The sequence below is a fragment of the Ursus americanus genome, chromosome 21 (assembly GCF_024610735.1).
Source record: "Ursus americanus isolate L20-20 chromosome 21, mUrsAme1.1.p, whole genome shotgun sequence".
In the NCBI taxonomy this organism is placed as follows: domain Eukaryota; kingdom Metazoa; phylum Chordata; class Mammalia; order Carnivora; family Ursidae; genus Ursus; species Ursus americanus.
In genome coordinates, this window is record NC_142147.1 from 28,423,849 (window position 1) to 28,541,868 (window position 118,020).

General features: G+C 45.9%; 2 protein-coding genes across 5 annotated transcripts; one reads left to right on the forward strand and one right to left on the reverse strand.

The window, feature by feature from the left end:
• The first annotated feature begins 7,543 nt into the window (after positions 1–7,543).
• Positions 7,544–103,852, forward strand: ZNRF1 (zinc and ring finger 1). Of its 4 annotated transcripts, none has more exons than XM_045795993.2 (5): positions 7,544–8,625; positions 87,354–87,449; positions 97,170–97,275; positions 98,876–98,967; positions 99,907–103,852. In XM_045795993.2, the coding sequence occupies exons 1-4, from the start codon at positions 8,202–8,204 to the stop codon at positions 98,931–98,933; spliced, it is 684 nt and encodes a 227-aa protein (XP_045651949.1). In that variant the 5' UTR covers positions 7,544–8,201; the 3' UTR covers positions 98,934–98,967; positions 99,907–103,852. The 4 variants fall into 4 exon arrangements, with proteins under 4 accessions (XP_045651949.1, XP_045651950.1, XP_045651951.1 ...); XM_045795994.2 differs by having other exon boundaries at positions 99,928–103,852; XM_045795995.2 differs by lacking the exon at positions 99,907–103,852 and adding an exon at positions 99,679–99,900.
• A 128-nt stretch (positions 103,853–103,980) lies between these two features.
• On the reverse strand, positions 103,981–108,535 carry LDHD (lactate dehydrogenase D). The gene is made up of 11 exons (XM_045795990.2): positions 108,404–108,535; positions 107,601–107,713; positions 107,230–107,371; positions 106,888–107,029; positions 106,592–106,751; positions 106,116–106,315; positions 105,893–106,021; positions 105,678–105,805; positions 105,010–105,100; positions 104,813–104,924; positions 103,981–104,739 (listed from the first exon to the last, which is right to left on the reverse strand). The coding sequence occupies exons 1-11, from the start codon at positions 108,476–108,478 to the stop codon at positions 104,574–104,576; spliced, it is 1,458 nt and encodes a 485-aa protein (XP_045651946.1). The 5' UTR covers positions 108,479–108,535; the 3' UTR covers positions 103,981–104,573.
• Positions 108,536–118,020: the final 9,485 nt, after the last annotated feature.

Here is a 118,020-nt window from a genome sequence, read left to right on the forward strand (position 1 = left end):
TGGGTAACTCGCCTAGAGCTCGCGAGTGCGGGTTTGGCGAGGGGAGGCGCATGTTGTATTCCCTGTCTCCTCGCCGGTGTACCCCGCAAGGCCCAGGCGGCCTACAAACCAAAGCCAAGCATTCGCGCAAACCAAAGGTTTACCCCATCCCTTGAGGCCTGCCCTAAAAGTATATATAAGTCTGAAGGCGCGATTTATTGTTTCATACCGCGCAGCAACGCCTACCAAACTGACCAGGGACCCCGTCTCCAAAGGCGAAACTTTCCCTGATTCTACTAAGGCCATTATTCGCCTTTTTCAGTTTCATTCTCTCACCAGTGCACAGTGGTTTTCCAGAGGCTCCGTGGTATAGCTTAACAAGCTGAACGTCAGAAGCAGATGTGAGAATCCAGCGTTTTTCTATTAAGCCAGACATTGAAGAGATTTGCCGCTCCTCCCACTAAAATTTTTTCATTTTAGGAAACATAGGTATTTTTTACTTACAAAATGTATTATTAATATTAATGTGCATTAATGTTTGAGTGAAATCATGAAAAAATATTTTTTTAAATTCTCCGTTTTAATTTCTAATAGTTATGGGGTACCTGGGTGGGTCAGTGGGTTAAGTGTGGGACTCTTGATCTCAGCTCAGGTCTTGATCTCAGGGTCCTGGGATAGAGCCTTGCATGGGGCTGCCTGCCCAGTGGGAAGCCTGCTTCTCTCTCTCCTGCTTCCCCTGCTTGTGCTCTCTCTCTGTCAAATAAATAAAATCTTTAAAAGATAATAAATTTTAAAAATTAAAATAAAAATAAGAATTCCTAATAGTTACTCTCAGTAGATACAGCTCACATAAAAGTTTGGTGGGGAGGGTCCTTAATAATATTTAAGAGTGTAAAGAGATCCTGAGATCAAGAAGTTTGGGAACCACTGTGCTAACATGGTGGTAAGTGGTGAGTTCTCTTCTTCTGTTCCACCCTTTCAAATCCTAGCTTACCCAGCTTAGCTTCAATTTCCTTATGAAAAGGAGAAATGACCTACTTCCTTAGTTTGGTTCTTGTGAGGAGTTAAGGACAAGGCCAGGAACGTAGTGAATATGAATACTCTTACTGTTAATATTATCACTACTTCTGTGTACAAGTCCTTGTGTGAGTAGAGATGAGAAGGACTACCTTCCCTCCTGGAGTCTTGCATATAATGGGGAAAGAAAGACATATCAACAAATTAGGGTGACCAACTTGCCCAGGAAACCCTTCCATCCAGACAAAGGTGGATAGTTGGTCACAGTACAATAAGTATACGTTTGGGACAATGAATTGGGTTTTATAAAACACTTGCAAGCAACGTGGCAGAAAAGGACAGCCTAAATAAGAAACCTGACATGGCATCCTGAGCAAGGTGACATTTAAGCTTTTCAGTATACTATTAGCATTTTCGTAGAATACACTATCAAAAAAAAGCATTTCAGCTTTGAAAGTGAACAAAGACCCTTAAGCGTGAAGAGGGGGGATGCGTTCCAAAGATAAAGCAATTCCCCAAAACACAGTCACAGAGCTGTGCTGCTTTCTTTTCCTTCGGAATATAGAATCACAATTTGTAATTCAGTATTTGTTTGTTTATTTGATGTTTTCAAGCTTCGGGAGGATAGGGACCAGATCTCCTTTGTTCAGCCTTGCATGGTGACTACACACCAAGGCACTCCATATTTGTCCAATTAATGAATGGGAAAAGCATATAAAGTCAGGTCCCCAGAGTACTGTCTAGGGCAAAAGGATGCCTTCTGCGAAACCAAAAGTAATTTCTAAAACCATTCAAGGTCTTCACTTGTAACTCTTTACAGCCACAAGGGGATACAGAACCACAACATGTTCTCCTCAAAACCCTTCACCTATTAGTTATTCTCACACACTGCAGCCCTTTAAAAACTCCTCCAGCCCTGGCCTTCACCCTCCTGTAGTGGCCTTTCTTCTTGCCTCCCAGTTTCCTCCCAGTTCTCTATCACAAAAGGCCAAAGCCTGCTCTGGAAAGAAGGGCCTCAGCTCACGGGGCCAGGAAGGGAAAAAACTGCAAGCCAGGTTCAAGGCCAGAGAGAAGGAAAGATAAAGAATACTTGCTATGCACGTTCAGACTGTCACATGGGAATAAATGAATCCATTCATCTAACATGCCATATTCTTATTTGTTTATTTGCCTACAGCCTTGGATGTAGTAGGTGCTCAATAAATATCTGCCAAGTGACTAGCAAATAATCAGGTATGGTTATCACGTAGGGTAAATGGCAGGATGTAGCAAGAAGTACAGCTAAAAAAGCTGGTAAGGGCTAGTGAGGAAGGCCCTTGCTTAGGCATTTGAGTTTTATTTTGGAGACAGAGATACAGGTATTTCAAAGCTCTCTGACTATATATAGCCTGGTAATCTGTTTCCCACCGGAACTGGTAGGATTGCCCTCGTCTGAGCATTTCTGCAACCTTCCCCCACTCCCACCTCTTTACTTCGTATTTGTCTACTTCTCAAAATCTGCTTGTCATGGTTCATAGGAACAGAAAGTACTTTGGGTTTCAAGTCCTTGGTGCTCTCTGTTCTCTCAATGTTTTCTCTCTTAGATATGAAAAGGGCCCTGGTAGAATTTTTGAGAGAGGGAGCATGAGCACCTTTCATACAGCCCCCTGGGGCCCTTCCTTTTCTATCTCCCACCCACACTGTCATCACAAAAGAGTGGGGACTCTGGAGCTAAATCTAGAGCTCTCTGGCTGCTTCTTGATTGCTGTGTGCCTCTGAGACCCACAGATGAATGTCCTGTCTCAATCAGAGACTGGGGACTGTTGGGGGTCCCTTGTCAAGTACACTTCAACTTGCTGACCAGGCCATAGGGCTCTGATCACCAAGCAAGCTCTTTTCAGAAGGTCACTTGCCAGCCACGCCACAGGAAGGCAGGGGACATGGTCAACCCAGAAATCCAGGGCTTTGGCTGGCTGTTATCAGCGGCTACCCTTGCAAGTTTAAACACAGATCCTTTATCTTTCTAGTCCTCCGCTTCCTCTTCTGCAGAATGTGGAGTTAGCCGACCCCTCAGTCTCTTTACATCTGGGAATCTTGGAATCCTGCCCTGAGCCCCACTAGTAATTTTCCTCTCCATCAATCAACAAATATTTGTGGACGTGCACGCATGCTCGTGCTCCTTGCTTTGTGCATTTGGTTGCCCATTGCCCTGGTTTCTCTAAGTTTTCTCTTTTCAAGCAAAATAATGCAAATGTAAAGAGCTCTGAGAAATCTGGGGGCAAGTTTCTTACTGAGAGATTCTTATCCACCCCCAGAGGCGGTGCTGGGGGCTCCCTCCAGAGCCATGGCTCTTGGAGACAGAGAGGAAGGAGGCCACAGGTTTCCCAAGGCTTCTTAGGAGCAGGCCCCAGCAAGCTGCTTGCCTCATTTTCCGAACCTTTCAGGAACTTCCCAGACTTACATTCTTCCAGAAATGTCTGAAACTGGGGCTTTGCAGCATTGTTATGCACTGGCATTTGCAGGCTTTGGCAACACCAATTTTATACAGCCGTTTCTCCTGTCAGTTCTGGAAGGGGGGTCAGTGGTTTATTAACCCTGTTTCACAGCTGAAGAACAGTCAGAAAGCAGCACACCCAGGGTCAACGAGAGCAGGAAGGTAATAAATTATAAAACAGAGTCCTAAGTCTAGCTAGGGCCCTTTCTGCATCTGATCGCCTTGCATTGAGAGGATCCAAAATGACTTGATACCTCTCCAGACCCATTAACTTTAACCCAAGAATCCACAGGAGAAAGTTGCTGCAAAGCCCATACTGGACTCTCAACGCAACAAATGACAAAATGAAATAATCGGAGGCTGCAGGTCTCCGTGGATGCCTGTTGCTAGGCCATGAGTCACTCTGCCTAAGATGTAAAGGGGAGAGGCAAGCTACTGAATGAAGAACTTTCCCTGCTCTGTATTTTAATATTGTAATTTCAAAGGAAATGTGTTCTTTAGTAAGTGCACAAGGAGATAACAAGGGCATTGCCTGAGAAAGGCTGCCAGTCAGAGTCCCACAGGGCACCTAAGCCTAGTGTCACCACGCTGCGGAGAGTACAGGCTTCAGCCACTGTTCAGGCTTTCAGCTGTTCCGTGGTGCCAGATGGGAGAGAGCCTGGCCTCTCATAGTCAGTAGACTGGATTATAAACCTTAAAGGCAAATTCTTAAGTTACAAAAAGAAATAGAGCTGTTAAGCAGACCTACTCTTTTTCACCCCATTGGTGAGTGTACAGAGTAAATGAACTTGTCATCCAGAGATTCCTTGATGAACACGTTCACTGGGAAGCTTAGGAGTCCGGCTCTGCCCCTACAAGCCGGGTGACTTTAACGCCCGTGTGTAGACTTTCTCTCTCTGTCTCCCTCAATTTAAATGACTCCAACACTAAGATACAAAAAAGTACATAATGAAACAAAATCTTTGCCATCCATCCTGTCACCCCACTGTTCAGTTTCCACTGCCCACCCCCCAGGGGGACGACATCATATTGTTTCATGTTTCTCTCCAGTATCTTTGTGAATCTAGAAGCTAAGAAGAATATAGATGTTTATTTGGGGAGGGGGCAAGTTTCTTAATTTTTCAAGTCTTGACATCTTCAGTGCTCATTAGTCATTGGCCATTCTTATTTGTACTGATAACAATGTTGATAAATCTTCCTAGAGTTCCATAACCCCTCAGGATATGGTTCATGCTCCCTACTGTGGCTCCTAGGACCCTCAGGTTTGCCCCTGAGGACCAGTTTCATCTTCGGTTCCCACATTTTCTCCTTTCAGCTCCACTGCAGCTTTCAGTTCCTTGAAGATGCCATGTTCTCTAGGCCTTCAAACATGCTAGGAACATGCTTTGAACATGCTTTGAACATGCTTGTCTTCCTGGAACGCAGTTCTCCCCCTGCGACCCTGTTCCCAGGCTCGTTAGCAGCTCATCTTTTAGGCCTTGGCTCAGACCCACTGTTACTGCCTGTCTCCTTCCATCAACACCAGGCACTTTCGCTTTCATGGCACTTCCTCATTCATATGGAGGGCTAATTACACGCCAGGCACTGTTCTAGGCCCATCTGTCACAGCGTATTGTCACTGCTTATTTCAGTACTTTGTATGGCAGTGCACTGTCATTCACATACTATTAAATTCACCCTTTTAAGTGTGTAATCCAGTTACAAGGTTGTGCAAACATCACCATTATTCTTTTTTTAAAAAAGATTTTGTTTGAGAGAGAGAGAGGGAGAGAGCATGAGCAGGGGGAGGGGCAAAGGGAGAGGGAGAAGCAGACTCCCCGCTGAGCAGGGAGCCCAACAATGCAGGGCACAATTCCAGGACCCCAGGACTATGACCCGAGCCGAAGGCAGACGCTCAACCAACTGAGGCACCCAGGCACCCCAAAATCACCATTATTTAACACAGAACCTTTTAATCACTCTAAAAGGAAACTAACCCATTAGCAGTCATTCTCCATTCTCACCTCCCCCTCGGCTCCGACAACCATTAACCTTTCTGTCTCGGTAGGTTTGCCTGTTCCGGAAATTTCTTGTAAGTGGAATTACACAATATGTGGTCTTTTGTGATTAGCTTCTTTTACTTCGTGTAATGTTTTCAAGGTTCATCCATGTTGTAACACGTATCAGCACTTTATTTCTTTTTGTGGCTGAATAATAGTCCACTGCGTAGGTACACCTCTTTTGCTTTATCCATTCATCAGGCGATACACCGTTGGGTTACTTCCACTTTTTAGCTATTTTGAATAAGGCCGCTACGAGCATTCACATACAAGTTTTTCTGTGCATAAATGTTTTCATTTCTTTTTGAAATAGACCTAGGAGCGGAATTGCTGGGTCATATGATAACAATTTGTTTAATCTTTCTGAGGAATCACCAGACTGTTTTCCAAAGCAGCTGTACCATTGTTCATTCCCACCAGCAAGGTATGAGGGTTCCAGTGTCTGCACATCTCACCAACACTTGTATTTGTCCCCTTTCATTATAGCCATCCTAGTGGGTATGGAGTGGTTCTTCGGAAGCTTTGTGAGAACCAGGACTCCATCTGTCTTGCTCACCACTGAATCCCAGAACCCAGTGCAGTGCCTGGCACTTACTAGACATTCCTATTTTGTTCTATGTGCTGAAGAAGTGTTGAATGGATAGGTAAATCAAAAGTTACTTAGATGGTTACAATAATCCTTCTTGATTGTGTGTTCGTCTCCCCAGTAGAGATCTGTCAAGGGATCTAGTATCTTTTTTCCTGCGCAGTACTGCACCATCGCCTTTCCGTTACCACACTCTTTCTTCAGGGAGAAAATTCGGTTAAACTTTCTTATTTTCCTTCAGACCACTCATTTGGGTCTTAGGTGTGCACACATTCCTTATTTAGGCACTTACAGATAATTTCTTGTGTTTTGGAACATTTTTTCCCCTGTGTAATTCTCAAGCAGAATTCTCTACTTCCTTCCGCAGGGCTTTCTGCTCACCCCTAAGCACTCCATGCTTGCAAATAAATAGCCTTCCTCCTGTTTCTTTCCAAGCTGCTCACACTGGGACAGTCAATACCTGTGACAGACCAGCTCTTCTTTGGGGGGGGGGGTTCTTTTAATATCTCTTTACACCCTGTTTTGGCTTCTTGATGTGGAAGTATCTGGGGACATTTAGAACAAGGAAGTCGGACCAGGGACTGAGTGATGCTCATAGCCAGCACCTAGCACTGGAAAAATAGTTGTTGAACGAATGGATGGATGGATGGATGGATGGATGGATGGATGGATGGATGGATGTAAATATGTGAGAGAGACATATTGTGAAATGCAGACTAGGCCGACAAATACTGAGTACCCACTGTGTCCCACTATGCATGTTGGAATAAAAGGTAAACAAAACCAGGGAGTCGCCTTGGACTAGGGAGTTTCTAAAATCACCAGTTCTGGTTGTGTCTAGATCTTGTCACTTTCTATCCTACACCTAATGATTATCAGAATCACATTTTAGCCAAGGAATGCACCCACTGCTTAAGCCCCAGATAGGAAGTTCCGATCTACTCTCAGCAAAATCCATAGTCAAAAGTGCGCCAGTGCTCTGTGTACCCCCAAACAGGTAAAAATCCCCCAAGTCCTAGGCTTCCTGATCTTAGGGGTTCCTGGTTGGGAAACCTCCGCATGAATGGACAGCACGTCCACCAGAGGGTGCTGTGGGGGCAAATTTGTGCCGGGAGGGAGGCTTGACCAGTGACCCTCAGAGCCAGGTAGGCGTCTCGAGCAATTTTCATTCTTCCTTGCATTTCCTTCCCGGCCCCTTGAACCGTCGCCGCCCCTCCTCCCATAGGTGGTTCCCCCTCAATAATTAGCCATTTTCGGGGCCTTTAAAGAGTGCTTGCTTTGAAAAGACGCCTGGCTTCTGTTTCTGACGCCCCGAGGCTCGGGCCACTCAGGTCACAGGCCGGTCGCGCTGGGTGGGTGGGTGGGTGGGGACCTCCCGGGCGTCAGCGGCCGGGCGCCGCAGGGGCCGCGAAGGGGTTAACCCGGCGGGGGGGAGGGGAGGGGGCGCGGGCCGCGCCTGCGCTCTGCCGCCCTCCATTGTCTCCACGGCGGCGAGGAGCGCCGGCGAGCGCAGCCCGGGACCGAGCGGGGCGGAGCGGCTGGCGGGGCCGGCGGCGGCCGGAGCGAGAGCGCGACGCGACGCGACCGCGGCTTCCCGAGCTCCGCCTGGCCGCCCAGCGCCGCAGCCCGCCCGAGGCCTGGAGGGGTCCGGGCCGGCGTCCATGTTCGCGGCGTCCTGAGGCGGGGGACGCGCCCGGTGTCCCCAGCCCTCCTCCGCCTCCTCCTGTCCGGCGGGCGGCCTCCTCCGGCGCCTCCCTGCGCCCGCCCGCCGCCTTCCTCCCTCCTTCCCTGCGGCTCCACCGGCTTTCGGGAGCCCGGGGGCGGCCTGTGGCGCGCCGAGCCCGCGCCGGACTGCGCCTCTTTGGACCTTGAGGGGAAACATGCGTTTGGCTTGGATCGTTTTAAATTCTTAGTTTGGGATCCCCGCCCGCCTGCCTCTTCCGCCCCGTGGGTTTTCTTTTCTTTTTTCTTTTTTTCCCCTTTTTTTCCTCCCGGTCTCCTTTTTGACTCCCTCCCCCTTTATGCTCGCCCAACCCTCCCCCCGCTGCTGAGAAGTGGGGGAGGGTCTCGGCCTCCAGGTTCCCGCCCCACCGGGGCCCGGGCGAGCATGGGGGGCAAGCAGAGCACGGCGGCCCGCTCCCGGGGCCCCTTTCCGGGGGTCTCCACCGATGACAGCGCCGTGCCCCCGCCGGGAGGGGCGCCCCACTTTGGGCACTACCGGGCGGGCGGCGGGGCCATGGGGCTGCGCAGCCGCTCGGTCAGCTCGGTGGCGGGCATGGGCATGGACCCCAGCACGGCAGGGGGGGTGCCCTTTGGCCTCTACACCCCCGCCTCCCGGGGGACCGGCGACTCGGAGAGGGCGCCCGGCGGCGGAGGGTCTGCGTCCGACTCCACCTATGCCCATGGCAATGGTTACCAGGAGACCGGCGGCGGTCACCATAGAGACGGGATGCTGTACCTGGGCTCCCGAGCCTCGCTGGCGGATGCTCTACCTCTGCACATCGCACCCAGGTGGTTCAGCTCGCACAGTGGTGAGTCCGCGAGCGGTGGAGGCCTCGGAGGGTGGAGTGCAAGGGAGGGCGCGCCGGGGCGCCCCAAACCTTCGCGCGCTTGCGAAGATTTGGATGTGGAGTGCGCGACCTGGATCTGTCTGCCGTCCCTTTGGTTCCTGGGGATGAATGGGCTATCTACCTTTTAGAAAAGAGGTTTCCTGCGAGGCTGCGGAGCCGGGCGTTTTAGGACTTCAGGCGTTGGTTCACTTGTGGATGAGCAGGGTGAAACCTGCCCATTGAAGTCCCGTTTATCGGCATCACCGTCCTCAGAGAGGAGGTCTTGTCTGGCTTATAGCAAGTCAGCCTCGATCGCTTCCTTTCTGTCACTGCAGCATTGTGCCTACCTCACCGTTAACAGAGAGAGAGGGATCCAGTTTGACCAAGCGGTGTCTCCCAAACAAAGAGTGTGAAAAGAAAGAAAATTGGGGGCAAGTGTTGTTTGGATTAGGGCTCTCACTCTTGCTGGGAGAAGGGGGTGCCCGGTTTTGCCACCCTGCTGGAGATCTGTTTGAATTGTTTAAAATGGAGCAGCCGGAAGGCTGCTGCCATAGACAGGTGTGGCCTGCCGAATGGAGGGCCTAACCAGGGAGCCTCCCTCTGAGGCTTTGCAGGACCAGGGCTCTAGTGGCGGGTGCTGCATGCAGTAGGCTTGGCTCGATGACTCTCACATCCCTCCATCTTTTTTCTTCCCCTCCATGCTAAGTGCTAGGTCTTCCTGGTAATCGGTATCTTTTTGTAATGGGGGGTGGGACTTTATTGTCCGGCCGTTGTTGGTACATGACAGGAAAAGAGGAGGATTCAAAAAATCTGGATAAATTCATTTTGTGAACTTCTGGTGACAGGCCAGCAAAAAGCTGGAGGAGGATTTCCCAGGCCCTGACTGGCAGGGCAGAAAAGGCACTGGCAGGAGCTTCCAGAGGAAAACAGGTCTGTCTGCTCAGCTAACCTGAGAAGCCAGGTTAGGCTTCTAGAAAATTGGTCAAAAGGGGTGTGGGGCCCCTATTTGCTAATTGTCAGGTCGGAGTGAAGAAGTTAACAGATTCAGATTTCTTTGGGAGAGTTAAGAAAATTTAGATATTGTGTAGAAAGAAGAAAGATTGCCGTACGGAGGGTGTATCTATTGGATCACTGTTCTAGCAATTGTGAAATAGGGTAGATTTAAAAAAAATTTTTTTTTTAACTTCTGAGAATAGTCTGGCTTTTGTTTCAATTCTGTAAACTTTAATTTGTGAAATAATTTTTGAGGGGAAACTAGTGACTAATTTAGGGTAACACTTGAAAGTGGCTTTTGAATTGCTAAAATGGTATTTTAATTCCTGAACAGACCTCTGGATATCATCGGAGCTTCCTTGATCTACATCAGTCTCTGCCCTGAATAAGATGAGAGGTGTGACTGCTCTGGGCACTTTTACACATTTGATCCGTTTTAGACCTCATGAATTAAAATTTTTTCTTGTAAAATTTGGTCCAGAAACGGTAGGCTGCATTTGTGAGATGACTGTGATTAACTTGTTGAAAGCACTGTCATTAGTATCTGATTTTAAACTGAAAAGCAGTATAAGTAGGTTCTCTAAAATCACAGAATTTTGTGTGTTGCAAAACACATGTAATCCTATGGATGCTTGTCTGGGGAAGGAGTTCCCGTTTTGCTAAAATTTCTTATCTGTCTCTTACTATAAACTTCTTTTTCCTTATTCCACCTGGTACCAGGTTCCGTGTTGGAGTTACGAGCTTACAGTTGGATTCCAAAATTTCAGACTCCTCAGTTGTGCAACCTGAGTTTAATTTTTTTCATCCAGCTGCAGTGAGGGTAGGAAGAGCCATCGAACCATGAGAATACAGGAAAAGCTGGGGCATAGTAATCCCTCTGGGATTAATATAAAAGTGTGTGAGGCTGCTCTTAATATTTTGGGTAATACAGTCTTTTCCCAATTTGTGTGTGTGTGTGTGTGTGTGTGTGTGTATATATATATATATACACATTTTTTTTTTAAGTAATCTTTATACTCAACGTGGGGCTTCCGCTTACGACCCCAAGATCAAGAGTCTCATGCTGTACTGACTGAGCCAGCCAGCCTCCCGGGTAATACATTCTTTATAGGATCATCCCGTCCTTTTGTAAGACTTTGAGCATACCTGCCTCTGCCCACTACATGCCTCCACAAAATTTCCAAATGCTGTTGGTGTAGGAGCAGAACACCACCCCAACTGACAACCACTGCTTTAGGGAGTCATCCTTTTATTCAAGTAAAGTAATTCGTTTTTCCTTTGCAGTTCATTTAAGATGAACCTTCATATTTCCACTCTCCTGCACTGGTGGTTCTGTCTCACTTTCCGGAACAGCCACAGGATCTTCCTTCCAGGACATCCCTTTCCTCTCTTGTTTATTGCTGTAAGAAGAGAAACTTGTTTCTATTTTGGAGGCTTTGAGTAAGGTCCAAGCAGTTTTTGCTCCTGTGTCATAAGAGTGAAGGATAAGGACTTTGGTGCACAATTGACTAGATGCCTAGAAGTTGATGTGATTGCTGTTGCTTCTGTTTTTAAGGTGCTTTTGGAACTCTTCATGGGCACCGAAGACAGTTGTCAGTGAAATAAGTGGGGGAGTTCAGTGTGCATGAAGCTTCCTCAGAGGGAGGGAGCTGATGTTGTGTCTGGAGGCAGAATCCTGGGGTCTCAGGCCCTCCTCAGAGTAGGTCTGACCTTGGGAAAGACATCACCTCTCTCGAGCCTCATCTTTGTTATTTTTAAAATAACTGTGGTAGTCTTGGCAGCCAGCCTGTGAAGGTTGTTCCCCAAATCCCGTGAGGATACATTAGCCATCACATTTGTCTTCTTGTGGTTCCCAAGCTTCCCCAGGTTGTGACCCTTGCACGCCCTGGTCCCTGTAACTGGAATGCTTTCCCTTCTGCTTTCCATCCTGTGTATGGATACCTCTTCCTGATCCCTCATGCCTCAAACTGAAATTTCTCCTTAGACACCACTCTTAAAATTTGCCTCCCTCCTGTTAATCTTTCCAACCACTCACCTATTACCTTAACAGCACTTCACACACTTTACAAGTATCTTATTTATCCATTTGCCTTTTCTATTTAGTTTGACTGAATTTTAAGCTCCGTGAAAGTAGGACTGTGCCTCTTGCTCACTCTTGTATCTCTTGCACCGTGTGTGCCTGGCACAAATATTTGCTGAGGGAATGAATCTGAGCGCCCCATGTCCGTCATCTCATTTAATCATCACTATAACTCTGTGTGGTAGATGGTGTCATCCCCATTTTACAGGTGAGGAAACGGAGATGTAAGGTGAGGAGCAGACACAAGGTCAGATAACGAAGAGGTGGCAGAGCTGGGATTGGAATGTAGGTCTGCCGGTGTCAGGACCTGGGCTCCTAACCATTACACTGCACTGCCTTCCATCCCGAAACACGAGGAAGCTGGCCAGTGTCCTGGAAATCGGATTGGCCGGCGAGGCAGAGGGCTAGACTCATCTACTGGTTGGGCTACCAGATGACTGCCTGACTTGTGATCTTGGGCACGTGAGTCATTTAGCCTCAGAGGCACTATTTTCTCACCTGTAAGGTGGAGATAATGCCTGTCCTGCTTACCTTTCAGAGTCATCTTGAGGGTCTCACGAGCTAGTGTTTACAAAAGCCAAATAACATACATAAGGAGAGGGGTGTTCCTGTAGGGACTTCTTCAGTTCTCTGCCTTTTTTGCTGTCTGCAGAATTTGCTAGGCAGGGAGATTGAGAACTGTGTGAACTGTTTCCCCAAAATGGAAGCTAGTGCTCTCCACTGAAACCTGACCTACATTGGCATGCCGTTGATAATAATGAATGCCACTGAGAAGAACTGCCTTATAGGATGAGAGTTAGTGTCCCTTCCTTTCCACATTAAAATTTTCTCTAAGGTGTTTAATCTCCAAATGGTCTTCTGGGTGGTGTTCTGGAGGTCTGGCCATTCTTTTGTAGTAGCTCTGTTTATCTCAGAACATGGATTTCTAGGGCGCTTGGGTGGCTCAGATGGTTAAGTGTCTGCCTTTGGCTCAGGACAGGATCCCAGAGTCCTGGGATCGAGCCCCACATCGGGCTCCTTGCTCAGCGGGGAGTCTGCTTCTCCCTCTCCCTCTGCCACTCCCCCCACTCATTCTCTCTCTCTCTCTGTGTCAAATAAATAAATAAAATCTTTAAAAAAAAAAAAAAGAACATGGATTTCTAGATGTGGGAGTGAAAACATGGAGCATTCACTATGTTGGAAGGAAAAGTTTGCCTGTTTTCTGGATCCTGCTATAAAACGTCTGGTCATGGAAGGTTTCTCTCCAGCTTCTTAGTCACAAGTATGTATACATGTGCATATTCAGAAAAATCTAAACTGTTCTTTGTTGTCACCACGTCATCAACTGGGGCTGATAGAAGGTAACTTTTGATAAGTCTTTGAACAAGCTAGCAGGATATCTCCTGGATTCTATTTGCTGCCATTCTGGGGTTCTCAAGTGATTTAATTGTCTCTCCTTAAATAATTAAACAGAGTTGCCAACTCCATTGGAGTGGATCAGAAAGCCTCTTTGTGCCTCACCATAGGTGTGCTGGAGGTAATGGTCCTTTAAACGGTTTCTGGGGAAGGAAAGGCATTCTTTGGTCTTCAGAGAGCATGGTGGGTCTCCTGCCCTGCAGAAGTTCTGTTGTTAATGAAAATTTTTCTGTAAAGCGGAGTTTATAGTTTTCTATTACCATGAGGGCTTATTTTCTACAAAATAAAAATTTTAAAAGTTCCCTTGAGAAGCCGGTAATTCCTTAAAGGTCACAGTTCACTCTTCCTTATTGGGGTTTGAAAGGTGTTGCAAGAAACAATGGTTTGGCTCTTAAAGTGTTTGTTTTATGGGATGTGTGCATTTTGCTATCAAATAAAGACACACCCCAAATATGTCATAAGGAATACTCTGAGCCAGGCCACGCTGCACCAAAGAAATGCAACTCTAGTTCCTTTTGAGAAAAGGGACGTGCTTTGTATTTTACAAATGTGATATTCAACACAAGCTTCTTGGGCACTAACATTTTTGTAAATCAATTATAAAACTAAACATCAATTTTGACAGTTTCAAATTGGAAAAAACTTAATAGAGAAGTGGTCGTAACATAAACAGACTAGTCTTGCTCCTGCTAACCCTTAAATAGGGGTGCTTCTAGTAACAGTGGGTCACTGAGGTTGTAGTACTAGAATCTTGAGGTTAGCTCAAAACGTAAATCCTAATCCCAGCCTTTCAGAATGCTGGATGAGTGTAAATTACCATGTGTTTCTTTTCTAAACTTTGTCATGGCCTAGTCTGTATCAGATCGTCCTTAGTGATTATTGTGGATACAGGCTTGAGTATGAGAAGGCACTTCTCATAGACCCAGCAGTTTTCACTTCTTTTTTTTTTTTTTTTTAAAGATTTTATTTATTTATTTGACAGAGATAGAGACAGCCAGCAAGAGAGGGAACACAAGCAGGGGGAGTTGGAGAGGAAGAAGCAGGCTCATAGCGGAGGAGCCTGATGTGGGGCTCGATCCCATAATGCCGGGATCACGCCCTGAGCCGAAGGCAGACGCTTAACCGCTGTGCCACCCAGGCGCCCCAGCAGTTTTCACTTCTGAATCGTATTTTCTCAATAAGGACAGAGGTTTATCCTTGAATGCAACACTTGGGTTCCTGGTTTCGATATTTGAGGGGTGAGTTGTGGGTATGAATGAATAACCTGAAAACGCAGCAACCCTCAAGTGTGAAGCAAATAAAGAGCCAAGTTTAATCTTAAAGCAGCAGCTAGGGGTAGCTTCTAGACTGATGAGACTGTTTACCCCGAAATCTCCCTGTAGCTATTAGAATCGAGAGTACAACCTTCCTCTGCTGGAAGTAAAGGGGAAGGGGGAATTCACTGGGTCCCTATAAACACCAAGTTAAAGGAGGCATGGTAAGAATTTATAGTGCACTCTTCAGATCTGTAACAAGGAGGAGGCAGAAACAAGTGCCCTCTTGATTTCTGTGAATGGGTCAAGGGGTTTTCAAACTTGACTGCCCCGTGTTCTCTGGGGGGCTTGTTAACAATGCAGATGACTAGACCTCACTCCCAGAATTCAGTAGAGCTAAGGAGACACCTGAGAATCTGAACTTGTAACAAATGATTCTGAAAATTCTCATTCCAAACAAAGAAAGAACTCTGAATGCTTTTTTGGTGCACTCATCAGCATTATTTTCAATATTACTAAATGAATCAAGTATCCCCTAAGCAGGATCCGTACAGATCTTCCTTTCAGCTGCTCTGGAGGGTGGATTCACCCAGCAAGAGCATTGCTGATGGTTTGATGTTTTTCTTTTACATGGAACTAAGCCTTTTTCTCCCAGAGATAGGCCTGAGCCCATCTGCCTTGGTCCTGAGAATTGAAGTTGCTCAGAACAGAAGGTAATTGTGGCAGTGTCCCCTTCCCTCCTGTGCTTGTCTTCCCCTGATTTTTCTTCTAAGGCACAGCTGCCTTTGGCTGCTTGTGCTACAGAAGGGCTTACTGAGCCAGATCCTCTTTTATGTATCCCCAGCCAGCAGCTAGACAAGATTGTTGCTTTAAATGGACAAAATACCTATTTTTCCTTTTTTCCTATAGACGCAAAAGTGTGAGACTTTTTGAGTGTGTGTATGGAGATTTGTTAAGACATTCATTTATTCAACTGGTATTCACTGAGTGCCTCCACTATACTAGGACCTGTGTTAGGTGCTGGGAATATATATTTATTATAAGGGTGATTAACATTACTTTGTTCTTTCTAAGAATCTTTGCTTCCTTACTCCTTAAGAGAGAGTCTGAATATTGCAGCTTATGGGAGATTTTTACCTTCTTCATCAGTTCTTCTGTTGAATAAATACATTCAAGGTTTTGTCCATGAGGCTGCTACCCGGATGGTATTTGCTCCCTACTCTTCACTGACACTCTCCGTTCTTTCCTAAACCCTGCTTCTGGGCTGGAGCAGGTGATCTTTTCTTTGTGGTTCCAGCCAAGTGCCTGCTAAGAGATTCCTCGTATATCCTAATACAAGTGGTCCTCTGTCTTCTCAATGAGAATATCAAAAGGAAAAACTGTTTTGCAAACTCTTTGTGTGTATCTTTGGCATCGGTATCTTTGTCATCCCTAGAGCTACTTTTCTTTCTGGTCATTGAACACTGTTTTCTAGAAGCATGATCTACCACTTTAGTCATCTTGTCTCTGTAAAATTCATCCCAAGCCACAAATACCCATAAGGAAATATGAGGAACAGTTTTTCCCCTTGGTCTTGTATGTCTCTGAGCTCTGCAAGGTTGACAGTGCTATTTTAAGTGATTTTTAAAGCCTTGTTTATGATAGCCAGCATTGGTGACTGAAATGTCCTCCTCACCTCTCCCAAATAATTATTAAATGTGTGTTATATTCAAGTATTTTTTTGCTGACAGAAAAGCGTTTAGAAGAATGCTCCATGCTCAGAGACTTGATGGGGGCTTGGCTATAAGATGATACCTTAATTTTTGGAGAAACCTCACCTTGTATTTGTGAACATGTAGTCATCTTGATCTTAGTGAATTAGGTTTGCATTGCTTGGCTCCAGCTTTTTCGTTGGTAGTACCCTTTAGCCCTCTAAAAAGTACAACTAAATAAGCCATGCTTCCCAAGGAGTTGTTCTGAAATTGGTCAGCTTTGCCATATAGTGTCTCTTAAGGTCAAAATTGATTTGTTAGCATGTGGGAGAAACTTAAATCTGCAGGCGCCCAGAGGATCTGGGACAGAGCGGGGAGAACCCAAGACCCTAGACCCCAACCATTTTGGTCACTTTGCCCATATTTCTCAACTCTTTGGAGATGTTTTCATTTGATTCCTCTCCAGTAACCCTTTTTTTCCTGCTAAGAGCGTGCATTTCCTTAGGGAGATCCATTAGAATTTTTTATCCTAATGCTTGCCTAAATACTCTGGGAATCCTACAAGGATTTGAGGGAGTTCTTGGGATTCCAGCCCAAACCACTGAAGTACTTGCCTACCATATATACAAATTAGCTTGCTGTGATATTGTTCGATTCTATTTAGATTATTTACACTTTTAATGCCCTGTAAAGTATAATGCTATCTAAGTCAGCTTTTCAGAGAAACTCTGTTATAACACCACTCACTACTGTGACGAGCATCACCAAATACCCCATGTACACCATATATTATTAGATTTCCTCTGTCCTGGTCAGATGTGGCTGAAATAGTCATACCATTGCAGCCAGTTGCCCTGGAGAACTATGGCAAGTCTAATACCTCTGATGAGGGCTGGCTTACACGCACTTGACGAGCCCAGTCTTGTTGGCTGTATTTAATTCATCTATTCCCTACCTCTTCCCTCAGCCCAGAGGCCAAGTGCGACATAAAAGGATAGAGAATCTAAGCATCTCCAGTATTTTGAGGTATAGGAATCGCCTATGAAGTGGCAGACCTTTGAGAAATAGTATTATGAGCTGTTCTGTGTTTGCTGTGGCTTTGGAAAACCTTTGGATTCTTCTACTGAAAATTTGTTTGAAAAAAAAAATCTTTTTAATGAAACAGTGAGTCACAAAGCAGCCACTCCTTCTCATAATAGCATTTCTCACCAGGGGAATTTTTGGTAGCTGTTGGGGGAGGGATTTGAGTAGGTTGTGGATGATAAATCCCTGGGTGGAACATGACCAGAGGCTGCCATATCAGAACTCTGGTGCTTTCCATGCTGACGGTGAGCCCTGAATTCAAAGTGCAGGACAGCAGAATAGAGTGGGGGAGGCCTGTGCTCAGTGAATTGCCACAGGAGCATGACCAATGAGATTGGGGTTGAACATTCAAACTCAGTTCATTAAAACACCGTTGTAGTGTAAAAGGATCATGAAACAGGCCTTGGGTCAGAGGGCCTGAGGCCTTCTACGGGAAGAACATCACATTTCTGGATTAAGGGATGGCTGTGGACCTAATGATGACAATGTAAGAGGAGTGTGCCTCCTTTTTCCATATTGTGAAATGGTGTCCTGGTGCTTGGCACTGACTGTGGGACTGCGTTATAAGGAGACAATTTATACAAGGTCATCTGTGCTCTGAAGATTTTAGGTCTTAATAAAGTCTTTACAATGACTCCTACAGTGAGCGTCTTACCCAGTCAGCCTCTATAGAATGGTGAGAAGGAAGAAGGAAATGCTAGGGTTGGTAAGAGTTGAGAACAAGCCAGGATTAGGATTATGCTATCAGCATCCAAAATGCTGTCCTCAACCTCTCTGCCCACCCAAACCTGAGTTTTAACTGTTCCCAACTTCAGTGACCTACAACTCTTCAGTTCTTATGTCTGAACCACTGTCTTATGTAAGCTACAGACAGAGGAAAAGTCTGAAAGGTTATTACAACCGTGTTAAGATTTGCTTTCCTTTGGAAAGTTGTAGCTGTCTCCATTCCGTGTTTTCCTGGCTTTGTACTTTTCTTCAAAGCCTCTTACCAGTTCCAAGGCCCCAGAGCTCAATAAAGGGGAACAGGAAGTCAGCATTTAATGCCTAAGAGCCAGCAATAACTCATAGAGAAAAGAGCACAAACAAGGGATTCAGAGGGGGATTTCTGGGCCTTAAAGCTCTCAGGCCTGTAGGATTATAGATCCATCCTTCAGGGATGACTTTGACCAGGTCTTCAAACAAGGTGAGAGCAAGAAGAACCTCTACTCAGAGAGGACTTTTTCTTGGGTTATATAGTGGAGGCTCAACATTTTTAATTGATGGCATAATTACAAAGTATCTTTTGCCTAAGGAGTTCAAGACACTGAAGGAAAAAGTGATGGTCACTTTTTTTTAATTAAGATTTTGGTTTTTTTTTTTAAGATGTTTTTATTTGTCAGAGAAAGAGAGCATAAGCAGGGGGAGTGGCAGGCAGAGGGAGATGCAGGCTCCCCGCTGAGCAAGGAGCTGGACTGTGCAGGACTTGATTCCAGCACCCTAGGATCCTGACCTGAGCCGAAGGCAGACGCTTAACCGACTGAGCCATCCAGACTTCCCATTTTATTAAGTTTTCAATTTTAACTCCAGTATAGTTAACATAGTGTTACATAATTTTCAGATGTACCCTATAGTGATTCAACAATTCTCTACATCACTCAGTGCTTATCACGATAAGTGTACTCTAAATTCCCAGCACCTATTTCCCCCATCCCTCCGCCACCTCCCCTCTGGCAACCGTCAGTTTGTTCTCTATAGTTAAGAGTCTGTTCCATGGTTTGTCTCTCCTTTTTTTTTTCTCCTTTGCTCATTTGTTTTGTTTCTTAAATTGCACATACGAATGGAATCATGTGGTATTTGTCTTTCTCTGACTTATTTTGCTTAGCATTATACTCTCTAGAGCCATCCGTGACATTGCAAATGGCAAGATTTCATTCTTTTGTATGTCTGAGTAATACTCCATTGTATGTACATACCACAGCTTCTTTATCCATTTATCTATTGGTGGAGACTTGGGCTGCTTCCATAGTTGGGCTATTGTAGATAATGCTGCAGTAAACACAGGGGTGCATGGATCCCTTTATGAATTAGCATTTTTGTACTTTTTAGGTAAATACCCTTAGTGCGATTACTAGGTTGTAGGGTAGTTCTATTTTTAACTTTTCTTTTTAAGTTTTGCTTATTTAAGTGATCTATACTCCGCAAGTGGGGCTCCAGCTCACAAACCTGAGAACCAAGTGTTGGCTGCTCTTCCAACTGAGCCAGCCTGGTGCCCTTCTGTGTGCCTGTCTTTATGCCAGTACCATACTGTTTTGATTACTACAGGTTTGTATCATAACTTGAAGTCTGGAATTGTGATGCCTCCAGTTTTTCCTTTATCAAGATTGCTTTGGCTATTTGGGGTCTTTTATGGTTCCATACAAATTTTAGACTTGTTTTGTACTAGCTCTGTGAAAAATGCTGTTGGTATTTTGATAGGCACTGCATTAAATGTGTAGATTGGTTTGAGTACTATAGACATTTTAACAACATTTGTTCTTCCAACCCATGAGCATGGAAGGTCTTTCCATTTCTTATTGCCGTCTTGAATTTCTTTCATCAGTGTTTTATAGTTTTCAGAGTACAGGTCTTTCACCTCTTTGCTTAAGTTTGTTTCTAGGTATTTTATTGTTTTGGGTGCAATTATAAATGGAATTGTTTTCTAATTTCACTTTCTGCTGCTTTATTATTAATGAATAAGAATGCAGCAGATTTCTTTACATTGATTTTTGTATCCTGTGACTTTACTAAATTCAGCTATCAGTTCTGGTAGTTTGTCAATGGAGTCTTTTGGGTTTTCTATATATAGTATCATGTCATCTGCAAATAGTTGAAGTTTTACTTCTTCCTTACCAATTTGAATGCCTTTTATTTCCTTTGATTGTCTAATTGCTGTGGCTAGGACTTCCAGTACCGTGTTGGATAAAAGTGCTGAGAGTGGACATCCTTGTCTTGTTCCTGACCTTAGGGGAAAAGCTCTCAGATTTTCCCCATTCAGTATGATGTTAACTGTGGGTTTTTTTATATATAAGGCCTTTATTATGTTGAGGTGTGTTCCCTCTAGACCTACTTTGTTGATGGTTTTTATTTCAAATGGGTGTTGTACTTTGTCAAATCCTTTTTCTGCAAGGCAATGATTACTTTTATGAAATAGCTGGAATTATTCCTGTACCCCTCTTTTCCTTGAGGGTCCTCAGGGTAAATGTGTCATAGGATCCAGGCTAGAGCCTGACCCTTCCTTCTCCTGTCCATTTACTTGTATTAGAGGAACTCTAACGTTTCAGTCCTGTGATGGCGAAATGAAAAAGTCACAGGAGTTTATACTATCTCAATTTTGGTTTCACTTGCACGTTTCAGGAGATCAGATACTGGTATGACTGAATAGAAGCTCTGGTCTCTTGGAATCTTTTCCAAAAAACTATTTTAGGCATTCAAAAGAGATAATGTATTTACCTACCAAACAGATTAATAAATAAACCATTACAGATGTAACTGCATAAAACCTACCCAGTTCCCATATTTTTTCTTCCCTCCCCAAAGGTAACCATTGCCTGACTCTCCTGTTCATCATCCTCTATATATTTATACTTTTATTGCACGTTTCTGTCTAAAACAATATTCATTTAAGTCACAATAAACTTCGTCATTATGACTCAATCCCATATATATTATATATATACAATATATATAATATATATATGTAATCTCAAAATGGATTTGAGATCCATAAATCCTTCGTACTACTTTTTGCTTGTATTGACACATTCATGTTCACTGTTGTACGACTGTACCACAAATATCACCATTTCTTGATCCATTCTCTTATACTGGCTATTAAAGTTATTTTCAGTTGCTTTGAGAATTTTTTCTATGTTTGTTTACATACTTGAGTGAGAGTTTTTTAGGGTACATCCTTAGTCGTGAAATAGCTGGGTCATAGATATATATATATATCTTCAACCTTTAATGAGATATTGCCCAGTGGTTCTCCAATATTCTTGTACCAATTTACATTCCCCAAATAGCATATTTTCACTTCCTCCATGCCCCTGCCAAAACTTGATATCATCATACTTTAACTTTTGGCAAGCTCTCGTGGGTATGAAATGGAATACCACTGTGATTTTGTTATTTATATATTTGATAATATGTGTTTACATATAATTAATATATTAATATCATATATTTAAACTAAATGTTTCTCTTCTATGAAACGCTTGTTCATGTCTTTTACCCATGTTTATGTTGGAGAGTTTATCCTTCTCTGACTGGTTTGTATGAATTTATATTTTTGTTCTGTTTCCAGACAATAATTATTTGTTGTCATATGTAATGCAGATGTATTTCTCCCAGTGTATGGCTTATCTCTTTATTCTTTTTGTGATTTGTTACAGTTAGCCTAATTGTGTAATTGAATATTCCAGTGTTTTTCCTTATACCATATGCATTTTGTGTCTTAAGAAAGATTTTCTTTCCCTGAGGTCATAAAGATATTATCTTAGATTTTCTTCTAAAAGTTTTTAACTTTTGCCTTTCATATTTACATCCTTAATCCCTGGATAATTAAATTTGAATGGGGTAGGATAAGAATATATTTTTTTTTCCCGTGTGAGTACTAGCTCTCCCAGCAGCAAGTGAAGAATGGTGAAGTCCTTTCCTACTGATTTGCAAAGCCACCTCTGTCATATATCAAGTTTCCTTCCAGGCCTGTATTTTTCCTGGGCTTTTTGTTCTGTTCCATTGGTCAATTTGTCTATCCCTGTGCTAACACTTTCTTAATTACTGTAGTTTTGTCTTGCTGTGTGGAAGGGCAAATCCTTTCATCTTGTTATTCTTTTTCAAAGCTGTGTTGTCTAAGTGAAGCTTTCTAGGGGACAAATAAGGGAATCAGGATAGAATAAACAAAATGAAGTACAAAGTACTAGGAACTGCTCTGTTTATAGCTGGTATTCTTAATGACAGGACATCTGGCAAACTGACCCTAATGGGCAGTTTTGAATTTTTTCCCTTACTATGTTGTACAAACAATAATGTTTCCCTATGTCTTTGTATTGCAAACAGCAGAATAAACAGTTCTTTCTGTATGTTACAGACAACAACAGTAAAAACAACAAAAACTGGTTAGCTATTTTTGGCACTTTCTGCTCCCAGAATCAGCTTTGTCAACTTCTTTGGGGGAAACACTGTTAGGATATTTATTGGAATTACATTGAGTTTATCAGTTGCCATCTTTATAAACTTGAGTCTACCTATGGACCCGATGGGAATGGGTTTACAGATATAATAGAAGTTTAAAGTATTTTTTAAAGCTTTGAAATAATTTCAGACTTACAGAAAAATTGCAAAATTTGCACAAATAAATATTGCATTTGCATCACCCAGAATCCTCAGATGTTACTAGGAACACATAAATAATTGAATGTCCATATAGTTCTTGACTCTGTAAAGTAGCTTAAGATGTTAATAAATGAAACTTACCGGGGCGCCTGGGTGGCTCAGTCTTTAAGCGTCTGCCTTCGGCTCAGGGCATGATCTTGGTGTTCTGGGATCGAGCCCCGCATCAGGCTCCTCTGCTGGGAGCCTGCTTCTTCCTCTCCCACTCCCCCTGCTTGTGTTCCCTCTCTAGCTGTCTGTCTGTCTCTGTCAAATAGATAAATAAAATCTTTAAAAAAATAAAAATAAAAAAATAAATGAAACTTATCAAGTCTGAGGAATCTACATTGACCTCCTGGGAATGGGAAAACCACGTGATCTTAAAAGTGACACAGTGTCTGAAGGGGTGGCTAGATCTAATGCTGAGATCTATTTTCTTCAGAGTTGTTCTGTATTCTTACCATGAACCTTTGCTCCCAAGGTTTGTGCTCTGATCCCATCTGTTGAAATAGGGGCTTGTTGCCCATGGTTCAGGTCGAGTCTGCCTCATAATGACATGAAACTATCTCCTGGAGGCTTGAGTCAAGTGAGCCAGAGGTGCCTTCATGAGAGGAGTGGGACACCCTTCTTGGGAGAGGCAGTGTAGGGTACTGGCTAGGGTTGCAGGCTTGGAGCCAGACTGCCTTAGATTTGAATCCCAGTGTAGCTGATTTTTAGTTTTGGAATCTTGGGCAAGTGATTTATCCTTGTACCATAATTTATTTAAATCTAAAGTGAGGCTAATAATAATTATATCTATCAGATGGGACTATTTAATGAATTAAACTAATTTATAGGCATAACCACACCATTCAAAACAGTGCCCGGCAGATAATAAGTGATGTGTAAATGTGACCTCATATTATTATGAAATGTTTTTAGATAAAGCTTTATAATTTTTTAAAAATCTTGAATCCCTTTTGTTGGATTTATCACTAGGTACCTTGTTTTTGGGTTATTACTGTAAATAGCTTTAAATTTTTTTAAATAATCATTTCAGATTTCTTGTATATTCAGCAAATTTGCTGAACTCTTAGAAAGAGAGAGAATGAGAATGAGTATAATAGTTATAATGGGAAACATCTACAAAGAAAATCCAAGAGAATCATCACATCTGCAAATAACGACTCTTTAGTTCCTTCTTTTCTAATCCTCTTCTGTGTCACTTCTCTTTCTTTTAAGATTGCGGGCTAGTTCCTCCAGTAAAAAGTTTGTTTGAATCGGTAATCATGGGCATCCTTGTTTTCCTCCTATTAAAGGGAGTGCTTCTTGCATTGGAACCATTGTCTGTTTTTGGTCAATTTCCTTTATTCCCTTCTATTCTTAATTTGTTAAGTATCACAAGTGGCAATTTTATCAGATTTTTCCCTTGCATTTATTCAGATGGTCTTTCTCCCTTTATTTGTTAATGATTACATTAATAGATTTTATAATGTTTAACTATGCTTATATTCTGGAAGTAAACCCTACTTGGTTGTGATACATGTATTTTTTATACATTGCTAGATTCAATATGTGAATATTCCACTTGGGATTTCCGCAAATATGTTATGAAATTTCACTCATAATTTTATTTTCTTCTCTTGCTATTATGGTTAATGTAGACTTTTTTTTTTTAAAGATTTTATTTATTTATTTGTCAGAGAAAGAGAAGGAGCGAGCACAAGCAGGGGAAGCAGCAGGCAGAGGGAGAAGCAAACTCCCTGCTGAGCAGGGAGCCTGATGCAGGACTCCCAGGACCCAGGGATTGCGATACTTAACCGACTGAGCCACCCAGGTGACCCAAAGGTTAATGTAGACTTTTAAAAGGAGTTTAGGAATATTTATATGTTCATTCTTTTCCAGAAGAATTTGTATAAAGACCTATTAGAGTTCTGACTGCAAACAGATGGCACACTCAGGTAATGGAATCAAATTTAATTGAAGAGACAGTTTACAAAGCCTACTTTTGGAAGACAGAAATTTAACTCAGATGAAGTATGATGATAACTGGGCAGGATTAAAGGCACTAAGAGTGGGTGGATGAAGCATCTGGAGATTGGCTGCAGCGGCAATCTGTTAGCACTCCTGGATCTGAAGTGTATGTGGACGGGAGTTGTTAACAAACCTGGTGAGAACTCTGGCCCTGGGAAAGATCTTGCATGTAAAATTCTCCTGTAAAACTGTGTGGGCCTAGCGCTTTTTTAAAAAAAATTTTTATCATGAGTAAGTTTTTATTTAATATGATTCAAGTTCTTCAATATTATTGGTATATTCAGGCTTTCTATTCTTGTGTTAGTTTTGATAAGGCATATATGTCCAGGGAATCTCTGTGTCTATCCCTGTATTATGTCCCCCTTTCCATTCCTTATTATTTGTATGTTTTCTCTTTATTCTTGATTAGTCTTACCAGGGCTCTGTTTTATTAATTTATTTTCAAAGGACCATCTTTTGATTTTATTGATTACCCTTTACCCCCCTCTTTTTTGTTGCTTTCTGCTCTTTTTTAAAAAAGATTTTATTAGAGAAAGAGAGAGAGAGCATATGCAAGCAGGGGGAGGGGCAGAGGGAGAAGGAGAGAGAATCTCAAGTAGACTTCCTACTGAGCGTGGAGCCTGATGCTGGATCGCATGACCCCGAGATCATGACCTGAGCCAAAATCAAGAGTCAGAGGCTTAACTGACTGAGCCACCGAGGTGCCCTTCTTTCTACTCTTAACTGTATTTTATCTTTCCTTCTACTTCCCTTGGGTTTACACTGTGTTTTTCTAACTGCTTGAGTTATCATCATACTTCATCTGAGTTAAATTTCTGTCTTCCAAAAGTAGGCTTTAAAATTTTTTTCAGTAAGTCTCCTAATGGTAAACTCTTTTTACTTGTCTAAAAGTGTTTTTATTTGTCATAACCATCGAATGATAATATGGCTTGATATAAAAATCCGGGTTGGCAGTTATTTTTTCTTAGCAATTGAGTGATATTATTTCTGTTTCATTATCTTCCAGCTTCTAATATTGTAATTGAGAAATCTGCTTCTCCACTCTTATCCGTTTTTTTTTCTCTTAGCTGCTTTTTTATCTTGTCTTTGTTCATAGTGTTCTGCAAATTTACTGTTCCGTTGGTTTATTTATCCTGCTTAATATTTGTCTTTGAATCTGAGATTTCGTGTCTTTCAAAGTACCTGAGAAATTTTCAGCCGTTTATCCCTTCAAATTTTGGTTTTCTTCTATTTTCTTACATCTTTCCTTTCGGAAATCCTAGATTTTATATATTGGACTTTCTTATTCTGTCCTTCATGTTTCTGAAACTGTTTCATATTTCCCACCTCTTTAGCTCTATATGCTGTACCCTGGGTAATTTCTTACCTACACCTGCCAGTACGTTCTTTCTTCACCTGCTTTTTAATCCATCCACTGCTTTTTATATTTCACTGAACTGCATTTTAAATTCCTTGGAATAAGTTGGTGGAGTATTTACGTATTGCCTTCAACTGCATAAAAACAAACAAAAAATGAATAAATCACTTTATTTCCATAGTTCTTGTTTTCCTCATTTGGAAAATAAATGGGGCTGGCTGGTTGCTTTTTGGTCTTGTCCTCAAAAATCCCGTGAAGCCATATCACTGGCTTTATACCCTTGAGCAAACAAGCACTAGGAGCAGGGAGGCAGGAAGCTGGAAGCCCATCTTCAGTTTGATTCCTACTCCGAAAAGAAAGCAGCTCCTGAGTCATATAGGGAAACCTTTTAGCACTGTACCTCTTTGGGGTGGAGGGGGCTGGCTCACAGCTGTGACAAGGATCCGTGTCTATGGCAGTAGGAAGCTTAACTCTTCCTCTGTACTCACGATAAACTTTTAGAGCTTTCCGTTTTCTCAGGGGGCTGAATTTATTCTCTTTCTTCTTCTAGACAGCACTATGCAGTACTGTAGCCACTAGCCACATGTGGCTATTTAAATTATAATTAATTAAAATTTAAAACTTAGTTTCTGACTCACACTAGCCACATTTCAAGTTCTCACTAGCCACAAATTGCTAGTGACTGCTATAATTGGACAGCACAGATATAGAACGTTTCCATCATTGCAGAAAGCTCTATTGGGCAGGACTCTTCTGAACTCTTCCACAGTATTCTTAACAGTAGATAGAGAACTGGTGAATATGAAATTTCAGAAAATGGGTCAGATGAACTTGCTGATACCCAGAATCTAGAAAGGCACTCTTTAGGGGCGCCTGGGTGGCACAGCGGTTAAGCGTCTGCCTTCGGCTCAGGGCGTGATCCCGGCATTATGGGATCGAGCCCCACATCAGGCTCCTCTTCTATGAGCCTGCTTCTTCCTCTCCCACTCCCCCTGCTTGTGTTCCCTCTCTCGCTGGCTGTCTCTATCTCTGTCAAATAAATAAATAAAATCTTTTTTAAAAAAAGGCACTCTTTAGAGTTACCACTATTCTGCACCATCTACATGTAGGAAGAATCCAGAGAGGGCATTACAGTCTAAGAATGATTTATGGGATGAAATGGTGTACTGAAGCCTGCTTGTCTTACCTGTAACCAGGGCCATGGGAAGAGGGGAAGCCATGTATGTAGAAAGGTGAATGAACCCCTGATGTTTAATCAACTTTGGAACCGGAGAAAAATTACTGCATGAGTATACCGATGTTACGTAATCGTGATTAAGCTGAGAATAGGGAAGATGGCCTTGTGAGGTAACTAGAGAAAACCAGCCCAAGTTCTTATTACTTGACTCAGGTTGGAAATTCCTTGTAATGAAGTCAGCTTTTTCCACCCCCTTAAACTGGCATCTCATTCTCCTTTGAGTTGCTATAGAACAGTTAAAGATTCTCAAGAAAAGAAAAGAGATACTTTCGTTCTCCCCCCAACCACATACACACAAACACCCACACTTTCTTCAAATATAGCCACGTTTCATAGTGACTGGACTCCAGATAGACCAAGAATAAGTGCAATGTAGGTCACACCAGCCCTGGCCCCAGCAGGTTATACTGTGAAGAGCCACTGACCCCAACTTTGTTCATCGCCCATGGCAGACGGTGCAAAAACTTAACTCGCTCTTTATTATGGAACTCTGTGTGGACTCAGAATCCTTCTCAACATAGTGCTCTAAGTTCCCAAACCATATTAACTAGTTGGAGTTGACAGGTGAGACTAAACCTGTTTACTGCTCTTTACTAGAGATTGAGGCTTGGAATTTGCTGTAGAGAAGAGACATTGTTCTTGTTGATTTCAGAGTATAGTACCAATTATAAGCCAAATGAAGTAGTTGGGCTGCCTTGCTGGCTCAGTCCATAGATTATGTGACTCTTGATCACAGGGTCATGAGTTCAAGCCCCATGTTGGGCCTAGAGCCTACTTAAAAAAAAAAAAAAAAAGTCTATCTTGAGTATTTATGGCCCAATGTAAGAATGGATACCAAAGTAAAAGTTGTTAGTGAAAATGGATGGTATTCATAGGGAATTCATAATGGAAAGGGGTTCAATACTTAATTCGTTCTGTGATTTTTGTAGGGTTGGCAAAAGTAAGTTGGAGTTGACTTTCTGGAAGAAACTGATCTGAAAGAAAAAGAAAAGTAAGATGACTGGGAGGGATTTAGGAGGAATTCACAGACAGCATTTGTAAAAGGAGAAGGAAGTTCTAAAAGAAAAAAAATGCCCTACAACAGGTAAAGGAGTAGGAATGGATAACTAATAGGTTATAGGCCTCTGCAGAAACACAAAAGGTTAGCAGACGTTTGTGATTTGGGGTTTTTTGTTTGTTTTTTAAGCAAATCTGGAAGCATGGATTCTTCCTGGGTGTTTCCCCCCCCATCACAAAAATAATCAGAATTGTCATTGTAAAGATTTAAAGCATTAATGTAGAAAGCAAACGTTTCACATGCTTCCTCCGGTGTGTATCACAGACTTTTGCTCTTGTGGATGAATGGCTATGTATAAGGAAGTGGAAACCGTGTTACCATTTCACAGCTTGTCTCTTCTGTTTAACGTCTTCTTCACTGTTCCACATCATCCCCTGTGCATGTGTGGATTTTCTTTTGTTTTTGTTTCTGTTGTAGTTTCCGGAAGCTTGTACAAGGAAGTGGAACCTATTCACAGCAAATCCCTCCCCTTGTCCCGTTGTCATTGTGCCCGTTTGGGTGAAGTCACGATGTAACAGGTCGTTGTCTGTGGAGTTTGCCTAGAAACGGCTTTTGTCCCTTTACTTCTTTGCTAGAGAGACCATATTTACTATTTGGTCAAAACTTCTCTGTAAGGTGTTAAAAGAATACCACAAGGAGAGATCACGAAGCCCCTCCTATAAATTTAGTTCTTTCTCCTAGAGCAAGTGAATTATAAACTAGAAAAAGCTCAGAGTGCGGCCCCCACGGCAGAGGGTGTTTGGTAAATAAATCACACCAGGCAGTAGGACTCGTAGCAGCCCTCGTTCTCCTCCAGTCTTCAATTCTGAAGCAATCTGACTATGTCTCACTTGTTCCAGAGTTCGCTGCTTCTTTCCATTTTTCTTTCTGATGAGATGATTGCTCCTGCCAGTAGCTAGACTTAGAGCCTGAGAAATTTGTCTCTTGATCTACAATCTCAGCTACTCTAAAAGAAAACACTGGGCGGGGAATGGGGGTGGAGACATTTCAAGCCAGGCCTGTACGAGGCAGCTCATCCTGGCTCTGCACTTAGCCGCTGCCTTTGCTTCCTTGTGGTGCTGCAAACAGAAACTGTCAAAACAGGCAGCGTGCTGGTGGGGTCTGCAGCCATTCCCTGGGACCTAGCAACTAGCCGGGATTGTATCCCACAGAGGAGTCTCCCGTGGGCTCCATTCCCACAGCCCCACGGTCTGAGTAGCCGTCAGGTGACAGTCAGGCAAGGATCTATTCCTCCCCCTTCCTCCAGTGACCCATGGAGTAAGAAATTACCCTTTCCCAAGGTGTTTTATTAAAGATGCTGCTATTCCACGTGACTGTCCAGTTGTGTGGGCAGGAAGTAAAGGTGCTGGCACAGAACCTGAAAACTGAGTTTAGGAGGAAGTAGAAGCCCTCAACAGCAAGGTTTGATGATTATAGGGGTCCTGTCCTATGAACAGACGGCCCTTTTGGATGGCACGTGTCATTTCTCCCATACCCCCAGAAAGTGGAGAAACAGGAGCAGAGTGGGAAAAGTACTTGGAGAAATTCTGGAATGATTTCTATCTCAGCAGCCTTAATATCTGAGTCTCTGAACTCTTCCCTGCAGAGACTTGCTTTTATAACAGTCTGTTTTTGTTGGTTATTGCATCTTTTAAAAATAAGAAACATGCACGATCTCAGCAAATAGGCTATTACCAATAGCAGACATTTATTTATCGCTTACAAAGTACCAGGCACAGTTGTAAGTGCTTCGCATATATTCTTTCAGTCCTTATCCTGTGAGTGGTTACTGTTATCCCAATTTTACAGATAACTGAGCCCCAGTGGTTAGGGAATTTGCCTGGTGTCACACAACTAGGAGTGATGTGGCTCTAATTATTAGAACCTCCTGTTGTTACTCAATGCCATCAATCTGGCCATCACAAATTAAATGGTGGGAGTCTCTTTCAGCCCTGGGTCCTTCCTACCACTTAGGAGCCTACAGCGTTCTTTGTAGTTTCCTAAAATGGTGGAGAAATAAAACACACTGCCTTACCCTGTCAACTGTAAGAGTTGCCACTCCATTAGTGTGCTTTTCTGCTCTTTATCATAACATCAACCCTCTCAACAGTCTGACTCCAGCAGGACCTGTAGTCCTCCTTTCTCCCTGTCCCTCATCCCCTCATGCTCTGACTTTCTTAAATAACTTGCATTCCAAGGTCAGTCATTGTCAACACTGCCTCATGTAACACACTGTCCATTCCCTTCCCCTCTTTTGCTTTGCCACACTTGCTTGGCTAAACCACAACTCTGGTTAAATCCAAGTCACTGCCTACTCTGTGGGTGTACTCCTGGGCTGGAGGAAACACCGAGCATGTTCTCTGACCTCACTCTTAATTCATGGTCACTCACCTCAAGCAGGCCTTTAATGCTGCCAGGGAATCCTGCTGTATTTCCGGAGTGCATCATTCTCCCACTGTCCTAGAGGACTAGTCTATACCTTCCCGTCTCTTCTCAAAACTCCTTTCTCAGCCTTTGCTGATGACCTTACTTCTTATTTCAAGGAAACGTGCTATTGATACTCACCACCACATCTGTCCACCTATTTGCATCTCTGCTGTTTTCCCCTTTCCTCTAACTGGTACGTCTGAGCTGTCCGTGCCCCTGGGAAGGGCCAGGGCGTCCACTTGTGCACTAGATTCCATTCCTACTTGCTGAGTCAGGAGCATAGCTCTAGCCTTCCTCCTCTCTCTCTCCTAAATGTTGCTTCTCTCGAGTGCATGTTCTATCAGCCCACAACTGCTCATGTTTCTTCCATCTTGAAAACAGTAACACATTCTCTTAGTGCTCTACTTGTCCAGATACTACCCCATGTCTCTACTTCCTTTTATAGCAAATTCCTTAAGAATTCTCTTCTCTTGATTTTCTGAGTTTTCTCCTTCCAGTCTCTTCGAACCCACTCCAATCAGGTATTTGCCCACACTACCAAAGCGACACTCCTCTTATCAAGGTCACTGAGGACCTTTGTGTTGCTAAATCCAGTAATTGCTTCTCACTTTTCAATTTGGGAAAGCCAGCTGCATTTGGTCTCCTTGAAACACTTTCTTCGCTTGCTTGCAGGATACCACCTTGCCCTAGTTTTCTTCCCACCTCTCACTGCTCTTATCTCCTTTGTGCTCATCCCTCTGCCTCTCATGTTGGAAGGCAATGGAGGCTTAGTCCTTGTCCTCCTTCTCATTCTTCTGTATATCGCAACCTTGGTGAAGTCGAGGCTCGTGGTTTTAAGTACCACGTGTAGGCCCATGTCTCCAAAATTTACTCTCCTGCTCAATGGCTCCCTTGGCCTTTTTTTACTTAACTGCTTATTGAGATATAATTCACATGCCATACAGTTCACCCATTTAAAATGTACAGTTCAGTGATTTGTTAGTGTATTAAGAGGATTGTGCAACCATCACCACAATCAATTTTAGAACATTTTCATTACCCCAAAAAGAAACCCTGTAACCATTATAATAACTCTTGTTTCCTTCAATCTACTCCAGCCCAGGCAACTGCTAATCTACTTTCTACCTATTTGTCTCTTCTAGACATTTCATGGAAGTGGAATCATACAAAATGTGCCTTTTTCCCTCTGATTTCTTTCCTTAGCGAATGTTTGCAGGGTTCCTCCATATTAAAGCATGTGTCAGTACTCCATTCCTTTTTATGGCTGAATAGTATTCCATTGTCCGGGTGTATCCCGTTTTGTCTATCTGGTCATCAGTTGACGGACATTTGGGTTGTTTCCACTTTTTGCCCATTAAGAACAACACTGCTGTGGACATTCATGTACAAATTTTTGTGTGAACATGTGTTTTCATTTCACCTGAACATATACCTGGAATTGCTGAGTCATATGGTAACTATGTTTGATATGTTTTAGAAACTCCAGGCTATTTTTCAAAGAAACTGCAGCATTTCACATTTCCACCCTCAGTGTATGAGGGTTTTGATTCCTCCACATCCTCACCAGTACTGGTTATTGTTTGTCTTTGGTAATAGCCATCCTAGTGGTTGTGAAGTGGTATCTCATTGTGGTTCTAATTTGCATCTCCCTAAGGATGTGGGTCATCTTTTCACGTGTTTGCCCTTCATAGATCTTCTTTGGAGAAATATCAGTTCAAGTCCTTTGCCAATGTTCTAATTGGATTGTATTTTTGTTGTTGACTCAGGTACATGATTTGTAACATTCTGTTGTCTTTTCATTTTTTTGATATTGCTTTGAGGCACGGAAGTTTTTAATTTTGATGAAGGCCGACTGATTTATTTTTTTCTTTCGTTACTTGTGCTGCTGGTGGCATATTTAAGAAATTTAAGAAATTATTGCCTAATTCAAGCTCACAAAGATTTACTGCTGTGTTTACTTATAAGAATTTTATAGTCTTAGCTGTTATGCTTAGGTGTTTGATCTGTTTTGCATTAATTCTAGTATTATAATGTGAGGTAAGTGTCCAGCTTTATTCATTTGCACGGGCACCATTTGGGCACCATTTATTGCAAACACTGTTATTTCTCAATTGAATGGTCTTGGCACCCTTATTGAAAATCAGTTGACCCATGGATATTTGGGGTTATTTCTGTACTGTATTCTGTTCCATTGGTCTGTATGTTTATCCTTATGCCAGTATTACTTCTGGATTATTGTAGCTTTGCAGTACATTTTAAAATCAGGAAATATGAGCCCTCCAACTTTGTTTTGGCTGTTTGATGTTGCTTGCAATTTCATTTGAATTTTAGGGTCATCTTACCCATTTTTGTGAAAAAGGCAGTTGGGATTGTGATAGGGATTGCACTCAATCTCTAGATCAATCAAATTGCCGTTACCAATATTAGGTCCTCCAGTGCACGAAGATGGGATGTCTTTCCATTCATTTAGATCTTCCTTTCTTTCAGCCATGTTTTGTAGTTTTCAATGTACAAGTCTTGCACTTCCTTTCAAAGTTTATTTCCCCCCTAGTTGTTCCAGCACCAAATGTTGAAAAGATTACCCTTTTCCTTACTGAATTACCATGGAACCTTTATAGAAACTCTATTGGCCATGTATATGGGGGTCTGCATCTGGACTTAATTCAGTTCTGCTCTATATGTCTGTCCTTATGCCAGTAGCACACTCGTGATTACTGTGGTATAAAAGTAAGTCTTAAAATCAAGTATTGTAAATCCTCTACCTTATTCTTTGTAATTGTTTAGGGTATTCTCAATCCTTTGAATTTCCATATACATTTTATTTTATTTTTTTAAAGATTTTACTTATTTATTTGAGAGAGAGAGCACACGTGCAAGCACAAGCAGGGGGAGTGGCAGGCAGAGGGAGAGAGAGAAGCAGACTCCCCACTGAGCAGGGAGCCCGATGCGGGGCTCTGTCCTAGGACCCTGGGATCATGACCTGAACCAAAGGCAGACGCTTAACCGACTGAGCCTTTAGAATGAGCTTATAAATTTCTAGAAAAAAAGCATGCAGGAATTTTGATTTGGATTGAATGAAATTTATGAATAAATTTGAGGAGAATTAACATTTTAATATTACAAATTCCAGTCTATAAAAGCCGTATATTTCTACATTTATTTAAGTGATCTCAGTAATGTTTCGTAGTGTTAGAATAAAGGTCCTGCATACATTTTTAAACATTATCTTTAAATATTTCATGTTTGTTTAAAAACTTTTTTTAATTATTTGTGATTCCACATAACATAAAATTTGCCATCTTAACCACTTTTAAGTTACAGTTCAATGGTGGTAAGTACAGAATATTTATATTGTTGTGTGACCTCTAGAGTCTCCAGAACTTTTTCATCTGGTAAAACTGAAACTTTCTACCCATTCATTAAACAACTCTCCCTTCTCCCTCACCCGGCCCTTGGCAACTATTATTCTACTTTCTGTTTCTATGAGTTTGACTACTCTTACTTTACTACCTCATACAAGTAAAATCATAGGGTATTTGTCTTTTTGCAACTGGCTTACTTCACTTAACATAATATCCTCACGGTTCATCCATTTTGTAGCAAGTGCCAGATTGTTTTTCCTTTAGAAGGCTGCTTAATATCCCATAGCATGTATGTATCACATTTTGTTTACCCATCCATGCATTGGTGGACATTTGGGTTCTTTCCATCTTTTGGCTACTGTGAGTTATGCTTCTGGGAACATGAGTGTGCAAACATCTCTTCAAGACCTTCTTTCAGTTCTTTTGTATATATACCCAGAAGTGGTATAGCTGGATCATATGGTCATTCTGTTTTTAATTTTTTTGAAGAACTGCTATCCTGTTGTCCACAGTGGCTGCACCAGTTCACATTCCTGCCAGCAGGGCACTAGGGTTCCCTTTTCTCCACATCCCCACCAGCATTTGTCATCTCTTGTCTTTTGGACAGTAGACATCCTAACAAGTATGAGAGGATGTCTCATTAAGGTTTTGATTTGTATTTCCCTAATGATTAGTGATGTTGAGCATCTTTTCATGTGCTTGTTGGTTATTTGTACATCTTCTTTGGAGAAATGTCTATTCAAGTCCTTTGTCTATTTTTAAATTGGGTTACTTTTAAATTGTTTTTTTTGTTGAGTTATAGAAATTTTTTATGTGTCCTGGTTATTAACCCCTTATCAGGAGGTGCCTGGGTGGCTTAGCCGGTGAAGGGTCGGCCTTTGGCTCAGGTGATGATCCCAGGGTCCTGGGATTAAGTTCCTCATCAGGCTCCCTTCTCAGTGGGGAGCCTGCTTCTCCCTGTCCCTGCACTGCTCCCCTGCTTGTGCTTTCTCTCTCTGTCTCTCTCTCTCTCTCTCATTCACTTTCTCTCTCAAATAAATAAATAAAATCTAAAGAAAAAAAACCTTATCAGATATATGCCTTGCAAATATTTATTTCCATTCTCTGTTTTGCTTTTTCACTCTGTTATAGTCTTTGATGCACAGAAGTTTTTAATCTTCATGTGGTCCAACTTAATCTGTTTTTACTTTTGTTGCCTATGCTTTTGGTATCATATCTGTTGATGGTATTTTTTTATTTTTTTTAAAGATTTTATTTATTTATTCGACAGAGATAGAGACAGCCAGCGAGAGAGGGAACACAAGCAGGGGGAGTGGGAGAGGAAGAAGCAGGCTCATAGCGGAGGAGCCTGATGTGGGGCTTGATCCCATAACGCCAGGATCACGCCCTGAGCCGAAGGCAGATGCCTAACTGCTGTGCCACCCAGGCGCCCCTGATGGTATTTTTTAAAAACTTTATTTTCCTATAGTTCGTTGTTAGTCTATATAAATAAATACAATTGATTTTTGTATATTGATCTCGTATCCTATGACCTTGCTAAATTAACTTACTGGTTTTAGCAGCTTTTGTGTAGTCCATAGAACTCTCTACACACATAATTACGTTATCCGTGAATCAAGACAGCTTTACTTCTTTTCAAATCTGTATGCTTTACTTAATTGCACTGGCTCGGATCTCCAATACAGTGTTGATTACAAGTAGTGATACAGATACCCTTGGCTTGCTCCCAGTCTTAGGGGGAAGTGTTCAGTTTTCCGTTATTAAGTGTGATACTAGCTGTATGTGTTTCATAAAGTTTCCTTCTATTTCTAGTTTGCTGAGGGTCGTTATCAATGGCGTTGGATTTTGTCAAATGCTTGTTATGTATCTATTGAGATAATCATAGAATTTTTCTTCTTTATCTGTTAATATTGATGAAAAACTATTTCAGTTCAAATTTATTTCAATTTGTTAAAATTTTAAGGATTTCTGCTTTTATATTTATACATATTTTTTCCATGCACTGTTTTTGTCTTGTTTTGGTATCAGTAATGTTGGCCTCATACAACAAGTTGGGAAGCGCTTCTTTTCTATTTTCTGGAACATGTTCTAGAGTATTTTTCTTTCTTAAACGTTTGCTAGAGTTGACCAGTAAAGCCTTGTGAGCCTGGAGTTTCTTAGTAGGTATGGAGCTACTCAGGTTATTTATTTCTTATCAAGTAAGCTTTAGTAATTTGTCTTTTTAATGTAATTTGTCCATTTCGTCTAAGTTATTGAATTTAGCAATAATTTATTATTATCATTGTGCTTATTATTATTAGCAAAAAGTTGTTTGCTGGTTTTTTGTTTTGTTTTGTTTTTTCATTTTAACAACCATAAGGATATTTAGGGATGACTCATCTTTTACTCCCGACATTAGTAATTTGTGTCTTCTCTTTTTTCTGATTAGTCTGGCTAGAGATTTATCAATTTTATTAATTATTTCAGTGAACCAGGTTTTGGTTTCATTGATTCGATTACTCTATTGTTTTTCTGTCTTCCATTTTGTTGATTTCTGCTTTTGATTTCATCTTTCTTTCAGTTTAATTTGCTCTTCTTATTTTAGCTCCTAAAGATTGAAGTTTAGATCATTGATTTTAAACCTTTCTTTTTTTCTAGTACAAGCATATAAAGCTGTAAATTTCCCTGTAAACACTGTTTATTTAGCTTTTTTGTATTATGTCGTCCATAAATTTTGATACACTGTGTTTTCATTTTCATTCATTTCAATGTATATTCTAATTTTTTTCTGGTTTTTTTTCTATGACTCATAGAATAAGACATAGAAGTGTCTTATTTAATTGCAGATATTTGAGGGTTTTCCAGGTATCTTTAGTTTAATTCTGTTGTGATTAGAAAACATACTTTGTGACTTGAATTTTCTTAAGTTTATTAAGTTTTTATTTTAATTCCAGTGTTGTTAACATACAGTGTTACGTTAGTTTCAGGTGTACAACACAGCGATTTAACAATTCTATACATTACTCAGTGCTTGTCAAAGTAAGTGAACTCTTAGTCTCCATCCCCTATTTCCCCCATCCCCCACCACCTCCCCTTTGGTGACCATCGGTCTGTTTTCTAGAGTTAAGAGTCTGTTTCTTAGTGTGTCTCTCTTTTTTCCCCTTGTTTTGTTACTTAAATTCCACATATGAGTGAAATCATGTGATATTTGTCTTTCTCTGACTTATTTTGCTTAGCATTATACCCTCTAACTGAATCCATGTCGTTGCAAATGAATCCTCTTAAATTTTTCGAGATTTGTTTTGTGGCTCAGAATGTGTTCCAGTTTGGTGATGTTCCCCATGAATTTGAGAAGAAACTGCTTTCTGTTGCTTTGGGGTGGATTTTCTATGAATGTCAGGTCAATTTGGTTGATAGTGTTTTTCAAGTCTTCTGGAATTATACTAATTTTCTTTTTTTTTTTAAAGATTTATTTCTTTTTATTTGAGAGAGTGTGTGTGCTTGCATGCAAGCTGGAGGAGGGGCAGAGGGAGAGGGAGAGAGAGATTCTCAAGGAGACTCCACACTGAGCAGAGAATCTTGTTTTGTGGCTCACTGTGGGGCTTCATCACAGGACGCTGGGATCCTGACCTGAGCCGAACGAAACCAAGTGTCTGCCGCCTAACCCACTGAGCCACCCAGGCACCCCCTCCTGATTTTCTGTCTACTTGTTTTATCAGTCACAGAGGAAAGTGTTAAAAGCTTCAGCAATAATTGTAGCCAGTCCAGCTTTCTTTTGATTAGTGTTTGCATGATTATCTTTTTCAACTTTTTCCTTTTAACCTATCTGTATCTTCCTACTTAAAGTGGATTTCTTAGAGAAAGCATATAATTTTGTGTTACTTTTGTTTATCCAGACTGTCTTTGCCTTTTAACTGTAATATTTGCATTTAATGCAGTTATCAGTATGATTGGCTTTAAGTTGACCAACTTGCTTATTTGTTTTCTTTCTCTCTGCTCTTTCTTTTTTTTCATCTTTTCCTGACTTCATTTGGACTAAGAGAATTTTTTATTCCATTTTATGTCTACTCTGGGCTTATTAGCTTTTTACCTCTTTGACTTGTTTTATTAGTGGTTGCTTCGGTTTTACAAAATACATCTTTAACTTATCACAGTGTACCTTCGATTAGTGTTTCATCACTTCACGTACAGGGTGAGAACTTTGCAGCAGTGTTCCGTTTATTTGCCTGCCCCAGAAAATCTCTAAGTCCTTTACCAGTGCCACAAGTTCAGCCCCTGTACCTGAGAGAAGAGTGAATGAGTAGGCCCTAAGTGATGAAATTCAGATTTCACATTTCATTTAGCAGACATAAGATATTGAGCAAATCATGTAAAGTTGAGACCTGAAAAACAAATGTAGTTTCATTTTTTTTAGGGGTGGCGGGTTCTGTGATTCCATTGGATAAAAGAGTGAGGGAACGTTTGGTATAATAGAGACACGTGAAGCCTAGGCTGTGATTAGCAGGTGGCTGCCCTTATCAGTTTAATGCCAGTTAAAGATGGAGATTCTGCTTACTACTTTATGTAAGAATCAAGAAGGGTTCCATTGAGAATCATCAGTGTCCTAAATCCTACCAGAGCTAAGCTTCTCCACCTGCCAGCATCCTTCTGAATGCTAAGACTGTTGGCCCTGTTTCAACCAAGCCTTCCTCTCTCTCAAGCAGTAGACTGAAGGACTTGTTACATCCCAATGCTGAAGTTCACGAGCCAGCTCTCAGTTGTGAGTGGAGATCATTAAGACTTGCATAGCTGCTTTGGGCTTAGAGCTCATCTCTCCAGTTCTCCTTTTAAGGATCCATCTCTAGATGAGCACTGCTTGTTCTCTGGCAGCTAAGTTATCTGCTCTCTCATCCAAAGAACTTTGGACAACCTGTCCAGAAATGTAGAAGCAGCTTCATTCATTTTCTTTCTCAGATGTTGACATTTTAAACACTTAAAAGAGATAGTAATATCTGTATGGTACTTGGAGGAGTAAGGTTTGTCCAGTGTACCTGGATGGTATATATTTACATATACAGACATATGTTTAATTCCCATGGGCACTATTAACTGAGTCATATGTGATTTAGTTTCTTTATTGTATCTGCTTAGAGTACATTCAAGAAAATCCCAGGGCTATGCAACACTTTATAGGTTCAGTTGCATTGATTTGGGAGAGACGAGAGAAGGGAAACATGAACTTGACATTTCTTGTTCAGGGCCAGGCCTCCCATCTTACAGATGGGAAATGACAGAGCCAGAATTCAAATCTGCTTGACTCCAGCATCATTTTTTGCAGCCCTTGTCATGGGTGGCATTAAAAAAAATATTTTTTTATTATGTTAGTCACCATTAGTTTTTGATGTAGTGTTCCATGACATGGGTGGCATTTTAAATGTGGTTACATTTGAACTTCTTCCTATTTAAAATTGACACAAGGTTCTGGTATGTAGAGGGGAGGGCAGAATGGATGATATTGTTGAAATCCACATCTTCAGGGTCTCGCCTTCCTCCTGTTTCAGCAGGAACCACATTAATAGGTTGGTGTGTAATGGTGGAGCCGTATTTCATTTGGCCTTTAGAAAGGATATAAAATATTCGTGTAACTTGCTTTTTTAATATAAAATTTGGAAAGCAATAAAACCTTTTGCTGGCAGACATGGAAAACTTCTGTGATAAGGAAGCAGATCAGGTCTGGCTTGTGAATATTAATATTCTCCCCCCTCCCCCAGCTAGATTCAGGCTCCTCCTACCCCTGAGGTATAGAGATCAAGTCCATACCTGTTGACTACAGTCTGCATATCATGTACCTAAAAGAATGTTCGAGAGCAGGCTTGAAACCTCTTTTTGTTGTTTGTGGTTAGGTAACAAAACCAACTCCCAAACTTAAGGCTTAAGACCACAGCCATTTTGTATTTGCTCATGATTCTGTGACTCAGGAATTCAGGCAGGGTTCAGCCAGGCAGTTCTTCTCTGCGTGCCACAGAAGGGGCCTCTCTTGAGGTTGTAGGAGGCGAGAGAGCGACCGGAGGTGGAACATCTAAGATGGTTTCTCTCACACGACATGTCTGGCACCTCAGTAGGCATGGCTAGGAGGCAAGGACCTTTCCTCCCCATGGCTGACTGGGATTTTGTTACATGGCGGCTGGGTTCCAAGAGTGAGCATTCCAAGCAGTGAAGGCAGAGATGCAGTTCGCTCAGGATCCGGCCTCAGAAATCGCCTCCTCCCCCTTGTGTGGGCCCAAACAAGAATCTGGGCTAGCCCTGTGATAAGGAGGGGGTGGAGAGGGGCCTTTGTGGAGGAGCCTGCGGGCTGGACAGTATTGTCTTGACTATCTTTAAAAGGAGCACAATCTACCTTTAGGAGCACAGTCTAGGAGACAGCCCTCTCCCTGGAGTGCTTGAGCCCCACCCCAGGCCAGTTCCGGCAGAATCTGATGAACAGTGAGGTGCTATTAGGGAAGTCCTGTGTGTGTACTCCTCTAAGCACGTTTTATATTGAGGTCCTCATTCTGGCTCTTTCTGGCTCATGCAACATGGCATTGCAGTGTGCGAGACTACTCCCACTCCTTTGAGCCATACTGATAAGAGAAATTGAAAATAATTTAAGTGCTGTTACATTTTTTTCTAGGACACAGTCCTACTTCTATAAAAATTTCCCCCGTCTGTTCCCGCATACACTGATGTTGAGTACTATTGTTTTTATAATAGTTGGAAAGTATGGTGAATTGCTGGTAAGAACGATATCTTCTGTGTCTGTGACTTCTGTGATAGTACAGCATTAGACTCCAGTAGGTATGTAGGAAATTGTAGGATTGAACCATTGGCACCGCCACTGCTCAGTGTTATTAGTGCCTGGCAGAATTGTGCTCTTATAGATCAAACAATTACACATTCCCGTTAAGAATTCAGAAAAACATGTGATCTTGCACTTGCACAGATTTAAAATTAGATTCAACTTGAAAAGTGACCTAAACATTTTTAAAGGAGAAAACATTATTTTAAAATGTGGAAGCATATTTAGAATACCTTGAATAAATATAATTTACTTCTGTGCAAATGACTTCATTTAGAAAGGCCTAAGGCAGAACCCTCTGACTTTGAACCATTTAAAATATAGAATGTCTTTGGGGCTCCTGGGTGGCTCAGTCGCTTGGGCCTCTGACTCTTTATTTCAGTTCAGGTCATGATTTCAGGGTCATGAGTTCAGGCCCCACATCAAGCTCTGTGTCGTGCTCCGTGCTGGGCGTAAAGCCTGCTTGGGATTCTCTCTCCCCCTTTGCCGTATTCCCCCACCTCGCCCACGTGTTCTCTCTCTCTCTCTCAAATAAATAAACACACACACAGACACACACACACACGTAAATACATAAAATGTAGGACATTTTCTTTGTCACTTTCAACACAGGAACACACTGATTTTATTCTTGAAACTGCTTATTAATGGTCTGTAAGAGTGTTGTAGCTCATGAAGTACTAAACCATGAGATTGAGTAATCATAAGATTCTATCCTGTAAGAGGTATAGATTCCCAGGTCTGATGTAATCTCTGGGGGGACTTTGGAAGCTGTGTTTTTTTCCTCTGTGTTCCTGGAGCTTTTTAGAAATGCAAATTAATGAGCCCTACCCCAGACCTATCTGGGGTGGAGGGATATCTGAGGCATCTGTGTTTCTAAGTGATTCTTACATGTGCTAAAGTTGGAGAACCACTCTTACAGAGGAATCCATTTCTCTGTCCTCTGCCTGAAAGTTCCATTTCTACTAGAAAGTATCCCAAAAGATTTTCCCAGTCTAGGAACCTGCAGTTAGGGACCCTCCAGATAATACAGGTGGTTGGTTGGTGGTGGTTTTTTAAATTGAGTTGTAGTTCACGTACCATAAAATTCATCTCTTGTAACTGTACAATTCAGTGATTTTTTAAGGAAACATACAGAGTTGTATAACTATCACCGAAATCCAATTTTGTAACACTTCCATCTCCCCCAAAAGTTCCATTATATCTGCTTGTGGTCAGTCCCTGCTCCCACCTCCAGTCCCAAACAACCACTTATTCTGCTGTCTCTAGATTTATGTTTTCTGGAGATTTCTTTTTTTTTTTTTAAAGATTTTATTTATTTATTTGACAGAGATAGAGACAGCCAGTGAGAGAGGGAACACAAGCAGGGGGAGTGAGAGAGGAAGAAGCAGGCTTATAGCAGAGGAGCCTGATGTGGGGCTCGATCCCATAATGCCGGGATCACGCCCTGAGCCGAAGGCAGGCGCTTAACCGCTGTGCCACCCAGGCGCCCCTGGAGATTTCTTATAAAGAAATAATATGTAGTCTTTTGCATTAGGCTTCCTTCACCATGTTCATCCACGTTGAACATGTTGTTCCTTTTTATTGCTAACTGGTATTCTGTTGTATGAATTTACCACCTTTTGTCTCTCCATTCACCAGGCCATAAGACATATGGATTGTTTTTAGTTTGAGGTGGTTATGAATGATGCTGCTGTGAACGTTCACATACAGGTTTTTTGTGTGGTCATGTATTTCCATCTGGCAGGCCTACGTTTAACCTTTTAAGAAACCGACAAACATTTTCAAAGGGGCTGTACATTTCAGCAGTGCGTGAGGGTTCCAGTTTTGTCACATCCTCCCTACACCTGGTACTGTCAGTCTTATGAATTATAGGCAATCTAGCAGGTATGTAGTGGTATCCATTTGTGGTTTTAACTTTTGTATTTCCCTAATAAGTGGTGACATTGAGCTTCTTTTCATGTGTTCATTAGCAATTCATATATCTACTTTGGTGACATGCCTTCAAATCTTTGCCTGATTGTTTTTTCTTGGGCTGTTTGTTGCTTTATTATTGAGTTGTAAGAGTTCCTTATGTATTCTGGATTCAGGTCTTTTATCAGGTACGTGACTTGCAAATATTCTCTCCCAATCTGTGGCTTGTTTTTTCAATTTCTTATATGGTTGTCTTTTGAAGAGCAAACATTTTTAATTTTGATTAAGTTCAGTTTTATCAATGTTTTTCTCTTCTTGCTCATGCTTTTAGTATCATATATTAAAAAAATCTATGCCTTGTCCAAGGTCACAAAGATTTTCTCCTATGTTTTTATCTAGAAGTTTTATAATTTTAGCCCTTACATACGTTCGTGTTCCATTTTGAGTTAATTTTGGGGTATGGTGTGAGGTAAGGGTGTAAGTTCTTTTCTTTCTTTTTCTTTTTCTTTTCTTTTTTTTTTTTTAACATCAGTACAAGCAGTTGTTTTGACACCATTTGTTGGAAAGACCATCCTTTCCCCACTGAATTCCCTTGGCAAAACCAACTGGCCATAAATGTAAAGGATTATTTCTGGACTTGGTTCTGTTCCATTGACTTATATGTCTGTCACTATCTTGGTTACTTACAGTTTTACAGTAAGTTTTGAAATCTGGTAGTATATGTTTTCCAACTTTGTTATCTTTCAGAATTGTTTCGGCCATACCTGGTCGTTTGTATTTCCATCTGAATTTCAGCTTGTCAATTTCTACAAAATAGTTATTCCTTTTTAAACCTTGATATTTTTCATTCAGGAGTCCGAGACTTCTCAGAGAGTAGCTGAAGCTGACTCACTGCTCTTTAAGAGGTTATAATAAACGGTTCCTGGGAGACACTTGCTGTCATGGCACTTCTCCAGGCTAGGCATGTTACATTTAACAGCTAGTGAGAACACAGGCCAAGGCCAACTACAGAGCAGCAGTGATGGGGGGGGGGGTTCCCTTCCCTTCTCCTCGAAGTCTCACCAATAGTTGGCACTCCATAAATACGTAATAGGAGTGAGAGAGCATCTGCAGTAAAAACAAAACAAACAAGCAAAACCAAGTTGAGGATGAAGCATTTATCTCCTCTCTTCTGTTTGAGCCTTCCTTATTTGAAAGCCATCTTGATACCAGTAAGTTTTGAAGCAGCCTGGCCAAGCATGGCTCCCTCTCCATTGAGTTACAGGCAGTATCTTGGCTGATGGCTTTTATCAGATTTTTTTCACCTGTTCTTGCCTAAGCCTGTAACACATTATCACTCAAACCAGACATGCTTTTATCTTTTCAGACGCTTGCAAGAGGAAGCTCTGGTGCTTTCCTTCCTCACTTAGAGGAACATTTTATCTTCTTCTTGCAAAGGTCGGCTGTTCATCTTTTAACATTTTAAATGGGCATTTCTTTTGAACAGGCTGCCTTCCAAAAATTGTGTAGTTCTTCCTTCTACTTCACCAGGCCTTTTGTGCCAGATTCACTGAAACCCAACTAATACTTATTGAGTGTTTGATATATTCAGGCTATCATTTTAGGACCTAATAGATATGGAGAAATGGATAAAACCTTGTTCTTGCCCTCATGGAGCTTACAGTCTGGTCAAAGAGACAGTGTGTAGTGTGGGTACGCAGATAGCTGTAGACGGCAGCAATATCAGAGGTTGGGAAGATCTCAGATTTCCCAAGGAACCTCCTGTGGACTAGGAGCTACCCTTGCTTCATATTTTAAAACTGTGATCTTGACTTTCAGAATTTAATTTTTGGAAATCTCTTGTGGTGGTTTAGCCTTGCTGACTATAGAACAGATAGAGTGCTTGACTTCCAGACCTCCTTGTCCTGCTGACTAACTTTGCTATCTCTGATTTTACAAGGCTCTAGGATATACTTTTAATTATTGTTATTTGATGGGCATTCTGTTTTCCCTTGGAAAAAGGTCTGTATACTTAACAAATGAACCATGAGTGAAATGCTTATAAAGGGAGTAACGTAATATTTTAAGCACCTCATCTGTTATTTAATATATATTAAAAGTGGGATTCTTTTCCCTAACATTGCTTAATACTTCCACCAGGAAAAGGAGGTGGCAGAGGATTTGAAATAGTAATGCTGTAAGCCGCCACCCCTGTCCCGTTCTCTACGGTAGGAAACCCTGTTCAGCAGAATCTCCTGGCAGGTGTCCTGGTTGGATCTGTGGGCGGTGCTTGTCTGGTGGTGTCATGGATCCGGTTTAGGGACCTGTTCTTTGAGCACTTGGTGTGAGAGTTTGTTTGTTTTTAATCTAACCCACACCCATGCAAACCACGTTCCCCATGCCAGTACCAAAATAACTCTGGCCAGGACTCAAGAAAAACCTGGTAAGTGACCTAAAATTAAATTCATGAACTCTTCCTGCCCTTTGCATTACATTTTTTGTTGTTGTTTTTGTTGTTAGGTGTTCTTGACTTTTTTGCCCCTCGGAAAAGTCTGGGGAGTAGAAGTTTGAGTCATTATCTTAAGCGTAGAGAAGGGATGGATGACCAGGGAAGGAAGGGTACTGCTAACAAGCATAGGTGCGGTCAGTGCAAATTTTACGGGATCTAAGATTTTCTTTTTAACCTAGCAATAAAGAGTCCATGACATTATCAGTCACTGGTTTTGCCCAAGAGAGAACGCCATTATTGTCTTGACTCTGAACGTGAACCATGTTGCACTGGGTGTCTGTAAGCCTGCCTTGCTCTTTTACCCTCAGCTGATGAGCCCACTGAGTACTCCCAGGTGTAGAGTGTGGTGTATTTACCCCTGACACCTTCCAGATTATAGGAGATCAGACAAGCCTTTAAAAGGGCTTGGTTTTTACTCTGACTTAAAAATAAGTGTCTTGGATATTAAAACACTTTTCTTTGCTCGCTTTACCTTCCTGCTGGGGTAGTGAGTTATAGGCATGAGTTTATTGTCTTCTGAAATGGCATGCAGTGTTGTGGGACTTTTTAAAGCATCATGAGCCCCTAGAATTCAATGTTTGCATTTATCTAGATCTCAGACTTTTTTATTTTTACCAAAAAAATTAAACATTTCAAGTATATAGGAGAATATAGAAAGTAATGTGGCAAACATCTATGTGCCTGTCACCAAGATGAAGTGTTTATATTATTTTTTTATCATTCCTGTGAATTTATCTGTACTTGTACCACTTATATGAATCCCCATGATTTTGTGTGTGTCAAAAATGAATAGACTAATGTATCTTTGTAACTTGCTTTTTTGTTGTTTTTAATTCAGAGTTATGTTTTTGTGATATATCCATACAGATCCAGCCCATTTATCTTAACTACTGTGTAGTGTATGTGGATAAGTATATTTCAACTTATTTATCTGTATGCACAGTGAGGTGCAGTTAACTAATGCACCTAATTTTCTAATTGTTTTCTAATTGTTAGTGGTATATAGGGAGGGGTGCCATTGATTTTTTTGTGTGTGTGGATTTCTGTCTACCAGCTTTCCTGAACTTATATTAGTTCCGGCCGTTGGTCCTGGCAGATCCTCCTGCCTTTCCTGATACATACTGGTGTTTCTAACTTTCCAGTCCTTGTATCTCTCCTCTCTTTTTCTTAGTGTGTTAGTTCGCTAGGGCTGCCATAACAAGGTACCACAGACTGAGTGACTTAAACGACAGAAATGTATTTACTCACAGTTCTAGAGGCTGGGAGCCCAGGATCATAATGTCCGCAGGGTTGATATCTTCTGAACCTCGCTCTATGGCTTGTAGAAGGCCCTCTTCCCGCGTCATCACACAGTCGTCTTCTGTGTGCGTGCTAATTGCCACTTCTTCATTAGGATATAGTCATAGTGGGTTAGGTCCTGCTGTAGTGACCTCGTTTAACCTTAATTATTTCTTTAACAGCCCTGTGTCCAAATACAGTCACATTCTGGGTTACTGGGGATAAAGACTTCAAGGTAGGAATTTTGAGGGGACAGAGTTCAGCCCATAACACTGTGCTGGCTCAGCCACCTGATACACCACCGAAATTAAGCAGTGATGGTGGATGTCCTTGACGCGGTCACGACTACAGAGGGATTTTAAAGAAATGTTCTTAAAAGTTTCAGGACTGAAAGGGATTGTCGCTGTGAGTTTGTAGATACCTTTCACTACGTTAAAGAAATTCCTTTCTGTATCTTGTTTGCTCTCAGGAATGGATGTTGGAGACTTTCCAACCCCATGAGGGCTCCCTTCGCAAGTTAGAGTCAGAAAGTAGAAATCCCTGGCCTTCCTTACGGCAGGGTTTGGAGGCATGACCTGGGATCCATCCAAAGGCTAATTTGGAAAGAGCAGCTTGAGGCGGTGGAGGCAGCATGCTGACAGCGTCCAGTTCTAGCAGATAAATGGCACAGCGGGGGGTGGACATGAAGGTGGCAGTTTCCTCAAGTGCCTGCCTCCGGGGTGGAAGGCTCCTCATCAGTCCAGTTCCATGGTGTGGTGTTTGGCTTTGTCACTAGAAGCTTAGCTTCCAGTTCCTCGTACTCTGCTACCATCCTTCCTCCTGCTCACCGCGGTCATTTTCCGCTGATTGCTGTGAGGAATCTGTTACGGCCCAGTCGTCCTCCCTCCCACTCCCTGTGAGTTTGGTCTCTGGTCCTGTCCTAGGTTTTTGAGTTGGACACTCTAACTTAGGATTTCCCATTAGTTTATTTTCTAGTATGTGCCTTTTTCACATTTTTATTGAGATATAATTTACACACAATTCACCCTTTCAAGGTGCACTGTTCAGTGGTTGTTAGTATATTCAGAGTTGCATAACCATCACCAGCATCAATTTTAGAACATTCTCATTACCCCAAAAAGAAACTCCACGCTCTCTAGACATCTCCCATTTCCCTCCAAGTCTCCTGGTGCTGGGCAGTGTACTTCCTGTTTGTATAGATTTGCCTCTTAAGTATATACATTTTAAATCGCCCTTAGGTTCTGCTTTGCTGTGTCCCACAAACTATTTTTAATGATAGAGGAATTATTTTTATCCCCTTTTATTGTTTCTTTCTAAAGATCACTTTGATATTAACTTAAGAGGCCTTATGCTTGGTAAGTTAATATTCGAGATTCATGGCTAATGAATGTAGAATGAAAATATTACTCTTAGATCTTTTGGTGAACATCTTCCGGTGAAGCAATTACAGTTTCTTAGATGATCCAATACAAATGCGTACTATTATCCACTCTAAGTAGTATGAAATCTAGATTCCCTGAAACAAGTGAACTAATTCTCCCTCTAGTGTACTCCTGGGGACTTTCGTATTTCTCTAAGTTACTTGGATTGGAATCCTGATATATCATTAAGTGCTTCCAGTGTTTTCATCCTTCTTTTTTAACCCCTACCCTCATTACCACATTTAATTGCCTTGATACAAACACAGGTTTTTCTGTTTATGGTTGTACAAGATATGTTTTTTCTTTTCTTCGTCTTCTTGCTTTGAAAAATTTCAATCCTATAGAAAACTTGATGAAATAGGACAATAAACACCTATATCCCCCTCACCTAGATTCGGCCATTTAACATTTTGCCATAATTGAAGTTCTCTTCCCTCTCTGTCTCTCTTTTTTTTCTGTACCATTTAAAAGTAAGTCATAGACACCATGACATTTACTCCTAAATATGAGCTATTAATATATCTAATATTAACGTCCTTACCCAAGTTTCCGTTTGTCCCCAAAAGATCCTTTATGTCATCTACCTTTTCTTTTCTCCTTCCCTCCTTACTTCCCTTGCGTCCTTCCTGCCATAGTATCTTACACTTTGGAATTCTGAATCCTTCTTTATGTCTTTAATTTTCAAATATACTTATTTTACAAGGCCTCTCAGACTGGACTATTCTCAGATTCCTGCCCACGGTGGATTGTCCCCCTCCTGTGTTTTGTAATTTTTAACATTAAGCTCTTTGTAAGCAGGATACAGGAGGTGCAGGCCCGTGGTCACAGGTCTCAGGAGAGACTTTTCTGTCCTCTCTATGTGGATAGACAAGTCTTTCTCTCCAGTCTCACTGTCTCTTCGGCTCTCTCTCAGTTTCTGGTACTTGGGGATTTCCAGTCCTTTTCTTGTGTTCTCCAGTTGTATAAGGTACTTACAGAGGTAGGCTTTCTGGTTATGTAGGCCGTCATATTACCGTAACTGGAAGTTCCCCTGACTTTCATTTTCAGAATTGAGAGTTGGCACTTCAAAGAATTTTTAAGGCTCAGGTTTACTCTTCTGCAGACTTCCAGCAAGTGTCCAAAGTGGTTGTCTTTCTCCCCATCTAACAAGTCCAGGAATCTTAGCTCCCAAATTATTAACCCCGATTACAAAGATCTTGCAAATTCTTCTTATTTTTTAAATGACTGGAGGGGGAGGTTGGAGAAGGAATGGGGTACGGGAACATGGTAGGGAGGGTAGTGAAGTTGTCCATCTGTGGAGTTGTCCAAGCCACAAGTGTCTTGTTTTGCTTTATCTTTCAGTTCTTAAGGGTGTCAGTACATCAGCATTTGAATGTGTCAGAACAGTTTGCTTTTCAGCGTGATCAAGCCCCAGCAAAGTTACTACATTTTGTAAGATGAAAAGAATCTTGGTTCACTCCCCTGCTGAGGTTGTAGTTTGAAGGATTTATGACTTTTTAACGTTTTCTTTTTTTAGACAGGATCTTATTTTCAACAACAGATGGAAACAGCTGTGTCTAAAGCATGTTCCCTCCTGCGTCTCGTGAAATTTACCAGCAAATGATGGTTTGAGAGTTCTCAAAGTTGCGAGAACCCCATTTTGACAAACCCAGGCATGGGTAAGGTGGGTGTGAAACACTCAGTTTAAAAAAAAAAAAACTTCTCTATAATTTTCAGTTTGTAAATTTGCAGCAACCCCCATGTAACTATAGAAAAGATCTGTGTTTGGTTTTTTTTTTTCTCCTTGCGGCCCTCTTGACCTAAATTATCTATCGATCTCCTAATATTTCATGTAATGCCAAGATTCCTATCCCAAGGAGGAAGGGAGGACGTCTTTAGGCACAAAGGGCTCAGAAATATTAATTAACATTTTCGGTAACTGATTAACTGTCCTTTAGTTTTAGAATTAGAAGATAAAGGTTTCTGTGATTAAGAAACCTCTTTGGACTTTGGTTTTCCTTCTTTACAGTAAGAGTTAGACGACATCAGTAGTTCTTAACTAGGGAAATGTTTCAGAATTGTCTGAAGAACTTCTGTGTAACTTTCTACTTTGAAATAATTCTAGATTCTCAGGAAGTTGTTAAAATAATACAGAGTGGTCCCTTGTAGCTTTATGCAGTTTTCCCCAGTGGTACATCTTCCATAACTTATGGTATAAGATCAAAACGAGGAAATGGACGTTGGTGCCCTGTGTATGATCCCCAGACCTCATTCAGATGTCACATTGGATATGCACCCATTTGTGTGTTGTGTAGTTTATGCAGCTTTACCACGTGTGTGGGTTGGAGTGTCCACCCCCACAGTCAAGAGACAGAGTGCTTCATGGCTGCAGAGACCCCTAGTGCTTTCCTTCCTAGTCACACCCCTCCCCTTCCCCCCATCCCTAACCCCTGGCTGCTGCAGATCTGTTTCCATCTCTGCTATATAAATGGAATCAAATGTGTGGAACCTTCAGGATTAGCTTTTTTCACTTAGTGTAGTTCCCTCTCTTTGTGGTTGTGCATATCAATAGCTTGTTCCTTTTTGTTTGGGGTTAAGTGTATTCCATGGTATGGACGGACCGTGGTCTATTTAAGCCAGCTGAGGAACTTGATAAAATACTCGTCCAGTGGTACAGCCATTCCACCGCTTCCAGCACCGCCCCCCTGAAATAGATCTTCTACTACACTTGTTTTGTCATCACGTGGCTACTCATCTATCCACTCTTCTGTCCATCCATCAGTCTGATGGTTTTGACGCATTTCAGAGTTAATTTCAGACATTCATATACTTCCCTTAAATATTTTAACATGCATACCATTAACTGGTATTCAATACTTGTTTATAGTTTCTCCTGATGTAAAATTTACAGCCAATGAAATGCACACATTCTGAGTAAATGTTCGTTGAGTTTTGTCAAGTGCATATACAAGCACAGCTCAAACTGCTATCAAGATAGAAAAATTACATCATCCTACCAACCTCAGACCATGGGTCAGTAGACTTACAGACCAAACATGAGTTATTTGTAAAAGGGCTCTAATTTTGATAAGACTGATTCCAACGCATCCCATCTAAAGAACCCCTGGTGACTTGATAGACCTCCTTCAGACCAGAAGACTGGCTTAAAGTGAGGGTAGGTCTTCTGATCTCAGGGGTGAGTGACATCCTTACTCCGGCAAAGCTGCCTCCATCCTCGAGCAAACAGGTCTGCCAGAGACAGTAAAATGAGAGAATTATGCAACAGACACCCATGTGACCACCACCTAAACTCTACAACCAACATTTCCCTATGTTTGCTTTATCACAAATATTTCATCCGTGCGGTCCTTCACCAACCCATCTTATTGTTTTGATGCATTTCACCAAATCTCTGCATGATCTCTGATTCTGCCCCTTTGCAGCGCGAGCTTAGAGAATTAAAACAGAGCTGGTAAGCCATGTGAAAATGAGGAGGACCAGAGCCTGCAGATGTGAGAAGCATTTTCACTTGCTGCCATTGGGGCTATAGACGTGTGTATTCCCGAGGCTAGCTAGACACCCTGTGACTTGGCTCCATACGGCGTGTGTACTGGAAGCGAAGGAGGAACCTCCCAAGGAAATGGACTCTTTCTTAAAGTCCTGGCTAGGGAGGCCGACTGCCTTCCTGAAGCCCTATTTATAGCTCCCAGAGGAAATCTAGGGGATTTTATCTCACTTCCCACCCTACCTTATAAAATTAGTTCAGGTGGGTGGTTAGAATCCTAATGTTAAACACCAATTATCTAAATATACATGTAAGGTGGGAACAGAGGGTCAGAAAAGACTTACATTCTCCAGCTTGAGGACTCCAGCCAGCAAGATGAAAACTGCAGCGCCCAGTGTCTGTAGCTGTCAAAGGCTACTTGTGAGCCCAGAGGTTTTCTTCTCTTTGCATCGTAATTCCCGTCCTGGGTGTGCCTCATGCTGCACAACACCATTCCCATATTAAATAAGCGAATTTGACTCATCTAAATAGTTTTCCTCATAAGCTCAGATTATATCTTTGCCGTCTGTGCTTTGGTATGGCACGTCACATTGTCAAGAAAACCTAGACTTCAGGAAAGAACCCGTAGGGTATTTCTGGTCAGTCTGGGGCTCCTGGGCTCCCTATTCAGGCCACCTTTGCTATAGGGGCCATTGGCTTGTTTGGCTTATCCTGGTGGCTCACATTCTTCTGTTATATTCCCTTTCGTGGTCAGCGTCTTCCCAAGCTCAGGTCAAAACTTTGCTTCTCGTTGAATGAACTATGTGTCTCTTCCTTCAGCTTATAGATTTGCTTCCATTTTAAATTATTCCTTCCCTCCTTGTTGACAGTTCACTTTGTACTCCGCCCTCTCCGCAGCAAGGCCCCCTTAGTTTCCTCTGGTTTTGTGGTTCCCGTGGAAATGGCAGAAGCCCACGTGGAAAATAATCCGCCTGCTGTGTGTGTTTGAACAGCATGACATCTTTATGTACGCTTTTTGTGTTCCAGAGCCCCTAGCTATTCTGCCTACCTTGCTGACCTCTTACAGTCAGAGGACAAGCTCGGCTTAGACTAGTGGTCTCAGATCCTGGGCAGAATTCCGCATCAGGCCAGGGTGAGAGGGAAGAGTGGGGAGGGGTCCCAGGGTGGGGACAGCCATGGAGGAGATCCCTGAGGGCTTCTTAGGCCACACGCTGGGTTTGCAGTTTTGACTCTAGTCTCTGAGTCAGGCATGTCTAATTAAGGGTCTAGAATCATTGCTTTTTATTCTAAGAAGCAATTTAATAACTTAACGGTCAGTAATATTAGTACTCTGTGCTTCTGACCACCTCCTCTATCTAAGTGCTTTGATGGCATTACTGTATCGCTCCGTGAGTTCTCTCCTGATACCAGTTCCACCGGGGGGTTGGCCTTACCTGTTCATGTGGAACATCACCTCTCCTGGAGTGTGAGACCTGCTCCCTGGTGATGGTGCCTTGGCTTTCACTGGCCCCATCAGTTGGACGATCTCAGCCTCTCCTTGTCTCTCACACCTGGCCTTTCATACTGGTCAGGTCCAAACAAGAGGATCTGACTCTCTTCCTGATGTGTTCTCCTGTGTAGCTGTCTTGTTTTAGAGCAGTAATTAAAGGAGCAGGGTGTCTGGATGAACCTGTTCCTGTGATCTTATCAGCTTCCCAGAGCAAATGCAGAAAGAAGGCCTTTGTAACAGGCAGAGTGGGTGGGCCAGCATTCTCTTTCCCTTATAGAGGGATGGCTTTCCTCTCTCAACAAGCAGGGCCAGGCATCATCCTGTGCTGCATTGATGCAGGAGAGAATTGAGAAGTGTGGGAACATCGTTTGGACTTTACCTCTTGCTCCCATGTTATTGTTTTCTAAAGGAACTCTTTCTCTGGTTTAAATAAAGCAGCAGCAGCACTAGCTAACTGGAATTGAGAACCACTCCTCCTCTGTTCATATTCACTTGCTTTTCCAGTCCCCCACCTATGATTTAGAATTTCACTCTTCTTGTGCAGATCCAGGGTCCTGATTTAAGGTCGTGGTGTCTCTTGTTGGGAAGAACTTGGTCCCCAGCACTTTCTGTGCTACTGGCCCAGGAATGTTCTATCCTCAGGCACTGGGGTCTTCTTGGAAAGGGTGAGGGCTTGAAGATGGGCACCACTTGTCCCTCTGGGAGAGAGGTCTTTTCCTCTGCCCACAAAGCCAAAGATTCTGTGGACACGCCAACTACCCTCTTGAGCAAGAAACCCCTTCTTGCCAGTCTTGCAAGAACCTCGGTTCTGCTGGAAACACATATGCAATGCCGATTGACCTCTTCAAGTGAGCTTGGAGACCAAAGACTGATTTTACAGAAGGAAAAGCAACATAAACACGCAGTCTTATGGGGGATAATTACTGCCTTTCCGACTGAAATGAGCTTTCCCTGGGAAGGTCAGCCTCGTCTCTAACTGAATGTGTCTTTGAAGGACCAAGAGGGTGTCTCTTGTACCATAAGCTCTGAAGAAAACAAGTAATGTTCCTGCTCCGGTATTTCCTCAATAGAGACATTAGCTAGTGCACGACCCAGAGCTGTCCCTGAGCCGCTCAGAATTTAGATCCATTCCTTTGCTGAGCCGGCAGGTTATATTTATATGTGATCGGGACTGTTTGCTAGTAGAGAAAATTCTGAGGACCGCAATCATTTTAGCTGTTAAAGCTGATGATTATTTCTATAGGTTCCCTTCCCTATTATCACTTTAGAAGCCTTTTTTTCTTTTTTTATGTCTGTTTGAAATATAAGGATCCATAAGATGAATTGGAATCTTCCTCTTCAGAGGTCAGGGCTTGAGCAAGTTGTCTGAAAGGATCCTTTCTCTCCACAGATCTCAGTGGCCATTTTAATTCACATTCCCATCAGGCAGCTCTGGCCAGAGGCCCCATAAAATAAGGTATTGGGCTGAGAAGTCCATCTTTTTTTCAGTGACAGTCATGCTCCTAAGTTCCAGTGGTCATGGCCAGAACGGGTTTGAGAGTCAGGTAGATACAGTTCTATCTGATGTTGGTGTTTACCTTTCTTGGTTAAATAGTAATTTCAACACTGGCATTCTAACAAGAATGGTCACTGTGTACTTGTACAAAGACTTGAAGATCTGAAGTTCACATGTCATGTGCAGGAGAACAAACCGCCATGGACTTAACTCACGGAAGAGACTTTTAATACCACCAGGTTCAGCCACCCACTGTGGGAATCCCCTTGAGAAGCAACTAGAAAACTCAACAGTTCTCTGCCTCTGGCCATTTTATTGCCAGAAAGGTAAGGCCCAGGGGCACCTGGGTGGCTCAGTCAGTTAAGTGTCTGCCTTCGGCTCAGGTCATGATCTCAGGGTCCTGGGATCGAGCCCCACATCAGGTTCCCTCAGTGGGGAGTCTGTTTATCTCTTTGCCTGCCGCTCCCCCTGCTTGTGCTCTCCCTCTCTCTCTCTCAAATAAATAAAATCCTGAAAGAAAGAAAGAAAGAAAGAAAGAAAGAAAGAAAGAAAGAAAGAAAAGAAAGAAAGGGAAAGGCCAAGAAGATTGCAATGTATGGACATCCTTCGTTTCTTAGTTAACCAAAGTGAAAATGAGTCAGAGTGTTACCTGGCGTACTGCTTTGAGAATCAGTTGATGTCCTTCCATTTGTTCAGAGGTAAAATTTCCCAGCAGGCATGTTTTTAGAATGATACTCCAGTGAGTGTGTGAAGTGTTTAATCTTTGAAGGGCAGACTGCAAGACCCTGACTCTGTGTCAACTTGTCAGTTTTCTCAGGAGAACTTTCCTCCCCCGATGCCTTCAGTCCCGTGGCATCTTCCTGTTCACTTTCTCAGATTGCTGGAATTCAAGATTTAGGATTTTTATTCGGACGGCATTTCTCCTTACAGAGTCATGCTGTTGTATTTTCTTTCAGATTTGTTCAAAATCTCCTGGGGTTTTCCCTTATTCAGAATCTGATGGCTACAGGGGTTCTTTGAAAACCTCCGCCCTGCCAGCCTCCTCTTCCATTTCACTGCTCCTTTGACTCCTGTGTAACGCAAATGCTTGTTTTATGCTTATTCATGCCAAGCAGATTTCTGATTGGAACAAATTTACTGAGGTTATTCCAGTACAAACATAGATGGCGACAGAGTTTTGTTTTCTTACTTGCTCAGCAGGAATCACCAGGTTCATTCAACACCTGGAGAATTTTAAAAATGATTTAATTTGGTCCTGGGTTGAGAGGGTCTTGAAGACGACGAGCTCCTTCAGCCCTGAGACTAAAGAGCTTTCCCTTAGCCGTGAGGTTGCCTGGTCAGGGCAGCAGGCTGACCAAATTCCTGCTGTTCTTTCTTGGGCTTTCTCTGCGTCTCTGTCACTTTTGAACCTACTAGTTCTAGTTCCGAAGTCAAAGGTCTTGGGACGGGAGTGGAAACAGCTTTATGGGAGAGAATGCAGACTTGGTAAAGCAACAGGGGATTCGTCGTGCCTGGCCGCAGCATGGTCATCAGCTTCTGCTTTGCCAGGAAGTCGGCGGAGGGCGTTCTGTAGGTCTGCCTCTGGAACCGCTGTTTTCACGGTGAGTTGTGCGTGCAAAGAGTAGGGAGCAGTACACTGTAAATCCCCTGGACAAACATGGGGTCTGAGAGAAAAGAACCTGCCCCTCTGGTCCTATCAATACTCTGGTATCTGGCCTTCCTCCTTTGCTTTTCCTTCACCACAAGAGTAGACAGATAGGAGAGCCTGGGGCTGTCCCATTAGGTGAGCTGTTTTCATCAGCGGTGTGCAGCTTTTTCCTTTTTGGCTCTCAGTCCAAGGATGATTTCCCCATACCTGCTGGCTCAGCACCACTGTAGGCAGCAGGCACTAAAGGGAAGAAAAGTGGCCAAGGCCTCGCAAAAGAGTGGGAGAAGTAGTTACCGATGGGAGCAGCTTGGAAGGGAATTGGAGCCCTCCTGGACAGTAGGGATCCCAACCCATCTTAGCGTACTTGGGCAGAAAGTACGTGGCAAATCTCATCACATTGCTTTGAAAAGACAGGTTTGGATTGAGTTTGGTAACTTGATAAGAGCTGAAAGGAAGGTAGGACTTATCCTGGGCTCTGGGGCAGCTTTGGGGGGTTGGGTCCAGTAGAATTATTCCAGGTGGTCCCTTTCCTCTTCTCCTTTAAATAAATCGAATCTCACCAGCCGGAAGATGCACCAGGCTTTCTGCACACCTTAGGTAAGAGTTTTTGACCACGTTGGTTTTTTCTTGTTCAGGTTCTGAGCTGCTGCCATCCCAGCGGCTGCTGCTTGCTAGGCTTTTCATATTTGAATATAAATGACTAGATACTGGCCTTGATGTCCAGCTGCATGAGCATCTGGGAGCTGTGAAGGAAGCCCTCAAAATGTCCCAGACATGCCTGCTATAGGAAGAGCCTGCTATCAGAACTGTTTTTTCCAGATTAGATTACAGGATTCATTATAGACACTTTACAGTTACCCTTCCCATTTCGGGCTTGGCAGCAAATATTTGTGGAATTTTAAAAAAGAACAGCATAATAAATCAAGATCAAACATGATAAATCTGATACTGTGAGGGTATCAGAGAAAACTATGGTCTTTTTATTTTTGTTTGTGGTGAAATGATTTAGCTGGCCTAGGAACCGGTCTCTGCCATCAAAAGACTCCAGTCTCTTGAAGTTTGTTCTTAGGTCTTATTTGATCATGCTGCTTTTAGATGTGAGCAGAGAAAGATTTGGAGCCAGGAGTTTGAGTGTTTTACTCTACCTGTAATGATTGGAAGTTATATAAATCAATTTAAAAGTGGACCAGGGGTGGCTGGGTGGCTCAGTCAGGTGAGTATCCAGCTCTTGATTTCAGCTCAGGTCATGATCTCAGGGTCATGAGGTAGAGCCCGCCTCAGCTCTGTGCTGGGCGTGGAGCCTGCTTAAGATTTTTTCCTTCCCCCTCTGTCCCTTCTCCGCTCACATCTGTGCACTCACACTGTCTCTCTCTCTCTCTCTCTCTCTCTCTCTCAAAAAAAAAAAAAAAAGTGGGCTAAAGGTGTTAGGCTGATAGATTTGACGGCTCTCCTCTCTCTTTTGGGCCAGCTTTTTGTTTTATTTGACCCTTGGAAGTCATATTGTTTATGCCCCTGTATCTTTTCTGTCCCCTATTTCTCCCTCCACTCCTTCACACTTTCCAAGTCTGGAGGAGCAGAAAGACAGTCGGGGAAGAGTTATATGACCAGACATCCTGGTGTGATTATTTGGTACAGTCCAGGTTATGAGGATCCCCTCTTAATTGTGGAAAACCCAGAAACACTTGGGCTTGCCATTGCTAAACCAAGGTGATGGGCAGTTTTCTAACTTGGGTGGTCCTACCTGGCCTGTGGCAGGACTGGGGAGATAAATCCCATCCACACAAGTGAGCACCAGAGCCACGAAGTCCACCGGAGCACCCCCGCCTCAAAGGACAGTTTAGGAGTCCAGAAACCTGGATTTTAACCTTGGCTGCACCCTTGGTTTGGGGGAAGACTTCTGAGGTCATCTCTTCCTTTTTCCTCTGTACTGGCATCTCTTCACTGCTGGAGGAGGAAGCTAAGAAAATGAGGCAAAGGGATCTCAGTAATGCCTTAGCGATGACTTCTCTTCAGGGGACATGATAAATCCAGACCGTGTAAAGGAGCTCTGGTATTCTGCCTGGCAGGTTTTATGATGGCTTAGTCAGGAGTGACCAAGGGAAGAAGACATGCGAAGTATGGCACTTCTCAGCCGGTCTCCGTGCCCCAGTATGACTTTGACTCCACCAGTTTTCCTAACGGAATTCATCATTTTGCCACCAGCTTGGTTTAAAGCGTGAATTTGAGGAACCAGCCTTGTAACAGCTTCTGACCTGGCTGAGGCCTTTTAATGAAAATTGGGCTAAACATAGTGGTGCCGTGAGCAGTTCCTGTGCCCAAGAGCCTGGCTGCTGAGACAGTGCAGCACGCTGGTTTATATCGTATTTCCCTCCAGTTCATCCGTGAGAGAAACTTAAAATCAGGTTAGACTTCTGACTTGACAAAGTATCCGTGTTCTCGCTGTTATGCTGCTTAGAAGGATCTAAGCAAATGGCTGTTCACTGACTTCAAAAGAATCGAGACAGTTGAAAGAACTTGCTTTGACAGACCTGTTATATCTCATTTATAAGAACATGCTTAGAACCGTATTTATTTCGGAGCGTCTCAGAGGAAGGTAGTGCCGTGCGGTTGTTCTTTGGAAGCCCCAGCAAGCATCACCCTGGGAGGTTAGGGTATCAGAGGCAGACACCTCACGTCTCTTCAGAAATTGTATTTCTTAGTCACACAGGAAATACTACTCCTTCCATAAGACCTCTCGAGGCCTCTCTGAAGAGCCGGAGAAGTTTCTACCTGCAACAGCTCAAGGTCAATGCTTTGACCTTCTGCTAAGGTTCGGAGTTGCTGAGGTGAGAGGGATTATTTGCCAGAACGAGTTGATTCAGAGAGCTAAGAGAGAGTGCAAATGTGGACTACTTTACCTTTTCACAGCAGCTGTGGCCACGTGCTCCTGAGTTCACTTTGCCATCCCCCTTCCCAGTGGTAGGTGTGGCGCAGGGTCACCCGGGAACTGGGGTGTTCCCATGTCAGCCTCCTCGTGGCACTTGTGGCAAGGTGAATGGCACTGCGGTACCCCTCAGTCTTTAACCGCTTTGTGAGAGTCTCTCTCTTTCAGGTCACTGTAAGTGACGGAGGCTTAGTGGGGGTGGGCTGGGGTGCTGCACGGGGGCAGGGTGGGTCCAGGGGGAGGCATCAGGAGGAGTCTCCCGGAGCTTCACAGTCAGTGTGGGAATAACAGATATCCCCTTGCCTTCTCTCATAGAGGCTTAAAAAACAAACAAAAAAACCCAGGGGTATTAGTTCTGAAATATTTTAGGGGGCGCCTGGATGGCTCAGCTCAGGTCATGATCCCAGGGTCCTGGGATGGAGCCCCACATGGGTTCCCTGCTCAGCGGGAGTCTGCTCCCTCTCTCTGCCCTTCCCCCTACTCGCACTCTTGCACACACTCTCTCTCAAATAAATACAGTCTTAAAAAAAGAAAAGATTTTAGAATATTTGTCATGTGTGAGGCTTCCCATCCCTTTTCTTCAGCTGGGAACAGTACTGCCCTTCTTCAGGAGCAGAAGAGCCCAGGGTCCTCCCTGAACTGAAGAGGACCCTCAGGTAGGGAAAAAAACCACAGTGATCCCTGACCTTAAATCCATAAGCCTTAGAATTAGGAGGAATCTCAGAGATCTAAGCCAGTCTCTCTTTTTACAAGTGAAGAAATGAAGACTCAGAAATGCTAAGATCTGTCCCAGTTAGGGATAGACCCTTGATAAGAACACTTATACTTTTAGCTCCTGGCTTAGTCCTTTTCCTACCACCCCACACCCTACCCCCATGTCCCGCCCCCCACCTTCCTGCCCCTCACCACACCAGGAGCAAGCTGGACACTTAGAGCACCTCTGGGAAGGTAGGGAAGGATGCTTTCCTCCTGTGCATTCCTGGAGGCCAGGGGTAGATTCCAGCCCAGATTGGGGTGGGTGTGGATAGCCAGGCACCACCTGGTTTGCCTTTTGCCTTATCCCCCTTCATCTCTGCCCCTCCACCCTCCCCCCACCGGCTTCAGCATTTGCCTTGGGTGGGTGTTCGTGTTATGTAGCTTTGAAAAAAATACACAGTGACATTCATTTGTATGTTTCAAATTTTAGCCCAAAGATTTTTATTTCGCTTTGAAAGTATTTGAATTAATAAACGAATGAAGATCATGCACTGCTGGTTTTGAGAATGGATGGTGAAGTTTGTGAAGTCACTTTGTGAGCTGTCAGTCCTGCAGCTGTCAGGGAGGTGAGTGCCCGTGCGCACGTGGTCCCGCGGCCACTCAGCTCACGTCATAAGGGAAAGACAGTTCTTACCAGAATCAAAATGAGAAGGGAGAAAACTCCAGGCACAAAGCCATCACCACTTTTGTCCTCAGGAATAAATGTGGGGGATAAGTGGCCTTTTGAGCTGGCAGTGACCTCCCTGTGCGTGTCTGCCTCCCTCGCGCCAGGTGGGACTAGAGAGGGTACGGGAGTTGTCTCCCAGCTTACGATTTTTGTTACAACACAGCGGTCCATTCCCCATTATTCCTACCGCCCTTCCCGTATATTGCTAGATCACCCAGAGGAGGATAGGGATACTACTCCTGAAAACATCTCCCCTACTTTGAGTCTTGCATTAGCTAATCTTTGAGATGAGGGCCTGATTTTAACCCAATACTCTGTTGCTCTGTCCTTGATTGAAAAGGCAGAGCAAGTCAGTTTGGGTTGGTTGGTTCTATCCCTCCCTCCCCGCCTCACTGTAAGGTAGGAATGATAACGGTGCGGAGCACAGAGGTTCGAGAGATTACATGCAGCGAGGCAAACAAGCCGCCCAGAACATGGGCCGCGCACATTGAAGTGGCTCTGAAAATGCAGGCTGCTGTTCTCATTTTTGCCTCCTCTTCCTCTTCCCACTGTCCTGGGTGGATGGAGAAACTAAATGGGCAGTGGATTCAGAGCTGAGTGGCAAGAGAATTGAGATTTTTTTTCTGGCTACTCTTGGCTATCCTTGCAATATGTGGCACTGGCGTGTCTTGAGTTGGTGAGAGCCAGAGGGGCTTTTCAGAAGGACTTAACTGCCTGGCCGTGCCCTTGGCTCACCGTGTGTCCTCCCCAGCATCACATGTGCCATCCTGTGTCCCTCAGAGGGCCCAGCAAAGGACAGCGTGAACACCAGCAGCTGGTACGCTTGATTCAGACCTGGTGGTGTGGGAATGCAGCGTTCAGTTAAATCAGACTGATGAAGCTGCTTTTCCCGGGGGCTCACAGGGTAGTTCTCCCCTTACATTATGTGAGAGATGGGCCGTGTTCCTGCGTTCCTTCCTCAGTAGCTCTCGTGCCTTCAGATAAGGAAAAGGGGAATGTGCTTTCACGGAGTGAGAAACTATACCAATCTCATTGCTTTGGTGATTATAGTATTACAGGAGATAAATGCAGGCATTCAGAGCTGGAAAGGGAGAAGCAGGAAGCAGAAATGAGAAGCCAGGGGGAGGCTCTTCACTGCTCTTTCCAGCATGGTTGTCCAGCCAAGAGGTGCTGGCTGCTCCAGGACCTGGGGCCTCTGGGGCAGCCCCGCCCATTGCAGGGCTGGTCATATTAAGTAGCTCTCTCATGGGGGGCACGAGCTGGGCAAGGGGCAAAGGGACAAGCAGACTCCCTGCTGAGTGGGGAGTCCAACATGGGGCTCGATTCCAGGACCCTGAGATCATAACCTGAGCCGAAGTCAGACGCTTAACCGACTGAGCCACCCAGGTGCCCCTCACTGCAGCTCTTAGAGAAACTGTTTTTATAAAAACTGCCAAACATTCAGAAAAGTTAAAATGATACCCCAGTGGACACCCACATATCCACTACCTGAACTCAACACTTAGCATTTTTGCTATATTTCCTTTATCTATGTAACATGTGTATATGTTTTTCCTAAACTATTTGAAATAAGTTGCAAGCATTGTGACAGTTTATCTGTATATACTGCTACATATAGGTATTTCCCAAGAGAAAGGACATTTTCCTGTAGAATCACCATGTAATTGTCATACTTGAAAAAATTAACAGCAATTGGGGCGCCTGGGTGGCTCCCTCAGTTAAGCATCTGCCTTTGGCTCAGGTCATGATCCCAGGGTGCTGGGACTGAGCCCTACATAAGGCTTCTTCCTCAGCGGGGAGCCTGCTTCTCCCTTTCCCTCTGCCTGCCACTTCCCCTGCTTGTGCGTGTGCGTTACTCTCTCTGTCAAATAAATAAAATCTTTAAAAAAAAATTAACGGCAATTCCGTAATATCAATACCCAACCCATATTCAGACTTTCCCCATTTATCCCCAAAATGTTTCCCCACTCAATAAGTGTTTATTGAGCATTGGAACATTATTTGTTTTTTGTTCATTGAACAATGTGTAGTGAACATTAGTGAATACCTGCTATTGGAAGTCACTATGGGAAACAGAAAAATAAATTTAAAAAAATAGATTAAGGGTGCCTGGCTGGCTCAATTGGTTAACCATCCAGCTCTTGATTTTGGCTCAGGTCATGATCTCAGGGTCATGAGATCCAAGCTCTGCATCGGTCTCCACACTGGACGTGGAGCCTGCTTAAGGTTCTCTCTCTCCCTCTCCCTCTTCCCCACCCCCTACAATCAATCAGTCAATCAATCAATCAATCAGACCTGCTCCCTGTCCTCATGAACAATCTGGTGTGAGAGATGCAAACATACACAAGAAGTGTGATGCAAGATAGACCTCAGAAACGAACTCTGAGACATGGCGCCATCGTTTCCTTCTGGAGGGGGGCTTCCTCCTGCTATAGCACGTGGGGGGGCCTGCCAAATCCCTAGTCCTAACCCAGCTCCCTCTCCGCTCAGTCCTTGGATTCTAATTTGAGGGATATTTGGTCTCAGACCAAAAAGGTGTTTTTTAGATATCTTTATTGAACTAAAATTTAGTCAAGGGTCATACGTTGCATTTGGTGGTTGGTCAGTTTCTTGAATTTCTCTTGATCCAGAACTCCATGTGGGCATGTGTGTGTATAATAGTGACATCTTGTAAAGACCAGAACCAACTGACTTACAGAATGTTCCTCATTCTGGATTTGTCTGATTGTTAACTTACGGTGTCATTTAACCTGCTTCTCTCTACTCTCCCTGGTATTTCCTTATAAACTGGAAGCTGGGTCTAAAGGCTTGACTAGTTTCAATTTAAAGATTTTGGGGGAGTGTAGGTGTTACGGCTCCATACTTCATATTGTATCATGTAAGGAGATACGTAATAAATGTCAGGTTTTTCCACCATTATAGTTCTGTTAAGTTTGATTATTTGGTAAGACGGTAACTGCTGACTCTCCCCCCCCCCCCCAATAAAGGTACACTTTTTCTCTTGGCACTGAGCAAGTTACCAACAGGGCGATCTGTTGTGACTTGCAGACACCTGTTCTCTGGCAACAAAATGACCTTATCATTCTAAAGATAAAATTTAATGGTTTTAATATCTATTGATCCTTGCCTGGATCAATTACTTCTAGGGTGGGTCATTTCAAAACTGTTCATGTGTATAATTATGTGGTGCTGTCCTAGATGTTAACAGAGGTATTGTCACCTTTCTTAAGTCCAGAACAGCCTGAATTCCAAAACTCCCAAGCCCTGAGGTTTGCAGATAGGGGATTATTTAAGGAAAAAAAAAAAGTAAGAAAAAATGCAGAATGTCTTTGTCACAGAAGCAAGGAAAAACTTTTTGAAGCACAAATAAGACAGAAATGCAGATAATATTTAAAGCCTCAATACTCAGAAAGAGAATAGTAGAGGGTCAGGACTGAGGCGTGGGACATCGACTGTTATTAAGTGGTTGGGAGGAAGAGGAGAAAGAAAACAGGAAAGGAGACAGAAGGAGCAACCGGTGGGGTGAGGAAAACCAAAGAGTGCCGTGTGGAAGCCAAGTGAAGAAAGTGGGTCAAAGAGGACTGATGACCTGATCTGTGCTTCTATGAGTAGACGAGGACCATGAGTGGACTCAGGTTTGGCGGCATGGGGCCAGCGGTGCCTTTGATGCGCCGTTTTGATGGAGTGATGAAGGCAAAAGTCTCACGAAAGTGGGCTTAGGGTGAAAGGGAAGAGAGGCATTAACTGGTATGGGCAATCTTTTGGGGGAGTTTTGATGCAAAGTGATGCAAAGAAATGGGGAGATAGCTCTTGGGGGCAGCTGAGTCAAGAGAAGGCATTTTTCCAAAATTGGAGAAATAGTAGCATATTTATTTGCTGTTGGGAATGATTCAGTAAAGAGCAAAAAAGTAAAACATCCACATTCCCAAAATGACAACCCACATTTTGCAAGCACACCTGTAAATCAGAGGATTCACATAAAGTACACTTATTAAATGGTTGCTTCCGGAACAGAAGGTTTTGCAGGGAGGAGAATGGAATGACTCTTGAGGATGAAAGGACACACGAGAAAGGCCTCACTCAGGCCAGAGTACCGTGAACCGTGGAGTGTGTTAAATCAGCCCTTGCAGCCAGAGGGCAAAGAGTCTGACATCTCTGACATCTCGCAGTGAAACCGCCAGTCAGCCAGCCAGCCAGCCCCCCACCCACAGACATGTGAGGTTAGAATTAAGTCATTTGTGAAGTCTCAAAAACTTGCCCTTTCCTGGGAAACTGCTGACGGATGTGTTCCATCCTAATGAGGGAACAAACCAAGAAGGAGGGAAACCTGGAATCCCAGGAAGGGGCCCTAGCAAAGGAGGAGATAGTAAGAGGGCTCTGTCCTTATAGGACGAAAAAGATACTGTTATCAGTAATGACCTCTGGGGAGTGGAACTGGGGACTTTCTACTCTTACTTTTAACCTTGTACCTTTTCGTAGTCGGTAGAAGTTGTTTTAAGCATCTGTGTCTTAACTAAGCAGTTTTACTTTGCGAAATTTACCCAAAGGATGAAACTGGACAAGTGCCTGAGATACTCAGGTGCCGTCAAGATGCAGTGTTGTTTCTGATACCGAAGACCTGGAGACAGCCTAAATTATCTGTAGGAAATCAGCTAAAGAAATTATACCTCTGTACAACAGAGTGCAATATAACCATTTCTTAAAAGAGATGAGTGAGGTGGTATTATTTCCATGTAAAGAAAATGTATTTTATCTTTTTTTAAGATTTTACTTATTTATTTGGTAGAGAGAGAGTGTGAGCACAAGCAGGGGGAGCGGCAGGCAGAGGGAGAAGCAGGATCTCCGCCGAGCAAGGAGCCGACATGGGAGTCAATTCCAGGACCCTGGGATCATGACCCAAGCCAAAGGCAGGTGGCCAACCAACTGAGCCACCCAGACGTCCCGAAAAATGTATTTTAAAATTAAAAAAAAATACACCCCAGATTTCAAAATACTGTAGATGGCATGGTATAAAAAGGAAAAAAAATCAACTTATAAATATTTTAGTCCAGAAATATATTTTACAAATAAAAATCTCTTGATCTACATTGGGGAAGAAGGGTGTCACATCACATAGGCCTCAAAGTTCACAGCCACTTGCGGGCGTTGCTCAAGAGTGCCGTGTCCTGGTAAAGCCTTGAACTGGAAGAAGATGGCAGTTACAGTTAGGGAACACTTGAGAATATGCTTAAGTGATTGGGGGGAAAATCCCCAAGCGTTATGCCATCCCCAGGGAAGGTACCTTCCCAGGCGGGGGGTCTCCGTCTGCATGGGGAGCAGGCCGTGGAGCAGCTGCGCGGTGCGGCAAACCCCTCTCTCGGGAGGCAGAGCTGAGCTCTGATTGTCTAGTTGGTTGGTTGTGCCTTTTAAAGCCAAGCTCAAACATCAGGCGGTCCAAATAGTTCAAAGACCCAATGATCTGGTCTTGGAGTGTGGCCTCTGGAGACAGCGTGCCCCAGGCGTGTGCGAGGGCCTCCGACACCAGCTGGCGCCGTGAGCAAGGCCAAGCCTGGTTCTGGGGTCTGGAGTCTGCACAGCAAGCTTCCCGGTCTCCAGCCAGGCTTCCTGCCTGCCTCTGGGGCACTGAATATAATCTCCTTAAATCCAAGTTTAAAATTTGGCTCCGGTGGCCAGGGCTGGAAAACACACTTCTCTCGTCTCCCTGTGTCCATTTCCTTTCCTGTGTGAGCCTTTTTCCTCTTCTGCAAAACGGGCCTGAAGCCACCTCACCAAGTCATTTTGGCTGCACCCAAAAATGAGAGGGTCCACTCCCGCCTCCCCAGTTTCATTCAAGCCTACACCTGAGAACAGTGGGACTGAAGAAAGTGAGAGAAAAGGTACTTCCTGCTGCTTGTTAGCCAGAGAGGGGAACAGTGTCATTTTATCATTTTAAAGATCTGAGTTCAGGTTAGCCAAAGTCAAGAGGTAGTCTTTTAGTAGCACCACTTCCCAGCTAACAAACACAAGAACAAAAGGAAAGTAAGTAAGAAGAGTTCTTTGGAGATAGATGTCTTCAGTTTGGGAACTTCATTTGGTTTTGTTTTGTTTCGTTTTGTTTTCTCTGGATCTCAGGGTATGCACTGTAAATATTATTCCTAGCTGTGCCCTTCTGCCGCCAGTATCCACCATAGCTGCACTCATGTTGAAGTGTGATCCTTTACATGTTCTTTTCCCTCAGGGCCCAGGCTGGGATCCTTATATGTTCTCTTAGAGTGGTCTTACCTGTTCCCATGGCTTTTTTTTTTTTTTTTCTATTTTAAATTGTTTCTACCCTCATGCACATCCCCTGTCCAGATCTTCCCTCTGGGCCTCAGCTCCTCACCCCACGCACACCAGCTATCTCCACTTGCATGCCTCTCCGATTCCTCAAACTTGTTGTGTTCAGAACTGCCCATCATCTTCATCCCCCACCTCCTTCCCAAAACCCATCCTCCTCCCAGGACTCATGTCCATAAAAACCACTGTTCACTTTCTGATGCCAGAAACTTGAACATTGTTGTTAACTACTCCTGCACCCACTCCTCTGACTTCTACGATAAAAAACCCCAGAATAGGAACCCCTTCAGGATCTTTTTAATCCATATACTTCTCTGCCAGGGTCGGGCACAACGTATAAGAGGATGCCAAAAAAATGTTAGTAATCAAGATAAATAATTGTTGAGGGTTGCATCGACCAGATGTCCCTCCTGGATTCTGAGTCTGCCAGATGGCTCATTGGGCAGCCAATCCAGAGGCCCTAGTGGCATAGGGGACCTTCATGTTTACCAGGGGTTGGCAAGACAGCGGGGTAGCCTGGCCCACACCTGTTTTTCTCCATTCACCCCACTTTTGACCTGAATGACTGCAGCAACCCCCTAATTGCTCTGCAGGCTTTCAGACCAACCCAATCCGTTTACTGCACTGTAACCAGAGTGGTGCTTTTAAAACGCAGTCCGTGGCAGAATTGCTGGATAGTTTGTAATATTTCTGGAATGAATCACCTAAGTCCTCAGTGTTCCTTACAAGGCCCTATCACATCTGATCCCTACTTCCCTCTTTAGCTTCCACGTTTGTTTGGGGTTTTTTTTTTGCCACTCTACCTGTCAATATTTTAAGAAAGGAAACTTTTTTAAAATTATGGTTTCAGAAATGTACATACAGAAAAGTGCTTCTGTGAAGTGTGCATCTTGATGAATTTTCACAAACGCAACAACTCTGTAAGCAGCATCCCAGGACACGCTTCTCATGGCTCTTTCTAGTCACTGCCCCATAGCCCGTACCGGCTCTCCTGATTGGTAACAGCGCGGATTTGTGTTATGGTTGTACTTTAATAGGATCATAAACTCTGCACCCCTGTTTGTGAGACGTGCCCATATTGTTATAGTTGTAGACCTTCCTTTTGCTTTGCTGTAATCGTTTTCCGTTATATGAACGCACTGTATTTTGTGTGTCCGTTTGTTTTTGCACTAGAGCTGCATAGCAAAATAGCCCCAAACTAGCAGGTATAAAATAACTGTTATGCTCACGGATTGTGTAGCTCTGGTGTTTGCATAGGGGGCAGCAGGAACAGCCGGTCTCCGCTTCATGATATCTGGGACTTCGGCTGGACAACTGGGTGACTGGGTGCTGTGTCTCTTGATGGCCCATTGACTCCCGTGGCTGGCTCTCAGCCGGAACGCCGATGTGTGGCCTCTCCTTTTGGCCTGCGCTTCCTCACAGCACAGCGGCTGGGTTCAGGGTGGGGCTTGCAGGTCCTGAGAGAGCACAAGGTGGCAGCTCTGTCTACCTTCTGTACGAGAGCCTCACAAGCTGTCTTTCCAGCTCTACTCACTTGGTCAAAGCAGTTGCAAGCCCACCCAGGCCTGGTGAAGAACAGCAAGGTTCTGGAAGTGCATGTGGGACTGGGAATAGTCCTAAGGCCATTTTTGGAAAACACAGTCTGCTACTCCGTTTGACTAGTGATTGGTTTTTACCTTTCTCATCTAGCCACACTGATAATTTTTTTAGTTCTTTGAAAGAACAGCCTCTTTGTCCTCAGGCCTTTGCACATGCTGTTCCATCTACTTAGAGCAAAAAGCCCCTTCTCCCTTTCCTTCCTTGCTCCCTTCTGCTCCCCCACCTTCGCTGCCTGGCTGCCTTCTGCTTACCCTTCAGTCTTAGCTTAGCCATTCCTAATTGCTAAAAGCCCTTCTCCCATCACTGCCGTCAGCCCCCAGCCTCCAGATCTCCATGAGGACTCCACTCCCCTTTCCACTTGGCCCCTTGTCCTGTCCCTCTCATCGTAGTGATCATGAGCTAGTCCACTTGCCTGTGTACCTGTCTGTGTCCCCCATCAGAGTTTAAGCTCTGTGAAGGTGCTCTTTCTGCCTTGTCTGCTAGTCAGTGCCTCTCACTTAGCAAGACTCAGTAAAATGGAGAAAATGGATTCAGCCTTCAGTGTCCACCCACTATGTATACACAACATTGAGCATTAACACTTGAATACATTGGATTAATTGTGTTATAGGACACACACATGTGCGCACAAGCACTGGGTATTAGAGCAAGGAGCAATGGTGGGTTTCGATTGTCCGATCAAACCCCTCCTTTTGCTGGCAAGAAATGTAAGCAAAACTGCGACATGAGTCACCCAGCCGGAAACAGGTGCCTCTGGGACCATCACTTGATTCCAGGTCCACAGTAGGAGGGGAGGCATTGCAGTGGATGGGACTCTGTTTGAACCCCCCACCTACCTTTACCTCTTAAATGCAGGGGATGAAGGGGTGAAGCCCAGGTGCTTCCATTCGTCATACCCTTCCACATGCAGGCAGCGAGAATGAGCGAGGCATCCTTTCTGTCCCCCTGCTCTCCCATCCCTTATCCTGGGCCATTTGTCAACCCGCTAGCTAGTCGGGTGAAGGAAAGCCTTGGAAAAATTGAGGCCAGGCAGCTTTTCACGAGTATTGATTGTTTGCTGGCTTCTGTTAATAGTGTGCTGCTTTTTTTTTTTTTAATCTCCCTCTGGTGCAGAGGGTTGAGTTAATACTGTTTCTCAGTTTATGGCATTTTATCATTGGTCTGGGCAAGGCCATTCTCTTGGTTTTACTCATTTGTACATTGATTTACTCCCTTTTATTCCTATTCTCCATTCCACTCCACAGCCTCCCATGCAAATGTGCTCCATGTGTATTCTCTTATTGGTATGTATTACAAATTGTTGCTTTGTGTGCATGTGTGTAGTGTTTGTTGGCACTGTGCTCATATCTGTCCTGTGTGTATATTCAGTCCAGCGCTGATGCCTGCTACATAATGCTTCGTAGTGTACGTGCTCTCCACGGTGCTCATGCATCCAGCATCTGGGCTGCCTGGGGCTCCCTGCTGCTCGCCTTGGTGCTGGAGTGAACGACCTGTGCTGTCTTCTGATTGCCTCTGGGAAACATACCCAGAGCTGGGGTATACCAATGAACTTTCTAGGATCATTTCTTCTGAGGAATCAAAAGAGATGATTGTGTCTGGTTTCTCTCCCTAGTCTCTCCTAGGTACTAAGAAGGTAGGCTGCTTAGACTGCCCCCCTTTTTAGCCTGGCTCTGGAATCTTGCAGTGCTACTATCCAGAGGCAAAGGTTGGGGTTTTATTCTCTTGTGGGTCAGTTTGAAGTTTGAGTTTCTTCCCTTTGAGTTATGCAAAATCACATTGCTCCTTTTGTGTCCATGTGTAAAATAAGCCACAGCTGCCAAGGTCTGTTCTGTTATCCTGTTGTCCGTGACTGTTTCTAGACCTCCTGTATGGAGGCAGCTTGGTGTAGTGCAAAGAGGCTGTACAGTGGAGTCAGGCAGGCAGAAGACATAGCTGACTTCTCCATGTGCTTGGTAACCCCATCCATGAGCTGGGGTCACGCCATCAGCCCACAGGGTGGTGTGGGGCCCCACATGCAAGCACATAGCACAGAGCCTGTCCAGGGGCAATTCTGACTCTCCCTTCTTGGCTCTCCTGTTATGAGATGTGAAAGCCCCGAACAAGAATGTTAAAGAAAACAGTGTCTAACGGGTGTTGATCTGTATTAAAAATTTGTTACCACATTGTGAATTATTTATAGATGGACTTATGTCTGGAATTTGTTTCAAAACAATGTGGGCACAGAGGGGAGTGGGTTGGGGTAGACGGCAGGTGACCATATAATTTATTGTCCAGTCCCAGGCATATTTGAGACTGAAAGAGGGGGCTCTTAATTATACCAGGACAGGGGCGCCTGGGTTAGTCAGTTAAGCATCTGACTCTTGATTTCTGCTCTGATCATGATCTCATGGGTCGTTCTCCCTCTGCTCCTCCCCACCATTCATGTGCACTTGCTCTCTCTCTCTCTCTCAAATTAATAAATAATTTTTTAAAAGATTTTATTTTTATTTATTCGACAGAGATAGAGACAGCCAGCGAGAGAGGGAACACAAGCAGGGGGAGTGGGAGAGGAAGAAGCAGGCTCACAGTGGAGGAGCCTGATGTGGGGCTCGATCCCATAACGCCGGGATCACGCCCTGAGCTGAAGGCAGACGCTTAACCACTGTGCCACCCAGGCGCCCCAAATAAATAAATCTTTTTAAAAAAATTATACCAGGATAAGCTTAAACCAAGATTGTCCAAGCAAACCAAGACCTGGACATCCCAAGAGAAAATGAGACAGAATCGACCCTGAGTTGATCATTGTTGAAGCTAGATGATGAGTATCTGGGAGCTTATTCTATTCTATTTCGTTTGTCTGAAATTTTCCATTAAAAAAAGTTGTTGTTGTTTTTAATTTTAAGGAAATCTATCTATTAGGCTGCTGAAGCATTCAGAAGTCCCCACCATCCAGGAAATGGCTATTGGATCTCCCTAGGCAGCTCCTGCTGGGGTAGGAAGGTCACCAGTACTGTTCTTCCACCTCTAGGCACTTCTGTGTGGGGAGAAGTAGGTAGAGAGGTCCTGCCTGCTCTTGTTGGTAGGACGAATGAGACACCGAAGAGGATTCTAGCTCAGCATAACTTGGTTTAGCATGGGGGCAGGGCTGACCTCTTTCCTGCCCCCAGGACTTTCAAGGCCTGCCCAGGTGGCAACCCAAGCAGAGCCCTTCACATCCGCTCCGCACCATAGTGCTGGTAGCAGGGGTGGCTGCACTCCGTGTACACGCACATGTGGTTACGATCTGCACCCTATATCAGAACCACGAGCTGGGCAGGAAGCAGCATGACCGCAGTGGGTTTTTAATTCACATTCTATCTCATACACACTGCACCATCCTACTTAACTCTCACTGTGGTCTGGCAGTTGGTGGAGCCTTGAGTGGTAGAAGGTAGCCCCTGCTGGGAATGGACTCAAACACAGTCTGACGTACCCTTAATTTGTTATCTCTTTCCAGTTGTACAGCTGGGCCTTTTTCACACAGTTCCATGAAGTGTGATATTCATTCATCCAACACATAGTTTCAAGAGCCTATCATATGCCACGATCTGGGAACACAGTACAAGAAAGACTCTGCCTTCAAGGAGCTTATATTGAAATGGGGGTGACAGAGAGCAGGTGCAGCGGTGGTGAGTGCTGCTGAGAAGAATAGAAAGCACATTGGACTGGGGGGGTGGATGAAGATTGGTGGCTGTTAGAGGGCTTGTCCAAAGAGGTGAGAGGGAACTAGCAGATGTCAGAGGAAAGGGCATGATAGGGGACCAAAAAGCAAGTGTAACAATGTGGTGGGAGCAGGTGGAGGAGGGCCACCTTTCTCAAATGCCGCCAATTGTTGGAGAATTGACTTAAGGATACCATCATGTGGAGGTCCTTGGTAATGGCAGTTTTGGGGATTGGAGTAGTTCAAGAGGGAACGGAAGGAGAGGAAGTGTGAAGAAAGACATTGTAGATAACTCTTCGCAGGTGCTCCTTGTAGTGAATGGGGCAGTTGATGAAGGTTGGGTGACATTGAGAGAGTGTCGTACAAGCCTGGGATGAGTGCACGTATGTGGACTCAGTAGAAAGGGAAATTGTGTTTAATGGAACTTGTCGTAAGTGGCCCTCTGGTATGCTTTGGCCAATGTTAAAGGATCCCGATCATGAGGTATGGAGTCCTGGAGGGCCTGGTTCAGTTTTCTTTTTTCTCTTGGTGGTCCCTCATCTCCATAATAAAGGTAAGTCACAAATGTTTGTACTGTTTTCAAAATATCCCAAAATACCAGATAATCTTCTACCTGTATTTTTTTATTATACAAATGGTTATTAACTTTTGGGTTATAAACCCAAACCCTTTTGACAATCTAAGTGTATAGATCCATTCTCCAGAAAAAAACATCCGTGCCACAGAACCTGCCACATTATTTCAGGAGGTTGACAGATCCTGTGATGTCCATTCTAGAAGTGTTCAGGTCAGGAAGCCACATGTCAGATATGCTCACTAGATGCTCACTTAAGGCTAGAAAAATCATGAAAAGAATAAGAGCTCTGTGGCCTTGTCGCCTCTCTTCTTCCCTAATAGATCATCAGTTTCTTGAGGGTAGAAATTAGATTCCATGCTTTGCCATGTTTCCTTACCACTTAATAACTAGAATAAAAATGAATGGACAGACAGGCTGACTCACTTGAGTGTGGCAAATAGTTGTGCAATTGTCAATGGTGCCCCAAGAGAGAATATCATGCTCCAGTAATTTTTAGTAGAGTCAGGGAACCCCACCTACCTCCCCCCTTTAAGATTTGATCCTTTCGGAGAATAACCGTGTCTCCTATGACAATCTGCATTCGTTTCCTATTGCTGCTGTAACAGCCTACCGCAAGTTTGACAACATAAATTTACTCTCTTACATTTTTGGAGGTTAAAGTCTGAAATGGTCTGACTGAGCTAAAATCAAGGCATTGGCAGGATTGCATTTCTTCTGGAGGCTCTAGAGCAGAACCCATTCTTTGCCTTTTGCAGCTTCTAGAGGCTTCTGCTTTTCTTGACTCATGGCCTCTTCCATTCCTCAAAGCCCACAGTGTAGCGTCTTCAAATCTCTCTCCGACATCTGCTCTCCTGATTCTCCTGTCTCTCTTGTTCCTTTGTAAGGAGCTTGTGATTACATTGGGCCCCCCTGAATAGTCTGGGATGATCTCAGACCATTCTAAAATCCTTAATTCATCCCATCTGCAAAGCGCTTTTTGTCATGTAATTCATGGTATCTGGGATTAGGATGTGGACATTTTTGGGGAACCGTTAATCTGCTTGGCACACGTTGTATAGCTTTTTATATGTATATTTTCATTGAATGGCTAGGCTGGCAAAATTATTCCTGTTTTACAGGCAAAAAGAATGGGAGTTCAAGGAGGCTAGGTGACTTGGCCTTGGCCACATAACCAGTGACTCGAATGCTGGAATTCTGACTCCAGGTCCATGTTGTTCCATTCTGTTTGGTTGCTTGTGTTTTTGATTTTCTTATCTTCCATAGATTTCATTAAGTGATGCTTATCAATATTTAGGTACCCGATGCCAATATTTTGGGAAGTTGATGTGCTGACTTGAAATGAGGGGAAGTCAAAATCTATGCAAAAGTAGTCATCAAGGCAAAAATGTCAACGTGAAGAAGGAATTCCCATTTTATGTGGTCCTCCCATTTCATAAATGTGTGTAAGGTGCAATACAGGGTCACCTTACTGGCTTAATATTTTATCCACTGTCATACACTTGACTTTACATGTTGCATCATATCCCAGGTTTTTTGCTTGCCAGCCAGCCAGATCACTTAATCATTAGGAGACCCCTGACTTTCCTCACCTTGGAATTGGTACTGTGAAGAAGAATTTGTGAGGAATTGCCATGTTCCTGCTACCACGCTGGAGTGTCTTTCCTCTTGCTACCCTCTCTGTCTCCCATTTTTGTCTACCAGCCTCAGAGCAATCTGAACCAAAGATGAAGAAAACCAGTACAGTAGCACACTTTGTGTCTTGATAGGGCTCATACACTATTTTAGGGAGCTTAGAATTAATGATCCTTCTAGCTCCTGCTTTGTGTCTGGAGGGTCTCTTGGGGAATCCTTTTTTAACTCATCGGTTGGTCAGTACCTCCTAGCTCTCTAGGGTCTTTCCATCTCCTCTGTGGTATTCACAGCACTGGATGACAAAAAAGCAAGGACTGAGGCATGAAGGCCTTCTCTACCCTTGAGTTCCCTTTGATAAGATTGATTGTTCTACTGCTGTTAGGCTTTCAAAAACAACCCCATTCTATTCTTCTGGCTTCTTCCCCTTTAGATTCCATTTCAAAGCACAGTTGTGGCCTACAGGACTGTGTCCTCTGAGTTCCTGCTTCCATCTACTTCTGTGTTGGAGGTACAGCTAAGCAGAGGATGCCCTGCTGGGAAAGGGCCAGGTCTAGACCCAGGCAAGAAGCCAGCCGGCATTCATTCTGCCAAATAGCCAAGCTCAGCCTGCAGTATTGCCGCGTGCCAGGGCCCAAGCTGGAGCTGATAGTTGTTAGGGAGTGAATACAGCAGCACGCGTGCTGCATCCCGAGATTACATTGAGAGCTGTGAGGAGCTTTCCAGCAGACCTCCAGTGACATGAAGGCCAGGGTTGTCGGCATCAGTAGTGCCAGGCCAATGGTGTTTTCAGTTTAAGCAGTCACTTAGATGTGAATGTCATGTCCATTTACCTGGTGAGTCAGATTCTGGTTGAACATGATATAGTAGTACGTTCAAGTATTTTCCTTCTTGTCAGTGAAATTCCTGTCAGCCGTATGGGCACTGGGGTAGATGGTGCCTTCAGGAACTCAGAAGTAAACTATTGATCCTATATAGATTTTGTGTGAAACTTCCCTTCTTGGTCCTTTCCCTTCCATAACTCTTCTTTCTGCCTCCAATTCCACCTCCAAAAACTTCATAAAAAAAGCAAAGTTCGTTAAAGGTTGTTTTTTTTGTTTGTTTTTAAATAAATCAAGAGCCCAGGATCTGAAAAAGGGTATATTCAGCAGAGAACCAGGCCAGCAACAGGGTGGTTCCAAGCACACTCCTGGCTGCTGGCACCTGCTGTGAATAAAGCTAGGCCTGCATGGCTGGTGTCCTACTCAGACAGTGTCCCCTCTGGAACTGGAAGAAGTGAGGCTCCCTTCTCATGCTATCAGTCCACAAATCCTCTGCAGGTGATACCTGCCCGTTTTTGCCTAGAGACCAGATTTTATTGTTCCCTTTGTCTTTTTTGAGATCACGTGGTCCGTGGCCCCACTCTTTGCTATTGAATCTCTGAAGAAAAGGCTGAAGATTGCCGCCTACTCCTAAGAGTGTTCTCTGGCATTGCCCAAACACTGGAAAGCCCACTTCAGCAGTGGCTATGGGTATTGGGTCCAAGGGCCATAGGTATGTGGTGTGTGAAGGATTGGAATGAAGGTAGGGCAGCCATTGAGAGGAAAGCATGGTATTCAGCTAAGTAACTAGGCATTTCCTGGCCAGACCTGTCTATCCCGTTGCCCAGCTTTTGGTGATCACTAATATCTAAGAATTTAAAGAAATTCAGGCTTGACTCCTTAGATGCTATTACTCCTGTAATATATGGTCCATCCTTCAAATAAGACATTTCCAAAATAAAAGCCAAATGTTCATCTGGAGTCCATATTTACGCTTTTCTGAATCATGATTGGATGCCCCTAAACTTGCCTAAGCATGCTAGCCGGGTGACAAGGGATTATATTTGACATTCGTCTTCCCTGGCCACTAGTTGGGGACTTGATTACACTCACTCTGAGGCTTCTGTCTTTTCCATATTCATACTTGCTCAGTCTTGGGTCATCAGACCATCATGTCCCCACCTCCCACTCTCCCTGTCACCCCATTCTAGGGCTTTCTAGGGCCTCTCTCTCTGGAAGAAATGAGTTATAGGGTCAAAGGAAACAAAACCAATTAGTAGCCATAGCTCCTGTTCTGGCAAATGCCTTTCCTCTTCTTCACTTGGCTGGAATGCTGCTGTTGGGCTCCACCTGCCTAGAGTTGCTATAGCAGCAAGGTGGGTTTGATGTCATCAGGCACCTATCCATGTGCACACCCTGCAGGTCTTCTGTTTGTTCCCTCTGTAGATATCTTCATTGAGCCTGTTCTCATTTGCAGTAAATGAACAGGAATAAACAAATGTATTGGGTATATGGTTGGGATTTGGTCTATATATATTTTTAAATATCCATCTATGTATTCCTCATATATTCACTGATTCTAAGGCACATACATTTCACAATTTAACAACTCAAAAATCAGGATGTATCATATAATCACATCTTAAAGTTATAATTGGCAGATTTTTTATTTTTTTTTCCTCTTGAAGGTTTGTGATGATGTCTCTTTAAATTGACGGCATCTTAGGGTCCACAGAATATGTAGGGTCAGCCTGTTCTTCAGGCAAAGAAATGAAATAGGGAGATCTAACAGTAAGCCTCAGTATATTTGAGCTATATTGAGTGCAGCCTAGTAAAATGGTTACCCCACATTCCACATGTCTTTTTCTCTGCACAGAACACTCACACAGCCATCTTTGGTTGGGCTTTAGAACAATACTGGACACTATACAAATATTGCTAAGTAGCTTGCACAAGGCCACCTGGCTAGTGCTAAGGAGAGCCTGGTTCTTCTGACTCCTGATATGATTTTCTTTCCTCCAAACCAGTCAGCCTAGAATCCAGAAAGAGCAAAAATATGTTGTGGGTGGAATATACTGTGCTTGGAGTAGAGAATGGAGATCACTCCTGAAAGAATCTTTATAGTAGGTAAAAATTGGGAATCCAAACACCCATAGAAGAAAAAAGCTAAGCACAATATATTATCACTATAGAATACATAGACATTGAAAATAATAAGTATGTGGATTGTTGCTGATGCAAGGAAGTATGTATATTTAAAAAGCAGAATGTGAATATCCAGACAGAGAGGATTCTGGGAAGATAGTGGCTGGAATGCATGTCTCATCTTTTTGACTTACAGTACCAGCTGTTTACCTCTTTGAGCCAAGCAGCGGGGCAGGCACCCATGACTCAGGAGTTAGAAAGGCTGAAGCTCCTGAGAAAATGCTAAGACATAGAAGTTATGGAGGTAGAGATTGGAGATGAGAGACCTGGAAGATGTACAAGACATTTGACATACAAGTAATAGGAATAATAGAAGGAGAAGAAGGTAGAGGAAGAGTGTATTGGTCAGGACAGGCTAGAACTACATTGATAATGTAATAACAAATACTTCCACAAGCTCAGTAGTTTAAACTCAACAAATTCATTTTTTCCCCACACTACAGTATCCAGTACAGGTCATGGTTGGGGGCGGGGGGTGCGTGGAGTGGTGGTCTGCTCATTGTTACTTAGGAACCTGAGGTGGTAGGCAGCAGTGCAGGTCTGTAGTGAATCATGGGCTAGTGCTTAAAGTCTGCTTGGCAGTGCATACATTACTTCTACTCACATTTCACTAGCCATAGCAAATCACAGCCTCACCTTTAACTTCAAAGGGAATAAGCAAGTGCAATCCTACTATAATGTATAGCTAGAAGGAGGAACACTAGAAATACTTGGTGAAGGACACTCGTGACTTACCACTAGGGGAATAACTAAGACATGTCTAAGCATATCCTGGTAAAATATCTAAACTCAAAGGATGAAAGGAAAATCTTTCAAGCTTTCAGTCCAAAGGAACATATTATTTACAAAGGAAAAAGAATCACACTGGTATCACATTTTCTATTTGCAACACCAAAAAGCTAGAATATGATAGAATTTTATCTGTAGACCATTGAGGAAAAAAAGGAAAACAACTCAGCAATCCTATACTCAGGCAGACTTTTATTCAACATGGTATTAGAAGTCTTAGCCAGAGCAGTTAGGCAAGAAAAAGAAATAAAAGTCATCCAAATTGGAAAGGAAAAAGTAAAATATCAGATGACATAATATTATTGTATAGAAAACCCTTAAGCCTCCACCAAAAAATTGTTACACTTAATAAACAAATTCAGTAAAGTCAATGACGTATCAGAAAAAGAAATTAAGAAAATTATTCCATTTACAATTGCATCGAAAACAAATACTTAGGAATAAATTTAACCAAGGAGGTGAAAGATTTGTACACTGAAAACTATAAGATGTTAATGAAAGAAATTGAAGAAGACACAAATAAATAAAAAGATATTCCATGTTCATGGATTGGAAGAATTTATACTGTGAAAATGTGATGTACACATTCAGTGCAATCCATATCAAAATTCAAGTAGCATTTTTCACAAAAATAGGAAAAACAATCCTAAAATGTGTATGGAACCACAAAAGATCCTGAATAGCCAAAGCAATCCTGAGAAAGAAGAATGAAGCCAGAGGCATCACACTTCCTGATTTCAAACTATGTTACTTACTATGATTAGTATTGTAATAATAAACAATATGGTATTGGCATAAAAACAGACACATAGACCAATGGAACAGAATAGAGGCCAAAAATAAACCCATGCATATACAGTCAGTTAATTTTTTACCAAGGTACCGAGAATACCCAATGGGGAAAGGATAGTCTATTATTAGTGTTAGGAAAATTGGTTATCCTCACGCAGAAGAATGAAACTGGATCCCTATCTTACACCATACACAAAAATCAAGTCAAAGTGGATTAAAGACATTAGTACAAGACCTAAAACCGTAAAATCCTGCAGTGTGTGATTGAAATTTGCTAAGATTTGTTCTCACCCAAAACAAAAGGTAAATATGTGAGACGATGCATATGTTAACTCAGTTTTGGCAGTCCTTTCACAACGTGTATGTGTATCAAATTATCATACTGTGCACCTTAAATATAATTTTATTTGTTAATTATACCTTAATAAAGCTGGGGGAAAAAAGAATCCTATACCCAGACAAGATACCCATTCAGCTATCAAAATAAAAGTAAGGCATTTGAGCATAGACGGTAAGAGAGCATGTCCCCACTGTCACCTGCCACCCCGGGTACTTACTGTGCTTGTGAACCTGACCCTCACTGTCCTAACACACCAAGTTCTCTGGCACCTATCTCCCTCTCGGAGGGGCCTTCCTTGACCTGCTGTGGCTGAATTAGTGTGTGCCCACACGCGCGCACGCACACACACACACACACACACACCACTGCTTGATACTTTTTTTGGTGGTTTATGATGAAAATTTCAAACGTACAGAAAAGCGGAAAGAAATTTAACTTATGCATCAGTTTTTGATGCATTTCATTTCGATGCACACGTCAGTACATGTGGCTCTAAATGCTTCAGCTTGTATATCATTAGCTACATTTCAGTATTTGCTTAGTTTTTTTTCTGGTTGAGGTAAAATTTACAAACAATGAAATCTCAAATCTTAAGTGTACATTCACTGAATTTTGACATGTACATGCATATGTGTAACCCAAACCCTCTTCATTATATAGAACATTTCATCACCCCCAAAAGGTCTCTCATCCCCTTTTCAGTTCATTTCTGCCCAATTCCTACCTCCTAGAGATGGGCACTGTTCTGATTTTTTCCACTACAGAGTTTTCCCTGTTGTAAATCTTCATACATTTGGAATCATAATATGTGCTCTTCTGGGTCCTTCCTTAGCATGTTTTTAATATCCATCCATGTGGTTGCATGTATCAGTAGTCATTGCTTTTTATTGCTGAGTAGTGTTCCAATGTATTCCATCATGCCACAGTTTGTGTACCCGTTCCGTTAATGGACAGTTGAGTTATTTCCAGTTTTTGCTTGTTATGAATAAAGCTGTGATGAAAATTCTTACAAACATCTATTTGTAGACATAAGTCTCCATTTGTTTTGGCTAATTATGTAAAGGAGGAGTTGCTTAGGCCAGGCCAGGTATATGTTTTATTTTATAAAGAACTACCAGACCGTTTCCCAAAATGGCTCCTGCCAACAATGCCTGAGAGTTCCAGTTGCTCTACATCCTCGCCAACACTTGATGTTGCCAGTCTTTTAAATTTTATTGTTTGGCAATTTAGTAAATAGATTGATTGGGGCTCTCCAGAGAAACAGAGCCAGTGGTGGGGGGAAGGAGAAAGGGAAAGAGAGAGAAAGTGATTTATTGTAAGGAGTTGGCTCATGCGGTTGTGGAAACTAAGAAATTCCATGATCTGTCATCTGCAAGTTCAAGATCCAGGAACGCCTTCTGGAGTTAGTTCAGTTTGAGTCTGAAGCCCTGAGAACCAGGAGAACCAATACTCTACGTCCCAGTCTGACGACAGAAGACCAGTGTCCCAGATCAGTCAAGCAGACAGCTCAAAACCTCTTTTTCTGCATCTTTTATTCTGTTCAGCATTTCCAGTGTATTGGGGGATGCCCACCCACATTGGGGAAGGCGATCTGCTTTATTTAGTCTACCAATTCGAATGTTAATTTCATCCAGGAACACCCTCACAAACACACCTAGAAGTAATGTTTAACCAAATATTTGGGCACCCCATGACCCAGCCAAGTTGACACATAGAGTTAACCATGACAACAGACATGTTAAAACACACGCGCACAAACACACACATACACATTAAACTGTTTTTAGGTGTCAGCGTGGCTGTCTTCTAATATCCACTTATGAGAATCTTCTTGGCTCCTGAGGCAACAGGTGAGCCTCAGTCCCTGGAATGGAACTGCAGAGGCTGAGTCCAGAAGAGAGGTGTTGAAAGAAGCAAGTCAGAACTGCTGGGCCTTTTCCTAGTCCAGAATGTTCTCCAGGCAAGAGTGCCTTACCATCTCATAAATTGTGCATTGGTTTCCACTTATTTCTCAGGGGTTGGGCGGGAAAGTATGTGTGAAGAATGTGATATCCACAGCCTCTGCTCTTGGGGACACATCTCTTCGGCAGTATAGAAATGTCAAAGAAAGTCATCCCATGTTTCCCCTTCATCTTTCTTTTGTAATAAATCCCATTTTACAGGGACGCCTGGGTGGCTCAGTCAGTTAAGTGTCTGCCTTCAGCTCAGGTCGTGATCTCAGGGTCCTGGGATCGAGCCCTGCGTTGGGCTCCCTGCTCAGCGGGGAGTCTGCTTCTCCCTCTGCCTCTGCCACTCCCCCTAGTTGTGTGTGTTCCCTCCCTCCCTCTCTCTCTTTCTCTCTCTCTCTCAATAAATAAATAAAATCTTTTTTTAAAAATCCCATTTTACCAAATGCATTTAGTGAAGTGTCATTTCACAGACAAGCACCACAGGATGTGAGAGGGAAAGATCCAGGCTGGAAACTAGGAACTGAACAGTAGGGATGTGGCGTTGAGGGTGGTTCTCTCTGAGCCCCTGGGTGAGGGGAATCTACACCAGCCCCTCTTCCCCGGGACAGGAGGGCCTGCCTGGACGGCCTGGCTTCCTTTTCCCTGGTTGGTGCTTTAGATTCTTCTCCCTTTAGGTGATCCCAGAGACAGGCAGAACTGGGGCAGCGTTAAAATAGCGCATCAGCATAGGAGGGAGGGTCAGGGAGGGAACTGGGGCAACATGCGGAGCACACGTCCCGCCCGAGAAATCAGGTCTTAAAGGAGAAGGTTGCAGTTTTGGGAAAGGAGAAAAACTGATTGACATCCCAAGATGAATGTTGTGGAGGGCTGGGAGGATGGTAACTTGGGCCAGTTGCTCCTGCCTTCCCTCAGTTGCCCTGTCAGTCCGGGAAGGACCCGGGTGCAGGAAGATGCTTACCATACATGACTATGTGCACATTCCCAGGGTCTCTTGGTTTGCCTACCAGTGGACTTACCCTGACCTTGTGGTTACAGCGGTCAAGGCCCTGCACTGGGTGGCGAGTGGGGGTTTGTCTTCTCCCAGGAGCTCTGGTTTGTAGCCCAGCTGAGGATTCCCCCATTTACGTAATCCGCTGTTGAAAGACAGGAAGCAGCTGGGCTCTGGCTGATCACACTCTCGTGGGCTGATCTGGCTGTATAATTTTGAGCTGCTCTGATGACGAGAAAGAACAGAAGTAAGGTCCCCATTAGAAGGGCTCCTCTAGATTGGGGTGGGGGAATCCTGTAGCAGCGTTTGCTTGGTAGAGCCCAGCCGGTGCAGAACTGGGGGGTTACAGACACATTCCCCTCAGTGCCCTGTCATTCCTTCCTTCCTCATTTTGAGAGGTTGGCAGAGAAGGTCTAGGAACCCTATAACTCCCTTGCCTCTGCCACAGCCGGGTGGGAGCACATGACGGCTTAGAGGAACCGCTGTCGGACTTGGCCCGCAAGCCAGGGCTAGCTGGCACTTCACTCTGACAGTGGCACACAGCACGTGCAGGGCGCTGCCTCTGACAGCAAATAAGATAGGGAGAGGTAAAGCGGCTGGGTGTGCGTGCCGTCTGCCTCCCAGCTCCCAGGGTGCGCTGGGCGGTCAGGTCTCACACGCAGGCAGGCAGCGTCCCAAAGGCTCTACCTGTAGCTTTCTCAGGAGGGAAAAGAAAGCATGTCTTATACACACTTCCTGAGTGCTGATGAAGGGCTCTTCTGAAATTTGACTCGATCTCGTCGATCGGGTGACTTTGTGGACCTTGGTCTTTGTCCACAGGGCTGACTTTAAATTGGCTTGAACTTTTTTCCAAAGTGGGATCAGAATTTCCTAGACATTTTAACCTTCAGATAGCTTATAAAGATCATAGTATTTATCATTTCCGTAGGGCTGTTGATGCTGAATCGTGGCTGGACATTTACAAGAAAAGATTGGGGCAGTAGAGTGGTAGCATCCTTCTTGATCATCGATGACCTTTCAGGAAAGAAGGTGGGGACATGGGGACATGAGTTTTTTACCCTTAGTTCTCCTTGTTTTTCCAGCCCTCTTACCTCATGTCCTTTATCTTCTATTTAAAAGGTAATTTGCAAACTCTGGCACTACTGGCTTGGTGCCAAGCAGAAAGCACAGCTCTGTCCTTCCATGTTAACACAATGCCCAGGAAGAAAAAAATTCTCAATTGTTTCCGTTTATGGGATAATCCAGGCCCACAGTGCTTCAGAAGAAAATGCTGGGACAGTGTGGAGGATTTGAAGTTACTCTTTAGTAATACCCAGCGTCTGTGTGGCGTTTATGTTCCTTTGGCCATAGAACGGTTCCTCCTTAGACCAGCCCGCCTGTTGCACAGCTCGGCAAGCAGGGCACACGCGGTGCACTCAGGCTTCTGGGTGCTGTGTGCCAGCTCTGCGAGGTAGAGTTAACAGCAGTACCTGCTCCATAATCTCGTAAATGAGGAGACACATACGGCCCGGTGGCTGGTCACAGTAATGGCTCAGTACATGTGAGCTGTTGTCTGTCATCGCGTGCAAGAGTGGGAGCCACAGAGGCTGAACGGGGAGCCTCGGTCCACACGGGCAGTATGGGAAGTACCATGCACGGTGCTCCAGAAGTTCTGAGGAAACAGATGGGACAAGTAGAGATGGCCACTGCCCCTGCTCCCGGCACACTTTACGTGACCTGTGTCCTCTGTGCCCTCCTGCTCTGCCACCCCCATCTCCCAACCCCCCAAATCCTTGCCCAGCCCTCCTCTTCCTTCCTCCTCGTTCAGTGCTGCCGGGCTTGATGATACATTTGATTAGCTTCTTCGTCGGGTGCTTTCAGGTTTCTTACCTCACCTGATCCTTGCAAGAAGGAGGCAAAGTCCTCTTTTTTTCCAATGAGAAAACGGAGGTCCCAGGTATCTGGAAGCTGGAAAACCCAGGTCATCTTGTCATTTCCCACTCACGTAATAGACCCTGAGTTATTTTTTGATCCTTACCCCACCCCCCCCATTCCAGAGGAAGGTCAGGCAAGTGGTGCTTCCTCTCCCAATGTAACGTTTCCCAACCCACCTCTTTCTTAAAACGCTGTTCTGAGGTGTTTTCCCAGCACCACCAAGCAGTTAACCCAATTTCATCACTGTCTACCCGGGGAAAGCATCAGACCGCACAGGTTAACGGCTCCGTCCGCCAAGACTACCTCCACGTCAGACCCCACACAAGTTCAGGTTGTCACCTCTGCTTCTGCCTGACTGGCTCTTAATCAGACGTTCCCATGACCCCCTTCCCGGGTTCGTTTAATTTGCCAGAGCAGCTCACAGGACTCAGAGAAACACGTACTTGATTACTATTTTATTATAAAAGGATATACTCAGGAACAGCCAGATGGAAGAGTTACAGAGGTCAAGGTAGGGGACAAGGCATGGAGCCCCCATGCCCTGTCCTGGAGCACCACCCTTCCTGAATCTTCATGTGTTCACCGCCCTGGAAGCTCTTTGAGCCCCATCCTTTGGGGTTTTTATGGAGGCTTTATTACATAGGCATAACATTGTTGAAATCATTGGCCATTGGTGATTGAACTCCATCTCTAGCTCCCTCCCCTCCCCAGAGGTTGAGGAGGAGGACCAAAAGTTTAGACCCTCTAATCAGCTGGTTTGTTCTTACAACTAACCCCCATGCTTAGTTTACCAGGGAACTTTCCCAAAGTCACCTCATTAACATAAATTTTGGTGTGGTTGAAAGGGACTTGTTATGAACAACAAGACATTCCTTTCACCTTATGGCTCTGGAGCTATTTCAGGAACCAGTGACAAAAGACCAAATACTATTGGTCTTATTATGTTAGGAAATTCCCAGGGTGTTAGGAACTCTGTGCCAAAAACAGGACGAAGACCAAATACGTAGTTCTTATTGTAAATCACAATATCACATGTGTAGTCGGCTCCTTCTTCCCAGATGGAAAGGACTTTAGATGACCAGCTAAGAAATCTGACTGGTCTCAGCCCCGCCCCCTCAAGTATTTGAGCCCGAGTCTTCCTCAAGACCTCTTTCTCTTTATAATGAGGGCACTGGCCTAAACCTGGGAGTATCACCTTGGTCTGTTTTTCTAGGACATAAATGTCCGATGACATTTCCTTGTAGACCTTCTCGTTGGGTGGCCTGCTTCCCAGTACCTCAGCTATAACTCGACTCCCTGTCCTGCATTCAAGGAGTCATGTTGGGATGCAGGGATGATTGGTGCTATTATAGTGATGACCATGAGTCTGTTCTAGGTTATCAGAAAAGTGAGTAATGCGAGGCGTAAGACCTTTTATCAGTAGTAACAGTTCACTTTAGCACCCCCAGCGACTGTATCGAGGCCTGGTGTTGGAGGAGCTGATTCAGAGAGCAGCCACCCTGGCTTGCCCTCAGCTCTGAGCCCTCAGCCTGCAGACAGGGTGCTAACGTAATAAATTTAAATGAGAAATGTCCTATAGTCATTTCAGGTATCATAAAGCCTTGATCTTTTGAGTCAGAAAAAGGAGGAATCTCCTGAAGAAAATGAGACAATCTCCCAGTGGCTGGTCATTCTGTGAAATCTTACTTAATACTGGTTTATTTGCACGGCCCGCACATGAGGGCAGAGGCAAGGCTGCCGAGGGACCTAGGGTAGATGTGGAGACATCCTCGTTGTACGATACTCAAGTTCATTACTCACCTGTCCACCACGTGTGTCACACTGGGTCTGTAGACTTCTAAACTGGGTTAGAAAAGAATCAGCCTGGTACATTTGAGATCTGGTTTTGCCAGAAAACTGAGGATGGACCCTCCCCCCACCATGTTTCTTTTCAGTCTTCTGGTTTTGTTATTGATGGATTCATAACCACCCAGAGATCAGAAAGTACAGCCCTCACTCAAAGCTTGGCCAGAATCCTTGGATTGATAGCACTTGCAAGACTTTTTCGCTGAGACACAGGATGCTCATGATCTTGGAGGGGAGGGGTCAGGAATGGGGACTATGCCACGGAGTCTGAGGTCCATTTTGTCCAAGGTTAACCAGGCCCTGGATTTTCTGTCTGGTCCTGTAGTTCATTATCACTGAAAAGAGCAAAGTTTGGAGAAGACTTTAAGCAAAGTGCTTGTGCCCTACATGGAACACAGGAGCTGACTTGCTTCCTGTCTCCGCACCTGCAGCTGTCAAAGTCCAGGGTTTCCATAGAGAATGAGCAAGGCCCTGGGAAGAAAGGTGTGACCTCCTCCTCTGTCCGGTAGCAGCTAACAGTCAGTACAAGTCCTCTGCCTTTTGTCTGTTTCATAGGAAATGTTGCCAACAGATATTACCAATATCCAGTGAAACTGTGCATGGAACACTTTGACAAGTAAACAGGAGAGTCAAATTTTCACAAGATTTACATGTGCTGTATTGGACCTAGGAGATCCAGGCTGGGTGGGTAGGAATTACAGTCACAGAAGGGGGAAGCTGCAATGTGTGAAATTTGATGTGAACAAATAAGTAATAACTTTCCAATGGTAATAGATCTTTTTGGTAGAATGGAAAATAACCGATCATTTGAAAATAAGTCAGGGAACTGTGTTTGCTTAATGGAGTTCAGCTCAGAAGATTCTCAGTGGAAATCTCCAATATTGGTACAGTTCTGACAAAACTGCTTGGATGTATAAGCAGTCCAGACACCCCTGGTAGCGGGACAGTAGGGTCACACCACCCCGTGTTCGCCGGGCGTTGTGCAACAGCTGTTACTCCTAGTGGCATATGGCCAAGGCGCGCATGGCATCTGGGAGTACTCCAGAGGGCCACCCTGCTGCTCCACGCTCTCAGAGGACAGCTGCCTGAGCCACAGGGAGGCCGGGTGCCCTGGGTGAGGGAGGGAGGTGCTACCTGGTTCCAGGGGGTGGGGGAGCCAGGGGAGGGATGGAGGTGCTGACCTGGCGGTAGGGCTTCCTCCCACAGGTGGCCCAGCCAAGTGGTTTGAGGGCTGTGAGGAGGAAGGGCATTAAACGCTTTGTTATTCAAAGACTGATGATTTGTTTGCCTTGATTGCGTTCCTCCCTATTCCTGCTGCCCACTAGACCCCCTTGGGAAAGGGTCTCAAGGTAAATAAAACTCAAACCAGCTGCCAATGCCTTCTGATAAGCTTCGCTGCCCAGGGGCCTGTGGCAGGGACAGCACTGTCCGGACAGTGGGAGTTGGGAGGCTGTGGTAAAATAACAGAATTAGTAAAGGGGAGACCGGGTGTATCTAGATTGCAGTTCTCCATGTTGACTCTGACCCCACGTGGCCATAGCTATCCAAGGGCCTCTGTGTTGATTGTGGGTGTGCTTGGTCTGGAGGAAGCATTTCATACTGTTTTCCTCTCTTTCAGGTTTCAAGTGCCCCATTTGTTCCAAGTCTGTGGCTTCTGATGAGATGGAAATGCACTTTATAATGTGTCTGAGCAAACCTCGCCTCTCCTACAACGGTAAGGGTTTGGCGGGGGGAGCCTCCGAGTGAGGGTGTTTGGCGGGGGGAGCCTCGAGTTCACGTGGCTCTGGGCAGCGTGACGCCGCGCTCTCCGGCGGGGATGCCTGCACAGCGTTGAGGCATCGGCTGGTCACAGAGTCTTGGTGCAGCAGCTGGGGAGGAAGCAGAGTAGAACAGGAAGGAAGGCCCAGGGGCCAGGCCCACTGCACCGGACAGTCTCTCTGGTTGTCAGGTAGGCCTTTTGCCCCTGAGTTCCTCGGACCTCGGGTTGGGAGATGCAGCCTTTGCCCATTTATACACCTGCCCACAGAGGGCTCGGGGGGAACGCCACCTCCTCAGGGGAGAAGGCACCTGTGCCGCTGGTGTGCACAGCAGAATAAGTTCAGTAAGTGGACGCCCTTCAGGGATTAAAAATGCTGACCTGCTACCTAGTCGGTCCACCAAGGCCACACTGCTTCCTACCTTGGAGGCTGCCTCAGAGCTGAGCAGTGAGTGCAGCAGGGCTAGAATCACCAGGCCAGGCCATCCCGTAAAACGCGGTACCTCTGTAGATGAAGGAAGTGTCCACATCAGCCTGGTATGCTGTGGGTAAAGATTTGTGACCCAGCCGATCTGAAGTCCAAGTCTGCCTCCGTCACTTACTCACTGTACAGTCTTAGACAAGTTGCTCAGCTTAGCAGAGCCCTGGTTTTCTGGTCCATGAAATGGGACTGTCAGCAACATGACTCTTAGGATTTCTATCAGAATAAAGTAAGATATTTACCTCTCAAACCTTTCAATACAGAGCCTGGCACACGGTCAGTGCTCAGGAAGTTACAGCTGGCATCGATCGAGACAGTCACCCTCAAGGATGTGAGCCCATGCGTGGGGTTCTGCTCGTCATTTTCCAGAGTGGACTGACCTCTCTTTAGTGCTGGGCACCGTGGGCCGCCAGCAGCACTCTGGTCTGCCACTGTTGTGTGCTTACTCTGGTCTTCAGACCCTGTCCACCAGAGAAATGCATCTTCTGCAGGAACAGACACTGGATCTGAGGGGGGTGTGTTCCAGCCCTGTCACAGGGCTGCTTTCTGGGGTTGAAGTCCTAGCAGTGCTGGGGATGAACTCTGTGATTTCTCAGTCTGTGGACTGGATGGGAGGTGAGCCTGGGATCACTTGAGCCCCATCCTGACGACGAAAGTTTCCTGAGTAGACTTTCCTTCCAGAGCTGTCCTTGGCCTCCTGCCTCCTCAGACCCAGATACACTCCTGGCTCCACACAGCATTAGCCTAGGGAGGCCTGATGATTCCAGATTGTTCCTGCAAAGTACATCTGACAAATCTGATCTACTCCTTCTCCTAAAAACACACCCTACTATTCTCTTATCTCTTATTTACTAGCTCAGCCGAAAGACCCTGCATGCGTGTGGGCAGGCCAATTACCTTCTTGTCTCAACTACCCTCAGTCTGGTCATTTTGCTCGGGTGGGAGGACCGGCTGCAGAGCAAGTTGTGGTCCTCCCTCTGCCCCCAGCGTTTCCTTCCCCTTTATTTCCCACCTGGTGCCCAGGAAGCCCGTCTTCTATCCAGGGACAGCCTCTCCCTGTCCCTGGACATTGACTGCTGCCACTTCTGTGAAACATTGTCATGTGAGCTCTGGGCGTCCTGTCAGACTCGTCAGTGTACGTTCCGTAAACGGTGCTCCAGCTCCACTTTGTTCTGCTCCTCGTCTCTGCCTGGGACCATGGAGGAAGACGTGTCTTCTCCCATGGCCCACAGCCCTCCCCAGCCATGGCCTCAGAAACTGTGTTCACTTATTCTCCACATGTGCAGAGCCCTCATGAAGACCGCTTTTTGTCCTGTGGGTGGCTGGGGAGAGTTCTCTGTTGACACTGCCTTGCTGTCAAGAACACAAAGCAGCCTCAGAGTGGGCTCCATCCGAGAGGACTGAGCTCTTGACATCATCAGGGAGAACTTTGCAAGGGCAGCTGTGGAGGACAGAGCGCTCTTGGGGCCACCTGAGTAAGAGGTACCCACATGCCCCATTTGAAGAACAGAGAAGGTGAGGGCCTTATAAGTGCCCAGTGCTTCCCGGAGCTCTCCTCCCTGCCCACAGTCAGGGCAGGGCCCCCTCTGCCTGTCCCTTTCACTTCCATGGGAGAGCCGGCTTGGCAGCCCAGCCTGAGCCTGTGCCACCCACAGAAGTCACACTCAGAGTCAGAATCCCCTTAGAGGGAGAAGAAGTTGGCCAACCAGCCTGAGACAGAACTGCAGCTGTTCCCATTCTGGTCCCATTTTCCCCTCCTCCTCTAACTGAAAACCACCCCTTCAGGATGTGAGAGAGAGAGAGAGAGAGAGTGAGTGTGTGTGTGTGTGTGTGTGTGTGTGTGTGTGTGTGTAAACTAGAGGCTTTAAACTCAAGGTTCTCTTTTGCAAAAGCCAATCCTTCCCAGCAGAGGCAAGGAGAGGCATGTTACATCTGGTCCTGTCAGTGGAATTTGACTTAAGGCCATGAAGATGCTTCAGAAATGATGGCTGGCCTCTCTCTGGACACTTACTGCCTTCATGGCTGGGCTCCCAGTAGCCAGTCTCTGTTTGCTGAAGACGTCTGAACCTTCCAAATAAGAGAAGGCGTTTGCCACCTCGGGTGTGTGTGTGGAGTGGAAGTCTTCAGAGCTGGTCTAGGGCCTGTTCTAGTTCACATAAAGGACAGGCCTTTCAGGGGCCATAGGCCACCCAAGTCAGGACCTCTGGGTGTTTATTTTGGTTTTGCCAATAACATACTTTACCCATGATTTCTCCCCACCCATCCCATCCTCCCCACCTTCACTTTATCTTTTCTATTAAAAAGAAATGTGAGGAGACTTAAAGAGTCTGTCAAGTGTGGAGCTCCCAGAATCTTCTGGAAAATGGGCAAGATGAGTCTTTCTTAGTGGATAGAGAGCAAAGTGCTGTTTTTTCATGAAGATTCACCAGAACTCCTGGTCACTCCCCTGGAGATTTCTCATCTGCATACACATACACACACTTTCTGTAATTGCTGGCACTAATTGGGGAAATTTCTAGAAAATTTACAGTGGTTATATAAGATGAAATTTAGTTAACCACCAAAGGAAAAAAAGTAGAAACCTCCTAAATGAGGCAGATAGAAAGTAGTATTTTTCTTATTATGAGGGTTGGCCTGAGCCGTGGGTTGGAAAGCCTCCAGTAGCGGCCTGCCAGATTTAAAAAAAAAAAAAAAAAAAAGCCAACTTAGGAAAGGCAAGACTAGTTTAACTGGTCTACCCAGTGCTCAAGAGGAATGTGAAGAGCAGGAGCTGGTGCTCCCAGGGTAAGCACCTGCCTAGGAAGGCTTGTGAGTAGCTACCCCAGGCTGAGGGTGCAGGGAGGGTGCCAGACCCTAGGGCACTGATGTTCCATCCTTCCTTCTCCTCATCCACGGGCCTCTCTGAACTTAGGACCCCTAGGAAATGAGGGAGGAGTTGGTGGGTCCCACTTTTGTGGGTAAATGCAGTGAGCTTGAATGCGCCTTTAATTTCTCTCCCTTTCCAACATCTGTTTGTAGTTCTGAGACCGGGGAGCTCGCCCTCAAGAATCTGCAGTCAAATTTTGACCTTCACATTGCTCAGCTAGCAGAATGAGCCTTGAGATGGGCTGGGGACCTGATTTTGTTGTGAACAGAAGAGAGTCCTAATACTAGCATGCTAGAACATGCTAGATGGCCAGTTGTCCATGGAAAGTTTAGGGGGCCTTGATTCCAAGACCAACCAGGAGGTCCGTGGCCCCAGGAGATTCTGGGGTGTCTCGGGTTCCTTTGCCAGCAGTATTAAGGAGAGCTTGGTGGCTATCACAGCAGCTTCAGGAGATGTTCACCTCTCTTCTGGAGGCTGACCCACGCCCTGCTTCTTAGGTCCTAACCTCTCTCTCTCTTCTTCTCTGCCAGAAGTCATTTCCCCCAACTTGAGGGCTCTGAAAATGCTGTGTGTCACACAAAGTTTCTTTAAAGGAGAGGGAATCTGACTCTCCTAAAAGCAGGAATATCTCCCGCTAGTTTAACCCGAGCCAGCAGACTTGTGTGAATGGTGCTTATTTGGCCTGCGTCCCTGCTGAGACCCTGTGGTTGGGATATAAGTGCCTTTTCTTAGCCCTGGAGGAACCAGGTCCTGGCCGAGGAGTGTGCCCAGCCCAGTGGGGCCCTGCCATGGGCTAGTGTTAGATGCTGCAGCAGTGCCAGACTCAGAGGTGTCCCTCCTACAGGAGGGAAGGCTGGAGGGAGCTCCAGCAGGGTAAGGAGTCAGGGAGCAGGAGACCCACAGGGGCTCACCACAGTGGGGACACCGCGATCAGGTGGCTACAGGAGAAGGGACTGAGTGGGGTCCCCGTGGGGAACCCCAGTAATGATGAAGCCCTCCAGGCCTGAGCTCTAATGGCTGACCTCTCTGGGCTTCCATCCTTGCAGCCAATCCACCAAAACAATTGGAGCACGCTCCATAACCTGGGGATGCCCCTTTTCCTGGAGATCTCCCAAGAAGGGAGCTGGCAAGACCTGGCATTGGTGGCACTGCCCCTGCCCAGCCCCCAGGAGACGGGCCGGCAGCTCTGCATGTTGCTGAGGAAGCTGCAGGACCAGGCTCTGCTGCCCTGGGCTGGAAATGAGGCCAGGAGGTGGAGTCGGAGTCTGTGTCATTTGCTAGGGGTTCTCCCTCTGGCTCCTACCTTCCTTCCCACTAGGGCCTTGACTGCTGTTAGGCACCAGGGGAAATGCACTGTGTATGGTCCTGCTCTCAGCTGGGGGCTCCAAGCTGCACCAACTTCAGCCTGCCCCCCAGGATGCTGGCAGAAATGGATCTGCAGCTGTTTGGGCCTTCCCGCCCCCTCCATGACGCCAGCGGCTCTGTGGGTCCCCTGGGGAATGTGGGAGCCGGGGCTCTCCACAGGGCAGCAAAGCCTCACAGTGGCACTCAGAGGGCAGCAGTGCAGCTCCCTACATCTAGGCTCCTCCTTCTTGGGCCCCACGTGCACATTTCTACAAGAATTGAAGGATCTGAAACTGTGAGTTGGATGGTGTTTTCCAGCCCCATAGGGAAAAGACCCTATTGCCTGGTCTTCTAAAGAAAGGAGGTAAGGTGGCCGAGTAGAAGGAACTTGTCTTGGGAACGCCACTTACCAGTTACATGAGCTGATTCAGAGACACTGCCCCCCCCCCAAAGGATCTTTAGGATTCACTGAGATGTTTCTGTGAAGTCCTGGCATACAGCTGGCCCCAAAGAAGTGAAGCCTACTTTTTCTCCTCCTAGATCTTTCTGTGACAAACAGCAGCTGTCAGAGTGCTCCCCCTGTATCTCAGGAAGGGAACAGAAGTATGCAAGTCACCTCCCACCGCTGCCCCACCTCAGCCCCTGCCCAGGCATCACCCTCCACGCCCCCTCCCCACGCTGTGGCACCAGAGAGCTTTGCCTCTAGTTTGGCTCCCTGGTCTAGTTGGAGGGACAGGCATTGGCATCACTTAGCACCACCCCCAGCCAGACCAAACACTTCTAAAGTCCCGCTTGGGCAGTGACATTGGCTGTGCACAGGGCATCAGGAAGCTTGGGTGGAGTGGGGCCCGGGGCAGGGGAGCGGGGGTTGGTGGTTAGGAGCCAGTAAGAAAAAGGCAGAAAGCAGAGCTTCATTAATGTGTTCTTGTCAACCAGCATCCATTGAGACCCCCTCCTGTGGGTACCTGAGGATGCCAAGGGACATTTGTGTCTGTCTACCAGGTGGCCTCAATTTGTGCCAGGCCCAGGGTCCTTGGCTTCGGGCCTGGAGGTCCCCAACACCAACACTGCAGCCTCCTGCAGGAAGAGTATGGAAATCCCGTGGAAATCCCGTAGGAACCTGTTGATAGCCAGGCATCAGTTTCAGTTATTTCCACTCCCCTGCTGAGCTCCCAGGGACTGATAGGCTGCTGATTCCAGAGCTCCAGGGATTGGGACAGGAAGTTTTACTCAGCCCACTCAGGCCTGTGACCGGATCTGTGTACCTCCTGCTTTCCGCTCTGGGAAGAATGCCTCTCCCCGGGCACCGCGCTGGGTGTGGACACCGCTGGCCTCCCCACACTGTCGGGTTCCCGGCCTCTAACTCCTCCCTGCCCTCGCCACTCCAGGCCCCCTTTTGCAGCTAGGATCTAGGCCCCAGTGAAATGTGCTCCCCACTGTGTGCCAGCCGGGGTGGGGCAGCCCACAGTTTCTTCCCACCCGTGCTGTAGCCCCAAGCTGGCTGGTGAGGCGCAGCACGGCGCTGTTTGCCAATGTGCCTCGCAGAGTGTTCTGTGCTGGTAATTGATTGTTAGGAAGAAAATGCATCTGACCTTCATGTGCTCAAGCCTGAGTCCTTGGTAAGAAAAAAGAACCGCCCTTGTGCCTCCTGTCTCCTACGCCCTCCGCTTCCCGTAGTGACATCCAGTATGCAAAGAGAGGAGGGTTGAGGCCATTCCTGTTGAAGAAGCAAACCTCGAGTCTTACCTCCATTCCCAGCTCCCACCCCGTATCTCTGTCACGTGTGCCCTGGCCTGGAGCCGGCGCAGGTGGACAGCACAGCTGGCCGGGCAGGAAGCTATTTGGGACCCAAGGGAATTCTAACCCGCCCCTTGGCCTCACAGCTGGGGTGCCGGTTGGGGAGGGGGGGCATGCAAGGGACACTGACTTGGCGTCTGTGAACTTACTGCACCGCGAGGTTAGAAACTCATCCCTAAGTGTGGAGAGAAGCACATGAGAGGTAGCTGGGCCCAAACTCACTTTACCAATGAGACGCCTGAGGCTGAGAGGGCAGAAGTCAGCGCCCAGGAATATCTGCAGCGCGGCTCTGCCTTCTCAAAGCCACACTGGTTTTCCTCCCATCTTTATTGGGGGGTTTTCCTCCAATGCTTTATTATGAAAATGTCAGACATCCAGCAGAGGTTGAGGGTTTTCTGTGAACACCCAAATCCTCCCCCCCCCCCCCGTCCGGCGTCTGTGTTTTCCTGCACTTGGTTAGTCACACGGCTCCGTCTTCACCTGTCCATGTGTCTCAGAGCCAAACAAAAACACCAGTGCACTGCCTTCTTGGGTTTTTTAATTCTAAAGGTAATGCGTGTGCAAATAATCTTAAAAATACATAAAAACATTTTGCTTCTAGTCTTCCTTTCCTCCACCATTGACGTGTAGATCCTCCCAGATGTTTTCTGTGCTTACACGAACATTCAGATGCACACTTATCTCAGTATGGAGGGCATCGGGTGCTTTAGGAAATGGGATCACGCCCTTTTACCGATCCACCACTTGCCACATTCGGAGTCTGAGGTGACACCCCAGTGGCCGACTGATGATGCGCCATCTGGTTTCTGTTCTCGTCACCCTTTCAGGTGGGCCTGTAAGTTAGTTAGCCTGATGTTAGCAGGAAATGACCCCAGGCTGTCGTGGCCGGGCAGCTGAGAGTGACTTCTCTCACAGCTCCTGTGCACAGGAACGTCTGTACTGAACTGGTCCTGTCTTCGGCTTTTTCCTCAGGGTTCCTGATGGGAAGCTTTGAGGCACTTTAGCTCTCTAGGCCATGAAGAAGCCTCGTTTTCTGGGTCCCAGATGTTTCCCTTCCCACCAGAATAATCAGAGTACCCAGAAACAGCAAGGGAGGGGGGCACCAAGTGAAGGGTTCCAGGCCCTGCACTACCACTCACGGACCCCCAACTTAGGCAAGATGCTTGGCAAAATGGGAGTAACACGTATGCCCTGCCTTGCTCGTGAAATTGACACACACGCGTGCGCACACACACACGCACGATCTCAGTATGTATCACTGGCAGTGCTCGAGAACCAGTGAGATCTATCAGTAGTGAGGAACTGATCCGGCTCCCAGCTCACCTTTCTTCACATCCATAACCCCACTCTCGGTATTTCTCCTGTGGTTTTGGGAACTTCTGAGTAACTTTGGCTGCTTTTCCCCCTGCACCTGCCTTTCAGATGTTAGAGTTAACCTTGTGTTCTGTCTTCTGCCTTCTTGAATTTCAGTTGAATCTCTCTCCCACTTCTACCCCTGTCACCCACGTCTCTCTTCTAAACCCCAGATCTGGACTCCAGTGGACTCCTGGAGGTTTCCTTAGTGCGTCCCAGTGGAGACGCCTGGTCAGTGCCGCCCACCCACCTCTGAACTCCCTTCTCATGCCTGTCCTCCTCTTCCTGGGTCCCCTCTCCTCGTGACGAGCGTGAGCCATCCATCCCTCCTTGCCCCTGTGGCTAGTGCAGGCCCCGAGTCCTTCCCTCCTGCACTGCTGCATTGGCCTCCAGAGTGGGCTCCCCATCTCTGAGCTCTGCCGGCCCGTTCTCCAGCCCGTTCTCCAGGAGTCAGCAGAGACCAGCTGTGATTGGAATGCGTCTCCAGGGCCTCGCCGTGAACCAGATGAAGCCGAGGCAGCAGTGCAGAACATGAGTTCGTCCTGGGGGTATCGGTCTCACCCACCCCCACCCCCACCCCCACTGTGGCCCCACGTCTCTCTGCACACACCATAGCAAACTTCGTGCTGTTCCCAGTGCACGGATACTGTTCCCTTTGCCTGAAATGCCCTTCCCTGAACGGTCCCCACCCTGGTAGGGCATCAGCCATACCTTCGTAACTGAGCTTGTATGCATCATAAGGCTTCCTAGAAATTCGTGTGCTGTTCATGTCTATTTTCTTGTCCGCCTCCCCTGTGAGACTATGACTTCCATCCTGAGACTGCAGCTTGTTCACAGAGTTGCCAGCACCAGAATGTCATAGAAATGTAGTAAGGGGCTGCTGCCCCAGCCACGGTGCTCCCCTGATTCTTTTCGGGCTTTTCCAGCCGTGGCTGTGTGAGGGGCCTGGGATGTGCAGTAGTTTCCTTCCTTTTCTTTCTTCTTCTTTTTTAAATTGAGTCGTAGTAGCATCTAGGACCTTCCCAATGCCGTGCTACCACCCTCTCCGTCTAGTTAACAGTTTTTGAAAGAAAACCCCTTACCCATAAAACAGTCACCCCCCCCTCAGTCTCTCCTGCCCCCTGCCCCAGGCCTACTTCTTGTCCGGATTGGCCTCTGCTGCATGTTTCATAGAAGGGCGTCGTTTGATAGGTGACTTTTTGTGTCTGGCTTCCTTCACTTCGCGTGATGTTCTCCAAGTCCATCCACGCTGCAGCCTGCATCGGTGCTCTGTCCCTTTTCACGGCTGAGTGATACTCCATTGTATGGAGAGATCCCATTTGTTAATCCAGTTCCCAGCTAGGGGCCTGGGGTGGTTTCCACCTGTCAGCTGTTGTGAACAGTGCTGCTGTGGACGTGCTCACCTGAGCCGTCGCTAGACTTCCTGCCTCTTCCATTCCCTCTTTCCTTGCACCCCCTCACCGTGCTTTGCCAAACCGGACCTCCGTGCACCTGGTACACGTGTGTGTTTGGGGGAAGGTCTGCCCAGGGAAGCAGTTGGCCTCGGCTACATGCCTGTCTCCTCCGGAGCCCTTTCCACCCTCCATCCTCTGGCCACTTACTTGGTGATTAATCCTAGTTTGTCTTGAGATGATTGGTGTGCGGTGTGCATGTCCTGTCTCTGCAGTGAGGGCCTTCAGGTCATAGTACCCCTTGGTCTCCTGTGTCGCCTACACAGCCTTGCTCACTTTGGGTGACCCAAGCAGTCCCAGCCAGTTCCTAGACCTGTGCCTGCTTTGTGCCACCTGTCTGCTGGTGACTGACCCTCTCCCACTCTCTTCTGTCCCCCCTTTTGCAGATGACGTGCTGACGAAAGACGCGGGTGAGTGTGTGATCTGCCTGGAGGAGCTGCTTCAGGGGGACACGATAGCCAGGCTGCCCTGCCTGTGCATTTATCACAAAAGGTATGAAAGAGCCACCAGGACTAGTTCAGCCCTATCTGAGATCCCAGAGGGCTCCTGTGTAGCTGGGGGAGAGAAGGGGAGACCCTCCTTGCTAGCCATTCGGTCCCCTCTGTTGTGGGATGACCTCTCCTCCCACCAGGGGCTCTAAGTAGGGCAGAGGCAGAGCAGGTCTCTGGTTTGATGGCCTGGATGGTGCTGGCTGACAGGGAGACCTGCAGAGCCCCCCAGGTTGGAGGCACTTAGGATCTCACCTGGAAGGTGGGTTCTGCATCCATCTTCCTGAGCCCTTTCTTCCTCCATGGGCCCCTCTGCTCCACAGTGTGAGGACTGTCGTCTGCGCCAGGGAGATAGCATGGAGGGGTGTGTGTGCTGCCCCCACCCCTACTTCTCTCCCCAGAGGGCCAGAGGCAGAAATAGCCCCGACCTGTGCAGCCACGGCACTAAAAGCTGCTAGAATTAGCAGGGCTGGGAGTCGTCCTCAGGCTCCAGCACGAGCCTCGTTCTTGTCTCCAGCTAGAAAGAAGACACCTCCTTACCCAAGATGGGAGGACACTCTGTGCCATCTGCTCTTGGCTCCTCGAGTCCCAGAGCTGCTTCGGACACACAGGCTTTTTCAAAGCCTGCCTCACGGGCTACTGACCACGACGCAGTTGTGGTGCCGGGCACACAGATGTGGCTGGTGCACGAGAGGCTCGAGGTCGGCCCCAGGGGAGGGGGTCTAGGCCTGGGCCCAGCACAGATTTCTCCAGTGCCCCAGGGAGGCACCACTCAGGACCAGAAGATGGAAATCTTTGGCTCTGGGGGAGAATTATGCAAATTATCTACCTGGTTCCTGTGTTTGGAAATATCCAGATATTGGCTTACAAATCAGAAAGCTGTCTTAGGGCAATCTCTGTTCTCTGTCTGGTTCAGATGGCCCTTTCTATAAACACTGGAGACCAGGGTTTCATGGTCAGCCTTCTGTCTGGCCCTCCCCAGCAACGTCACTGAGCCAGAGGGTTGGTCCTCTCCTTCCCACCTTCTCCAGGAAAGGCTCCGTGCCATCCACTGACCACAACTGACCAAGCCACGTAGAGCTTGGGGGTCTCCTGAGAAGTCCCACCAGGGAGGAAGCCTCAAGGCTGCCCCTGTGACCGAGGAGGGGGCTCTCAGGACCCCAGAGCTAGAGCAACAGCCAGCCTGCTGGGCCTTGGTTCCCATCTCCTTGTGCTTTAAGCCCAAGAGATGGTGGGCTCACTGGCCTGCATGGCCCTCCTACTCTCACCCTCTCCCTGGTAGCTTTTGCCCCCCTCCAGGCTCCGTGCAGGCGAGGCCTGAGTCCCTCTCAGGTCCATACTCCCTGCTTCCTGAAGTGCCCAGATCCACCCAATCCTATGCCTGCCACACTAGGCTGATGCCTCAGGCTGAGCCAAGATCAGTTTTGGTGTTCTCCTTCCTGCTTCAAAAAGTGGATGTCTGGGGACACACTTTTTTCCCCCTGAGGTCCTCATGAGTGAGATTTAGCAAACCCCTGCTTAGAAGCCTGACCCTTGGAGAATGCCCCCTAAGGAACAGCCTGGTCAGCAGTAACGTGTCTCCCCTTGCCACCTCCCTGCCTCAGTTGCATAGATTCATGGTTTGAAGTGAACAGATCTTGTCCAGAACATCCCGCAGACTGACCCTGCTGGGCTCACTTGCCGACTCCTCTCAAAGGTAAGCCCATGGTTGGGGGTGCTCCAGGCTCAAGGCCTGGGGTCAGTTGACTCTGGGGCCTGGAAGATAGGGAGCTCAGTTGCCCTTACACACCCCACCAAGAGGGGAGTATTTTACCAGTTAGTGGTTCTACTGGGGGGTGAGGGGCGTGGTAGAAGGGGAGGATAGGAAATACGAACTCAGAAGGTTATAAAGGAGAGCCTGCTCAGTAAAAGTAGATTCTTGGGAAAAGATCAGTGTATTCCAGACATCTAAAGTGAATCTCCCTGAAGAAGGTTCAGAAGGATCCCGTGAAATGTGCCAGGTGGGAGAAGCAGCAGCACAAGCTCTGGGACCAGACACTGGGTTTGTGACCCACTCCACCTTGTGCTTGAGGGGTGGTGAGGGCAAGTCCTGCCTCTCAGAGTCTCTGCTTCTTTGGGGCTAGAGGGATAACCTCACTCCCTGTATGGACATCCCACTAATTAAACAAGACAGCTTGTGGGACAGTACACTGTCCTCTGTGGTACTCATCCGTGATCATGTCACTGCTGGTTCCTCCCGCCTGCAGGCCACCTGCCTCACTCACACACACACACACACACACACACACACACACACACCGCACTTCCAGATGAATCTCTGCAGCAGGCCGGCACAATCTTCCCCACCAGATGTGCACACGTGGTCCCCTATTGAACCATGCAGTCTGACTCCCCGTCTCTTCCCCAGGGCACCTTGCTTCTCTGCTGACCATCCTCTCCTGTCCCCCATCCTACCTGTCCTTTGCAAGTTCTGGGCTGGCACTTTCTTTTTTCTGGCAAACAAACAAAACTCCCAGAGAAACCAAAACCCTGACTCCACCTCATCTTACATCCAAAGGTTTGGGGGCCTCTTTTCTTCTGTCTCTCTCTCTCTCTCTCGTTTTTGTTTGTTTTGTTTTCCTTTGTTCTTCATTAGGTTTATTTTATTTATTCCAAGTAAACTCCCAGAACAGCTGATGATGTCAGACAAATCAGGGACATTTGCTCTTTTTACCTTCCCCTCAAAAACTGAGGACATGGGGAGAAGAAAAAGCAAGGGTGAGAGTGAGGCAGAGGGACTGGGCCAGCGCCGGAGAGGGAGTCCAAACCCCGACGGCACGTTTGGCTTCGGGCCCCAGAGCGGAACCACGGACACCTGGCCAGCCTCGGCGGGATGCACGCGGCCGGCCTTGGCCGCCAGAGCGCGACTTACGTGTTCCGGTCCACACAGGGACAGCCAGCCCCCGTTCCTGAGAGGAGGCATCCGACACGGGCAGAGCTGAGCTGGGGACACCAGTGGGAACAGGGCACCCCTTCTGCACTGACTTCCAGAGAATGGTTCTCCCTTTCTCCCTGAGGACACCAAATTGGATGAGAGCGAGTTTGAGAGAAGAATCAACTGCTATCCTTCCCCTCACCCCTCATCCCAGGAGGGAAAGGGCATTTTCTTTTACACCTTTGAAAGGCATTGTGGGTCTGTCTAAAGTGTTTACAAAAAAAAAAAAGAAAATTATATAAAAAAAAAAAAGTCTAGTGTCGACTGATGTTTTCCCTCGTGATGTTTACAGATTGCTGTCTGCTGCCCAGCTAGAGCCCACTCAGTGACAGAGACGAACGGGGCCGCGCGCTCTGACGGCATGGGAGCGGGCACACGGTCTCCTCCTGTGCCCGGCGCCCCCCAGCCGCCCTCTCTGTCACCAACCACTCTGCCTTGGGTGGTTTTTTTGTTTTTTGTGGGGTTTTTTGGTTGGTTTTTCTCCCCCCTCCATTTTTCTGCCTTGGTTTTGCACTTTTCTCCCCCTGGGACCCCGATATGTAATTTCATTGCCAAAAAGCACCCATTGAGGACCTTCTCCTCTCCTTTCCCTTTTCCTCTCCCTCCTTCTCTCCTGGTTCTGGTCAGTTCAGAGGGTTTAACAATCACAAGTGTCCTGCAAAAATGCCTGAACATTTTTCTTAGACCCTTGTGGATTTTTTTTTTCCAGAAAACTTAAACAGACAAAAGACTTATTAAAGGAATATGTACAGTTATCCCTGTTTTCAGGCACTCTGTTTGAGAACATTTTAGCCATTGATGTTCATACGTGGCATCAGCCCATGCAAGATAGGTTTCTGTATTTATATATTAAAATACAAAAAAAAAAAACCCTTATAAAATGTTTAAAAAAATGTTCAAAGCTTGGGGGAAAAGCTTTCTTCATTAGTCAAGGTGTTTTGATATGGTATTAAAATGTCTAATAAAAGATGCACTGTGTGACTTTATTTTAATGAGGTATTGTTACACAATCAGGAAGTGGGAGTTGAAGGCCTGTCCCCCCACTCCCTCACCTACCTCCTTAGCCTTCCTCCAGGCTGCTACTTGGCACTACATGAGTGTGAAGTGGTCCTCAGAGCAGTCCTGCCTGGGCAGAGGAAGCCTGGCAGGTCAGACCCGAGTCCTTCCGGGTTACTGACTCTCCCAAGCATCATGGAGTCCACCTGCCATCACCTGCCGAGTGGTTGTGACAGAACTCTTCAGGAAAGATCTGCGGGGGCAAAAGATCTTGCAGCCAGTGGAGGCTGCAAGGATGCGGATTCTTCCAGGTATCGGCCCAGTCCCCGCCTTCATCCTCAGCTCCCCATCCCACGCCCCGTCCTGCCCTGCCTGTTGCTCAGTCTGCCTCTCAGTGCTGACTCATGGGCATGCTTCATTGAGGCCCAGAAAGAGGCCCTGCTTTGGGGCTGAGCCAGCTCAGAGCCCTTGAACTAGAACCAGCCACTCCGGGCTCACAAGAGTTGGCACACCTCAAGCTGGGCGGGAAGCTCGGAGCAGGGGGTAGCGGCGCATGCCCGGCCTCTGTCCCCATGCCAGACAGGCTCCTGGAGCGGCATTCCAGAGCCTCCTGCAGAGCCTGGGAAGGAAAGCTCTGGAGGGAGATACCTCCAAGCTTCTATGCTCACACCCCTCCTCGGGCCTCTAGAGTGTTGCTTCTGTGGGCCCTGACTCCCCCAGACCCTGGCTCTGCAGTCCTCTAACTTCACGTGCTTCCCAAGGCACCTATGCTGTGCGAGGGCACTGCAGGCCAGTGGGCAAATGGGAACCAAGGCACCAGCACGCTCGGCATGTTCAGAGAAATGCTAAAGAAGAATTTGTGAGTCTGAGCCTGGACCTTCATGTCAGACCCACCTGGGGTGGGGACCCCCCCACCCCAGGGAGCAACAGTCCCCATGGTGGCAAGAGCATGAGCTCTAAACTGTCTGCATGTGGGCTTTTCTATTTGGCAGAATGATCTTGGGGCGACAACTTTGCTCTTCTGAACTTCAGATTCGACCACATATGAGTGGGGACAGTCGCCCAGCTCAGAGGTCACCGTGAGGGTCAGAGAATCTGCCCGAAAGCCTCTGGCACATGCATAGCGGCTCCCTCATAGTTCTGTCACTGCAAAGAGCACTGTTCTATTCACAGCACCTCCTGCTTCTGCCTGGCAACTGTGTCTCCCTGTTCTAAATTTAATTCCTCTAGCAAAGCTGGCCCTGAAGATCTCCTTGCCTGACCCCTGGGCCTGCAGGCAGAGGCCTCTGTGACCATCTTGGTGGCTTAGGCCCGGCGGCCTTGGTGGCACCTTGGGTGATCCAAGTGGTCGTGACCCGGTGGGCAGGCTGGAGCCCACACTGGGCACTATTCCAGGCTCCTGGGGCTGCTCCCTGTCCCCACCCCCAACGACTTGCACTCCCACCCAGCACACGGCAGCCCTCTGCTGGCCGCAGTGTTCTCCGAATCCGCCCGGATTGCCGGCTCCTCCGGGCGGGGGTGGAACGGGGCTGGTCCAGGCTTCCCAGGTAGGACTGGTCTGTCATTCATGCTCTCTCCAGGCAGCTCTCCCAAGCTGTCTGTCCGGGAGGGGAGGCAACCGGCAGAAACTGCGAGGTGGGTTCTGCCCCCGCCCTCCACTAAGGGCCCAGCTCACTTTGGGGGGCTTCCTGGGCAGAAACACCTCACTAAGACCGTTCATCTAGCAGCCACTTAACAGTGTTGAGGTTTTTAGGAGAGGGTCCTTATGCTTAGGAAATAGATGCTAAATTCTATAGGTAAATGGTGTCGAGAAATGTGTAACTCAATTCCAGATGGTTCCCCAGAAAGTACACACACAAAGCAAATAAGGCAAAAATAGTCACTTGAATCTTCAGGGGCTGGTATTTCAGTGAACAGTGTGCTTGTTCTTTCAGCTCATCAGAGAGGATCCATCCCCAGTAAGGGGAGAACCCTCCATTGCAGACTTCTCCCCGGGCTTGGGGCGAGGCAGTGCAAATGGAGGTGGGGGGTGGGGCTAGTGAGCTGTGTGTCCGAAACAGGCGTGGCTAACACTTAGATTGTTCGTGTAGCGGGTCGCTTGGGGAGAGCCAATGAGGCTTGCCCCCACACCACCCCTTGGCACGGCGACTGCTCGCAGCCTGGGGGTAGAAATGTCACAGAGGAGCAAACTGGGCTCAGTCCAGCATTAGGGTGGCTTCCAAGAACCAAGTTGGGCTGAGGAGTTCCAGAAGAGCGGCCTCTGCCCAGGGCCTGGACAGCTGATGGGGAGAGGCGGGGAGGGGTCCAAGGGGGGAGGCAGGGAAGGAGCTCAACAGTAGCTTGTGGGGATGAGGTGAGATGGGAGGGTCCCACTGGCCTCCCTGCTTTGCTCCCCCAGCGCCTTTGCTCAGGGGCCAAGGGAGATGGGCCCTCGCATGATAGGCTCCTGGGACAGAGTTTAGAGATTGGCTTCCAGGACACCAAGCCTCCCCCACCCCAACCTTGGGGATGTAGGGAGGGGACCCTGGGCAGAGAGCTGTAGGCCCTGGACAGAGTGGAGTCCTGGGTGCCACTGCCCTGAGCGGATGCTATGGTGTCGGGCGCCTCCTTGTGGGCTTAGGAACAACAGACAAGTTCGCAGGCCAAGTGGTCTGGCCACGGGGAGGCCCAGGGGAAGGCAGATCTGACCTCGAGGGGGAGAGCTAGTGATAGAATACATCACACCATGGAGAAGTATAATACAAGGAGAAAAACTTCACTTCTATTTTCACTGACTGGCAGCAGCCACTTGAAAAACATGTTCAGAATGTGCTTAGGCCCAGTCCAGGCTCAGTGGGGTAGTCTGTCGTGAGGGATGTCGGCCATGGGCAGATCTTCAGGCACTGGAGCTCCCACCAGCAGCAGCTGGCGACTTTCTGTAGCCTAAACACCATTCCCTCCCTCCCAGGCTGCAGTAAGTCAGAGGACAGGCAGGGGAGGAGGAAGGAGGGACAAGGACAAAGGACAGAGAACATGAAGGAGGTGGGGAGGCAGGCACAAGAGGCCATTCACAGGTACTGCCTGCTCAACTGCAGATGGGGTTCTTCAGGGGCCCAAGGACACCTACACCAGGAAAGGCATGTTCCTGTCACCAGGCAGGCGGAATAGGGCTGAGAGAGCTGAGTCCCTGAGGCCTTGCCCCCGGCCCCCAGCAGCAAGGAGGCCCGGACCAAGGGGAAGGCAATCAAGGACCTCTGCAGGTCCTTGACAGAACTGTTCTATGACAAGAAGGAAGGTTCCAGAACAGGAGGTTCCACTGTCTGGGAGCTTGTGGGCCAGGTGCTTGGAGCCCCTCACAGCACCTTGCCTGGGTTCATGAGGCCTCGGGGATCCAGCATGGCCTTCAGCTGCCGCATGGTCTCCATGCCCACGGCGCCCACCTCCTCCTGTAGCAGCTGCTGCTTGCCCAGTCCAATGCCATGTTCCCCAGTACACGTTCCGTGGAGTGCCAGTGCCCGCCTGGGAGCCAGTGAAGAGGTCCTCAGCAGGGTGCTCCTCCCCCCTCCCCACCAGCCAAGGGATTTGCTCTTACCTGCCCAGCTGTTTTCCAAAGGCCTTGACCCTGTCGAGCTCCTCGGGGTCCTCTGGGTCTACCACCAGGATGCAGTGGAAATTGCCATCGCCCACGTGTCCAACAATGGTACCTAGGGGCCCAGAAGACAGAGCTGCTGCCCCAGCCAGGCCTCTCCCTCCCCTCCTGCACGGTGCTCCAGCAGTGGGCATGCGGACCTGTGAGTCCCGAGGCCTTCAGGTCCTCCTTGGTCTGCACCAGGATCTCCGGCAGCCGGGAGATGGGCACGCACACGTCAGTGGAATAGCCCTAGGTGGGGGCAGGTTTGTGAGGTTCTCCCCCCTCACCCCCTGCCGGCCCAGAGGTAAGAGGTCATTGTGATCGAGGTTAAGAACAGGTCAGAGGAGGCTTGGCCTCACCCACAAAAACTAGCTGCTTTTCTCCAGGCCTGTTTTCCCTGGACAGCCGGACTAGCGGCCAAAGTGAGTGCCCTGCCCTGCCCTGCCCTGCCCGTGGAGGCTTTCCCAGCTGTCACCTTGCTCCCCACCCAGCTCTGTGCAGGGCCCCGAGCAGCCCACGTGGCCGAGCCTTCGCACGTGCTGCCTGGAGCCCAGTCTCCCCTTCCTGTGGGCTGACCCCTTCTGCTTCATCATCTCTCTCCAGCCAGCCTCTCCTCCGTGTGCACAAACCCTAAGAGCGCCTGCACTGTCCCTGTGCCCAGGCCGGGGCTCCCTCCACGAGGGTTTGGCAGACAACTACTTTCCCGCTAGACAGCGTCTGAGAAACAGCTGGGTAGGGGCAGTGCTGCCCCTGTGGGTCCCAGCCTACTGCTCGGGACAACAGGATGGTGGGGTGTGGGAGCCACGTCCACCCCAGCCCAACTCACCTTGCAGCCCGGCCGCAGGGCCAGAGCGGCGTACCAGGCGTTGTGCCGCGCCGCCCAGAGCCGGCTGCGCTCCTCAGCCTCCTTGGCCCAGCAGAAGTGGGAGCCTCCATTGTGCTGGGTGATCTCCTCTGCAAGGCCGGAGGCGGGGAGGGGGGTTCACACGGGGCCTTACTCAGGGCCAGCCTGTGCCCTGCACCCCACAGCACCCAGCACACCTGCCTGCTCTATCTGCTCGGCCAGTGCCCGCTCAGAACCATGGAACTCGAGGAAGAGTGTGGGCGCCACGGAGCAGTTCAGTTGGCTGTGCCTGTTGCAGGCATCCATCATGACTTCATCCAGAAACTCTGGGGCCAAGGAGAGGGCAGGTGAGGTGAGGCCCAGACTTCAAAGGGGGCCTCTTCCGGGGAGCCCACCTAGACTGTCTAGTCCCCAGCTCACCAATGCGGGCCACGGGCACTGCAGCCTGGAGGATGTGAACAGTGGTGTCCACGGCCGCCTGGACACTGGGAAATGCACAGGTGGCGGCCACCATGGCCTCAGGGGCAGGGTGCAAGCGCAGGGTGGCAGCTGTGATGAGTCCCAGTGTCCCCTCAGAGCCCACAAAGAGCCCTGTGAGGTTGTAGCCAGCTGCGCTCTTCCTGGACCCGGGTGACACACAAGGCAGGTGAGTGCCCGGCCATGAGATGATGGGTTTCTGGCCACAAGACTGAGCTGGAAGCCCAGCACCGTCCCCCAGGCCCCTGCCAGGTGGGGAGTTGGCCCTGGCCTACCGTCAAGGAACAGCCCAAATTGACCTGGCACAGGGAGAACCGCCACACCTTCCACTTTGGCCTGTGTGACAGGAATCTCAGACCTCTCAGAAGCCTGGGCCTCCAATGCAGGAGGCCCCCTATCGGCGGGGAGACGGTGCTCACCGGAAGTGGCGGCCGAGGCCTGCAGTGTGAAGCAGCCGGCCGTCAGGCAGCACCACCTCCAGGTTGAGCACGTTGTCCCGCATGGTGCCGTAGCGCACAGCGTTTGTGCCGGAGGCCGCAGTGGCCACCATGCCACAGAGAGAGGCATCCGCACCTGGGTCTGCGGGGCAAAGAGTGGGCGGAAGGCAGCCTGGGGCATGCACCCGGGGACGGAGGGGTCCCCTCGAGCCCCACAAACAGCCCTGCCACCTGGGAGCCCTCAGGGCCCTGGGGAGGGGACTCAAGTTCCAGCCTACCCACAGGAAACCAGAGGCCACTGTCCCGCAGGTAGGTGTTGAGAACTTTGCGGGTGACGCCTGGCTCCACCACCACAGAGAAGTCCTCTGGATTCAGCTTCAGGATTCGGTCCATGTGGGTCAGGTTGACGCAGACACCGCCCTGGCAGGAGGGGTGCCAAGGAGCTGATGGACCTCCGTCTTCCCAGGGCCAGGCCACCTTCCATAGGACCTCACCTCCAGGCTGACCTGGCAGCCAGTCCGCAGCCCCCAGATGGCAGGTAAGGTGGGGTGGAGGCAGCCACAGTGTGACAAGTGGGAGGGGGCCAGAGCCCAGGCAGGGCGGGTTGGGGGGCTGCCTACCTGCACAGCGCAGACTCCACCCTCGAGCCCAGTGCCAGTGCCAAATGGGATGATGGGGACTCCTTCGCTGTAGCACAGGGCTGCCAGCCGGCTGACCTGTTCCACATTCTGGGGCCACACCACGGCCCCTGGAGGTTGGCACCTGGAAGCAGACCCTTAGCAGTTTCTGGGAGCATGGTGCCCTCTGGTTCTGCTCATGTCCAAGGAGCCCCAAGGTATCACAGGGCCTGAGGCTACATGGTGGGAGAGGGATGCGCACGAAGGAGAGGTAGAGAATGCCAGAACCCCCCTAAAACGGATGGGTGGGGGAGAAGACAGCCCAGGACTCTTACTCCCAGCCCAGGGCTCTGATGGGGGAAGGGCCCCCACACCTGTGAATGGACTCATCGTGCCCGTGCTGCTCGCAGTCTGCAGCAGCAGTGGACACGTGGGGGCTCCCCACAACTGCCTTCAGAGCCTCCACAAAGCCTTTGCCGAGCTCCCCCTGCAAAAAAGAAACACACTGCTAGAGTCACTCAGAGGCACCTGGGGCCCCGTGGCAGGTCCTGGAGTGGGGGAGGGGCTGCCAGCTCTTCTGGCCTCCCTGCACCCCACTGACACCACCCCAAGGGCCAGCAGCTAGGCCTTGCCAGTGGGCCCACTGGAAGCAAACCCACTCAACAAGAATGCCCCTTTCCAAACAGAACCATCGAGGTCAATGTTTCACTTGGGAAAAAACACTACCTGGGTAAAAATAGGAACCAGATTCACTCCACACAAAGGAGCATCACAGGGCTCCATAACGTAGCCAGACCTGCCTTAGTGGCTTCGAAGGGTTACTTATCTCTGTCCTTCCTCCACCACTGTCCCAGGCACACCGGGGAACACCGAGCTTGATAAAGGGAGAATGGGAAGGAAAACCCCATTGCCAGTCCTCTTACCTCCCAGGCATTGTTTCAAAATGTGTCTGTACATTTTGTACAGGGCGCCCTGGAGCCCACAAGCTTTTGATTTTACACCCCCCAGCCCCATTTGTGGCAGCTGAGGGGGCCTCGGCCCATCTCAACACCAACGCTTGGTACACAGTGAGCCCAGTCATCTGCTGCCCAAGGTCATAGGGTTCTGGTGCAGCACGGAGCCTGGTAGAAACTTGACATCCGGCCCCCCACCCTCCAGCCGGGTCCCCCCCACCTACCTGTGTCCCCCTGGAGCAGTAGCCCCTCCAGGGGAACAGCCCCCAGGTCCCAGCAGCCCGGAGCAGACTGGCCATGGTGAGGCAGCAGCCAGAGGGGTGTGCGCACAGAGGCGGGTGGCCAGGTGGCCATGCCAGCCCAATGGCTGGGGCGGTGGGGGGGGGGGGGACTGCTTAAGGTGGCGCGGCCTTAAGGTGGCCCTGCCAGACCTTGCTGAGTCAGGTTCGGCAGTAGGCATGTGGGTCAGTACTTCTAAAGGAGAGGTGAGGCTTAACACAAGGGCAAACGGCATAGCAGCCTCTCCCTGGCTTCGTGCTCTGCGGTGCCTTCCCTTGGTCTTTCAAACAAAGGCAGTCTCTTTGCCACGGACTTAAAGGTCCTGCTGGTCCCTGCTTCCTCTCCACCTACCCCACTTCTTTCCAGTCTCCTCTTTGGCGTCTGAGTTCCAGTTTCCCTTTGGGTTCCTGTATCCCCTGAGCTCCAGCTCAGCTCAGGGCCTTGGCACACACCCTTCTTCTCTCTTACTCTGCACTCTCAGCTTCTGTCACACTTAGAGGAGACAGAGAGCAGGACTATGAGGAGGGAAGTGCAGGGAGGCAACTTAGGGGTGGGATGGTGTAAGGAAGTGAAGCAAGCCCGGAAGGCTCCCTGGAAGAGGAGAGCTAAGTAAGCCGTATAGTTCACCAGCTAAGTGAAGGGAAAGACGGCTGTTCTTTCATCTCCACCCTCCTGCTGGGTGGATTTCAGAACCATCCTGCGGTGATGTGGCTGCCGCTCTTGAAGCTCTTCCAAGCTCCGTTTTCCTTCCACAGCAAATTTGGAGAAGCATGCTGCTAACATTACTAAGATAAAGCTATTCCCAGCTTTGTTTTTCTTCTCAATTGAATCACGAATACAAACTCCTACTTGGGTCCTTCTCCCCAACCACGTTTGAATGAATTCACATTTCCACTCTCAGTGCGTTGCTTAAGTGGCTTGTCTCAAAAAACGTCTCTTTTACAGTTGGTTAGTTCAAATCAAGAGCCCGTGAAAGTCCACACAATGCATTTGGTTAACATGTCTCATAAATCTCTTCTCATCTCTAGCGGTTTCCCTCCCTGCTCACTTGTTTTCCCATGCCATTTATTTGTTCAAGAAACCGGGTCGGTCACTTGTTCTGCAGAATTTTCCACATTCTGTATGTGGATGAGTACATCCATGTGGTATTGCTTAATAGCTTCCTCTAGTGTCTGTATTTCATGTAAATTGTTAGGTCAAGATGTGGCACTGTCCAGGGTAACTTTCTGTTTCCGGAAGTATTCTGTGTCTGTGCTTCCATTAGCCACATGTAGCTAATGGTACTGGAGGTATCTATGGTTGGAGGAGAGACGCCAAAGAGAGTTTGCGGCAAACCCTAAAAGAAGAACCCCAATGTAGATCCCTAAGGTTTGGGAGCAGGGTCATGACATTTGCAACAGTATACACCATTCAGAAAAGTGCCCTTGGCCCACTACTAGGTCCTAGTTACGATGGTGAGTGTGATAACAAGACATCAAGTGGCCAGATGGCTGGAGCTGGCCATCATGAGCTGTGTTCTATCAGACTCACCAAGCCGTAAAGGCAGGTGGGTCCAAAACAACCCATCACTAGACAAAAGAGGAATAGACAAAATTGGGCACAAGCAGGGCCAGAGGGCAAAGTAAGCTGCACGGGTAGGTGGCTCGGATCCCCAGATCACCCACCATTGCCTGGCCAGCACCTTTCCCTCAGCTTACACCTATTTGGTCATAAGGGGGAACACTTACAACCAGCTGATAGAAGAAGGAAAAGTTCAAGCTCGATTCATGAATGGGTTGGCTCAGTATGAGGGTAAGCTAACAGGGGACTATTGCTGCACTATAGCTCTACGTAGGTGGTAACTGAAGTCCCTCCAGTTGGCAGAGCTCCAGGTCATGCACCTGATCGTCCCCTTTTGTAAAAAGAAAGATGGCCCAATAGAAGAATAAGTATGGGCTCATGGGCAATGGTGAATGGCTTTACTGCATGGTCAAGGGCCTATGAGGAGTGGGGCGCCTGGGTGGCTTAGTCGTTAAGCGTCTGCCTTCAGCTCAGGGCGTGATCCCGGAGTCCTGGGATCGAGCCCCACATCAGGCTCCTCCACTGGGAGCCTGCTTCTTCCTCTCCCGTTCCCCCTGCTTGTGTTCCCTCTCTCTCTGGCTGTCTCTCTCTCTCTGTCAAATAAATAAATAAAATCTTTTTTTTAAAAAAAAAAAAGGCCTATGAGGAGAAAGATTGGAAAATCAGGGTCAAAGAGGTTTGGAGAAGAGGCATGTAGATGGATGTCTAGGAGTAAGCACACAGTGGGATCTCTATAGCACAGGTATGACATGTTAACACTCACCAGCGAGCATCTGCCACGGAAGAGACCAAACGAAGCAAATAGCATGATTCTGCCGGTTATCACTGGCCAATGATATCAGTGGTCAATGACCACACCAGCGCTGGCTCAATGGTAGTAGGGATAGAGGCTAATAACGGATCCACCAGCATGGAGCCCACTCACTAAGGCTGATCTGGCTACTGCCACTGCTGGGTGTTAATGCTACTGCAACATTGAATCCCCCACATAGTACCATTCCTCTAGGAGACCAGCCAGCCACTTGGTCACAAGTCAATTACATCGGACCTCTTCCACTCTGAAAGGGGAGCAGTTTATGTGGGCTGAAATCAACACAACACATATTCTGCGTCTGTGTTTGCCTCTCTTGCCTCCATGGCCTCAGCCAGGCCTGCTGTCTGAAGGTTCACAGAGTATTTGATCCACCAACATAGTATACCACATAACATCACCTAAGGCCAAACAACCCACTTTTTTGGGGGGGAGGCGGTCAGGTCAGAGCAATGGTGGAATGGCCTTTGGGAGGTACAACTAAGGCACCAGCTTGGAAATGCATCTACTCTACTGTAGTCCCAGAAGAGGAAGATATTTTTATGTAACTAACAGATAAAAGGTGAGTATCAAAATGACTTTTAACTTTGTATTTTTAAATAATTTTTGACTTACAGAAAAATTGCAAAAATAGTACAGGGAGTTCCTATATACCCTTATCTTGGTTTTCACTAGTGTTTACATTATATGTAACCATAGTACAGTTGTCAAAACTAAGAACCAGTAAAATACTCATTGACAGAGGATTGATGCAAATTTGATTTCAGCTCTTCCGCTAACGTCCTCTTGTTTTTTTGTTTTGTTTTGGTTTGGTTTGGCTTGGTTTGGTTTTTTTGGTGGAGGAGTTGTTTGGTCCAGGATCTAATCCATCATCTCATTCTGCATTGAGTTGTCTTGGCTCCTTTGTCTCCTACAACCTGTGACAATTCCTTCATCTTTCTTTGTCTTTCTGACCTTGACATTTTGAGGAGTACTGGTCAGTTACTTTACTGAATGTTCTTCAGTTTGGATTGCCTGATGTTTTCTCGTGAGTAGATTGAGGTCATGCTCGTTTGGCACCAATACCACAGAAGCAATGTGCTCTTCTCAATATATCGTATAGGCGGTTTAAGATGTCGGTGTGTCGTATTAGCAGTGAGTTAACATTGATCACTTGGTTTAGGTCATGTCTGTGGGGTTTCGGCACTGTGAAGTTACTATTTTTCTCTTTTTAATTAATAAATATATTGGGGTAGATACTTGAAGACTGTGCAAATATCCTGTTTCACTTCACTTTCATCCACTATTCTTAGCATCTACTGATGGATCTTGTCTGTAATTATTGTTATTGTGGTATTGTGTGTTCTAATGGTGATTTTCTACTTCTCTTGTTCTTTCTATATTATTTAATTAGAATTATTCTCTAAGGAAGAGTCATCCCTTCTGCCTTATTTATTTATTTACTTACTCAGTTATTTATATATTACTAATATGGGCTCATGGATATTTATTTTATTCAATAGGTTATAACCTAATATTGTCATTATTTTGGTGATCAGTCAGTTTTGGCTTTGGCCACTGGAGGCCTCTGCCATATGGGTTTCTGTGCCCTTTAGAGTAGTGCGTACTTTTTTTTGAGCACTATCTTGCTTTCTAGTACTCTAAGATAGTCCAGGCTCATCCTGTCTGTCCCCTGCTTAGACCAGTAACCAACCACTTTCCAAGGACTTCTGGTTCCTTTAAGTGGAGAGTAGTATTTAGAACTCAGGAGTTGTGTGTTAGGTGTGCTCCTAAATGCAACAATAAGAAAACAAAAAACAAGATTTAAAAATGGGCAAAAGATCTGAACAGACACGTCACCAATGAAATCATACAGATGGAAAATAAGCATATGAAGAGATGCTTAACATCACCTGTCATCACAGAATTACAAGTTAAAACAAGATGCCACTAAGCACATTTTAGAATGATGAAAAATTTTTAAAAATTGACATCAAATGCTGACAAGGACACAGAGCAACAGGAATTCTCATTCACTGCTGGTGGGAATGCAAAATGGGACAATCACTTTGGAAGACAGCTTGACAGTTTCTTATAAAGCTAAACATAGTCTTACCATATGATCTAGCAATCTTGTTCCTGAGTACTTACCCAATTGAGTTGAAAACGTATGTCCCTACAGAAGTCTGCACATGAATGTTTACAGCAGCTTTGTTCATAATCACCAAAAAACTAGAATCAACCAAGTTGTCCATCCAAAGGTGTATGGGTAAGCCAACCATAGTCCATTAATACAAGGGAATATTTGTCAGCTCCGAAAAGTCACACAAAGACATGGAGGAATCTTAAGTGCATAGTGCCAAGCGAAAGAAATCAGTCTGAAAAAGCGACATAGCATATGATTCCAACCATGTGACAATCTGGAAAAGATAAAACTAGGGAGGCAGTAAAAAGACCAGTGGTTGCCAGGGATTTGAGCTGCAGGGGATGAATACATGAACTACAGGGGATTTTTACGGTGGTAAAGCTATTCTGTCTGATACAGTAATGGTGGATACATGACCTTAGGGGATGTTCAAAACCTAGGGAACTTTACAACACCAAGAGTAAACCTCTTCTTACTGCAAACAAATTTTTAAAAAATCATTTAGGGGGTTGGAAGATCCCAAGAAAGAATGCAGGCTGTGACAAGAGAATTTAACTGCAGCTTTCTAAATGCATGGAGCAACCTCCCTGAAGGAGGGGGGGGGGGAGAGAAGTGCTGACCTAAGTAACTTCGGGAATGGAGTGTGTAAGACTAAAGGCAAAAGAAACTGCCCATAAGTACTATGCTCTAGTCAGTACCACAGGGGCACGAATTAACAGTTCCGATACAACCACACATATATACTGGATTGATTGAATAAATTAATACATGAGGAGAAGAGACAAGTCCCCCATGCCGAAGAATTCCAAATAAGTTATGGAGATACTCAACCCTAAAGATAGGGAGCATAACTTCCCACTCCCAAAATGTGGGCTGTTCAGAGTGACTTCTTTCCAAAGAGTACAATGGAAAGGGGAAAGGAAAAGAGCCAGTTTGCAGTGGAGAGATCTGACAAACACTACTTGGCCAAGGTCAGTATCAACAGTCATAAATTGTGTTGATAGCATGCACCTGTGCTGGGTTCAAGAGTAGCCTCCCCAAATTCATGTCCTTCCCAAGACCTCAGAATTTGACTCTATTTGGAAATTGGGTCATTGCAGGTGTAATTAGTTAAGACGGAGTGATTCTGGAGTAGCGTTGGCCCTTAATCCAATATGACTGGTGTCCTTGTAAGAAGAGAAGAGACATAGGGACAAGAGCTGAGAATGTCGTGTGACAAAGGAGGCAGGGACTGACGTGCTGCAGCAGGAGCCAAGGAAGCTAGGGAAACCACTGGAAGCTAGAGAGAAGCAAAGAAGGATTTTCCCATGGGTTTCAGAGGTTGCATGTCTCTGCCAATGCCTTGATTTCAGACTTTCAGGCTCCAGAATCAGGAAAGAACAAATTTATGTTGCTTTAAGTTAGCTTGTGGTACTTTGTTATGAAAGCCCTAGGAAATTGGTAGAGTAGCCTTGACATGATATGATGAAAATGGTCCCTTACCTTTCCTCCCCAGAACCCATAACTCCTGTCCAATCAGGAGAAAAGCACCGAACAAAGGCCAATAGAGGAGCATCCTGCAAAATACCTGACCAGAACTCCTCAGAACTGTCAGCGTCAACAAAAACAAGGAAAGTCAGAGAAACAGTGACAGCCAAGAAGGGCCTATCCCTTAATCCACTAGAGCTGCTGAAACCATTAACAACATGTGTTTCTCATAGTTCTGGAGGCCAGAAAGTCTGAGCTTTATTCTTTCCATTTGTAAACAGAGATACTTGGACCAATAGACACCCTGATCCATTCTGTTTCTGGATCTACTCATGAAAAATGGGAATCTTTGATTCAGTTGCTTAATTTTGTAATAATACTTGGCCCAGTAATACTCATACCCATGTCTTTTTTTTAAGATTTTATTTATTTATTTGAGACAGAGAGAGCATGAGCACGAGAGGGGGGAGGGGCGGGGAGAGGGAGAAGCAGGCTCCTCGCTGAAGAGGAACCCCAACGTGGAGCCCCAACCCAGGACCCTGAAATCATGACCTGAGCCAAAGCACATGCTTAACCAACTGAGCCACCCAGGTACCCCTAACCACGTCTTTCTGATCCATATGAAATTATCTCTAAATCCTCTATAAAAATAATGCATGCAGTGCTGAAACTTATTCAGAATGACTATGACTTTGTTTTTTCACTTTACAAACTATTCTGCATTTTATTTTTTTAAATTTAAATTCAATTAGCCAACATATAGTACCACATTAGTTTCAGATGTAGAGTTCAATAATTCATCAGTTGCATAGAACACAGAATGACTTTTTTGCAGACCCAAGATGTGGCCAATAGGAGAAACAGACTGAAGGGGCAGCTCCTCCCCTCGCACGGGTACCACTTGCTCCCCTGAGGGGGGTGGCACTGAAAAGTTGGGTGGTGCTGGTAGCCGCCCCCCTCAGGCAAGATGCAGGCTGCAATGACAGCCCCTGGGACCCCCTGGTGGACAGGACTACAAAATTGGATGATCCCGGTCCTGGTTGCATTTCAAGTATCATTAAGTTCCTGTTTCTGTCATTCGTTCATTCCTCATCTATCCCAAGCATAGTGCTGGGAAGGCAGAGATAAATGAAACAGTCCCTGTATACCCAGGGGATCCTTGGATATAATCTTCCTAAGCCATTGAGAGAATCCTTCACTCCTCAGGGAGAAAGATAAACTTGTCAGATGCTCAGTAGGATAACTGGATTTTGCTGGTTCAAGCTGTTCCATTTATGTTTAATTTATGTGTAAAATGAAGGAACGAAAGCATGAGGTATTCACTTTGCTCAGATTTGGAAGGATTTTTTTGCAGCTTCCTACTTTGCAATTTTGCCGGGAGAAAAATAGATTGAAGGCCACTTCTCAGAGCCCCCAGACGGGGAAGGAAAAGCTGTTATCAGGTATCCTTCCCTTCCATCATCTCAGGTATGAAAGAGGGAGGCAAGTCGACTTGCTGGGAGGAATGGAAAGCGGATGGAGTGGTGTCGTCAGACACTGGGAATAACCAAAGGCATCTGCCAGTAGAGTCTGATGGTAGAGTCATGGAATTATGATTATGGAGCCTAATACCAGATTGCAGAGTCTTGACTCAAACTTCACCTGCTCAGTAAAGCCTTCTCTAGCCACTCTGTTCCAAAATGCACCCCACCACAGCACTCCTGATAGGTCCTCTTTAGTGGTGAGCGCCACCTGACGTGGGGCATATCTTACCTTTTGTTTATTGCCTCTCCCCCAACAGGAATGAGAGCTCTCAAGGGGAGGGAGCTCTCCTTCACAGGTGCTTGACAAACCTCGATTGAAAGAATGTGGAATCAAGGGGTAGAAAATAAAGACACCTGGTGGAAAAACCCGACCCTGTCACTCAGGACCTTAGAAAGAAAATCATTTTAAGACCTGGCAAGGAGTAGGGAATCGCTATTAGTATGTGGCCAAAAATTCTTCTTAAACAATGACCTTCTCAGGTTTGGAGTCCAGAGAAGGAACAGAAAGTTAATAATTAAAATTTAACATGATCAGGAAAATGCAAAGGTGAAAATTCTTCAGAAGAAACAACACTGTTTTCAACATATAAATGGCAAAGAAAGAAAAGATATGGATGAAGTACCTACGTATTAAAAGACATCAATCACAGGATGTGGACTCATCTGGATCTTGAGTTATAAAAACTTGAAGAAATATATAATGTTTCTGAAAAGAATGTGGAAATACAAGGGCGCCCGGGTGGCTGAGCCGGTTAAGTGTCAGCCTTCAGCTCAGGTCATGATCCTGGGGTCCTGGGATCAAGTCCCCACATCGGCTCCTTGCTAATAATACTTAGACATCACTTTCCTGCAAAAGCAGTTGGAGAGGACGGGGGCCCTCCTGGTGCCACAGCAGGATTCCAGAGAGTGGCACCCCACTGGACTAATGGTCATTGCGTTCTGTGCTCTGGGGCACAAAATTCTTCTTCTAGAGAAGCAATGCTCATTTCACTTAAGAGTAGCTTTAATGGGGGGCGCCTGGGTGGCACAGCGGTTAAGCGCCTGCCTTCGGCTCAAGATGTGATCCCGGCGTTACGAGATCGAGCCCCACGTCAGGCTCCTCCGCTATGAGCCTGCTTCTTCCTCTCCCGCTCCCCCTGCTTGTGTTCCTTCTCTCGCTGGCTGTCTCTCTCTGTCAAATAAATAAAATCTTAAAAAAAAAAAAGAGAGTAGCTTTAATGGAGCAGTAAAAATTATTAATTGTATTAAGTCTCAGCCTTTGGACGTGCCTTTTTCATGCTCTGATGAAACAGGAAGAATAAACAAGTACTCCTGCCCCACACAGGAGCGTGATGGTTGTCTCCGGGGAAATCACTCACGCAGTCCTTTGAGTCGTGAGCTGAACTAGCTGCTTTTCTCATGGAACCACCATTTTTACTGGGTTGGCTGAGAGTCAAATGAAGGCTGGCTGTTAAAATGAATGAAGTGAGCTGTCACTTCAAGGAAAACAACGGACTATATTTGTTGCCCAATGATAAAATGAGCTTTCAAGTGAAGATCAGAATTTTGGCAAAAACTTGTATCTGCTTCCCAATACTTAAAGCTTTTCTGATGAGACCAGTGGTGATATTATTGTGGTCCTTTGATACTATGTAATGAAATATATGAACATTTAAAAGATCTTCATGACTTAGTGAGCCAGTTATTTTTCGAATGACCAAGGCGTGACATTACAAAATCATGCCTGAATAAATGATCTGTTCAACGTGCAAGAACGACCAATGGATTTTTTTAAAGAATTTATTTATTTATTCATTTGAGACAGAGCAAGAGAGACAAAGCACAAGTGGCGGTGGGGGGGGGAGCAGAGGGAGAAGGAGAAGCAGACTCCCCGTGGATTAGGGAGCCCAACACAAGCCTCAATCCCAGGACCCTGGGATCACTACCTGAGCTGAAGGCAGCCCCTTAACCAACTGAGCCACCCAGGTGCCCCCCAACGGATTTTAATATAACAGAGTACGAAAGTTCATTGATAAGGTCACGTGTTGTGATATATGACCTCTGCCCCATGGTAACGTCTTTTGAGCAAGTTAAGAA

Excerpts from the sequence above, each read along its gene's own strand:
- LDHD (XM_045795990.2), bottom strand. The coding sequence starts at position 108,478 with ATGGCCAGTCTGCTCCGGGCTGCTGGGACCTGGGGGCTGTTCCCCTGG. Across the intron at positions 105,806-105,892 it reads CGAGCAGATAGAGCAGGCAG|AGGAGATCACCCAGCACAAT; the intron begins GTGTGCTGGGTG and ends CCGGCCTTGCAG. Across the intron at positions 105,101-105,677 it reads CCCTGCGGCCGGGCTGCAAG|GGCTATTCCACTGACGTGTG; the intron begins GTGAGTTGGGCT and ends GCCCCCACCTAG.
- ZNRF1 (XM_045795993.2), top strand. The coding sequence starts at position 8,202 with ATGGGGGGCAAGCAGAGCACGGCGGCCCGCTCCCGGGGCCCCTTTCCG. Across the intron at positions 8,626-87,353 it reads GTGGTTCAGCTCGCACAGTG|GTTTCAAGTGCCCCATTTGT; the intron begins GTGAGTCCGCGA and ends CCTCTCTTTCAG. Across the intron at positions 87,450-97,169 it reads ACCTCGCCTCTCCTACAACG|ATGACGTGCTGACGAAAGAC; the intron begins GTAAGGGTTTGG and ends CCCCTTTTGCAG.